Source organism: Brassica rapa, chromosome A01 (genome assembly GCF_000309985.2).
Source record: "Brassica rapa cultivar Chiifu-401-42 chromosome A01, CAAS_Brap_v3.01, whole genome shotgun sequence".
NCBI classification, from domain to species: Eukaryota; Viridiplantae; Streptophyta; class Magnoliopsida; order Brassicales; family Brassicaceae; genus Brassica; species Brassica rapa.
In genome coordinates, this window is record NC_024795.2 from 23685674 (window position 1) to 23823740 (window position 138067).

At 33.8% G+C, this 138067-nt stretch overlaps 24 protein-coding genes, 3 long non-coding RNA genes and 1 pseudogene across 38 annotated transcripts; 12 read left to right on the top strand and 16 right to left on the bottom strand.

Annotated features, from left to right (window-relative positions):
• Positions 1-8145: 8145 nt before the first annotated feature.
• Positions 8146-9973, bottom strand: LOC103838724. The gene is made up of 2 exons (XM_009115177.3): positions 9583-9973; positions 8146-8960 (listed from the first exon to the last, which is right to left on the bottom strand). Exons 1-2 carry the CDS (start codon positions 9745-9747, stop codon positions 8391-8393), a joined length of 735 nt encoding a protein of 244 aa, XP_009113425.2. The 5' UTR covers positions 9748-9973; the 3' UTR covers positions 8146-8390.
• Positions 9974-10260: 287 nt separating this feature from the next.
• LOC103838744 (WAT1-related protein At3g18200) lies at positions 10261-14073 on the top strand. Its single transcript, XM_009115201.2, has 6 exons — positions 10261-12215; positions 12329-12391; positions 12488-12604; positions 12679-13072; positions 13159-13310; positions 13386-14073. Exons 1-6 carry the CDS (start codon positions 11980-11982, stop codon positions 13552-13554), a joined length of 1131 nt encoding a protein of 376 aa, XP_009113449.2. The 5' UTR covers positions 10261-11979; the 3' UTR covers positions 13555-14073.
• On the bottom strand, positions 13930-15896 carry LOC103838733 (T-complex protein 1 subunit delta). Its single transcript, XM_009115189.3, has one exon. It carries the CDS (start codon positions 15744-15746, stop codon positions 14151-14153), a length of 1596 nt encoding a protein of 531 aa, XP_009113437.1. The 5' UTR covers positions 15747-15896; the 3' UTR covers positions 13930-14150.
• Positions 15897-27017: 11121 nt separating this feature from the next.
• Positions 27018-27737, top strand: LOC103838762 (non-specific lipid-transfer protein 2-like). The gene has a single exon (XM_009115214.3). The coding sequence runs from the start codon at positions 27118-27120 to the stop codon at positions 27496-27498; it is 381 nt and encodes a 126-aa protein (XP_009113462.2). The 5' UTR covers positions 27018-27117; the 3' UTR covers positions 27499-27737.
• Positions 27738-28560: 823 nt separating this feature from the next.
• On the bottom strand, positions 28561-31050 carry LOC103838771 (F-box protein At1g11270-like). The gene is made up of 2 exons (XM_009115221.3): positions 29913-31050; positions 28561-29786 (listed from the first exon to the last, which is right to left on the bottom strand). The coding sequence occupies exons 1-2, from the start codon at positions 29940-29942 to the stop codon at positions 28680-28682; spliced, it is 1137 nt and encodes a 378-aa protein (XP_009113469.1). The 5' UTR covers positions 29943-31050; the 3' UTR covers positions 28561-28679.
• Positions 31051-34223: 3173 nt separating this feature from the next.
• Positions 34224-36951, bottom strand: LOC103838778 (beta-1,2-xylosyltransferase XYXT1-like). Its single transcript, XM_009115227.3, has 3 exons — positions 36713-36951; positions 36353-36643; positions 34224-36256 (listed from the first exon to the last, which is right to left on the bottom strand). The coding sequence occupies exons 1-3, from the start codon at positions 36867-36869 to the stop codon at positions 35073-35075; spliced, it is 1632 nt and encodes a 543-aa protein (XP_009113475.2). The 5' UTR covers positions 36870-36951; the 3' UTR covers positions 34224-35072.
• LOC108872295 (defensin-like protein 229) lies at positions 36127-39783 on the bottom strand. Of its 2 annotated transcripts, XM_033276763.1 has the most exons (3): positions 39308-39783; positions 38989-39165; positions 36127-36256 (listed from the first exon to the last, which is right to left on the bottom strand). In XM_033276763.1, coding segments are annotated over exons 1-3 (249 nt in total). In that variant the 5' UTR covers positions 39378-39783; the 3' UTR covers positions 36127-36254. The 2 variants fall into 2 exon arrangements, with proteins under 2 accessions (XP_033132654.1, XP_018515274.1); XM_018659758.2 differs by lacking the exon at positions 36127-36256 and having other exon boundaries at positions 38788-39165.
• On the top strand, positions 36442-37136 carry LOC117127219. The gene is made up of 2 exons (XR_004450067.1): positions 36442-36663; positions 36732-37136. It is a non-coding gene; the product is annotated as an uncharacterized LOC117127219 (long non-coding RNA).
• A 240-nt stretch (positions 39784-40023) lies between the features above and the next one.
• Positions 40024-41989, bottom strand: LOC103838786 (pre-mRNA-splicing factor SPF27 homolog). 2 transcript variants are annotated; one of them, XR_004450041.1, is made up of 7 exons: positions 41721-41960; positions 41151-41329; positions 40977-41060; positions 40656-40725; positions 40418-40551; positions 40181-40329; positions 40024-40139 (listed from the first exon to the last, which is right to left on the bottom strand). XR_004450041.1 is itself a non-coding variant. In XM_009115236.3 (6 exons), exons 1-6 carry the CDS (start codon positions 41958-41960, stop codon positions 40275-40277), a joined length of 762 nt encoding a protein of 253 aa, XP_009113484.1. In that variant the 5' UTR covers positions 41961-41989; the 3' UTR covers positions 40108-40274. The 2 variants fall into 2 exon arrangements, 1 of the variants encoding a protein (XP_009113484.1); XM_009115236.3 differs by having other exon boundaries at positions 40108-40329; positions 41721-41989.
• A 238-nt stretch (positions 41990-42227) lies between these two features.
• LOC103838793 (peroxisome biogenesis protein 3-1) lies at positions 42228-44801 on the bottom strand. 2 transcript variants are annotated; one of them, XM_009115252.3, is made up of 7 exons: positions 44554-44801; positions 44282-44443; positions 44007-44179; positions 43773-43903; positions 43074-43201; positions 42744-42950; positions 42228-42638 (listed from the first exon to the last, which is right to left on the bottom strand). In XM_009115252.3, exons 1-7 carry the CDS (start codon positions 44565-44567, stop codon positions 42398-42400), a joined length of 1056 nt encoding a protein of 351 aa, XP_009113500.1. In that variant the 5' UTR covers positions 44568-44801; the 3' UTR covers positions 42228-42397. The 2 variants fall into 2 exon arrangements, with proteins under 2 accessions (XP_009113500.1, XP_009113491.1); XM_009115243.3 differs by having other exon boundaries at positions 43989-44179; positions 44554-44800.
• Positions 44802-47949: 3148 nt separating this feature from the next.
• LOC103838808 (protein NRT1/ PTR FAMILY 2.3) lies at positions 47950-56735 on the bottom strand. Of its 3 annotated transcripts, none has more exons than XM_033276693.1 (5): positions 56525-56735; positions 49959-50017; positions 49649-49866; positions 49034-49572; positions 47950-48957 (listed from the first exon to the last, which is right to left on the bottom strand). In XM_033276693.1, the coding sequence occupies exons 3-5, from the start codon at positions 49850-49852 to the stop codon at positions 48135-48137; spliced, it is 1566 nt and encodes a 521-aa protein (XP_033132584.1). In that variant the 5' UTR covers positions 49853-49866; positions 49959-50017; positions 56525-56735; the 3' UTR covers positions 47950-48134. The 3 variants fall into 3 exon arrangements, with proteins under 3 accessions (XP_033132584.1, XP_018509504.1, XP_018509501.1); XM_018653988.2 differs by lacking the exon at positions 56525-56735 and adding an exon at positions 50210-50978 and having other exon boundaries at positions 49937-50017; XM_018653985.1 differs by lacking the exon at positions 56525-56735 and adding an exon at positions 50182-50215 and having other exon boundaries at positions 49937-50017.
• Positions 52433-54580, top strand: LOC108869466. The gene is made up of 2 exons (XR_004450065.1): positions 52433-53194; positions 53570-54580. It is a non-coding gene; the product is annotated as an uncharacterized LOC108869466 (long non-coding RNA).
• A 1477-nt stretch (positions 56736-58212) lies between the features above and the next one.
• LOC103838815 (receptor for activated C kinase 1C) lies at positions 58213-59634 on the top strand. Its single transcript, XM_009115267.3, has 2 exons — positions 58213-59181; positions 59339-59634. The coding sequence occupies exons 1-2, from the start codon at positions 58303-58305 to the stop codon at positions 59438-59440; spliced, it is 981 nt and encodes a 326-aa protein (XP_009113515.2). The 5' UTR covers positions 58213-58302; the 3' UTR covers positions 59441-59634.
• A 2273-nt stretch (positions 59635-61907) lies between these two features.
• Positions 61908-64808, bottom strand: LOC103838824 (beta-glucosidase 44). Its single transcript, XM_009115275.3, has 12 exons — positions 64512-64808; positions 64326-64384; positions 64144-64219; positions 63999-64070; positions 63801-63888; positions 63442-63694; positions 63214-63329; positions 62885-63105; positions 62767-62798; positions 62581-62683; positions 62291-62471; positions 61908-62193 (listed from the first exon to the last, which is right to left on the bottom strand). The coding sequence occupies exons 1-12, from the start codon at positions 64756-64758 to the stop codon at positions 62097-62099; spliced, it is 1545 nt and encodes a 514-aa protein (XP_009113523.1). The 5' UTR covers positions 64759-64808; the 3' UTR covers positions 61908-62096.
• Positions 64809-68850: 4042 nt separating this feature from the next.
• Positions 68851-71709, bottom strand: LOC103838831 (beta-glucosidase 43). 2 transcript variants are annotated; one of them, XM_009115283.3, is made up of 12 exons: positions 71271-71709; positions 71126-71184; positions 70943-71018; positions 70798-70869; positions 70629-70716; positions 70294-70546; positions 70108-70223; positions 69802-70022; positions 69649-69680; positions 69461-69563; positions 69188-69368; positions 68851-69097 (listed from the first exon to the last, which is right to left on the bottom strand). In XM_009115283.3, the coding sequence occupies exons 1-12, from the start codon at positions 71470-71472 to the stop codon at positions 69004-69006; spliced, it is 1497 nt and encodes a 498-aa protein (XP_009113531.1). In that variant the 5' UTR covers positions 71473-71709; the 3' UTR covers positions 68851-69003. The 2 variants fall into 2 exon arrangements, 1 of the variants encoding a protein (XP_009113531.1); XR_004450024.1 differs by having other exon boundaries at positions 69078-69097; positions 69649-69714.
• Positions 71617-75792, bottom strand: LOC103838840. Its single transcript, XM_033276759.1, has 4 exons — positions 75564-75792; positions 75391-75475; positions 75266-75308; positions 71617-75162 (listed from the first exon to the last, which is right to left on the bottom strand). Exons 1-4 carry the CDS (start codon positions 75737-75739, stop codon positions 75047-75049), a joined length of 420 nt encoding a protein of 139 aa, XP_033132650.1. The 5' UTR covers positions 75740-75792; the 3' UTR covers positions 71617-75046.
• A 3542-nt stretch (positions 75793-79334) lies between these two features.
• LOC103838845 lies at positions 79335-81141 on the top strand. Of its 3 annotated transcripts, none has more exons than XR_004450063.1 (3): positions 79335-79874; positions 80096-80528; positions 80659-81079. It is a non-coding gene; the product is annotated as an uncharacterized LOC103838845 (long non-coding RNA). The 3 variants fall into 3 exon arrangements; XR_627226.3 differs by having other exon boundaries at positions 79361-79874; positions 80442-80528; positions 80659-81141; XR_004450061.1 differs by lacking the exon at positions 79335-79874 and having other exon boundaries at positions 79881-80528; positions 80659-81141.
• Positions 81142-81330: 189 nt separating this feature from the next.
• LOC103838855 lies at positions 81331-89391 on the bottom strand (annotated as a pseudogene).
• Positions 89392-89646: 255 nt separating this feature from the next.
• LOC103838863 (histone H1) lies at positions 89647-92207 on the top strand. The gene is made up of 4 exons (XM_009115317.3): positions 89647-90055; positions 90154-91008; positions 91475-91552; positions 91641-92207. The coding sequence occupies exons 1-4, from the start codon at positions 89855-89857 to the stop codon at positions 91932-91934; spliced, it is 1428 nt and encodes a 475-aa protein (XP_009113565.1). The 5' UTR covers positions 89647-89854; the 3' UTR covers positions 91935-92207.
• A 331-nt stretch (positions 92208-92538) lies between these two features.
• LOC103838873 (phosphopantothenoylcysteine decarboxylase) lies at positions 92539-93578 on the top strand. Its single transcript, XM_009115325.3, has 2 exons — positions 92539-93078; positions 93159-93578. The coding sequence occupies exons 1-2, from the start codon at positions 92743-92745 to the stop codon at positions 93438-93440; spliced, it is 618 nt and encodes a 205-aa protein (XP_009113573.2). The 5' UTR covers positions 92539-92742; the 3' UTR covers positions 93441-93578.
• Positions 93579-94117: 539 nt separating this feature from the next.
• On the top strand, positions 94118-97781 carry LOC103838883 (protein SUPPRESSOR OF NIM1 1-like). The gene has a single exon (XM_033276716.1). It carries the CDS (start codon positions 94554-94556, stop codon positions 95634-95636), a length of 1083 nt encoding a protein of 360 aa, XP_033132607.1. The 5' UTR covers positions 94118-94553; the 3' UTR covers positions 95637-97781.
• A 1308-nt stretch (positions 97782-99089) lies between these two features.
• On the top strand, positions 99090-100447 carry LOC108871376 (protein SUPPRESSOR OF NIM1 1-like; the record flags this gene model as incomplete). Its single annotated transcript, XM_033276387.1, is given in 2 exon segments — positions 99090-99581; positions 99583-100447. Coding segments are annotated over 2 exon segments (837 nt in total), but the record flags the coding sequence as incomplete, so codon positions are not given.
• A 201-nt stretch (positions 100448-100648) lies between these two features.
• LOC103838891 (uncharacterized protein At3g17950) lies at positions 100649-103548 on the bottom strand. The gene is made up of 2 exons (XM_009115345.3): positions 101504-103548; positions 100649-101341 (listed from the first exon to the last, which is right to left on the bottom strand). Exons 1-2 carry the CDS (start codon positions 101576-101578, stop codon positions 100778-100780), a joined length of 639 nt encoding a protein of 212 aa, XP_009113593.1. The 5' UTR covers positions 101579-103548; the 3' UTR covers positions 100649-100777.
• A 1355-nt stretch (positions 103549-104903) lies between these two features.
• Positions 104904-106963, top strand: LOC103838909 (aldose 1-epimerase). The gene is made up of 5 exons (XM_009115361.3): positions 104904-105183; positions 105288-105337; positions 105694-105820; positions 105977-106084; positions 106159-106963. Exons 1-5 carry the CDS (start codon positions 105063-105065, stop codon positions 106779-106781), a joined length of 1029 nt encoding a protein of 342 aa, XP_009113609.1. The 5' UTR covers positions 104904-105062; the 3' UTR covers positions 106782-106963.
• A 4184-nt stretch (positions 106964-111147) lies between these two features.
• LOC103838918 (B3 domain-containing protein At5g25470-like) lies at positions 111148-113244 on the top strand. 2 transcript variants are annotated; one of them, XM_009115376.2, is made up of 5 exons: positions 111148-111617; positions 111706-111822; positions 112162-112486; positions 112606-112730; positions 112826-113244. In XM_009115376.2, exons 2-5 carry the CDS (start codon positions 111730-111732, stop codon positions 113075-113077), a joined length of 795 nt encoding a protein of 264 aa, XP_009113624.1. In that variant the 5' UTR covers positions 111148-111617; positions 111706-111729; the 3' UTR covers positions 113078-113244. The 2 variants fall into 2 exon arrangements, with proteins under 2 accessions (XP_009113624.1, XP_018510844.2); XM_018655328.2 differs by having other exon boundaries at positions 111149-111822.
• A 278-nt stretch (positions 113245-113522) lies between these two features.
• LOC103838929 (surfeit locus protein 1) lies at positions 113523-115725 on the bottom strand. 2 transcript variants are annotated; one of them, XM_009115388.3, is made up of 6 exons: positions 115500-115725; positions 115318-115418; positions 114535-114773; positions 114272-114446; positions 113883-114166; positions 113523-113777 (listed from the first exon to the last, which is right to left on the bottom strand). In XM_009115388.3, the coding sequence occupies exons 1-6, from the start codon at positions 115651-115653 to the stop codon at positions 113708-113710; spliced, it is 1023 nt and encodes a 340-aa protein (XP_009113636.1). In that variant the 5' UTR covers positions 115654-115725; the 3' UTR covers positions 113523-113707. The 2 variants fall into 2 exon arrangements, with proteins under 2 accessions (XP_009113636.1, XP_009113630.1); XM_009115382.3 differs by having other exon boundaries at positions 115318-115424; positions 115500-115698.
• A 125-nt stretch (positions 115726-115850) lies between these two features.
• LOC103838942 lies at positions 115851-119865 on the bottom strand. Its single transcript, XM_009115397.3, has 10 exons — positions 119622-119865; positions 119177-119457; positions 119015-119092; positions 118464-118939; positions 117604-118376; positions 117344-117534; positions 117136-117269; positions 116658-117013; positions 116466-116569; positions 115851-116156 (listed from the first exon to the last, which is right to left on the bottom strand). The coding sequence occupies exons 2-10, from the start codon at positions 119445-119447 to the stop codon at positions 116086-116088; spliced, it is 2454 nt and encodes an 817-aa protein (XP_009113645.1). The 5' UTR covers positions 119448-119457; positions 119622-119865; the 3' UTR covers positions 115851-116085.
• Positions 119866-121400: 1535 nt separating this feature from the next.
• On the bottom strand, positions 121401-124513 carry LOC103838951 (protein TIFY 6B). Of its 2 annotated transcripts, none has more exons than XM_009115417.3 (7): positions 124198-124513; positions 122976-123181; positions 122561-122772; positions 122365-122458; positions 121985-122294; positions 121823-121883; positions 121401-121758 (listed from the first exon to the last, which is right to left on the bottom strand). In XM_009115417.3, exons 1-7 carry the CDS (start codon positions 124280-124282, stop codon positions 121656-121658), a joined length of 1071 nt encoding a protein of 356 aa, XP_009113665.1. In that variant the 5' UTR covers positions 124283-124513; the 3' UTR covers positions 121401-121655. The 2 variants fall into 2 exon arrangements, with proteins under 2 accessions (XP_009113665.1, XP_009113672.1); XM_009115424.3 differs by having other exon boundaries at positions 121994-122294; positions 124198-124499.
• Between the last annotated feature and the right edge of the window lie 13554 nt (positions 124514-138067).

A 138067-nucleotide genomic window follows, 5' to 3' on the forward strand; every position in this document is an offset into this window, starting at 1 on the left:
TAATTTTTAAAAGTAAAGTTACAACATGATTGGTAAAATTTAGTGATTTAAAAATAAATAAAGCTAAAGTTTGATATAATTTTTTTTAAAGCATTGATATTTTAAAAACGAAAAAGGTATGATATAATATCCATTGAAACTTAGTTTGACTATAATATGTGAACACAATTAATTTGACTACATATTTGGCATTCCATTATAGAATAGTATCATACTAAATGGAAAGAATGGAAAATATATAAGTGTTGTAATACTTAGTCAAATATATATACTTCAAAGATATGAAAATCATTAATGGTGAGAAATTAAAAGATCTCAATGAATGTATATATTGTTTTGAAAGTCATATATTCTATACGATTTAATTAGAGAATTTATAATTTTATATACGCTTTCAAGACCAAGAGTTCTATAAATAGAGTTTTCGAGGTCTGGAAATTTGTGAAACCAAATTCGGTTAGATGGGTTTCACAAAAAAAACTGTGAGTTTCTTTCTTGTAGTTTTATTGGCTGTTTCGTTGTTTACACAAAACAGTATGGTATCTGCAGGTACAGTGGCGGAGGCAGCTTGTGGGGAGGGGGGTCACTTGACCCCTATGAATTTCAGTTTTTTAGAAAAATTACTTGTATTTTGAAGAAACAAAATTGTTTAATGCCGTAAAATTGATTTATTGACCCCCGTAACTTTTTCTCTCCCGAGTAACTTGACCCTATGATTTATTTTCTTAATACTACCATTTTGATAATGTGGGTAAATTTCCACTACTTTAATACTCTTTTTTTTTTTGAGAAATGGCATTCTAATTATAACTTTAATAATCATTTCCATATTTTCCTTACGTTTTAATTTGTTTGATTGTCTTTCCATTTTTTCCAGCTGTCTAACATTTATATTTCAGTAAAAAAAGTAAACGTTTTGCATTTTCCATAACATATTCTTATTTTATTCTTCATTATATTTTTGTCTTTAACCATTTTAGATCATTATAGAGTTCCAATGAATAGAAAATACTATTTTGTAAGTTAATGTTTGAATAAATATAAACTCAAATAATTTTAATTTATTTAATAATTTTATTTTTTAATTAATTAATTAAATAAATTTTATATCATTTATATTCTATTATAAAAAAAATTGACCCCGGTCAAATTAATGTCTGGCTCTGCCACTGTGCAGGTATGTCACTAGGTATTTTCAATTGATTAGTTTTATCATATATTTTTGAAGAAATCGATAACATGAAGAATTCTGAGAAGTGATAAAAGAATATGGGTTTCAGAAAATAATTTTTTGCAATGTATGCAAAGATATATAATTATATAAGTGGAGTTTGTGTATTTTGTAGAGATAAAACCGAAAGAACGCTCGGTCGGCAAGAAATGCCTTGCGATTACATGTACGATGACATATACAACACAACAATGCTCCACCCACTGCATACAAATGGGGTACGCAACCGGTGATTGTCTTCCTAAGGAGGCTGCGAAGCCTCAACCACCGGAATATTGTTGTTGTTATTTTGAGAAGTAGGTGGTTTCTCTTGTATTAAAATGCGTAAAATAAAAACTATCGTCTTCACAACTGTTAAGCAAGTGACAGTTTAATCAAGAAGAAGAGAGAGGTGAGAGAAGCACGTTCTCTCTCTGTTCTCTCTCCACCAAACCTTTTCTTCCTCGCGACTTTCTCTGCGCTCTCTTCTGGTGGCCGGCGGTGGGTCTGTTCCCGTCGGTCCGCCACCATGTAATCTCCCTGTTTTTCCAATACCTCTCCCTGTTATGCTAAGGTTTTTCACTTCCTCTTTGCTTCTCCATCTCTGGTTCTCGCCGGATTGTGGCCAGATCCGGTGACCAAACCGACGTCTGGGTGTGTCCCCAGTATCTCTGGAGAGAGGGCGAGGTCGTGACAATCTGTATGCTTGCAGGAGGCGCCGTCGATTTGGTAGATCTAGGGTTTGTTTTGCGCTGGTTCTGGGTCAGATCCGCCACAGAGGCTTGCCGGATTGAAGCGCGATCTTCTCCTCCGGTCTCTCTTCGCCTCCTCTGCTTTTCCTGTCTCCTCCCTCGGCTGCTAATTTTAGAGCTTCCCCGTCTTGTTCCAATGGTCTGAGACGACACAACGAGAATGAGGTGCTCGTTGGGGGCCTCTCCCGTAGTTCAAGTGTCAACATCCATGGCTTCCTATGGTGATATGTTCGACTCCTCCTTCTTGCTACCGACGTCGCTTGCTAGGGTTTGAGGACAACCCGATGTGGTGACTCACTTGCTCATAGGTGGAGTTTTCTATCGTCTTTGGGCTGCCTGCTTTAAAGAAGAGTTATTTTTCCTTTCTGCGCTTCATACCCTGGTGTTCAAAGCTCCGACAGATTGGCTGTTTGTTCTTTCGTGGTCTCTGCTGCATCATTTGTGTCGTGTGGGCGGTGTTGAGTTGTTACCGCCTATGCTTGACCGTAACTCGAGCTTCCGTGTTAGTAGCGTAACTGTGGCTGAACTTTTGTCTCCCTGTCGAGATAGCTGGGATTTGCTGGTCGAGGTCCTCCTCCAGCGGAGCTCCGGGGCATAAGCCAGGTGCCCCGTTGATGCCTGCTCGGAGCCACTTTGGTGAGTTCTTGACTGAATTTTCCCGGGCTGTTCTCTTGCTTCATCTGATTGTTCAGGTACTGCAAGAAGCGTTTTGATTTGGGTGTCTAAACTGTTGTTCTACTTGTTCTTTGAACCTATTAATTTTTAGTTCTCTTTTGCTAGAGGCTTAGAATTAATCACTCTGTATCCTAGTGGTTTTTTAATTTTTTTTTGCGGTCACTAGGATCAAATTGGCTATTAGCAGAATGTGGTTTTCAATTACGTTGTAACCAGACTTTCATTGTCATCAATGATATTTACCATTTAGCAAAAAAAAACTATCGTCTTCTCATCATACTTACTTTTAAAAATCACAGTCGCGAGCTGAGTTATATTGGCGTCCACAATTCTTATGTCCTTGGCATATATATGTTGGTCAATGTTGCAAACTAAGCTGCAGTTTTACAAGATTACCTTCTAGTTCTAAGCTACATACCAAACCCGATCTTAGTTAGCTAGGTCTGAATTTATCATACTCGGTTACTCACTGACCATACTAACTAATAATGTTATTGTCTCTTCTTTGACATTCTATCAAAACCTTAATTTGGAAGCCTAATACCAGATTTTGGTGTTTAGTGTATATGCTATATATTTTAAATTATACAACTAAATTTCTAGTCTAATTACCAAAACATGGAACCTCAAACTTGTGTCTTACGTTTGCACCTTTTCTTGTGTCTAACGTTTCGAAATTGAATTTTGAAATAAATATTTCTAGACTCTTATTCTCATCTGCACGTCAAAAGTATAATAGAATAAAGTTACGGAGAGGGCCTTAGTTCTTGCTTTATCAGACCATAGACCATGGATGTTCCGAATAAATCAAGACCATCATTTCAAAGGCAACATTAGCCTATAAATGGTTGGTTTTTCACACAATGAACCTCCAAATTTCCAGGGTTCGAATCCTTCTGACCCCTCTTGACATTATAAATTTGTCAAAAAATAAACATTAGCCTATAAAACGGCATGGGATGGATCAGATAATTATGGAATTTGGAATTAATTGATAAGATAATTGCCTTTTTTTGCCATAGCTTGTCAGGAGTTCAGGCCGTCTGTATGTCTTTACTGTTTGATGGATTGTATGTATCCGTTTAACTTAAACCAGGTCTATTTGTGACAACAGCAAAGAAGAAGAACAGTGCATAACCCCACTTGGAGTTGGATAAGTGGCAATAAACAAGGTTAATTTTAAAAAGGGCTGTACTATTAAATATATATATATATATATATATATATATTTGAACAAAAAAAATAAATATATATATATATATAGCTTTGAAAAATTATAGCTTATCGTTTTAGAAACTTATAGTGGAACCTTTTGTAAAATATTTTAAGTTATGCAATAATAATATTTTAATATTTTCTTTGGAAATAATAATATTTTAATATTTTCCAAATTCTATTTCTATTTTTTTATTCAAAAATGAAATACTAATCCAACAAACAAAAAAAAAAATCTTTATATATAATTATGAGTTAAATAATGAAATAACAATTAAACAATATTTACCAATCTTTATATAAAATTACGAGTTATAAAATGAAATAACATTCTAAAAAATTAAATAAAATATATAAATATACGTAAAATTTTGAAACAATAAAAAAGACATATATGATAAAATTATTATGTTTTAAAAAGTGATAGACACATCTTATATATAGTATATAATATACCAATTTAGAATTGTAAACAAAATTTTATATTAAAATATATGGAAACAAACACCCGCGCAACTCAAAATCTAGTTAATTATTAAATGGAACTCGTTTTACACTTGGTTCATACTTAACATTGTTAATTTTGAGGCCCATTTGTTAACCTCGTTTAAAATTTATAAAACGCGGCCCATCTACGATAAAATTTTGATCTCTACTTGAACTAGCATTTTTGACAAGTGACAAGAAAATTTTAACTAGTAGAAACTACTCCGGATGTAGATATAAAGGGGAAAATTTCTTAATATACATATTGATTTTTATTTGCCAATCAAATATACGAATTATTTTGGATTTCTGTTTAATACATGAACTAATTTTTGAATTATTTTTTAAAAATACATAGACTAATTTTTGTTGCCTATTTAAAAACTAATATCCTCCAAACAAGCTATTGAAAAAAAGTACAGAACAAACCAAACTGAAATCCTAGATAGATTAAAGAGTAATTTGCTGTATATACCTAATAATGATCAATATTAGATAGTTTTGGGTATGTAAAATAAAAATCCATGCAGCAAAGTACACACAAAATGATTATTGTGCCCCTGCCCAGCCCTTGCCCATGCCCCAATCTTTCCACTCATCTCTCTCTCTCTCGTTCCCTCTCTCTCTCTCGTTCTATCATCTCTTTCATCTGGTTCTTTTTCTTCTTGTAATTTTTTCCTCTCACTCTCAACTTTCATTAAAATAAAAATATATTCTTTAAATTTGTAATCAATCTCATCATCACTTTTAATCGTTGCATATTCCATTTCTATCACCAAATCTATATTAACTTTACTCCAACACTTGTTTTCATCACATCACTTAAGTGATGTTGGATGCGCCATATATATATATCAGTGAATCATGGACTCAAAAAAAACCAAACCTTCTAAATAGATTACAATTGGTTACATGATTTTACCGATTCAATATTTGGAAACTATTTTAGAGGAGATAGTAAACACAATACGATAACAATGAAAATTTAGCGCTAAGATGTTACATAAAATGTTAGAGATAATGTTAGTAGATAACTTGTTTAATAGAAAACATACTTATCAAGTAACAAAAATAATGAAATCAAATTTAATATGTTATTTACCTTATATACCATAATATTAGATATTATTTATTTATTTATACATAATACATTAATTGTTAACCGTTAAGAATATATCAGTTGAATAGACAATGATTAAATTAACCCGATAATCTAATATGTATCATCTAACAAAATGCATAGCAGCTAATAATCGATATTTTTAACATCTTATCAATCAATTTAAAAATCGATAACATGTTTTCTAACAGCTAACCGAACATGTACCGGCTAATGACAACATATTATATAAAAATGTAACCATTAGTTTGTACTATGTTATATGACCAGTTGGACCGGTAACCAAATTTGTACCATCTAAGAGACTGTGTATCAGCTAACGTCAGTTATTTATTTATCTTTTGCAACAGCTAATCAAACATTTATCAGCTCATAATACTTATAAACTCATTTATTCAGAATTGTCACTAGAGAGAAGAGAGAGAAGAGAGAGAAAAGAGAGAAAGGAGATCTCGGGTCCGGCGAGCGGCCGGCGCGTGAGCGCGCGTGCCGACGCCGGAGCCCCCTGTTTTTTCATGCAAGCTATCGTGTGTGGATCTCTTCACCTTTTCTTCCGGTCTTCGCCTTGTCTGAGCTCTAGATAGCCTCCAACTGTGGAGTCTCTGTCTCGTGGAGGGAAGACGCGGTCGCCGGTTTGAGAGTATGGTGAAGTAGATCGCAGTGGTTTAGTCTCGTTTCCGGGAGGTGGAGGCTACGACAGCTCCGCCGACGCCGGCCTTAGTCGCTGAGAGGTGGAAGTTCCTTCAACTTCGCCGTCTTTGGCTCAAGCTTCCGGGAGGTGAAGGCTCCTTCAGTCTTACGTCGCCGGCTCTAGGTTTTTTTTTTTTGGTGTTTTATGTTAGTTAGATTGTGGCTACGTTCTTGGCTCGGGAGAGTTTCTCGGCCATAGATATTAAAGGGGTTGACGCTTTGCCGCTGGAGGAGATCTCAATAGAGAGATGAAGCTCTCCGACAACGGTTTAGGAAGGTGAAGAAGGAAGTTGGTTACGGCGGAGGCTCGAAGGTATTATGGGCTCCGGCGAAACGAGGGTTTCGGTGGTCTGGCACGGCGGTTTGGTGAGACGGAGATGGTCGGGTTGAGGCAGAGTGATGCGTGGTGTACTGACGGTGAAGATCTCCGCACGCGTCTTCTCAGGGCTCCTCGATGCATGCGTAGCCAAGCCGGGTGGTTTACTTTGGATCTTGGGTTTTGCGGTGGTGCAGCTCCGGCGACGGTTTCGAGAGGGTGGTGGTCAAGTCGAAGCGTAAGTGACGCGTGTCGCACTGATGGGAGCTTATCCTTCCACGCGTTCGGCTCCTTGACGCGCGGCCTCACCGAAATCGGGCGGGCCTGTAAACGTTGATTTGTGGCCCATACGGGTTGGGCTTTTGTGTTTGTTTGTTTGGTCGGTTTGGACCTTGGGCATTTGTTGGGTTTTTAACCCTTTTTATTAATATTAAAATAACTTGACGGAAAAAAAAGAAGAAATTTTAGATTCATGTCGTTTTCAACTATGTCAGAGATATTTCATTCTTTCTCACTATACTACCCATCCATACGTCTGTGTACTTTACTAGAACATGAACAATCCAATACGCGCAATGGCGGTTGAGATCGAATGAAACAACGAAGAAGGTGTGGTAGACTAACTCATGAGTTGATAGTTATCGTTAGATCCATGCTCTGTGTTAAATGAAACATACATAACTGTAAACTCATTTACACCGATGGAAGTTTTTTTCAAAAAACAAGAAGAATTTATTTAGCATTGAAAAAGTATAAACTATATTTAGAGATTTTGAGTAGATACAAAAGAGGAATTTATGAAAACACTGAAGAGAAAGAAAAAAAGATGATAGAAAGAAGAAAATTATTTGGACAGAGGAATTTATGAAGACAGTGAAGAGAAAAAGAAAGAAGGTGATAGTTTGGGCAGTGGTAATATTGTATTATGAAAATGTCAATAGTATCTAAAATAGTCTTAGGATAGTTAGCTAATGTTGGTATATGTATATGGAGCCTAAATACTCTAGATTAAATAATGTTTTGCTTTAACAAAAAAAATCCTCCAAAGTGATCTTCTCTTGCATAGAAGAAAAGAACATATGCATGTTTGGTTAATTAGTCTAAAATTATGGTTTAATATTTTGGGATGAAATATATATGATTTGAGGATTAGGGTTTAGAATCTAGATATTAAGATTTAATATATATAATTTAAAATGATAAAAAAAATTAATAGATATTTTTAAATATTAATTTAAATTAAATGTATTATTCGTTAAAGATAATTTAATTTTTGTGGCTCTTAAACCAATTTTATTTCTGGTCATTCTTTTTGGTGTGGGTTATTTTGATCATAAAAACTTATTTTAGGGTGTATAAGAGATTTGCCTTTTGGAGACACTTAAATAAGAATTTGCTTTTAACAGCTTTATATACAGGACTCTTGTATTTCTCTCCCGTTTCATTGAAACATATTTGGCAAAAAAAAAAATCGCTTTGTCAAATTTCTTACTGCCAACTTTTTCTTAAACTTTCTTTGATTAATTTGGCAGGGATTTGAAGAAGTTTTATTGACATGGAAACCACAAATCAAGATGACGCTGTTGAACATGCTTTTCTTAATCAGGTCTTCTAAGCATATACAGTTCAATTTGGTAGTGTATGTAATTTCGGTTCAGAACATTGTAATTCATCAAGGCAATGAGTTAACCAACAATGTCCAAGAGATTACGTAGTCTACATTCTACAGAACATGTTATTTGGACAGTTTATTTGCGTTTACATAAGCGTTTGCGTTCTCAGACGCAGCCAAGGTTGTTTCATATATGGAAACGCAAACTCAGCTAAGGTTGCTCTCATCACATTACAACAAACACACTCCGCTAGTATTACAACTCTTGAAACTGAACGAACATCAACACAAGAAGAATAAAAACAGAGAAGATTCTACAGAGAATGAACGGCTGATTCGATTTCACCGTCCATAGACTCAGCAATCTCTCTGAACGACTCGCTATGGAGATGCCTAGTGAAGCTAGTGGTCGTGTCCAAGAAATAAAGAATCGACGACATCATACAGCAACACACAAACATAGGTATGGGACCAAAGTTCCACAAGAAGAGCGGGAAGGAGAAGTAGAAAGCTCGCAGTCCAAGAGACCAGAAGTAGCTAGCTCGGTTCAGGTTTCTAGAAACGTACTCACAATGCTCTCTCTTCCCTCTAGAGACAGGAACCGTGATCAGGAAACTCACATGAGCGTAGTACCTGATGGACTGGACGTTGCAGAGAAAGGCCATGAGGAAACATACGAGGATCGCGAAGTTCTTGATGGTTGCAAGGAGAGGGCTTTTGTTTCCGAATATGATAGGCGAGGCTGTGGATTTGGAAGCAGAGGTGTTGCTTACGAAGACGCCGATGATGGAACAGAGAGTGATTGCTGTTGTGGCTAAAAGTGTTGATGCCATTATGTTGTTCCTTATTGTCTGTACTGCCAGTGTACCGTTTTTCAGCGGCTCCTGCACACAATAACAATGAGAAATATTGATTATTGACTAACAAATCATCCAATACAGTTCCGGATTTTGGGTAAAATTTCAGACTTCTAGAAATATATATTTTGGGTATTCGGGTAAAATTTCAACTATTTTTCGGGTTTTTGGTTTGGGTTTCGGGTAAAATTCCAAGTATTTTCTGGTATTTGAATATTTCGGTAACCCCTGTACCCGAAAACTAAAATATTTTAAGTATTTTAATTATAGACTCGAACCGATCCAGATCCAACCCGAGTACTAATTCCAAATTTCTAGGACCCCTAAACTGGAAACAGCTAAAGATCTTTATTTTCTCGATCATGTTTACTTTAAACCCTAATCAATTTTGATCTATGATGTTGTAGCTGATGCAAATTAGGGTTCATCATTTCTCAGTTGACCTTGAAGAACCTCAGAATCATGAAGCATAGTGGAGAGATTCAATTTCAAAGCTCATAACTTGGTTCTCTTCCCTAAAGAAAAGCTTTCAAGAATCTCAATTACAAAGTCCTAGATCTTCTAATGAAACAGCATAAACACTAATCTGGAAACTCCACCGAGGAGTATTATACCGAAAGAGGAAAAAGGAGGCGAGAGAGAAACGTACGGTCATCATAGAGAAGACCCATTGCCGTCGAGACTCAGCGTTGAGGGAGATTACAGTGAGCTTGGGACGGTGGATTATAGCGTAGCCGAGCCAGACGTGGTAGGCGACCATCACGGCGAGACCCGCCGGGACAAGTACTGCATCCAACCATTCCTGTTTCCACATGAATACTCCGCCGCAGAGATACTCTAAATTCGTATGGTTCCGTGATCGGAGGAGAAAAAGACAAGGATCGATGTCTTGAAATGAAGCCAGCGCAGCGTACGAAGATGGAAAGGGACAGTGTTCACACGTGTTAAACAGTATTATCACACTAACAAACAAGCTCAAAGTCTTTTGGGATCTTCATCTCTGTCTCTATTGTTACCCGTCTTAATCAAACACAATGGTTTGGTCCGAGCATTTTTTAAGTTTTTAAACGCTTTGGGCCCAAATTTAACTTTATTGGACTTTCAGTTGGGCCTTATTTGGTTTTCTAATAGGAAGTTGTAGCCTTGTCTGAACCGAAATAATACCAGTGATTTCAGTTTAAACCAAGGAACCGGAATGTATTACTGTGTTGGCTAATAAGCTACTTACCATCTTTAATTTGTTATCTAGTATTCTTCAGTTATGTAGGTGCAGCAACTCTGGACTCTCTCACCATGGGTTGGTTTGTTGTTGAATATGATGAAGATAGGGGGATGTTGACCAAGGTGAGAGAAACATGCTACTAGTTGTCTTTAGTTTTGGTTCAATATTCATATGCTCTTTATTGCTATTAAAGCAGTGGGGGCAACCCAGGCTTGAAGAAACAACTAATGAGATGATAAGCAGTAACTTGTATTGAGTGATTTTAGAACATGATTAATGGAGGATTCTTATGGTGGGATTCTTAACGGAATATAAGAACTCCTATTAATCATGCTTTTAAAACTAGGGATCAAGCCTTGTAAGAGTTTCCCCTGTTACAAAGTGACTTAAAATTTGAGCCCATGCTGATGGCTAGAGCCCACAATGGACTCTGCTCTTCTTATTTGAGCCAGAAAGTTAGTTTGCATGTTGCACTAAATAATGGAAGAGAGAGAGAAAGATTTGAATGTGTTTTGCTTCTGTCTGCTTATTTCATGGCAAAACAAATCGAATTGGCTGTGAAACGGTACCACCAACTCAGTTAGTTGACTTTAGGCTGTTTCATTGTATCCTTGTGAATTTGTAATTAATGACACTCATTTGCTCACCAAACCTGGTTGTCGTGTTTGTATGATCATATACTGATTCGGTTGATCTTTCTATCCTGTTTCTAGATGAACACACAAGTCATCTTCATTCAATACTTGATTCTACGTGATCTCATTGATTATTCTTAAACGAAAGAAAAGGAAGGATTTGATATCTCTGTGTTTGCCCGTTTGTCGATGATCTTTGTGATCTGATGATTATTTTTGTTTATATGTATCAATAGGTTTTTCATATCGTGAGCTGAAATATGGAGAGAATCTTGCATGTGTCCCACTAAGAGAAAAGAAGTACAGAGTACAAGTTTACTTCAATTATTTTTATATAAAAATATAACAGAATAGTTTCCTTGTCAGTTGTCACATTGAAAATTAGTGAAAGCTATATTCAACATATATATCGGGAACAATGTGAAGTGATAATAGTTTTTATATTGAAGCTGATTAATGGTACATTTGCCTGTAGCCGTTTTTAGAATCTAATGACATGAACAATGAGCAAGTTAACTGAATAAACGGTGGTTGCTCCTTGAATATTTATTTATTGATGAACTTATTAATCCAATTATTAATATCAAATGGGATTGGTTATTGATGGTTTTCCACATTGAAGACAAGATGCCTAATTGTGAGGTTAGTCACATGCTAATTTGATTTCATAAAGGTATTATTACAAAAGATAATCAACTATAACAGAAATGCATGTACACATGAATGCGTAAGAAAACAAGATTCTCTTCACTATTTCATTTTTTTGGGACCCGAAATGTTTAAAATGATACATGAATGCGCATGCCTTATCGTAACTCATAGTTAAGGAGAGTTGTATCATTGTCACGGTCGTGTTATAGTCCAAATTTAGTGTATGAGGGAATTGTACATTAAATATGGGTGAACTACTATCAACATACATACATGTATCCCTACATATCTAAGTCACATAAACATTCAACCTCCAAATCGTATTATTATAGTCCAACAATCACTTAAATCATCATTACTCATAATCATTGATTACAAATAAATTAAGTGACCCACTTGAAGTAATGATGTACCATCCTGTGTTACCCCCTAAACTCAATACCCCTCCAAATTGTTTATTATAATCAGTAATAATTCTTTTCTTTTGTAAATCTCAGGTCTACCACGACACTCATTCATATAAAAGGCAACCTTTAGTATGCTATCAAACATAAAAAAGAAGAGCCCAAAAAGAAGAAGAAGAAAAATGGGGAAAGTAGTGTCAGAGAAGATGAAGCTTGTGGTGGCATTGATCACACTTCAGTTCTGTTTTGCAGGCTTCCACATTGTCTCAAGAGTTGCTCTTAACATTGGTGTCAGCAAAGTTGTGTACCCTGTTTACAGGAACCTTCTTGCCCTTCTCCTTATTGGTCCCTTCGCTTACTTCCTCGAAAAGTAAGTCCTTTCTTCTCTCAGAGTTTCTAGGGTTTGCTAGAATAGTTGTTGGATAATATCTAAAGTATAAATCTTTAATTTTCAATATTCTTAACAATGCAATGTTTCAACAGAAAGGAAAGGCCTCCACTCACTATCTCTTTACTAGTTCAGTTTTTCCTCTTGGCACTCATTGGGTAAGCATAACAAAACAAGACCATAGCTTTCTTCTTCTGATCACCAATAAAATGTTTTCTTACGATTCTGAAACTCTGTGTGTGTGGTAACATCAGAATCACAGCAAACCAAGGATTCTATCTATTGGGACTGTACTATGCAACTCCAACGTTTGCTTCCGCAATGCAGAACTCTGTTCCTGCCATCACTTTTATCATGGCTTGTTCCCTAAGGTACCTAACAAGCTCTTTCATGAAAATATCGTTCTCAAGTGAGTATTAACATTGATCTTCCTCTGTGTATCAAGGTTAGAGAACATAGACCTGGTAAGGAAACACGGTGTGGCCAAAGTATTGGGAACCCTAGTCAGCATCGGTGGAGCTACAGTGATCACACTGTACAGAGGATTTCCGATCTTTCACAAGAGCCATAACATGCACGAGGAGGAGAGGGTGGAAACTAACTCATCGTACAACTGGTCACTCGGATGGTTATACCTAATGGGGCATTGTCTGTCATGGGCTGGTTGGATGGTTCTTCAAGCTCCTGTTCTGAAGAAGTACCCAGCAAAGCTTACGTTAACATCGTTCACTTGTTTCTTCGGTCTGGTTCAGTTCCTAGTCATTTCTCTGTTTGTGGAAACTGATCTCAATAACTGGATCATCGTGTCTTGGGAAGAGCTCTTCACCATCCTATATGCGGTAAGCTCTCTCTCTCCTCTCTCTCTTTCTTTTCCTTGATCTGAACCGATGAAATTAGCTAAATGAAGCATCCGTTGATATTACAGGGAATAATAGCGTCAGGGTTGGTGGTTTATCTTCAAACATGGTGTATCTACAAAGGCGGTCCTGTCTTTGTCGCAGTCTTTCAGCCTCTCCAGACACTTCTTGTAGCTGCAATGGCGTTTATTGTTCTTGGTGACCAGTTGTACTCTGGAAGGTAACACATTGAAAGCAACATTGTGGAGTTTTGTTCATTTCGCGTGCTAGTTCTAATTCAATCTTTCTTTTACAGGATTGTTGGTGCAGTGTTCATAATGCTGGGACTCTACTTAGTTCTTTGGGGCAAAAACGAAGAAAGAAGACAGGTGCTTGAAGAGACTAGTCAACAAGATCCAGAGTCTCTGACCAAACATCTTCTTGAGGCACACGACAAGAAGACTAATGCTGAATCTGAAGTGTAAAAGTTTACACTATGCAATATTTCTCTGTACATACACACATGAACTTGATCAAAACACACAGGCTCCTCTAGTGGGTCTCTCATACAATGTATATTCTAGTTGTTTATTTTTGAGTTGCAATCAAAAACTGGGTTGCGCAATAAATCAATGAATAAATGAAAAATATATAATTGAATCAAGTCGACAATGGAGAACCAAGTTGTCGTTTAAGTCATGGTTTTGTCTGGTTGTTGACAGACCAATGTGCTGGAGAAACTCATGTTCATGCAACTATGTACAATTAAGCTTCTATACAACGAATCTGTAACATTTGTGACCAAGTCTGTGTCCCAGACATTGAACTGATTCTACTTCTATTTTGAAAATATGACCAAATCATAATCACCAATCACCATAATAAGCAAAACGAGAAATCTTGATATCAAGTCAATAGAAAGAAAACAAATAAACTTAGCACTAAACCACAAAGAAAACCACTTAGGTGAAAGAAAAGAGGGTCTAAGTTCAACAACCATTACGAAAAAACACCAAAACACGAAATAGAAACAAAGCTTAGATAGAGCAATAAGAGAACCGTTTTGAATGAAACTACCACACTACCTCACAGTAACAATGTCATCGATCTTCAAAATCATCCTTACGCATTCAGTGGCCAGAGTGATAGCGCTGGTGCTCACAAGCAGAGGCTGCACAACATTCTCCTCCAAGATGTTAGTGATCTGCCCTTTTCTCACATTGATCCCAGCGTTGATTTCCCCTTGAGCATGCTTGTTCCTAAGCTCAGTCACAATGGCAATAGGATTCAAACCCGCATTCTCAGCCAGCGTGTAAGGAATAACCTCGAGGGCTTCCGCGAAAGACTTCACACAGTAACCTTCCATCCCATGGAGCACCTTAGCCCAAGCACCTAGCTGCCTCGAGAGCTCAATCTCAGGCGCACCACCTCCTGCAATCAAAAACCTCTTGCTCACCAAACACCTGACCACACACAAAGCATCGTGTAGACTCCTCTCGGCTTCATCTAGAACAAGCTGGTTGGAGCCACGGACAAGAACAGAGGTGGTCCTCCCCATATCTTTAATCCCAGTGATCTTCAAAATCTTCCCATCTCCAAGCGAGGCTTCTTCAACAAGATCAGCATGGCCAAGCTTCTCAGCTCTGAAATGCTCAATATTAGCAATCGGCAAACAGTTCAACGTCTTGGTAACAAACTCAATCTCATCCCTCTCCACATCCTTAATCACCATAATCTTAGCTTTAGCCAAATAGTGAAGAGACAGATCAGTCACAGCGTCTCTCAAAATACTCTTCTGAATCAGCAACACATTGCAACCAGTCGCTTTAATCTTCTTAATCATCCCCAAGATATAGTTCCTCTCTTCTTTCAAGATCCTATCCATCTGAGTGTAATCAGAGACAACAATACTCTGCTCGATATCAGTCTTGGGAGGCGAGATCTGGAACTGAATCACAGCGATATTAGCATTCTCCATCCTCGTAGGTCCACCAGCAGCGTGGCTAACCTTCTTGTCAAAGACCAAACCATTCACCGTGTGTGTATCGTCAACAGTCCCACCAAGCTTCTTAACAATCTTGATATCACGCAAATCAACAATCTCCGGCTTCTCCGGATCAATCACGGAGAGAACCGCATCTACAGCTAACGGAGCGAGCAATGTTGAGTACTGGCTAACAACCTTACTGTTCAGCGACGTGCTCGCCGATTTCACGAGAGAGTCTCTGTCAGTTAGCTCCACAGGTACAGCCATTGCGGTTAAGATATCAACGGATTTATAGCAAGACTTGTGAAGCGCATCTGAGATCACGGTAGGGTGGATCCCGGAAGCTAAGAGCGATTGGCACACTCTCAGCAAGGCTCCGGCTAGCACGACGACGGTGGTGGTCCCGTCTCCGGCGGCGGAATCTTGAGATTTGGAAAGCTCCACCATCATCTTCGCCGCTGGCTGCAAGACGTCCATTTTGTTGAGGATCGTGGCTCCGTCGTTGGTGATGATGACCTCGCCGCTCGCGGTGGAGATCATCTTGTCCATCCCCTTGGGGCCGAGGCTCGTGCGGACGGCGTCGGCGACGGCGCGGCCGGCGTTGATGTTCGCGGATCGGATGTCTTCCTTGCGTTTGTTGTCGACGAAGGACTCCGCCTTGGATGCGCGGGGTCTCGATGCGGCCGCCATTTTTGAGAGGTATAGATCTGATAAGAGAGTGAGATCAGTGTTACGACGGAGGAAAAGGAAAGGCTAGAGGGAGCCAACGAGAGAGTTCTGGAAACGAAAGAGAGGAAAGGAGATTTGAAAATTTCAGTAGGGTTTACGCTGGCGTTTGGTTTCACGAACCAATCTATCCTCTTTAAAATGGGCCTCTTCGGATTTTGTAAGTAAATCGTATTTAGCCCAAAAGCCCATTATGGATCTCCGAGTTTCCAAAAGTTTACGTTTACTCCTATTAGAGCATATGATTTTCTCACCCATAGATTCTATAAAGAAAAATTATACGAGTTTTTCAAATGCAAAACCTACTCTATTTTCTTTCTTTAGTTTTTCTCACGTTTTCTACATCTTTTCAATTGGTGACTTGGTGAGAGACTCTTTTATAAATTCACCGATGATGATGATAGTCTTATGTATCGTGTCAATAAATATGGAAAAACATCAAACCAATCCGAAGTGAAATCTTGTTAACCAGCTTTTAAACCGGTCTTTTTCCATTTCACCTGAAAGGGAAAGATTTTTTGTTGCAGCTGTGTTCCAGCTGTGTTACAAAATAATGTATTTATTTAATATATCTTCTTAATTATCTATAAAACTCTAAAATATATATATATATATATATTTTTTTCTTGAAACATATAGAGAGTATAAATCATTTGATTCTTAATTTTTTTTGTTTTTGTAAAGGAGCTTATTTTCTAAAATATATATTTTCTTGATTCTTAAATTGATCAAGAAAATATACGTACATTTAGGAATGTCAAAATGGGTCAAATGGGTCAACCCAACCCATAACCCAAATGGGTTGACTGTTAATGGATCATTGGTCAATAAATGGGTTGGGTTGACCCATGATCCATTAAATGAAATGGGTCAGATGGGTTAATGGTTGACCCATCAACCCAACATTTTTATAATAAATTTTAAGAAACAAAGAAGCAATGTTAACACTCGCTGTGATCAAAACATAAACACTTAAACAGGAGAAAAAAAAATGAATCCACAGCTTATAACGATCAAAAGGTTTCATTATTCATCAATATCAAGCTTTAGTTTTGAAAAAAAAAAGGTATTGAGCCATATAAAGCGTTGTTATGAAGCACTTTGCGATAGCAAGGGAATACAGAAACGTTGTGCAGGAGAAGGATACTCTAATCAGCAATAAAATTTAAATAAGGTCCCTTTAACTTGTGATGATCAAGACTCCTGCGCACAAGAAACATTAGGGATCAGCAAAAGATGCAGCATATACTAACGAAAAAGTAGTTTAAATCAAACAAGTTTCAAAACTTACAAGGCATATACTCAGCTTCTCGGTGCACTGTCTCTCTTCAAGAAACAACAAAGAGGCTCCTGAAGATAAAGAAACTTCGATCATTAGATTGTATAACAAGAACAACTAATTACACTGAACTATAAAACCTTTCAGATTCTTCTATTGAGATTGTATCAACAAAGCTGTACTAACCCATCAACATTCATACCTCAAATCGCCAACGACTTGACCCACTTGAGACACTTGAGTACTTGACCCACTGGAGAAGAAGAACCGGAGGAACAGACAACTGGTGGTCGGAGCGAGAGAATAGACAACAGCTCACGCTTCTTCTCAAACTCAAAGCTGTATTAACTAAACAATCAAATTGAAACTCCATCAAGATCATACAGATGACTACAAAAGGAACAAAACAAATGATCGATTCAATCAAAAGGTGGAGGAAGCGAGGAGAATAGCCTTCAAGTAACAGAGTCACAAGAAGAGTAAATGCCTTCACCTTCAAAGAAACAGAGTGACGAGAAGATTCCCGGAAACGAGGAGGAAGTGAGGAGATGAAAAGCAAAGGTAATGCCACTGCTCTGATATATCAGAAACCCAAAAAAAAAAAAACAAATCAGAGAACGATCTATTGAATTGAATCAAGAGCAAAGGTGATGCCACTTCAAACCTTTAGAAATTGACGCTGTAGCTTCAGAGCTTCAGAGCAAAGGTGGTTGTATATCTTCCAGTGTTTATCAAAACCGGATCCGAGCTTCAGAGCTTCAGAGTTGAATCGAGATCGAACAACCCAATAGACGAACAACCCAATAGCCAAATCACCGATCTTTAGTGAAATTGAATCGTGGGTGGGTTTGGAAGAGACGATGACGTCTTCTGTTTTAATTTTTTTTTTTTGTAACACAAGTTTTCTGTTTTCATTAAAATGGGTTTTCTTAATTAAAAACTAAATGGGTCAGATTTGACTCAACCCAATAAACTTATTTAACTTGTTAATCCATTAACTTGTTAACCCATTAACCCATTAACCTATTAATACATTAACCCATTGGATCAAAAATAAACAGTTCATCTGGGTTAATGGGTCAATTTGGATTGGGTCAACCTATGGATCATGACCCATTTTGACACCCCTATATGTACTAATCATTTATTTATTGTTTCAAACCTTATGAATATGGTTTAGAGTTTTAAGGTTGATTAGGCTGGCAAGAGTTAAAGACCAAGAAGACTTACCGAAACGATTCCTTTGAAATGATATGTGGTGAGCTTGAAAGAGTCTTCATCTTTATCTTGCTTCTTCATAAGATCAACCATCACGTCCACAACGTCAGGGTTCTCTGATACGGTTCTCGAGGCTTAAGATGATCATCGAGAATGCTCTGGAAAAACGGGTCTAGCTCCGAGAAAACAGTGTTCAATGTCTTGTTCTGTCTGGTAACTATGTCGATAAGCCAACCCACTCAAGGGAAAAAAATCAGAGAAAGCAATACCATCGATTACCAACTCAAACTTGTGAACAAGAATTGCAACGGTTGTAAGTAGTAACAACATAACAGAGGATCAAGGAGAAACAGAGTTAGAGGATGTGGACCTTGAGAATGATAATCAGATGGGCTTGAATGATAGAAAAGGCAAAGGCCCAGAGTGGAAGGCGGTAAAGAGACGTTTGAGTTCAGAAGGTCAAGGTTGTAGACAAAAGAGTACGGAGAAGATGAAGATGGAGCGACCTGGAGAAGTGGTCCTGCGGAATCCTAATGCTCCTCTTCTAACCTGCATCTAAGGGTTGAGAGCGTTCCACTTGTAACTAGATTGAGTATGGTCACTAGGGTGTTAGATTGTCTTTGTGACTATATAAGTCCTCTTCTTGTAATCGTTGAAGGTACGGAATAAGAAGGGTTAACGACCTATTTCCACACCAAAACTATCGTATAGTAACAGATTCACACAAACTTTATACCTAGTCCCAGTTCCGCACAATTTAAGTATGTAAACTTATTTCTTCCCAAAACTAAAGTTTGAAACCCGATTCCCCCCAGACGATATTTGAGTTGGTTTTAACGGTTTAGAACCTAAACCACATGTAAACAGAGGATGGAAAACCAATTTTTAAACCTGACCCAACTCTCCTATCCAACTACGTACCCGACCCGACATCTACTACATGTTAAAAAAACCCCAAATCAATTTCAATTTTCTTAAGAACCCTAAATTGAAAAATCAAAAACCTTCTCATCCATTTCCCTTTCCCACACACCCTGAGACTATGAGTAATGAGTCAGGAACCTCATTCCACGTTAACATGGGTCCATGAAGCATCCATGTTTGATTTCTGAAAAGAAAATAGACACAATCAACAACGACAGAGAGAGAGACAGAGAGAGAGAGATTTTCAAAATTACATGTCATTGTTCTCCATACACTCTTCATCGACTATTATCTTTTTGTGAGACAGAGAGACAGATTTTCTGATTTGGGGATTTAGGGCTTGGGATTTTTATTTTGAGTTAATTCGGTTTAATTCTCTAATCAGATCATAATCGGGTCATGTTGGGTTTAATTAGGTTAGTTATTGGTTTAGTTTTAAAACAAAAAAATACTAAACCTATTTTAAACCGGGATTTGTTGGTATTAGTTCGTTCTTCAAATTTCAGGGGACTTGGGTTTCGAACTTTCGGTTTGGGGAGAAATAGGTTTACATACTTAAATTGTGTGGAATTGGGACTAGGTGTAAATTTTGTGTAGATCTGTTACTATACGATAGTTCTGGTGTGGAAATAGGTCGTTAACCCGAATAAGAAAGATAAAGTTCAGTCTTTCAGATCTTGTCTTAGGTTTTCACAACGGTTTCCTCGTCGACAAACTCACACTTGTGAATATCTATCCCGAACGCGAGCCTACACACGATACTAGCAACAAGAGTGAAAAGGGTCTTCTTAAGATTCACAGGGGATTGCGTCCGAGGCTCCGAGCCGATTCCATTAGTTTCTTGACAAGCAAGTAATTCTCTTCCTCTCTTATGAAACTAAAAGACTGAATTTTTTTTCATGTTCAAAAGCTCCACAACCACGAGCTTTCCTCACCGTAAGGAGCGAACCCTATGTCTTTGAAGTTGTAAGAGATCATTATGGTCGCAACCGTCTCTGGTTGGCTGCAACATTCAAGATCTTGGGTCTTGAGACTTGAGAGCTTCCTCTGCTCCTTCTTTAGATGAGATCACGACCACGGGGACGTATCCAAAACGGAGAAGCATCAATGGACCGTACGTTTGGGAGCGGTTTGAAAAACATGCGTGTGGCAAGCCTTTGAGGTTGTGTAAGTTTCCGATGATGGGAAGCGTCTTGGGGCATGGAGGAAGTTTCCATTTTTAGCATTTGAGCTTTTTTGATATGATGAAAAAGGAAACTACGAAAATAGGTAAGAGATAGAGAAAGTAGAGGAAGATTGACATTGTTTCTTTCTTTCTGTGGTGCTTTGGATGAAGAGAAATTGGTAAGAATGCATTCAAAAGCCCATATAATTTGTCATATACCCTTGTTTCTTTTTAATACTTTTTATGACTATAATACTCTTATATCTATCTTTTTCCCTTTTTTCTTTTATATGTTCTAATCTCTTTATCTTTCGTATAGATTCTTCAAATCATCTTCTAATTCAACACAAATCTTTATTTTTTTATTCTGATTCTTTTGACACTCATAATGCTAATCTTATTATTTCACCCCAATTTCAATGTTTCTAATTTTGACTCACAATCAACTTTTAGATAATATATGTGTTAGTAGGTATTTTATTATTTACCTGCTATTATTTAGATTTTAATGGATTAATGGATTCTTAATCGATACATGAAGTGTTAGTTGTTACAAATAGATTTGAGGCTATTTGATAGATAACTAATTTATTGTTAATAGTTTCATTAACTGATATATGATTTGTTAGTCGATACATTTGTTTGATACATAGATTGTTAGACGATACTGAAATTATTAGTTGATATGTTAGTTAGTATGTAGATTGTTACCTGTTATGTAAATATTTAACTGATAAATCTAGAGTTAATTGTTTTCGATAAAGCATGAGAGTATTTTCGTCTGCACAGTATCAAAAAATTATTCATTTTTAGGTTATCCATAATTATGGACATTCAGCTAATTTAGACCTTAATTTAGTATATTCCACACATTCTCTCAAAAATATAGACAATTATTTGATTTTTTTAACTCTTTAGTTGCATTGGAAACCGTGTTACATGATTTGAATAATCATTTGATGATTTCCAACATGGCGACTTTTGCACAAATCAAGGGTTGTACGGATTCTAATACATACGACAATGATTATGAGAGACAGTGTATCCAACTCCAACTGCTCCAAAGTCTTAGGCTTCGAATGGTAAAAACAGTTCAAACAGGACAGATCAAGCAGATCATACAGATCAAGCAGGACAAGTGCAGATCAAGTAAGACAAGTGCAGATCAAGCGGATCATGCAGGAGAGAACCAGATCAAATAATTTAGTATAACTTATAAATGATAAGATCAGTTCAAAACTATAGATAAGATATTAAAACAATAAAAATGACACTTAGATATCTAAACAAATATCTTAGATGTTATATGATCGGCCGAAATGCCTGTAAATATTTTTTAAGATACTTATACTTCTTTTATTTTCTTATTTATAAAAATTAAAAATTATATGACAAAAAATAATAAGTAGAGAATGATAATTTTGTATTGTTAAAGTTGTATATAAAATAAAATAAAAATATTGTATTCATAAAACTAGATAAATATATTTTTAAAGTTATGTGTTGTAACAAAGTTATTTATTGACCCAAAAAAAAAAGCAGATCAACACCACCATATGTTGGTGGATGAGATCTCCATGCAGATCTCCTGGTTTTTCCACAAAAAGACAGAAAAAATTGAACTGCATGCAGATTTCCTGCTTGAACTGCTTTTGCAAACAGAAAATGATGAATGGTGAATGCAGTTCATATGATTTTGTCATTTTGTGAAATGACCGGCATCTGAAGTTTTTTAAAAAATAAATTTACGGTTAAGATCGAATTTGAGAGGGGGTAAATCAATTTAATTGTAAATGGTTGAGATTGAGTACGAGGGAGAAAAAATATATAATGAATGTTATGGTATTCGTAATATGATTTTGTTAAGCATATAACAACATACTTTATGAAGAAAAAAAGTAAATAAGTTGGTTGAAGCATTACATAATAAGTCATTAATTAGACAAATCCAAGTTAAGTAATATTATGAAAACAGACCAGTTGGTCATTGTTGCCACGGAAACTGTTCAACGCGTCAAGCTTACCCCTACAAACCAAAATTAGGTTAACTTTACCCAAACTTGTTAGTTGTTACTAGCACGATCACGTGCGGTCTCGGTGACACACACAGCGGTAGATGGGTTATGATAATATTAGGTGTAGATATACTCATTGTATTAGGTCATATTAATTCATTTGTCTCTTTGAAAAAAGAGATAAAGAAAAGCCTTTCTTGACGAAAACAGAGTTGTTCATCCTCTTTATTTTTATTTTTGCGACTATAACTATCATTTTGTATTGTTTGTTGATTCAAAGCTGTTATAAATGTGCTGCACAACCACACTGTTCTACCACCTGCGGAAGCTAGCTGCCCAATGTATCATTTACCACCTTTGGAAGCAACGAAACAATGTGCTGCACAACCACACTGTTCTACCACCTACCACCATATTCAGGATCGTTGATAAGGAGATGCGCAACACAATTACAGCAAGAAGGGAGAGGAAGCACTTCATCAATCTTATGGTCAAATGGATGCGATGAACTACGTTTATCTCATATTCAACTTTGTTACATCCTTGTCTTTTTTTACTTTTTTGCCAAGGTGTAACAAAACTTAGATCTACATTTCTTGTAAATCTTTTTTCATTTATATGATATTTACCTTTTAGCAAAAAAAAAAAGCTGTTATAAATGGAAAAGTCTATTAAAAAGAAATAAGAATACAACTATATATATATAGGGGAAATTACATGTTTACCACTTTCATAGTATCACTTTTCATTTTTACCACCACTAAGAAGATATTTTCAAAAATACCTTCTTCACTAAGTGGCAAAAGATTCTAATACCCTTGTTATTTATATATATAATAAATCATTATTTAAATAAAAAATAAAATAAAAATAAAAAAAAAAAATAAAAAAAATAAAAAAAATAAAAAAAAAAAAAATGTTTATGTTTTCGAATTATAATTTTCCAAATTCGAAATTTTTTATAAATTTTTTTTTGAAATTTTTTTTTAATTTTTTTTTCAAATTTCTTTATAAATTTCTTTATAAATTTCTTTTTGAAAAATAAAAAATTATGTTTGAAACTATTTTTCAGTTTTTTAATATATTTTTTAAGTATTTATTTATATATTTATTAGAATCCTAAATTTCACATTCTGATATGTTATTATTTAGTAAGTATTTCTTAAGTACTCAGAAAAAATCTTAAATAGTTCATAAGTACTCGTAAATAGTTCACAAGTACTCGTAAATAGTAAGTAAAAAAGCGGGGCAAGTAACTTACAAGTAATTCATTTTTGATCAAGTATTTGAAATAACAAGTACTCGTTTTTAACAAGGCAAGTACAAGTCAAAAATTTTATTACTCGGACAAGGTAAGTCAAGTCGCAAGTACACACAAAATAGCAAGTATTCGCCTTGTGTCTCTCACTTGCTTCCATTGTGAATTTGTAAAACCAAAAGCTTCTGTCATTAGTCTAAGAAGGCAAGACAGGAGATGTGGTTGTAGGTGGGTCCACTATATAACTAGTCTAGGACTGAATGTAACAAATCATAGTTGATGTGAGCTGGATAGAAAGCAGTTATATAAAAGATATGACTTAGCAGGTTGTCTAAGGTGTGTAGAGTTTCTAGGGTGTGGTTGATTCTTTCATTAACAAGTCCCTCTCCTGAATTGTTGATTGATGTGTACAGCATTAGACAAAAGCCATAAAAAAATGTGAGTGAAACTGCAATAGTGTGTTTCATATTTAAATGTTTGGGTAACTTCTTACAAGAGAGATATATAATAAGAAAATACAACAAGATGAGAGATTCGAAGAGTGAGAAATTAAGCAGAGAATAAACTCTGGAAATAATAAACAGAACCAGAGGGTGTTTTAGGTGTGCAGAGTAAATCATAAGATCTGTAATGGAGATCATGTATGACCAGTGGATCAAAATTTTATATGTGTTTGATTTTATGATTTATAAGTTTCTAAATGCATTTTCCCACTTTGTAGTGCTAGGTTTCCACTTTTTCTTTTGACATCAGTGCTACGTTTCCACTTATAAATGAAAAGAACGGATAGATAAGTCAGGCACTAATACAACGAATAAATGTCTAAAACACAGACAACAAAAAAGATCATAGTATCGCAATATTTGAATACGTTTCCCCATTTTTAGCCATCACTCTTTATTCTTTAATGGGTTTCTTAAGGGGATCGAATGACTGGCGAGAGTTCTTAATACACAAAAGATTGAAGTTTTTGATCAACCATTTGACACTAGAAACTATATATTAGGCTATAAATTATGTTATTCCAATGCTAATTAACTAAAATGATAAGACGCCGCACTATATGCAAGTGCACTAATAGACTAATATGTTTGAAAATTATGTTCATTAATCCATATTATTTAATTTCAAATTAGAAAATCCCTTATATATTAATTGAGAAACATTTGAAAAGATATAACCTCAATTTTGTATTAATTAAAAGAGGCCCCAATGCATAGGTGTCACTTAATTAGGTAGTCAATTACTTTCAATTGAAAAATAAGTAGGTCCACATTCGATTTTTATATGTTGTTAGATATATAAGTTGGTCAAACTATATGATATAATGATATGATATGATATTTTCTTTCCTTAAATAAAACCTACGGAATTACCATAAATGACTAATATATATATGACAATTAATGAGTTTAATAAATAAAGATTTGATAACAATGTATATCTCCTCCATCATTTTTTGTTTAATTTTATATTATTAAAATAAATTAAACAATCAAATTAGCTATAAAAAGAAAATTTAGATTTTTTCGTATATGTTATATTTTGAATTTTTAAAAACGATAATAAATGACTAAAACTATTAAAATTATTATGTTAAAAATTAATGATCAATGGTTTAACATTTTTATTATAAGAAGATACACATGATTTTAAAACCATATGAGTAAAAAATATCATTTAATAATAAAATAAATATATATATATATATTAAACACTATATACCATAAGATTACATAAATATTTTAATATTAAAACTTTCAATGAATTTTCAAGAACATTTATAAATTATAAACTTATTAAAGATTTCAGATTAAAAATTTTGTTATCGATGATTTAAATATTTTGTTATAAAACGATATGAACGATCATAGAACCGTATGATTATAAATTCTTATTTAATAAATAACTATACAAAATATACTATTCCTAGAAAAATAGGTTGGTCTATCTTAACTTATATTACACTTTTTATTAAACTAACTATCGAATTGATAAATAACGTACCAAAAAATGTTTTGCACTTTCCTTAAATAAAAGCTACGAAATTACCTAATATGATTAACGTATATGTGAAAATTAATTATAATGAATAATAAATATTTGATAACAATTTTTGTATCTTAGTTCTTTTTTTAATTTTATATTATTAAAATATATTTAAAAATCACATTAAATATATAATAAAAACATTTATAATTTTTCTTATATGTTATATTTTGAATTTTTCAAAACGTCTATAAATTATTAAAATTTGAAGATCTCCACTCTGAAAATTTTGTGATCAATAGATTTTTTTTTGTCATAATAAGTTACAAATGATCATAAAATTGTATTAATATGAACTTTTATTTAATATTATAAGAAGATACACATTATTTTAAAACCATATGAGTAAAAAATATCATTTAATAATAAAACATATATATTTATATATATATATAGATTATACATATACCATAAGATTACATAAATATTTTAATATTAAAACTTTCAATGAATTTTCAAAAACATTTATAAATTATAAACTTATTAAAGATTTCACATTGAAAATTTTGTTATCGATGATTTAAATATTCAGTTATAAAATGATATGAATGATCATAGAACTGTATGATTATAAATTCTCATTTAATAAATGACTATATAAAATATACTATTCTTAGAAAAATAGGTTGGTCCATCTTGACTTACATTATATTTTTTATTAAACTAACTATCGAATTGATAAATAATCTACCAAATTTTTTTTTGCACTTTCCTTAATTAGAATCTACGAAATTACCTAATATGATTAACGTATATATGAAAATTAATTATTATGAATAATAAATATTTGATAACAATTTTGGTATCTTAGTTCTTTTTTTTAAATTTTATATTATTGAAAGATATTAAAAAATCACATTAAATATATAATAAAAACATTTATATTTTTTTCTTATATGTTATATTTGAATTTTTCAAAACGTCTATATATTATTAGAAATTTGAATATTCCCACTCTGAAAATTTTGTGATCAATAAATTATTTTTTTGTTATAATAAGTTACAAATGATCATAAAATATAACGCATATGAATTTTTATTTAATAAATATTCAAACTAAATAATATATATATATATAAACACTAATGATTTAAAGCAACAAGATTGGCTGATCAATTTAGTCGTCCAGTTGAAATCTTTCAAAAGTATGTGAAAGACTAAAATCAAAGTACATATGGATTTAGAATAGTAGTTATATTTTACTAACCAAATACCGAAAAAACCGAACCGAACCGAACCCAATCTGATATTCGGATTGAACACCCGTAATCCAAATGAAGCCAAACTATTGTTTCATTCTCCAAAATATAATAAAAATAATAACTTAATCCCGCGCAAGGCGCGGGTCTTATCCTAGTACTATAATAAAATAGAACAGTGTAACAAAAAAAAGCTTTAATTCACTTTCCCTCGCTATAAGAAAAGAGATGCACAAATCAAAAACCACAAACACCAGAACACACTTCCATAAACTCTCGCTGAAACCAAACATAAGAAGAAGAAGAAGAAGAAACATGGAAATGATCAAGGCCAAATGGGTTTCCATTGTCGCCCTCGCGGCTATTTTCCTAGTAGTGATCCTAGTACCGGCGGCAGAAGCGGTGACGTGCTCGCCAATGCAGCTAAGCCCATGTGCATCGGCAATAACGTCGTCTTCTCAACCTTCAGCGTTGTGCTGCGCGAAGCTGAAGGAGCAGAAGCCATGCCTCTGTGGGTACATGAGAAACCGTAGCCTCCGTCGCTTTGTCAGCTCTCCCAACGCTCGTAAAGTCTCTAACCGCTGCAAGCTTCCCATCCCAAGGTGTTGAAAACTATATATATGTGTGTGTTTGAATCCTACTTTTGCTTTGTGTTTAAGGATGTTAATTATGATCATTAAGCAGTGTTATCCTTGAGAATAATAATGTGTGATGAACTGATGATGCTTGTATGCATCTTATTTCAACTTTTGTTTGCTGTCTTATTCTGGTTTTTGATCAGTGTAGAGGTGTTATAAGTATGATGATGTAATAACTGAGACTATGATATAAAATATATATTTCATAAACACAGAAGAATCACTGTTTGGAAGCGCTTCTACCAACATGAGTTCGGGTCTAAAGAGACCGAACTTGTCCACCAAAACCTTGGAATGTGCGATACATCTTTCAAGTGGAGCGAATGCTTCCATGAAAAGCTTTGTTCTGAGGGAGTTTATAATAAATATCCTTTTGCACCAATGGCTCGTAAGTCGTAAAGATAAATCGAGTAAACAATTCTTTAGCACTATCTCATACTCTTATCTATAATGAAATGGAATTGATCCCTATTATTTTATATATATATATATATATATATATATATATATATATCTAGAGTATTATAGTCTTTTTACCTATTAAATGAAACATTTTGGTCATTTTCCTCCTTATAGTTTATTTTTACGATCAAAACTTGAAAATTGTCTATTTAGGAGAATTGCCATATTTTATTTGGTAGTAATAGTAATACATGTCTCTCGCTTGCTTCCATTAATGTGAATTTGTAAACCAAAAGCTTCTGTCATTAGTCTAAGAAGGCAAGACAGGAGATGTGGTTGTAGGTGGGTCCAGTATATAACTAACTAGTCTAGGACTGAATGTAACAAATCATAGCTGATGTGAGCTGGATAGAAAGCAGTTATATAAAAGATATCAGTTTGCAGGTTGTCTAAGGTGTGTAGAGTTTCTAGGGTGTGGTTGATTCTTTCGTTAACAAGTCCCTGAATTGTTTGATTGATGTGTATAACAATTTTACAGCATTATATAAAAGCCATAAAAATGTGAGTGAAACTGCAATAGTGTGTTTCATATTAACAACGGTACAACATTATTATATGAAAGCCATAAAAATGTAAGTGAAACTGCAATAGTGTGTTTCATATTTAAATGTTTGGGTAACTTCTTACAAGAGAGAGGTATATAATAGAAAAATACAACAAGATGAGAGATGAGTTTAAATTAAAGAGAAATTAAGCAGAGAATAAACTCTCGAAATAATAAACAGAACCAGAGGGTGATTTAGGTGTGCAGAGTAAATCATAAGATCTGTAATGGAGATCATGTATGACCAGTGGGTCCATGGAAGCACGACCTTGAAGCAATAACTGACCTTTGTCCAGAATTGCAATTGGTAACAGGGGGGCGGCGAAGTCGCCAGTTGGGTTGAGATCAAAGGAACACAATGTGTTCCATGTCTTGTCGGAAGAATCGAACGACCATATTACTTGGGTGAGGTCTTTTTGCTCAGACAAGCACAAGCGGTTATGGAGGACGCACATGGTGATGTGGCGAGGGTCGGCAAAAGGGGCTTTACAGATGACTTGGAAAGTCTCGGTGTGAAGATCAAAAGATAGTAGCAAGGGTGGTTCAGACTCGGTTAACCAATAAAGCGAGCCATCTAAATGGACGGGTTTATGGTAAGCATTGATGGGATAAGGAGAAGCGGGGACAACGTACCTCCAAGCGTTGGTGCTAAAATCGAAAACTTCACAATAGGTAACAACAGCCTTGTCTGCTCCTCCAAGTACAAACCCGGATGAATTATACAACCAAACAGGCTTGAAAGTGCCACTTAACTTATCTCTACCGAATCCAAGGCTAGGCCATGGGAAGTCAGAACCCTCTCTCTTGAACCTCTGAATGAGGAGGCCTTGATAGTTGGAAAGAGGAAAACTCCGATGCCATCCAGTGGCAGGATTGCCCACGATACTGTCTACGTAGAGACAGTAGACGCATACTAGACCGTCACAACTACCAGCGCAGAACATGCCGCACGTGTAACTCACGTTCCAACCTATTCTTCTTCTTGATGCTGATGCTGCACTCAACACAACTTTTCGACCACGACCTTTGCGTCCCACAGGTCGATCATAGGAGAGACGCATGATGAGGACATCGGGACCACGTAATTGCCTGCGATGGATCAATTGTCGTTCCTTGAAACCTGGGGAATCGATTGTCAATATCCACTTCTTCGATACAGATCTGAATCTCAACAGAGGCTTCACGGGCACACACTCCAGGATCACCTCTACCACATCGTGGGGTAGCAATTTCCACAAGCTTGTGTCTAGGTTCTACAAAGGAAGACTCTCGTCGTGTCAGTTTTGTAAATGTGAATAATCCAATTTCATCGCATCAAAATCAGATCCCAGGATGTATTATATATCAAAACTAATTAAATAATAATAATAAAATAGTACCTCGGCCAATGATTGCTTCCTCTTCTTCATGCTTTTCCAGATCCGTCTGATATGAGATTGAGATCAGATCAGTGTTACGACGGAGAAAAAGGAAAGGCTAGAGGGAGCCAACGAGAGAGTTCTGGAAACGAAAGAGAGGAAAGGAGATTTGAAAATTTCAGTAGGGTTTACGCTGGCGTTTGGTTTCACGAACCAATCTATCCTCTTTAAAATGGGCCTCTTCGGGTTTTGTAAGTAAATCGTATTTAGCCCAAAAGCCCATTATGGATCTCCGATTCTCCAAAAGTTTACGTTTACTCCTATTAGAGCATACTAGGTTCGTGTCCGCGCTACGCGCGGATTATATGATTGTATATATTTTATAAAAAATATATTGAAAATATGAATTTGTTTCACAAAAGCCCATAAAACTATAAATTATGATGTAAAAAGATGGCGATACATATTGTATTTTTTATGGTAAATTTTGTTTTTAATTTTAACTTCAGAGTTTTCAATTTTAAAATATATTTTTTTTTCATTGACAATAAATAGAACACTCATTTTGTTTTTGTAATAAATAAGCATTATATACTCAAATTTTAGGAAGTTAGTAGTACAAACTTTTTTCTGTGCTTTTTACTTATTAATATTCTAAAGTATTTAGTAGTTATATTATTTTTAATCAGTTTTGATTAAATATTTCTTTAGATAATTTCCTATTTATTTTTTGCTTTAAAGATAGAAAATATTTTGTTATATTTTATTTCTGTTTTATTATATAATAAGTTTATAATTTTCATTACATAAAATGAGTAGTAACTAACACAATAAAGATCAAAGAATATAGTTTATTTCTGAGTTTGTATGACAGTGTAATATTTTGAAAAATTAAGCATGATAAAAAAAAAAATCATTAACCATCTAAATCGACTCTTCTCTCCTACGTATTTTCTCTTTCTATTTCTCTCTACCATTTTTTAAAAAATTTAATTTTCATTTTTTTGTTATTTAACAAATAGACTCTAATATTTTTATATTCTATTTTTCTTTTTCCTAATTTCACTCTAAGGTTTTGAATAATTTTATCAGAAATTATATTCAATAACCAAAAAAAAATTATTTTCACTAACTAATTGTATCACTCTCCCCTTCTTTTCCTCTCTCTTCCTATCTCTCTCTACTCTCTCTCTAGAAAACTAATTTTTTTGGTTATTCCACAAATTAACCCTAATTTTATTGAAGTAAAATTTTACTGATGGTATTTGAAGCGAGTGCTACTTTTTTTGTAGTTTGTTAATTTTGGTTATGTTGAATGTAACTTAGTTACAACTTCTTTTCCTTTTGCCTTGCTACGTTTTACTATTTGCTTAGAATATTTATGTTGTCTTTATGTTGTCTATGCCTAACTCCGTTGAAATTAAATATTTATATTTAATACTTAATAATATAAATTAAGATTTCAAAAATACAACTAAAATAGAAACCAACTATGATTTTATATTTAACCAATTAGTTCTCTTGTATATTGTATATTATGTGGACCATAAAACAACGTTCAAGAATTTATTGGAAGACTAATTTTAACAACTTAATTTAACTATAATGTTTGTGTAATGAAGATTTGGAGCACAACAGAAGAGGGAAAATAAACATTAAAAAAAAGAGCGGAGGACAGTAGACAACTTTAAAAGCCATAAAGAACTGATGGTGAAATGGTGGTCTTAGGCAGACATGGAATGTGTAGGTGGAGAGTTGGAGCAATTAGGTGATACGCTTGGAACAATTGGCTTCCTTCTCTTCGTTAGTGTCTTTGGTAAGTGTACTTGTCTCAGCAGACCTCTTTTCTACCTCATTTGGAGCTCACGACTTATATAGTTGCAAAGCTGTTGTATCCATCCCCTTCGTTTATTGGATTGTCAATTACTGATTTGGAAGACGGAAGGTCTGCAGCGTATACAACCTTAGTGACTGATGGTCTGTCTTTTGCAATGAAGTTGTAGCTAGTCAGATCCTGAATTTGTGTGTCTGGCCAATTGTATCCACCATACATTGTGGGACTGGGACCTCATGCTCATCACCCATGTATCCATTAGCCTAGGAATATAAAACATAATGTGAGTGAGTTTAAATGGTTAGGGAGGTGAACGCTGTGGGAGAATAGGATCCTTCCAAGTAGGCATCCATTAATTCGGAAGCTTGTCTTCCCGTCAGCTCTTTACCCGTGACACCAAGCACGACAACAGTAGCCGTGTCAACTGTCAACATTGCTGTAGAGCTATATTTCTACTCGATACCTAAAATTTTAAAACACACGTCATAATGTTTTCATTTATAAACATACGCTAATAGACAGAGCTAACACGACATGTAATCTAAAAATAAAAATATCAGATATTTGAAACAACACGTACAATAATTGGTAAACAGAAATTTTTTTGGTAAACCAAGATGGACGACCTAATGTTTAATTTTAAAACAAATACTAATATGCAGACCAAGTACTATTTGTAATTTAAATGCAAACATGACCTGTAATTTCAAAACCAGCACTAATAAGCAGAGGAAACATGATCTGTAATCTAAAAACACAAAGACATCGGTATTTTGAAAATAAATACAAACTTTTTTTTTTGAAAAAAACGGCCTGTAATTTTAAAATAATCTCGACCTGTAGGTTTAAAGCCACACTAATAGGCAGAGAATGACATGTAAAACTACGTGATCCATCAATATTTGTTCAAATGATGAGACGAAGCTGATCTGGAAAGCCTGTAACCCAAGTAAGCTCATTGGTAGAGTTGCTTCGTCTTATCCAAAATCGAATAAAACAGCTGCTTGACCCACGCCCGTTGATTTTGAAGAGTTTGACGCCATAGATGCGGTGGTTTAGTTTTCCTGGTCTATGAAATAGGTTGCGAAGCATAATGAAATTATATAGACTGAGGAGGAAAATTGAAGGGGTAATTGTCATGGTTGAAAAGTCGAAGAAAATATTGATGGATCACGTAGTTTAGTATTGAAGAAGATCAATTTAAGTAGAGGAGGAGATGGCTGGTGTTAAGCCGGAGATTCGAAACGGCGTAAACTTGTCGAAAAGAAGGGTTGAAGTTGACTAAAATGGGAAAAGAAGGTGAGTAGTTACAATTGGATTTAAAATGGGCTCATAAAGGAAAAAAATTAATTAAATGATCAAGCAAATACTATTCATATTTTGGCCCAATATTGAATAAAGGTGTTGACATGTCAAAATGATTGGGTAGGAATATTTTATCCTAGGTGGCATAGCTTAGGAACTTTCAATTTAATTCCTTTTATATAGTAGTGATGATTTCTCACCCATAGATTCTATAAAGAAAACTTATACGAGTTTTTCAAATGCAAAACCTACTCTATTTTCTTTCTTTAGTTTTTCTCACGTTTTCTACATCTTTTCAATCGGTGACTTGGTGAGAGCAGAGACGTGCCTACAGTGTATTGAAAAAGGCATTTGCCTCAGGCCTCCGATTAATATGACTGTTTTTAAGGCCCCAAAATTTAAAATAATTTCTAGTCTAGTAGTTTAGACTTATTTAAGAAAAAACATTTTTACGAAAATTAATTAACTCACTTTCTGAATTCATGTATTTTTTTCTATATGATATAATATAACATATTTACGTTATAAACTTATTCTTTTATAGAATTAGATTTGTGTATTTGGTAAAAATAATATATCATATTAAAAAATTATTTTCATTACAGTTGTAAATAAGTTTATTTTTAAAACTTGTCTTGGGCCCGTAAAACTCTTTGCACGGCACTGGTGAGAGACTCTTTTATACATTCACCAATGATGATGATAAGTCTTATGTATCGTGTCAATAAATATGGAAAACATCAAACCAATCCGAAGTGAAATCTTGTTAACCAGCTTTTAAACCGGTCTTTTTCCATTTCACCTGAAAGGGAAAGATTTTTGGTTGTAGCTGTGTTCCATTATACATGTTGAAGTGACCATGTCACATGGTCCATGTGTTAGAATGGAGAAATAAATCCTTGACTTGATGATTTTATCCTAGAAATGATGGTTTATGTATTTAACGTGAATGAACCCATCACTTTGATTTATTGAAATATAACAAAAATGTTGAAAACTACCACAACTATTTGATTAATCAAAATGTGTTTTTTTTTCTCAATTCATTGTTTTATAGTGAAAATAGAAGGTTTCTTCATTCACATGCTTGCGCAATCCTCAAAACTGACACTTATATAGTCTGCAAGGTGACAATTATAGATACGTACGTAGACGTCCCGTTTACATAAAGAGTCTTTGTGTTGTGTTTTTTTTTTTATACATGAATCTTGGAGCTTATATAAGTGTGATCCTGATCCATGTCTATGATGTAATTGTAAAACAAACCTTTGACTTTAATTGATAGTAGGTATTAGGTAATATCAAACTAATGAAAAGGTTGAATTTCATTTCCTTGTGCTAAAAATATTTGAATTTGAATGATCGTACAGATTACCAGAATACGTATAGCTAGTATAATATCCTGATTATTTATAAGGTCAATATACAATGTAATCTTCTCAGTAGTATAGTTCAATATAACACGAACATGTTTGTGTATAGAAACACCATGGCCAGAGCCGGGCTTGAGCATACACCCACGAAACATTTGAATGGGGCCCCCATTTTTGTGGGGCCCCCATTTTACAAAAAAAAAATATTTATACGTATATATTCATATATATTTATATTTAAACGTGAATATTGAATTAAAAATAAACAAAAATACATTTATATTATGCATAATTTAACTGAAAGTAACAGGTCTTTTTTTATTATAATTTAAAATAAATAAAAATAAATAAATATAATATAATATTCTTATTATCTTATAATGTTTCTGAATAAATTTTTTTGATAAACAATACAATACATAATTCAAACTAAGTTTTGCTAAAATAAAAATTAATAAAAATATTATTAATTTTTAAAATATTTTTTTTTTGAATAGGGTTCCCGAAACCTGACCGGCTCTGACCATGGCTATGCTTTTATTTGACCAATTCTGATTTTTTTTTTTCATAAAGTGAATTTGAGATCAATAAAAATTGGCGTCTGATGATAAATATTCTGATCCGACTACAAGAATTTACAGTATGCAGAAATGCAGTAAATATTGATTTTTACACGGACTGCATCTGCACTAGCTCAAAAGCCTTGACAAGAACCGGTCTGAACCGGTTAATATCTACACTCACGTTCTGCTGTACCAAATAAACCGACTGGAACATTTCCCACCCGCGTTTCCCAACCGCCGATGGATCTCTCACGACCTCGTGATCGCGTCCGTACCGCCGCAAAAGCGTGCTCTCCTCCGCCGCGATCTTGTACTCTAAATACCTCAGATTCATCCCCTTCGAAGGCTCCTCGAAATCCGTCTTCGCGAGCCACTCGAATCCCCCGATCGGAAGAATCTGAACCACGACGGCGTTCTCCGGCAAGAACACCATGTTCGTGAGCCCCGCGCCGTGAACGCCGAGCATAACGTCGCACGAATTAACGGTTTGGGCGAAACTCGCCACGTCTGCGTTCGCTTCCGCCACCACGACTTTGAATCCGATTTGCTTCGCCGCTCTGGCGATCGCGCCGGCGTTCGTGAACGCTCGCGATCTCCCCCTCGCCAAAATCAGCATCCGCGGCCTCCGCCGCTGATTCCTCCTCGTAGTCACGGGCCTCGCGGCGGCGTTGCGCAACGAGTACGAGTCTCTAAGGAATTTTCTGAAATCGGACATCGAATACTCGGAATCCGAAGGATCGATCGTTAGCTCTTTGTAATACTCACGGTGGCGGTTGAGACCGGCGGTGACGCTACTGAAACAGTGCGTTTCATCTTCTTCGTCGATGTAAATGAGCTCGTAGTTCGAGAGATTCTTCAGTATCCCTTTGAATTTGTTGATCCACGGTTGATTCTTGTTCGTCACGAGGAACTGAACTTCGCCGTTGAATCTACGCGCCGTCGTGTACAGAGGAATCACGATGTCGGTGAAATCGTGGAAGTTGTTCATCGAGTAGCCTCCGAGAGAGAAAAGTATCGCCGGAACGCTGTGATTCCTAACGCAACGCGATAAATTAGCGTTTTGTTCCAGTTTCACCGTCCATTCTCTCACGCGTTCCATCGCCGCCACGTCACCTTTTCTCGCGTAAGGTTTAATATGCCACGTGGAATTCCCCGAAAACGCAAACGTGATCGCTGCGTGAATCGTCGCGGATTTACCGTGGACTCTTACGTCGCCGTTTATTTCGCATATCTTCGTTCTTGCTAGCTTCTTACAAATAGGTTTCATTGTTTTCTCCAATTTATTTCCTTCTGAAAATTCACAGATTTTTTTGTTGTCAGATTAACAAGTAGAAAGATAATAATTAAGAACATAACTAACTAAAGACAAGTGTCAAGAATGTGAACCTGTAACAACTTGTTCTTTGGAGATTGTAGTGTTAGTAGTAGAGTTAAACGAATCAAGATGATTCTTGGGCAAGCTTGTGTTCTTGAAGACACTAAGCTCATGATTTTCAGAACTGATTAGTTTGTGAGGAGTGGTTGCATTTGATGTAATGTTAATTTGATCCGTAGGGATAGTTAGATTCGCGGAATCTCCATATGTTGCATTGCTGCTGCTCCTTGACGCTTGAGGTTTCTGCGTTTCAGTTATTCTCAGCATCCTAAGACCAGCATTCACTGGTAATTGCAATTCCACTAAAGAAAGAAAGAAAGAGGTTAGTTTCTGTGCTTTCTTGCGTTGAGAAAAGTTAGTAAGGGACTAACCGGTTGGCAAAGGGCTTAGATAAGGTTTAAAGACGGTGCAAAGAGTGAAGACGAAGAGAAGAGAGGCAACGAAAGCTCCATAGCCAAGTCTCTTCTGCTCGTTTTTGCTAAAGCTACGAGCAAGTATTGTATCATAAAGAAGATCCTTCTCTGTCATCTGTCTCTCGAGTTAGACAAACCTTTATTACTTTCTTCTGCTGCAAGTAAACTCTAGAAGCAGATATTACCCGCTATTGGAGAGAGATATGAATGATTGTGAGAGAGGAAATTGTATGAAGTATATAAGAGGAGCTTTTTTTACGACAATGCTACTCGTGTTCAATGATTGTTTCTGTAAATGTCGGGATCTTAAGACAGGATCACGAAGAGAAGTTTTACGTGTTAAAAATCAAACATTTTAAAAGTGATATAAGTGTATTATTAATAAGTATGGGGATTGTCGGCACTGGAGGAAGGATTTGGAGGGCATGCAGTTGTTAGACGAAGTCTTGGTAAGCAAATGCTCCCCACGATTCTTCTTTTTAGCTTCGTTTTAAGTTAATTAATATTTAACAAATAAATAAACACCAAATAAAATTATCTAAACTACGACTTACAAACCAAAGATTCTCGAACTCTTTCATTTTTATTAAAATAATAATGGAAATTTAATACATTTTACTTTGTGAAAAGACTTGAAATTGTGGATGAAATGGATTTCTTTTTTCTTATAAAACGATATCCTATGTGTTCTAAAATAGGTGGTAAATCGTAACCCTAAACACTTAGGTTAGGAATCACATCCTCGTGCGTTCGTATAAGGTGAACATGCTTCAGTCGGCTAGTAAAATGTTTGTCAAGTCTTTAAACGACGAGATCATCCAAATAATCATGATGTTTCGTTAGAAATGTTCAAAAATAATTAAAAATAGAAATGAAAAGAAGTTTGTAGTTGACTGTTATGACACAACCAAAATCTAAATGATTGATTGATTGTTCATTGTTTAGTCTTTGTTTCATTGAGACCAATTAACGAAGGAGGCAGAATCAAATTTGGCCTGAAAGCTATGAATCAACTAACAGTTGGTGAAATTTTTCTAGATTTTTGTTAAGCATGGTTGTTAGATTGTCCTTAATTAGACTTTCTCCAACAATCTCTTATTATATTTTTCATATAAATGAATATAATAATTCATGCATATAGTCTTATTAAGTTGTAAAGTATCTCCATCTAATTAGACAGACTCAATTGAAAAATTATCAAGCTTTCAATTAGATGGTGATACATTTAAAATTTTAAAAATACCTCCATCTAATTAAATTGTACTAATTTGTAAAAATATCCCCATCTAATAAGTGAATACTTATTTAATATTAAAGGATGAAAATAACAAAAAGTGGATTCTGACTTTTTCATGTCGTATGTCGTTGTGATTGGTCAAACTCTGAAATTGTATCATCATCAACCAAAACCTTTTAGTTTAACTGGTTCTAAATAAACTCATTGGTGCAAGAAAAGTTTCAGTAGTGATTACTTCTGTTAATATGGCAGTAACTTAAATCTTACTACTGGAATTTGGAGGACTAAATCTCCTTTTATTTTTATTTTCAGAATATATATTTAATAATCCAAACGTGGGATGATTAACTCAACGCCCAATCGTAATATGTTTAAGCAAATATGGATTTTTTTCTTCTTTGCATTAGTTAGGTGATAATCATTTGATAAGAAGCATCATAATAATAGCAATTATAAGGGAGTTGTTAAGTAGGAAAAAGACATTCTAACAAGTTATGTGTCTTATAGTCTATTTGGTGGGTCGCATGACGATGTACGTGTGCACCTTCCAGTATACGTTTTTTATTATTGTAAAATTAAATTGAAAACTATGTAAATACATATATGATATGTATATAAATGTATATATTTAAAGTATTGGTTGTGCTATCGGTAATAGAAATTAATAATAATACAATATAGTGTTTTGAAAATTTGCAAATGCAGAAGAATAGTTTACAATATACAATGTATGGGTCTATAGTTCTATGCAGACTTATTAGTTTAATGATCTTTACAGGTATATGAAGCGTGAGTATATTTGAAAATACATTTAAACAGGCACGATATAATTTATCTGCCATGCTAACACAAGTAATGCTTACATATGATTTTCGTTTGTATTATACACGATGCTAACACAACGTTCTTAGTTCTTACATAGGTATTTTCTTTAATACTAGTAAAGAGATTTAGGTTATAAAATCGATGAATATTAGCAAGGTACTTGGAAATTTACATGTGCAAATACGTCTGCTTTCGGCTGCATCATAAATGTCACACTCGCAATGAAAAGGGTACTCAAGAATTTTATTGAATCCTTTTATGCAAGTCTTGTTTCCATCCCACCCACAATTCTGTTCGAAAACGTGTGCCTTTGTGCACACTTTCGCCTTTATCTCCAGAGTTTTCACCTCTGTTATTTAGTATCAACCACAGAAACAAACAACTCTTTAGATTTTTGTGTAATAAACAGTTGATCATGCAACAGTTCTGAGCTTAAATAAAATTGTAGAAACGTTTGTTATGTTGAGAATAAATACTAGTATGTCCATTACCTTTCACGTAGACGAGAAGGAAGAAAGAGAGAACACAATAAACCATGAACAAAGTAGAAAACTTCTTCATGATTCTACAAAGATGATGCAGATGCAGGCTTCTCGTTATTAAAATAGATATATAAATTAAATTAGGAGGAGAAAAATGTTGGAGGTGAATTTCAACTCTCCAAAGTCAGGTCTGGAAAAGCTAATAAAATGACTATCTTCACAAGAGGTTTTTAATCTAACTTAACTTAGAGCATGATTAACCCGGGTTTCTAATTTTTCATTTTTTTTTCTTTTGGCCGATTTTTAAAAAAAAAAAAAAAAATTAAAAAAGAATCAATCGCAGGCCGCCACATGTCAATGGGGTCCCTGCACAGTAAAAAAACCCAACTGCATACGTTTCTTATTTGGCTACATTTGACTCCCTTCTTCCTCGGTTTCCTCATTTTTGTGGGCCCCCTCTCTCCTAAAAACCTTTTTACATACCTGGTTAATGCTGCTCTTAAGAATTTAGTTCACAAAAATTAAATCAATTAAGGAGTATTAAAGTAATAAGTGTTATTTGGAATTCTCAAGAGGTTTTCATCTTTTTCGAGAACTCTATTCTAGTCTTTCTGTTCACTTTTCATTATTTTGATTTGTTTATTGGTGAAAACACATGATGAGAACCTTCCATTAGAGAGGTGTTCTAAGATGTTTAATCAAAACCTAACAAACCAATTCTCTCATAATTTGTAAACTGATGGCATTGCATAAACAGAAACACTCATTAACCTAAAAATGTTTCTTATCAAATCATAATCTTATACTATAAAGAAAAATATATGTTAAACAAACATTCAAACTATAGCCGATAAATGATAGTAGATCGATAGAAGGTTAAAACATCATTTTCACTAACAAATCGTAAACGATATGCTTAAACATATCAGTAAACGCAAGCAAAGAGCGGGGGCCAACAACCCCAGCTCCGGTTGCCTCACTGCGGTTGAAGCGGCTTGACACTCTCTAGTTTCTCTTCTAAGTTCCATCCTCTGAAACACAAACACAGTAAGTTTCAGTTTTGCGCTTAAAAATACAACTCTTGAGCGATACAAAGAGGTAAGACAAAACTTTCTTCACCTTTCAGCAGCTTCCTTTTTGAACGCATCGATTTTTGTCTCTAGCACGACACAAGCAGATTGAATCTCCATATTCTTCACACAGAGCTGCCTCCATTCTTGAGATAGAGCATTGAGCTCGTACGCAGTGGTTTGCTGACGTGGCAACAAAACAAAGTTTCAGATTACCCCCCATAAAATTAAAGAGAAGACTGCAAGAAAAAACAATGTGTAAAAAGATACTTCAAAAGTATTATCACCTGATGATACTTCCTTTCACGATTTACTTTTTCAATTTCTTCGTTCTGCTCCTGAGCTAGTTTTTGCATTCTGGAAATGAGAGAACAAGTAGAGTGACGAGATAAATCTTTCCGGTGTGTATGTTCCAAAAGCCAGTAATGATGTTTCATAAGAACAAAGAAGCTCTCACACACAGAAAGCACATGAAGAAAAACACAAAGCAAGTCTTAAGTGTGCAAAAGCTAAAGAAGCATGAACTCATATAACCACAAGTTACAACGTAACGACGAGACTGACAATTCAATCAATGCAGCTTTACATATATATACTTGAAAACAAACCTGGTCAAGAATACTTCAAGCCGATGGTTGTTCTGCCTCCAAAGCTCGGGGCCTTGCTTAGACATCATTTCCAAATTCTCAAGCCTGTGAATTAACAAATCACCGAGTTAAGAGAGTAACACAGTATTGTCAGAAGAGAATCATTCATTAGAAACATTAATAAACTCTACTCACTCGATCATCTTCTGTTGCAATGACCGTTGATTCTTCTGAAGATACTGCTTCCAGGCAGCATCATCGTTTTTCTTACTCGCAGGCGGCAGTTCAACCTTGTACCGGGACTCAAAATCTATCCGCACTGGAGGCTTCCCAGCTCGAACACGCTCATACTCTTTGCCAAGAACGGGGCAGTTCTGATATTCGTTTTCCACCAACCAAAACAGACAAAAGAAAAAAACAATCAATAACATGAGATACTGAATCAACAAGTTCACCCATTTACCTAAACACTGAACTAGCTACAGATACTCTGCTCATAAGCTTCCATCAAATCTCAAGATTCTAGTTGATTCAAACTTAGATAATAACTCACCTAAACTCTCATCAACCACCTTCTCTAATCTAATAGCAAGAACCCTAACATAACAAAGCAGAGATTGACACTCATTACTGTAAACTCCAACGATTGGATCTCACGAAAACTTCACCCAATCAACTCTAAACCCTAATCCAGCAAAGTTCCGTAACCCTAGCTACAAAAAACGAACAAACAAATCGATTAAGAGGATCCACAGTCAAATTCACCTCGAAATCGAACTTGGGAAGAGGAGGCAACTCCTTGAGAAAGTCAGCAGGCTTCCTTGAGCTCCGACGCATCTCTTCCTCCACCAAGCGGTCGACCTCCGCCTTAATCAGTGGATTGCCATAGTCGTCGTCGATATAAGGAAGCGCGTCGATGACTTCTGCGTTCGCCGCGCTCGCCCACGGCTTTGAAGCTTCCGGCGCTGCCTCTAGCATCAAGACGTCTCCATTGTTCGTCGCCATTACCGCCTCCACTCCAGAAGAGAGAAGACCCAAGTGAAGAAAAGCAAATTGTAGTAGTTACCGGCTCCGTGGACCCGACCCGATATTATTGGGCCTTGGGCTTTTTAGGGCCCTTCAAATTTAAAGATATATGTTTATTTTTTTGCCAATAATTATGTTTTTTTTATGCATCATCAACAAATCATATACTTTATGCCAATAATATTTTTCTCAAAAAATCTGCATAACTATAATAAATCATATTCTTTTATGCCAATGTTAATGCCTTTTTTTACAAAAATCTGAAGAACTATAATAAATCATATACGTATGCCAATAATTCAATGTTCTGATACATATTGAGCAATTATTCTAAGAATGTTCTATTTTATTTTACTAAGTTGAAATCACTTTTGATAAGGAAACTAAACAAACAACCAATTTGGCAGTTTGTGAGATTATAGAGGCTTTGAGTATAGAAGTGTAAAAAAGAGATGAACTTGAGGCAAATCTCGGATGAGTTGCAGGAACCGGTTCTTGTCCGGTACAGCTGAAATCTCCGGCACAGTCTTCTCAATCTGTGGTAAGAGCTTCGCCAATTGTATCCCTGTGGCCAAACCGGGCTGTGTTTCCATCTCCTCTACTAACGCTACGGTACAAGATTTGAGTGCGATCTCTACTACATCTGTAAACTCATTGCTGCAACAAGGAAAAGAGACATGATTGCTTTTCTTCTTTCTTGCTTTGAGCATTAACCAGGTATGAGGACAAGAGTGTAAAGAAGTGAAACAGCTTGTCTTTTACCTTGTGAGTACTTCCCGTGTCTCGGTAATGAGTAGATGAAACTTGGTGACAGTTGCATCTGAAGAGGAAACATCAGTGGTGGTGTCTTGGGGCATCATTAAATAATCAATCCAGTGATGTGGACTTCCAGTGCTCATAAACAGACCAAGAATCCGGATCACAGTTTCTTCAAGAGTTCTTGTGGTTAACACATCCTTTAACTGCTTTCTGCAATCAATCACGCATCAATAGATTTCATCTTTACATAGTTTACTGACCTTATTGGTATTTGCAGAACCAATGAATCAACATTCGCCGATGACAAAAAAAACAAGGGAAAATGATATGTACCCTTTAAGCACTTCTTTCACTGCACTCTTCACATGGGAAATCAAACTGGGCATGCTATTGGTTGCAAGATAATCAGCACTTGTCAAAAACTTTTGTTCGTCCTCTCTGTCTATGAGATCTAACTCTTCCTGTGAGAAAAAAAAGCAGATAAGCAAATAAGTTGGTAGAGATTGTGGTAATCCAATCAACGCAACAAGAATTAGATGTAAGACCAATGAATACATTAAGGAAAATAATATAAGGGATGTCGAATAAACACAATAGTAATCCATATCACCTTTAGAGCATGTTTATTGCAAGTCTCTTAGGTTGGGTTCTTAGCATAATATAAAATATTCTTAGTGTTTTTAGTTAAAAGCTAAGAGACCGTATCTTATATAACGCTAAGAACCCCAACCTAAGAGACCTGCAATGAACATGCACTTGTAGCTCAGTTCGAAAACTGATATTTAGTGTCAGATTCTCAAAAGAGATACAATGCAAGTTTGAAACAAACGAAAGTTTTATCAAAATGGTCAATCTGCAAGAAGTGGATTGTTTAAAACGAAATCATACGATTCGATTTAGCACACTGAATCTTACAACCAGAAGGGAGCAGGTTACAAGTCACATGTCATTCATAAAAAAAAAAAAGATTCTTTAAAGATAACAAAAGAGCTTAGTGCAGACAAAAAAAAAGAGGTTAATAAAATGACTTACAAGTAAATGGGAGCTGGCAAGACCTCTAGCAGTGTCGATGTATAAGTGTCTGCCCAAAATGTTGACTTGAACCCTAATGTACAAACTAAGCATAGTGACTGACCAGAGAGTCACAACCATCCTCGTGAAACCTGGAAAAACAAAAGCGTTTAACAAGAAGATCAAACGAACCCACATGTATATATATATCTACAGAAAGCTGAGAGCACTACTAACTCAAAATTTTGAGCTCACTCCAAAGATGAAGCTTCTCAGAAGGAACCAAGGTTCCTTTCCCTCTGCTTAGCTTCTCCATCACACTAGAGACATTGATCTCCTCAACAATGCGGCTGCTCAAGTGATGCAGCGCGTGAGGCAATGTAGTGGTGTCAGCAATCATCTGAATGGTCTCGAAATGAGCCTTCATTCTAGCAGAGTTACACAGCCAAATAAAACAAGATATTGAGAAACTCGCAAAAAGCAAAAAAAAAAAAAAAAAAAAAAAAGAATGGTATGTGCAAGAACGTAACTGGGCTTTGATGAGCTCATCATTGTGACGCTCGTTGGCAAGCTCACGTTCCAAGTCAGCGAGGTTACGAGTATGAGCATTGTATAGCTTGTAAATCAATAGCCCACTTCCCAAACAAGTCGTCGTCACCAATATCTTCTTTCTATGTTTCCTCCAGAAATCCCTAAGGTCGATCACAAACGCTAATTTCTCAATTGCAAAACACTAACTTAAAACCTTACGGAACCGAAATCAATAGCGAGAGAGAGAGGAACAAAACAGATGAGAACAAACCTGAATAAATCCATGGCGACAAGTTTTAAATTTATGAAAAAAAAAACGAAAAAAGCGTCGACGGAAGAGAGGAGATGAAGGAGGTTATATGGTTCTATTGTCTATCGTCGTGGTTTTGAAGGGAAGATAAAGTGATAAGAATCTCCGGCGAGAGGTGACGCTTAGTTCCGATCTCTCTCCCTCTCTGTGAATAATGAATGTTATCACTTGAGAGCCACACCGAGATTCCCCTAATTTGGAAACTGGAATCTCCAAACCAGAATATCCATTTTATTTATTTAACCGAATTAGACCGAATCAAAGTAATTAAATTGACCGGTTTAGAAAAATCAAAATAAATTTGAATATGGTGTTGGCAAAATGAATCAATTGAAAGTGGACGAAGCTAGTGCTTCGTGCGTGTAGTGTCGGCTTCTCTCTTTCTAGAGAGAGAGAGTTTCTCTCGATTTCTCTTCTTCTTATCAAAATCAACCTTTCAGAAGGGGAGTTCTCGCCGACTTGTTTCTATCACCGGATTATTCCGATTAAGTTTCCCGAAGGTTCGGGCTTTTGACTCCGGGAAGGGGTGGTTCTCACAATACTTCTTCGCCGGCTTTTGTCTCCGGGAAGGGATGATTCCGTCACATCGTCTTCGCCGGCTACCACCAGGGTTCTCCTGGTTCCGTTTGATCATTGTTTCTTGTGGTTCTCTGCTCGATCGATTCTCCTCTTCAACCTCCGATTGATTGTTCCTTACCTTTGTTAAAGGTTGAGTCATCTTCGGGCTTATCCTTATCATAAAAGATGTTCGGTTTGCATGTAGGAATCTCGGAGGTTTTGACAGGATTGATGTCGATTGCAATTTTCAGAAACGATGTTCCGTCAGATTAGGCTGTAGGCTGAACTAGGTTGAGAACTGTACGGTTTCGATCGGTTTTCCTTGGTTTCGGCTTCGTCGGCGGCAGAGCTCTGCCGTATCACCTCTCTGGCTTCCGGGGGATGAAGTGGCTCCTCGCCTTGACGCGTGTTTCATTGATTGCCGGGCAATCGTCCACGTGGTGGGTGAAAAGTCAAGATTTCCTCCTCAACGGTTTACCTCTTTTGGGCTTGCGGCCCAAGGAACTTATGTTAATGTTGGCCCGTTTGTTTAGGCCTTTAGTTTTTTTCTTTCCAGTTCTGGACTTTGTCCCATTTTAGGCTCTGATCCTTTAATAAATCTTAGATGTCAAAAAAAAAAAAAAAAAAGAATCAATTGAAAGTGTTCGTCGCCCCCATTAAAATTTTGAAGCACGTAAAGTACACAAGCAACCAATCGAAGGTGACCATTTTGAAAGTTGGATTAACTCCCTTGAGGGATACGTGAATATACCCAAAGTTGTTACACAATATCAGGATTTACAAGATATACAAAGATCTTGTCTAAACAAAATTAGTTTGTTTGCGAAGAATATTCCATATTCTATTATCCTCCCACAGTCGAATCGTGGGATTAACGCACGGTTAGGATGGTTATGAATTCAATGAACAAACTGGCGGGGAACCCCTTTGTAAAGACATCAGCAAACTGTAACGATGACGGCATGAACATGACTTTGACCTCACCGACAGCTACCTTCTCCCTGGCGAAATGTATGTCAATTTCTATGTGCTTTGTGCGCTGGTGACGAGCTGATGTTATCACAATATACAATGGAAGCTTTGGCGATCGGATGTCCGAGCTCAAGGAAGAGATTATGGATCCATGTGAGTTCAACAACCGCATTCGCAACACCTTTATATTCTGCTTCAGCACTTGATCTGGATACAGTAGGTTGTCTTTTGGATGACCATGAGACTTAAGTTGGAGCCAATGTACATGCAGTAACCTGAGGTCGAGTGTCGATTGCCTGGACAGCCGCTCCAATCAGCGTCTGAGTAAGCAACCAAGTCGGTAATAGAGCTTTTTGTGAGTTGTTGGCCGAGAGTCTTGGTTCCTTGAAGATAGCAAATGATTCGCTTGAGAGCATGTAGATGTGGAACTCTTGGGTCATGCATATAGAGCCATATTTGGTGAACAGCGTAAGCAATATCTAGACGTGTAAACGTTAATAGTAATTAAGTTAACTTTATGAGAAATAATAGGAAGATAAATAATGTAATGGTCCAACTATGATTTTTTGTAAGCAATTGTATAGATTCTTTATGCTCAATAAAAATGTGTTCATTTATTTTTCTTATAATTTTTTTGATATATCTTACCAACTAATTTGGTTGGCCCCATAAAAACACACTTAGTATTATTGAATAGATTATATTTCCTCCGTTTCTTTTTAATTGTCATTATAGAGTATAATTTTTGTTTCAAAATAAGTGTCGTTTTATAATTTTAATGCTACATTTATTGATTTTATATCCTAATTTATTTTTCTATTAGTTGAAATGTAGTTAGGTGTATTGGTAATGATATTTTTATTTAGTAAATATACAAAATTAAATATACATTTTAATTTGTGTGCACAAGTTTAAAACGACAACTAAAATGAAATAGAGAGAACATAATAGACACTTAGGGTCTCTCCCAATACCCGTAAAGATCAGAACTGAACACGAACCGAAATTCATAAATACCCAAATGTGATCAAAATTTTTAACCTTGAAAATCCGAATAGACCTGAATCAAATCTGGTATCCGAATGCCTACCTCTCATACTTTATGTCTGAAATATTTGAAATTTTCTAGAATATTCAAATATTTATTCGAAAACCCCAAAAATGTAATATTTAATTCGAGAAATCTAAATTTTTGACTTTTCAACCAGAATTAAACAAAGAATCGGAATTGAATAGGATCCAAAATTACTTCTGATATTAGACGGTTTCCAACTTTGTTATCTGAACAGAACCGGAAACCAAAATAACCCAAACTGAACTAAATTTTCTATATTTGAACGGATCCTAAACTTCTAGAACCAAAATAATTAAACCGAATGACCATGGCTTATTCTTGATATAGCAATGATAAAAACGATCTAAAAAAAAAAAAGTAGCTACAATATACGTACACTTGCAAACATAACCAACATTTAAAGGTTTAGAATATGTTAGTTTGGATTATGTAATAGTGAGTCTCACATTGTCCATACGATTAGCAAAATATGGAACATCGTAACCTGCTATGAACGGAAATGATATCCTGCTATGAACGGTAATGATATCCAATTGCCGTTGTTGTTGCTTGGATCGCAAGAGTGATGCACTTTTGTGTCATGCCAGAGAACAGGGTACGTAGGAGTTATGTTTACTTTGTGTGTGTTCACAGAAAAATCCTTAAATAAAAGTTAAGTTGCCTAGATGATTTGGATCTTTAGGATTTTAAATAATTATGTTGTGTCCTCTTGTGGTGGCAATGTCTGTTCATTATGTTTACTAGGTTTCGACTTCTAATTGAAATATTTTTATACATCTTAGCTAAAAATATACAAAACATCAGGGATAGTAAACACGGGAAAAAGGAGCATGCAACAAATTAGATAAAACTGAAGACATCAGTTTGATTAAACAAAAACACACTTGCAAATAACAGACACATAAGTTAAACAAGAGCATGCTACATGTTGTCTGTCTTAGGTTGAAACATCTTTAGGATCTAGTTCATTGTCACCTCCGAGATTTCTGTATTTGTAGAACCAAGAGCAGACGAGAAAATATCCGAAATTCAAGACTCCGGCAACGACTAGAACCCAGTAAACATTGTCAACTCTTCCGCTGTTAATGTCATTTGGTAACCACTTGGTGGTCCTTTGGATCAGATCTATCAGAGCTGTGCTCAGATAGAAAGAGATTCCAATCACCAGTGAGGTCAATGAAGTTGCAGTGTTCCTCAGAGACTCTGGGAATTCTCCATAGAACAATTCAGTATTTCCCGGAAAATGGAAGGCCTCGCCTATCCCCACTATAACTAGAGGAGGAAACAGCCATAGCACTGACATGGGATGTCCGTTGTTTTCAACTGATTTCAGCCTCTTTGCTTCCACAACCGCAGAGACTACCATGCTTAGGATGGTGAACACCTGGCCTATCCCGACTTTTTGAAGCGGTGTTAGCCGCTTCTTGGTAATCTTCTGGTACATGGGATAGACAAGCCAGTTGTTCATTATGATAAAGGTGGATGCAGAGATCATTATTACGACTTGGAGGGAGCCAGCCGGGACTTTGAAGTGAGGACCAAGCCCACGGTCCATGACTAGAGCTTGGAGTACTATTAAGCTTGTTTGCATCGCTATTGGAGTACCAACAAATATTATGGATACCCACAGAGGAACAAGTCGGAGAATGGCTTTGAAATCTTCTACTTCCTGAACAGTGCATAGCCTCCAGATGTTGTTAACTGGGCCGTCTTTATGATTTAAATCTTCTTCGGTTTTCAAGGCTGCACGATTCAAGAACCTGCACATGTAAGTAAACCTCTTTCAGTTTCCCGAACCTCCTGGTATCCAAAAAAAAAAAAAAAAATTGTTTTCACCTATAGCTCTTGGAGGGCAGTGCAGGAGAAGTCTTGTCTTTTTCTCCAAGGCCACGGTGATAGTCTTCTTCGTTGGATGAAATGACAGCCTTTCTTTTCAGTGTAGCAGCGACTACAACACTGATCAGGCTTTTGAAAGGACTTCCCATGGGTTTCTCATGCTTGTAGACTCTCTTCCCGCAGAGGAAAACAATGAAACTTACCAAATTTGCAGCAGCGCAGAGGCCAAACCCAAGTTTCCAGCTAGCATTGTCCTGTGTGTATACAATCGCTGTTGCCCCGGTAATAGCCCCAGCATATAGTGTGAGAAAGTACCAGTTGAAGAAGCTTCCTTGATCCTTAGGTTTCTCGTATTGGTTTGCACCCGCGGATGCCAAGGTGAACCGTGTCCCACCTGCTCCACTGGTTACTAGAACTAAGGCTGTATACAAGATCCCAAGCTGGAGTTCCGATGGAGACTGACATAGATTTGATCCGGTTTCACACGGTCTAGGTTTCAATAAGTCCAAATATGCGATCAGCGTCAGGAGAAGAATGCCCTAATTAAAAAATGTTTAAAACTCCTTTAATCTTTATGTATAAGAAATTAACAACATAGAAGAGTTTTGGACTAACAGTCAGCGAGATAAAAGTAGAAGCCGAGATGACGACAATGTTTCCAAAGAAAGAATCAGCTAAAATGGCTGCTACAAGTGGCAGCATGCTGAGGCATCCATTGACAATGTTTGAAATCTGAGCAGCAGCGATGTTCTTGATGTTGAATTCCTCGATCAAGAAGACGATCAAGTTCAGTACCCATCCGAAAGAAGTTATGGACATACCTAACAATGTAGCTGCACCACATACATTTAACATAAGTTGCTGTCTTGCCTTCAAAAAAATAAAAACAAAAAACACACAAACCCATCATGAACGGTAAAGTTATCCAGCCACCGCGCTTGCTGCTTGTATCTCCAGCGTACTGCGCTTCTGTATCATCCGAAACTGGACCAGCCATGGAAGAGAACAAGAGGAGGAATCAGAAAGTATCTTTGATATTTGTGTGCGTGTGATGTTGCAGATAAAAAATCTGTATATTTATAAGCAAATGCATAATAATTATGTTGGTGCAATGATTTAGTAATGATATTCTTTAGTCCCTAAACTACCAAAATCATGTTCTGACATTCCACCTACTTATGTTCTATTCTGAAATCAGATCTGTGAACCAGCCCAAAAAGGATTTGTCTGATCTTTAATGGTCATCAGAATCCACTTCGAATAGTCTTTGTATAAACTAACCAATATAATTACAAAGACACGAGACTCACGACATATAGTGTTCAAGTCCGTTTGTCTTAGTTCCAACTAGATTTTGATCCGCGAAACCATGCAGATGTTTGTTTTCAATTTTCTATACATAAATTATTGTTTTTAAACATCAGTGGTATATATTTTTAATGTTAATTATATATTTAAATGTTTATATAAATATTTCAAATACAATAATTTTATAATTTACATGTTATAATTAATCAATTGTTTAAAACCGTATGTATTTTCGTTTTTATTATATATTTATCTTATTGCATTTGCATTTAGTTATTAAGCAAATTAATAATATATTCATGAGAAAATATATTTGAAAATTATTTTGTATTTAATTTATACTAAATTCTGGCCCGTGTTTCAAAGTTGTATTTCCTTTTACTAATATTTTATGCTTATTCATTTTAAATAATATATTATTGTATATACAAAAGTCCAAGATATGTTTATTTTTTGACATGTATTATATGGTTTGCTCATTTTAAGCTGTTTTATCATCATATTATATTTTTAAAATAAATAATTTATATTTATGAAAATAAAATTTATAAATTTATCAATTGAATATACATTTATCATATTTATTTAAGTATAATAATTGTATTTTAACATGATCATGACTATAATTGTATTTATACATGTATTATATAGTTTGCTAATGTTAACCCATCTTATCAATGTATTAGATTTTATTTTTGAACATAAATATTTTATACTTACAAAAATAAAATATATAAAATTTATAAATTTAATACAATTTTATTATATTTAGCTCAATTATGATTATATAATATATAAATATTATAGAATTATTCATTTTATAAACGATTACTGAATTTATTTATGTATAATAATATTTCAAACTAATTTCGAACATAGTGAAAATATTTAAATATAATTTTGAAAACGAAGATCTTGTAGAAATCTTTTAAAACAAACTAGATTTTGACCCGCACGGACGTGCGGGTGTATTTTTAAAAAAAAATATGATGCTATTTGATTTTTATGTCACTATTTAGGGTTGGACAAAAAACTCGAATTCGAAGAATCAAACCGATTCCAATCCGAATAAGTAGTACTAAATCCGAACCGGAATTGATTAAATATCCGAATTATTCAAAATTTTGGTATTTGAAGAACTGAAACCTAATCCGATCCGAACCGAAGTATTTTGGGTATCCAAAATAGATTTATATACTTATATATATTAATTATTTTTAGATTTAATATATATTAAAACATCCATAATATATATGATACTTTTAAGTTCACATAAACTCTTGAAAATATATACAAATAATCAAATGTAAATATCTTAAATAGTTAAAAAATACTCAAAACTCCAAAAATACTTAAATAATTATTAATTCTCTATCCAAGTATTTAAACCAAACCTATTTAAATTGGTTATCCAAATCCGAACCAAATCCGAAAAGATCTGAACTGAACACGAAATCCCAAAAAGATCCAAAAACCCCTAATCACTATTATATATATATATATATATATATATATATATATATCCTATATGTGTCATCATAGGTTACAAAATATGTCTTATCATATAATTAATCGTATTTTATATGTACCATCAAATAAGTTTTCTTATAATTAATAATATTGTATACGTACAATCATATAAATAATCACATATATTATATTTTAAAATTTAATGTGAAATATAAAAACCATAATTTAAGTTGGTGTTTGAAATTGGGCTTTGTGTTGTATTTTTCTTATATATATTGAAAACATTTTTATAATAGTTATTGAAAAATATGTTAGTAAAAATCAAATTTTGAATCTATTTATATTTTTGAATAATTTTTTGATATAAATCAATTTTAAATTATTATTTTGATTTGAATATATATATATCAAGTAACATAGACCCATTACTTTTTAATATAATATAATTGACTTCCAATTTTTTTTATTAGCATAAACCCATTATTTTTTTAGTAGCATAAGCCTATTATTTTGTTTCTAATTTACTGCTCTCCAAACAGTATTATTTTTTTAACTAATATATATATTACCAAACAATCTCAATGTGTACTTCAACTTTAATAATATATACTAGATTTTGACCCGCGCTTTCAAAGCGCGGGATTATCTTATTTTGAAATATATTTTATTTATAACATGTATAACATGTATATTTTTTAATCAGTGTTTTATGTTATATTTTTAGTAGTGGTTTTATATAATTAGGATGATAAGTAACTATATATAAATATAAAAATATATAATCTTGATGCTAATATAATAGTATAGATGTATACATATATATATATATATGTATTAATAGTTGAGAGGTTTTGAAAGAGTTCAAATATTAAGTGGGTTTTTTTAATATTATCAGACATATTTTACTTCTTGATGTACTCTTGACTGTCCTTATTACTTTCATACGGCATTAGAGTTTTGTCATCCCCAGTATCCCTTACAAAAATATACTCTCAAAGTTAGTATGATAGACAAATAACTACTGTAAAATAAACAAAAGATCATCCCCTTACATATCTTTAAATGCTTCTGCGTCTGGTATTGCAGGGTTGATGATTATTTGAGAAGCATCAAAGGAGTTAGAGATTTGTACTTCTCCTGTTGTGGATACGATTTAGTAGATTAGATATTAGACAGGCTTATGTATATAATAATTGTTATTTTTTTAACGAAATCTATAGGAGTTCAAATATGTACCTCTAAACTTTCCAATTTTTGCAAACCTCAGAAGCAAAGTAACCAAACCATCGTCTTGATTGCAGGCAGAATGGAGAGTGTCGGTTAACTTGCCCCAAATACAGCATGGTATTCTTGAATCACTACCTCACAAGTAAAAAAAGCGAGGTTAGTTGTGATTATGTCACTCGAAAATAATTGATTGGATTGAATTTAGATGACAGAAAAAATTACTTGATGTCTCTTAGGGTGAACTCTAGTTTTTTACGCTGGTTTCCACCAGCACATTGAATAGTTTCGACAGCATACCACAATCCAAAACTTGGCCCAGCACATCTGTTTATAAAACATTGAAAAGTTATTAAATGTAGCAAGTACACAATTTAATTGCAGAAGCTATCCATTACGTATTTACCTATTAGGTATTTTTCATCAAGAGTTCCAGATAGAACGCTTTGAAAATCGACCAAATTAAGATATAAGTCATCATTCATGAAATTGGACCAACTAACGACTGTTGCTTGATTAAATGAAATCTTGCAGATATGGTTTGTTGTGCGATATGCTCCTCCAGCAGGCCTGACTTGGAAGTTTCTGATGTTGCGCCATACTCCAACCAGAAGAAGTCTTCCTTTACTCTCAAAGTAAGTCTTTTTGCAGCTTGCATGGATTTTATGCCCCTTGTACATGTTACAATTAAATAAAATAGAAATATTAACATCATTTAATATCAATGCTCAAGTTACACAATTTTTTTAAAAAAAACACTATTCTATTGAAAAAGTTTGGATTGCTTACATTCTCATCAGCCAATATGAATTCCATGGTTTCCCCCCCCCCCCCCCCCCCCCCCCCCCCCCTGATTGATGTTTTGTGACCAGGAATGTAGAAACCTTGACATGAACCATTTTAGTAGTGTGCTTTGGCTTCAAGTCGCTGATGGCGGTGATTTGTTCAGTAGAATCATTTGCTGTGTTGTTGAGCGCTTTAGAAGCCATTCTTTTGGTTTTGCGGTATGAGTGTTTTAGGATGAGGCGTGGGTATTTATAATAGGAAGAGGTTATAGGAAGAGTAGATTAGGTTATTTGAAAACTTGTAGGCTACTCTAAATATTTGCGAGATCTTTATCGTTAATAGTACTAAATGCAGTTACCAGAAATGTTTAAAATATATTCTGTGAGTAAGTTACACGCAATCTAGATTATAGGAAGATATTTCTGAACTTTGAATGTAGCCTCTGTGTATCTTCATTTTCTAAATTTGGTTATACATTTATTTGCACCGTGATTGTAGGCGCTACATACCTTCCACCTTTTAATCGGAAAATCTTATAGGGAATATTATGTTGTTAAAATTATAGTTACAATAGATATGGTATCGAAACTCTATATTAGGAAAAAACAATCAGTTATTTTAAAATAAACCGTATCTATTAGATATGGGATTGGTTAATTTTTAAAATAATTGAATAAACTAACCATTAGGTTATGTTTTAAAAATCTTTATCTGTAAAAAACATGAGAATGCGTATGAATACGTTAGGGTATAAGGTTTGAAAAATATTATTAGTATAAATAAGTCATATTTTTATTTTTATTTGCACACGTGCGTTGTTTGTAAGTTTTTTTTCATCTTTTAAGCCTTTTCATTTTAGGGTATAGGGTTTGAAAAAAGATGAAGATGGTTTCATGTTATAGGGCATTGATGATGTTTTAAAAAATAAGGATTATTCAGGTATGCATACGGTTTGGGCCTTTATAGTATGCATTCGGCATGGGCCTTAAGTAATTGACGATTTGTAAAAAAAAAATTAAAAGGAATGGCATTTGGTGGTAAATAAGTTGAAAAGACAGGGGCAGAATCCTAGGAGGGATTCTGCTTTAATAGTATAGATTTGTTAGAATTTTAAAGTAAATATATTTATATTTAAAATGAAAAGATATCAAAAGATATTATGATTAAAGTATTTTAAAGATTCTATGTATTATTAGTCTTAATAAAATACATTTAATAAGATTTCTAAGTGATGGTCCAAATTAAAAAAAAATTACACATGAAAGAAGTCATGACTTCTTTTTTTTTTTGACAGCAGACTCATGTTGACTCTGTAAACCAAATTGGTAACTCCGCATCCATGTGAACGACGAAGAACGTTTGTTTCCTACCACTGCGTGCTAAGCTATCCGCCCGTTTATTCTCCGTTCGGAGAACATGAACGATGTCTGAGTTTAGAAAACTTCCTCTTAAAACCTTAATATCTTCTAAGTAGCTTTCAAATGCTGGTCATTCCTCTGGTTCCGAAACCATCTTCACCAGCTGAGAACAATCCGTTGCAAATGTTACTTGAAACTGTCTTAAGTTCTTTATACATTCCATTGCCCAAATTAATGCTTCCACCTCCGAATGCAGGGGTGAAAGACTTGCTCTGACATTTTTTGCCCCTAATAAACCATCAAAACCCGGCAAAGTACTATACCAGCCTTGGCCGGAAAAAACCTCCTTATCCTTCCATGATCCATCTATGAAACACCATGTTCCTTGGGTTACTAAAGTGGAACTAGGTTGTACCTGGTGCCCCCTCGTTGGATCACGTGCTACCTGCGCCTCAGCCCATAGCGATGATTCTAATTTTGTTTTTTGAAGTGTTTCCTTGGATCTATATCCCAATTACTGAAAACTTTATTATTCCTTCTCTTCCATATATACCATAATATCCAGGCAAATTGATGATCCTCCATCTTAGGTTAACCCGCCAAAAAAGATGATCCATATTAGCGAAAAAGGAGCTAATAGGAAAAATATTGGGAGGCGATGGTATCTTGAATAATGCCCACACTTGACGTGTTGGAGGGCATTCAAAGAACACATGGTTTATTGATTCCTCCGGGTCGCCGCAACGAGCACAACATATATCCCCTTGTATCCCTCTCGACTTTAGATTTTTCATAGCCGCTATACATCCTGAGAGAAGTTGCCATAAGAAATGCTTTATCTTCGGGAAACATCGCACTTTCCAACAAAACGCTTTTAGGGTATCCACTGTAACTTTTATTTTAATATATAAGACTAGATCTCGACCTACGCAACTGCGCGAGAGTTTATTTTCATTTATTTTTATATAAACATTTTGTTTTCAATTCTACATTGGTATATATTAGTATAATATATGAGGTGTGTCTATCATTTTTTAAAACATAATAATTTTATCGTATATTTTTTTATATTGAATTGGTTGTTTCGAAATCACGGTTTTTTCTTGAAAGGTTGATAATTATTTAGTTTCTATAATCTAGTAGACATATTATTTAGTTCCTATAATCTAGAAAGTGAGTTATTTAAATCTATGATAATGATAAGATTAGAAATTAAATGTAACATGATTTTCTAGTAATTGGTCCATTTTTAATAAAAAAATTGCACACGAGTTAAGGCCGTGACTACTCTTAAACTCTTTTAATATATAAGATATCTTTTATATAATTTAATCAATATACTTACGAAGACACAGGGCTCACAGCCACATATAGTGTTTCAAGATGCCATTGCAGAAAGTTACAAAAAAAAAAAGTTGCCATTGCAGAGCACTGAGAAAGCAGAACAAACGTGAAACGTGTATGATAAATAGATAATTCTTTTCTTTTTGACGACAAAAAAATAGATAATTCTTAAAAACTATATATAAGGAAATTCAGAATAATTTTTTTCCATTGAAACGTTCTCAGCTGTCATCCAAATAATACCTAACCCACTCTTTCACATTTATGCTCTGTTGTCGTTTTCAAACATTTGGTTGGTGCCTCTTAGAGGAGTACTATGATTCTTACCAATATGAACGGGAGGGAAATGATAATTAACGCGAATCCACTCTTTTGTTTAACACAGTTTTATTAAATTACAGTACATTATAGAAGAATATGACAAAACAATAATAATGAGAAACTAATGGTATTTTTACAGCGGAAAATAGCAAAGATAAACATGATTAATGATACATTAGCAATACCAATCCATGTAACCTAATTCTTTTGATAACAATCTATACTATTAATTATGTTGACCCTCAAAAGTTTGTTCGTTTAATACCCAACGAACTTCTTTTTTGCTAAACTGTAAATATCATAAATAATTGAAGATTCTACAAAATAATAATCTAAGATCTGTTCCAACCTGGCAAAAAGAAATAAAAACAAGTTGGAACAATAAGCAAGCAATAAGCAAAACATGTTACACTATCATCTCAACCACACTTGCATTAAGGACCTGAATCTTTTGCGAGATCTTCTAGCAGAAATAATGTTCCGCATCTCTTTATCGATAGCTTGGAACATCATTGGAGCCGGAAGCCGGATTTTGCTGTGGACGACGTTATTCCTTTGCTTCCACAGGTGAAACACCACCGATTAACTTGCTAGCTTGCGAAGTAGAGTCACCTTTTTTGAAGAGGATGATCGGATCCAAGACAGAAGTTCAGCCCAATTTGTAAAACGTCTCGCGGAAGAACGACAACGCCTAAACACCTCCAGCCACACACTGAAACTATACTGACAAGTAATAAACAAGTGGCCTCTGGTTTCTATGGCAGAGGAACAAAGAACTTCTCTAAGAAAAAAGATTTGATGAGTTATCAAGACCTAAATACTAATATTATTATTGAACTTCCAAATACAAAAACAAAAATCTCTAAAAGTTCATAAAGAAAACGCTAATCTTATTCATTTTTGCATGTCTTACATAAACGAAATATAATAGATTTGGTTCGTTGGGAAGTGGGGACCTATTGTTGATGAGGACTATTCATGGAAAATCTCTTTCTGGATCCAACTAACCGGCCTACCACTTCATCTATGGACTGACAACAATCTAAAGAGCATCGGAAATAAAATGAAAAAAATGGTGCAAACACTAGTTTCAAAAAAAAAAATGGTGCAAACTGTTGACATAACAGAGGGAAGGATATTAATTGGTCGACATAGAAGATAGCCAAAAGCCTCTCAAGTTATCCAGGAAAATCAAGTCAAAGGATGGAGAGATTTCTGTCTTGCACACAATTAAAACTGTAGAATAAAATGGTGATGCCTTTAAGGGACTAGTTCATTAAAGGCCCATATAATCCAACTTAGGCCCATTTAAGTATAGCCTCCTCGCTGAAACCGCACCAAACCCTAAGTATAAATACCTTCACTACACTCATCCTCCTCCCTCACGCCATTTTCAGATTTTCATCAGAAGAAGAAAAAAAAACCCTAAAAGAGTCTCTCTCTCCCAATACCTTAACAATGGCCGAGGGACTCGTACTCAAGGGCACAATGCGCGCCCACACCGACATGGTCACCGCCATCGCCACACCGATCGACAACTCCGACATCATCGTCACGTCATCCCGCGACAAATCCATCATCCTCTGGAAACTCACCAAGGACGAAAAGTCCTACGGCGTCGCGCAGCGCCGCCTCACAGGCCACTCTCACTTCGTCGAAGACGTGGTCCTCTCCTCCGACGGCCAGTTCGCCCTCTCCGGAAGCTGGGACGGCGAGCTCCGTCTCTGGGACCTAGCCACCGGCGTCTCCACTCGCAGATTCGTCGGACACACGAAAGACGTCCTCTCCGTGGCCTTCTCCGTCGACAACCGTCAGATCGTGTCCGCCTCTCGTGACCGCACGATCAAGCTCTGGAACACGCTCGGTGAGTGTAAGTACACGATCTCGGAAGCTGATGGTCATAAGGATTGGATTAGCTGTGTGAGGTTTAGCCCCAACACGCTTGTCCCCACCATTGTCTCCGCGTCGTGGGATAAGACCGTGAAGGTGTGGAATTTGCAGAACTGTAAGCTGAAGAGCTCTCTCGCGGGGCACTCTGGTTACCTCAACACTGTGGCGGTTTCGCCTGATGGTTCTTTGTGTGCGAGTGGCGGGAAAGACGGTGTGATATTGTTGTGGGATTTGGCTGAGGGGAAGAAGTTGTATTCTCTTGAGGGTGGATCGATTATTCACTCGCTTTGTTTCAGTCCGAATAGGTACTGGCTGTGTGCTGCGACGGAGAGTAGTATTAAGATTTGGGATCTTGAGAGTAAGAGTGTTGTTGATGAGTTGAAGGTTGATCTTAAGGCTGAGGCTGAGAAGTGTGATGGTGGTGTCGGAACTGGTAACCAGAAGAAGGTACGTGTCGTTGTTCATTTAATTGGGATTGCACCAAAGTTGAAATTTTGGTTAGGAGTGGCTTACGTAGATTAGAGGAACCATTTTCCAACATAACTCTTTAGTTATGTCTGAGACTTTTATTAACTAAAATTGGTATAATGGGAAAAAAATGCAGGTGAACTACTGCACAAGCTTGAACTGGAGTGCAGATGGAAGCACATTGTTCAGTGGTTACACTGATGGAGTTGTCAGGGTCTGGGGTATTGGTCGTTACTAGAGACATGAGTGTCAGAGAACTTTGGCTGTCTTTGTTTTCTCCAGTTTTTCTAGGCTCGATTGTTTTGAAGTTGTCTTATTTATAAACCCCTCCCAGACCTTTATATTTTGGCAATTTTTGTTTAATTCCTTCCATAAGAATGTGACTCCTCTCCATTCTTCATTTCCACCGCCAGTAAAACAGCAAGCTGTTGTAGACAGCATATTTTAAGAATACCATTCTTACTAGCAAATCAAAGTTCTCAAGACATGGTCTATGTCTCTACGCCATACATACTTATTATTAGCCTATAATTTATAAACATAAGAGACTGGGACAATCAGCAGAGCATGGTATCGAAGTTGAGAACAATTAATACCCATACTGAATAGTTCCTGATACAAAAGCTTAGCTCCATAAGGCACATTCACCATCACCACATAGTCTGAAGATTCGCATAGCCTACAGTATGGTCCTCTGATCCTTCTTCCACTGCTTGCCGCCCTCTCTATCACATTACGGTTCCTGCATATGTACATCTGTGAAGAATCACTTAAGACTGAAGAGACGCTCGTGCATGTTAGCTGAAGCACCGTGAGCAATTAGGCAGTCTCGCTCGATTTCTCCAAACTTGATTCCACCAAACCTGTTTCTGTCTGTAACTGGCTGGCGAGTGAGCGGGTGTACTGGTCCAGTATTCCTAAACTTGACTTTGTCCTCTGCCATGTGGTTAAGTGCTGGTAGAAAGTTGGGCCTATGAATATGAGTGAACGCATGCGATGGAAGTAACTCAAGCACCTTGCCACCATCTGTATCGAAAGTGGGCTTCTCTGAACTTCACAGTCGCGTATCTCCACTCATGGTCCTTGTTCTGCGTTGGGTCAAACGACGACTCCACAAGCAACTCACCGAAAGACTCAAACACGATCTGACGCCCGTGTTGAACGAAGAAGTTGTAGGAGTTGAGCTGATGACTTATGAGTCCATACTCTTCAAAGAACGACGTAGCAGCTTTCCTACAAAACCTTTGGAGAAAAGGCTCTCCTATATATATCGTATAGATCGATCTCCGTAGCAGCCTCTATCTCGTCAATGTCCATCTCCGTCATACCTTCAAGGCTTCAACACACTGTAACGAAACCTAAACAAAACCCGAAAACGATATCGTTTAATATCATGAATTACAAATATGCATGTTTCGATCGATGGTGCAGTCAATGACGAAACGTTCTCTACAACGACATAAACTGAAATCATAATCTCGGGAAATTTCATAGCAGAATCACAGCCTGGTAAAGAAAATGGTTACCTATATGTCGCTTTTGTGTGTTACTCTGTTAGACCGACTCCGATGGGTCAGTAAAACACTAAATTTGGTGTAAGTTCATCTCTAATGGGACACTAAAAATTACACCATCCCACTAAATTTGGTGTAAAGTAAATTTGGTGTAATACTATTCATCACACTAAATATTTAATATACATATTTTATTTTTTACATTTAATAATATAGCTCAATTATTATTTTTAATTACTTCAAATTTGTAACTAAACATAAATATTGTATTATTTGTACTTTTTAATTAGTTTTATAAATTAAATTTTTTTATTTTATTTTTAAGTAAGAAATCACTAAATGGTAATATTTTATATTATTAAAATAAAATATCATTGAACTTTATACTTTATTTTTAATACTATAGGCTGGATAAGATTAAAATGCATATTAAATTTGAAATAATAAACTCAAAACATAAAATAAATATATTATTTTGTATAATATTGTTAAACCGAAAATTCATATTTTAATATATATATACATTAAATACATATATTATTTTGTATAATATTGTTAAACCGAAAATGCATATTAATTAAACTTTCATAAATAATAGTTTGTAATTTTTAATATATATATATACATTAAATACATAAAAGTATAATATTGTTAAACCGAAATATAAATATAAATAAATTATATAAACGTAAAATTACAAAATTTTAACAAATATAATATCTATGTGTGATAAATAATTATCTATCAATTATAAATAAAAATAAAATTATTAAAACTGAAAAACATTAATAATATATAATATTACTTTTGGTGTAATATTTGGTGTCATAGTTGGAGATGACACAAAAAATATGACACCAAAACACCAAATTTGATGTAATTTTTACATCATATTTGGTGTCGTGGTTGGAGATTGCCTTAGTTCCAGAAAAAAAAGGGTAATATATGTGGATTGCCGGAAAAAAATATGTGAATTTGACGAATAGCTTAACAGCCTATCATTTCCTTACATTTTTTTAGTCAACCAAATAAAACTCGTGTTGCATAATACGAAAATAAGGCATAAATTTTCAAATAAATATATAACATCTACTTTAAAACTTGTAAAAAGAAATTCAAAAGAAATGAAACAAAATATAACATATTGAAATATACTCCATATATGAGCTTCAATTTTTTGAAAGTTGTAAGAGTGGCAAAATGCAAATTTTTTGCTAATTGAACCTTTTATTATTTGCGTTGAAACGTCAAAGAAGGATATAGTTCAAGGTACAATTCATTCCTTATAATAGACAACAAACTGACCAAAACGACCATAAACTCTTCAAACGATCAACTCCGAACCTTACAATCTAAATGCATCCATGAACGCATGCGAGATCATTTCTTGTTTCGATTCAGAAGTTGCATAAACCATTGTGCAGACATCTTAGGGTACCTCTTCAGGGTCTTGTAATCAACATAGACGATCCCGAACCTTTACAATAAAGAAAAAAAAAATACATAAACAACAATGCTTCCATGTCCTCAGAAATATCGCACATAATCATTGATTTAACTTAACTAGCGTATACCTTGAAGTATATCCTGACAGCCATTCGAAATTATCAAGCAATGACCAAGCGAAATATCCCTTCACATTGGCTCCATCATCCACAGCTTTCTTAAGTTGAGTTAAGTAATCTTTATAGTACTTGATTCTCGTTGTGTCGTGTAGTCCTTGAGCTAGAGTAACGTTGCCTGGATCATCCATACCTATAAATGTATATAACATTTATTAGACGTCAATACTTCTATAGTTTTTTTTAGAAAAATAGTACAAAATAAAGAAAACTATAGTAAGAGATTTGTGTGTCTTTTATACCATTTTCGGAGAGAATCATAGTTGGGTTGCCGTAATGTTCCTTCATGTACATCAAGGCTTTGTACATTCCCCATGGTACGTTGTATAACCAATACGAGTACGCCTATGGTAAACGGATTTAAATTTAATTTACTCACTAACTAATTAGAGTTAAAAGAACATCAGCAAAGGTCATGTAAAGCTCACCCTTGGACCGATTGGCTTCCCCAGCTTTGCATCTGTAAGTATATTAACGAAAAAAGAATTGCAAATAAAAACTCAAAATCTACAGATAATAGTCATATGGAATGTTCCAAGAACTTACACCCGAAAGTAGCATTCCAATCTTGTTGGTAACCCAGCTCCTTAGGTATGGTGGCGTTATGAGTATCTGACATGAAATAAGTTGTGTATTGGTTTATTCCCACGAAATCTATGGAACCTTTCACCATTTTCACTTCCTCCTCTGTAAATTTCGGAAGCCTATCTTTCACGATATACTGCATTGTCTGTGGATACTCTCCGTATACTATTGGGTGAATAAACCTTCCAACATTATTAAAAAGTGTATTCTTGTAAGCCTCCAAAAGAAAAGAAAAAAGAGTAATTGAAAAACATGAGTAATTTAGATGTTTTAGCGCTTTAAACATTTACCATCCGATATGGAAGTCTCTTGCCCTTTGAGCTGCAAGATAATCTGCTTTACTTCTAGTAAGCGGCTCATACCAAACGAAATCTAGAAGAATCCCAATTCTTCCTTTTTGTTTCGCCTGAAAATTTTCACACAAAAAACGAGTACTTAGTAATTACTAATTAGTTCGACAAAAGAGTCATATATGTTTCATCACACCAATAAAAATCCACTTATAAGTTGTTGTTTACTTGGTAATATTTGCGGTATCTTTGGGCGGCTGCTGCATGGGCCAAGATAAGGTGATGGGAAACAATGTATGGCTCAGTACCTGAGTTCCCCTGTGTGCAGTTTCCATATGATTTAGAGCATCTACCCGGTGCGAATATACCATTATCATAACCTAAGGCAGCTACCACACGCGGTTCATTAAACGTCATCCAGTTTTTCACTCTGTCTCCAAATATATTGAAGCAAAACTCTGCGTAATCCGCAAAATCATTCCTGAAAATTTGCATCAATCAAAGATTACAACTTTAATCCGGTTATTGATTTGCATTTGAGATCAAGAAGAGTATGCGTATATATGTAGTTAGAACTTGGTGCTTACACAACTTGTCTACCAAGCAAGCCTTTATACTTCTTTTCCAAAGCCAATGGAAGATCATAATGGTACAGATTTGCATACGGTGTAATCCCTAGGTATTCAATTATATATTCGTTATATTATAGTGTTCAAAAAAAAAATCGTTATATTATTTTTTTCTAATCAAAATCAGTTTTATATGAATGTGTTATAATTTTATACCTTTTTGGATCAAATAATCGATCAATCGGTTGTAATAATCAACTCCTTTCCAGTTGATTTTACCGGTTCCCTCTGTATTCATAAAGCTTGAAGTTATACATGAATCTTGATCTAAAATATAAATCATAAATGATTACTAATATACCAGGGAATATTCTGGACCATGAAATAGAAAATCTATAAGCATCGAAATTAAGTTTCTTCATCAAATCCACATCTTCCTGAAATGTGATTATCATGAACACACATGTAAATATAAAATACATACTTATAATGATTCACTTACAAAAAAAGTATTTGAATCCTTAACCTCAGCCGCTTTAGTACCTTGTAACGATGATATTGATCCACTGTTAGCTCAGCCGTGGCATTCTTGGCGATAGTCCCTGTTTAATTTTGTTTATATCATTATTAACTAACCAATCATTGGTATTATGATTTGTTTCATTCAAAAACAAAAGATATTATGATTATGTAAGCAAACAAGAAAAATATGTTTGAAATGTAGTTTACCAGGAATCTTGACGAAGGCGTCCCAAATGCTTGGGCCACGACCATCTTGATGAGTTTCGCCTTCGACTTGATAAGCTGACGTGGCTGTTCCGAACAAGAAGTCCTTTGGAAAACTCTGTCTACTTAGACCGCCGGTGTCCAGTTTAATCTTCTCTCCGAACGGTGAGGATTCGCCGGAACTGAGAAAACAGAGGAGGATGAGGGCAAGAAGAAAGAGAAGCCACGGAGGTGCAATGAGGTGTCTCATGGTGGTGAGTGAGTTCTGACTGTTTGTTTGAGGATGATACAACTCGTGTGTCTTTAAAGGTTATTTATAGGCTCTTTTTAAGATTTTATTTTCAAAATAATAATAATACAATGATTGACAGATATGTGAGGATGTAATTGAGTGATTCTTTACCATTTGGATAAGATTATAGTTTGATTTAAATTATGGTTTTAAAATATTAATGGTTTATGATTATGTAATATTTTTGGAGGTTGGATATTATGAAAAATCTAGTACAGTTAAAACTCTATAAATTAATAATACTTGCACTATGATAATTTATTACTTTATAGTTTATTAATTTATTTAAAAAAATTATTCTGTGAAATTACATTTTAAGAGTGTTATTATTTAGAAAAATGAAAAATATTTCATTCACGATATTATATATTGATAGAAGTTTATAAATTTAAATTTCATTTTTTTGATTAAAGTATTTGATATATTTTATGTATATTGACTATATTAATACACTTTTATATGATGTTTAACAAAATGAAATAGAAATCAAAGATAAAATTTATTTAGAAGAAAATAAACAACAAAATGTTTTATGTATGTTTATATAAAATATTATATACAGTAATTATTGATTTATGATTTTAACGAGATTATATGTTTACCTAAACCTTTTCTAAATACTATTATTTCGTTATTTTAACGAATCATGTTATATTTCACATCGGTTTAACAAGAGACCAGAAAAAAAATATAGTTATTTATCATATCTATTATTTTATCAAATATTAATTTATAAGGTTTTTACTGTTGTACAAACAGTAAAATTGATTTGTAAGATGAATAAAATGAAAAAAAAAATGTGGATGTTCCACCAGTTTCAGATTTTTAGACTAAAAAATATATACAATTTCGTCAACAAATCTCCAAAATTTGGTAAAGATTCTTGGTCAACGGAAAATTTGGTAAAATATCTTTACATAAATAAGTAAGTTTAAAATACAAAACTCAGTACCTTTTTTGTCAAATTCTGATAAATGTTAAATCAGAAGTTTTTTTGTAAAATTAAAATTTATTCATCCAGAAAGAAAAAAATTTACGAAAACATGAATTAAATGTATAACAAAACTCAAATCCGGCTTGTTATAAACTTATAAATAAAACCAGAAACAGAGCCACACAATTAAAAAAACAGAGCAATACAATCAAAAACAGAGCAAGTAGGCGGAAAAGCCAGAGGAAGGTAAAATTATTGACACGTTTTACGTGATTATCCATTTTAATGTAACGTATAATAACATTTTCAAAGTACGTATCTCATTAAATAAGTATGTAACGAAAAAAAAAAAACAACACTAAAGAATAGTAGTACGTAGGATTCCAGTCCAGACATTGTTTGTTTTTATCGTGCTGCGAATCAATGGGAGTAATATTACAGGGATTCTTCTTGTCTTTTGTTTTCCCACAAAAATATTACTGGATCTTGTAAATTATGATCCGCTAAGTTTATACATACAGTATAACATCTTTAAATTAATACTCTACAAATTAATATACACTAAAAATCTCTATAAAATAATATAATTTTATAATTCCAAATTGAATTTTTGGTTCAATTAGTATGTCGATAAACTAATATCTCTATAAATTAATAAAAAAATTATAGTTTTGGTGTAGTCCCAACATTATTAATTTATAGAGTTTTCACTATAGTTTCAAATGAGCGTGTGTGTCTAATGTCCGAGCTATGTATATAATGATTCTTAAATTTTGGAGGTCATCAAGTCAAGACAACAATATATATATTACACTGGTTTTTAAAAATGTGGAGATTCAAGATCAGTGTCTCACTTTGTTATGTGCATATCACCTCTACGGACTTTATGTCAATGACCAGTGTATCCCTTATATATTAATAGAGAAATATTTTAAAAAAATTGTAATCTTAAGTTTATAATAATTACAAAAAGGATTTGTTGAGTTGTCAGTTTGTCACTTAATTATAATATCAATTTACCTTCTGTGACAGTTTTACAATCAATTGAAAATTTTTTTGTCCAAAATCGAATATGGATTCACAAAGAACACTATATAAATAAACTCTACCTATAAAAACTGTATATAATAACACGAGCATAAGAAGATTATATACTCGATATGGTTTATGTTTGATTAACTAAACACGAGCAGAAGAAGATTGTATACTCGATATGGATTATTGTTATTGTTATCTAAAATATACTTCTAACCGTATATAATAACACGTCTTCTTCCATTTGTTTAGATTTCTGAAGATAACAAGAAAAAAATTTCAAAGTATAAATTTTTGTGTAAGGGACAATCATGTGTTAAGAACTCTATAGGATTGTATATGATCACGTTGTGAGAAGTTGTTTGTTTATGTAACACGGACGTTGTGGCAATATTGTTTATTGCATAATGTTTGTTCATTGCATATGTTTAGACTTAATTATATACTAAAGTTGCAACAAAATCATCGGAAGCCGTATATTTTGTTTTCGAAAACATAAGAAGGTGGCCCGGTTTGTGTATTATTGATGTTGGTTTGATGTGGAAATTATTTTTTTAATTGAACGAAATTGAAACAAAAATGTGGCCGGAAGATTGTCTTACTCTTGGGTTTGTTATGTTTTCATTATTAAAAAAGTAATTAAAGATCATTAATTTAAAAAATTTATGATTAAATGTCAAATATAATTGCCTTGATACACAATTCGGTAATATGTAACTAAGGAAGGTATCTCTATTTAAAATGCAAAAATTAATAATATTTATTTGGAAATTAATGGAACTTATAATAAGTGCAATTCGTAGTAGTTAATAGGAGATATAAACGACCATAACCTAATTTTGAAATATTTATAAACGATTGTATCACTATTATGATTTAGTATATTGTTAATCTTTTTAATGTTCATCTTATGAATTTATAAAAACCAATTTATTTAACAATTGTTTTTAATAGTTAAATATAATAGAAAAAACATTCTATTTAAAAATTAGAGTAGTACTTAATAAATTTGATTCTTAATCATACCAAATTAAATCGATAAGATGTTATAAAAGATAAATATAGTCTAAGTTTGTTTGGTATAAAATTGAATAAATTAAAAACCGACAGTATATAAACCGAACCAAACCAAGATAAATATGATTTTAATATGGTATTTAATTTTGGTAACCAAAATATCAAAAAACCAAAGTGAGACCAGACCAAAATTTAATAAACAAAAAATTGGTACCAAACTAAAACAAATATGATTTTAATATGGTATCTAATTTTTATAAACAAAATATCAAAAAACTAAGCCGAGACCAGACCAAAATCCGGATTGAATGATCCTACTTTGAATATATGGTTTTTATATGATCTCATCCTAGTATAATAATATATTCAGTAAGGTTTAGAAGTTATAAATCAATTTTGAATATATGTGAACTTTAAAAGAATAAAAAAAAGAATTGAGTTATCGTGTCCGGCCCACATTTTGAGAAAAGTCATCACGCGAATCGTAAAGGGCCAGAACCAAAAACGTGGACGCACAGAAGCCGACAAGGGGAAAGAAGTCACATCGCAATACAATAAGTTCAGTCCTCGTGGATCCATAGGCAGGCAGGACTGGACCATGCCCCCACAATCTTCACGTGAAAACGTCCTCTTCCTACAACTCTCCAAAACACTAAACTGCGAGTGAGATAAGAATAACGACAACATGTTAAATACAATAAAACTACATCTATCTTTGATCCTATACGTAAATGCAAACGCCCAAATTTCAAAGAACGTTATTTAAGGTTGAAAATGTGAAAATATAAACCAAAGAACATGTGATGCAAATCGTCCTGCTGTAGTTTTCTTTAGTCGCAGGGGAATATGATTACATCGCATTACTGAGTCTAAAAAGCAATGTAGCATCTACCTAGTTCTATAACGTGGATAGTCTAAGTCTATGAAGATTCCTTTATGGTATCTACAACAAACATGATAAAGAAGTAAAGAACCAAACAAGAATTGTATTGATAATCACACATTTTAGAATAACTTTTTGTTATTTCTTAACACCATATTAGATGTAATCTTGAGGATGATGGTGATGATGAGAAACTTCAATGTAAAACGCCATACACATTATTGAAAGTTACAACGTATATACAAGAACAAAACTTCTTGCTGCTGAAATTTTTATTAGCGTAGGAAAGTCAAATAAAGACCACAAGTATCCAATCATGGACCCATTGATCTCATCACTGGTCCCGTTCCAAAATACGTTTAAACCATAAAGCAGACATCTTGGGGTATCGTTTCAAGTCCTTGTAGTCAACGTACACAATTCCAAACCTAAACAAAAATAAAAGCATTAGCTTAGACTAGCATATTATCAGAAAATAATCACATACACAATATATATTGATCAGTTAGATTCTGCACCTTGACGTATATCCAGATAACCATTCAAAATTATCCAGCAAAGACCATGCGAAATATCCAGTTACATTGGCTCCATCTTCTACTGCCTTTTTAAGCTGCGTTAAGTAGTCTCTATAATACGTGATTCTTGATGTATCATTTACTCCTTGAGCTTGAGTAATGTTGCCCGCATCATCCATACCTATAAAGATAATACTCAAATGTAACACTTCACATTCCTATCAATCTTGGATATATAACAAAGAAAGATCTTGAAGATTTTTTTTTTAATACCATTTTCTGAGAGAATCATGGTAGGGTTGCCATAATGTTCCTTAACGTACATCATGGCCTTGTACATTCCCCATGGTACGTTGTATAACCATTCCGAATGTGCCTAAATAAAATTAGATTAATTCATAAGGAAAATACTAAGTAATAAAGGAGACTTAAGAAAATTCAAATGAAAAATCATTACTCACCCTTGGACCAATTGGTTTCCCATCCTTTGCAACTGCATGTGTAGAGATTGAGGTTTCTAAGTAATGCTACATATTAATTGTCACAAAGCAATCTATGAACAAGAACTTATCACTTGCCAACGAACGAACGTATATATATGAACAAGAACTTACAGTTAAAAACGACGTTCCAATCTTGTTGATAACCTAAATCTTTAGGTTTGGCTGTGGGATGTGGAGCGGACATGTAATAAGTCGTGTATTGGTTTATTCCCACAAAATCTATGGAACCTTTCACCATCTTCACTTCCTCCTCCGTGAAGTTTGGAAGCCTCTCCTTCACGATGTTCTGCATCGTCTTCGGATACTCTCCATATACTATTGGGTGAATGAACCTTTGCAAAAACACCCATTAAAAGGATATAAGCTCATCAAAACGGTACAATGAGTGTTAAACACGTCAAGAGTTTAAACCACTACCATCCGAGATGGAAGTCTCTTGCTCTTTGAGCAGCGTCATTGTCTGCTTCACTACTTGTAAGAGGCTCGAACCAAACGAAATCAAGAAGAATACCAATCCTTCCCTTTTGTTTCTCCTGAGAATTTATCGGTTCCATCAATAAACCATCATATATATATGAAGGACCCTGTAGAGTTATTATGTACCTGATAGTGTTGGCGGTATCTCTGGACGGCTGATGCATGTGCCACGATAAGGTGATGAGCAACAATGTAAGGTTCAGTGGCAGAGTTTCCTTCAGTGCAGTTTCCAAAGGCTTTAGAGCATCTAGCCGGTGCGAATATACCGTTATCATAACCTAAAGCAGCTACTACTCGTGGCTCGTTGAATGTCATCCAGTTCTTCACTCTATCACCAAATGTCTTGAAACAAAACTCTGCGTAATCCGCAAAATCTTCCCTGTAGATTGCCTCACAGATAAATAGATCGTTGTTTGAAGGTTTAGCATAAGAGACTAGAGAAAGAAGAGACTGGAGCTTACACAACGTGTCTACCAAGCAAGCCTTTATACTTCTTCTCCAAAGCCAGAGGAAGATCGTAGTGGTACAGATTCGCATACGGTGTAATCCCTAAGCATTAATGTATACTCAAAAGACAAAAATAAAAAAAAAATCATATAATCATATCAACTGTCTATGAATGTGCTATACCTTTTTGGACCAAGTAATCTATCAATCTGTTGTAATAAGCAACTCCATTCCAGTTGATTTTACCGGTTCCATCTGTGTTCAGAAGCCTGAAGTTATAATATATCAATCTTAATCTCTAATATAAACAATATGACACTAATAATACCAGGGAATATTCTGGACCATGAAATGGAAAATCTGTAGGCATCAAAGTTCAGTGTCTGCATCAAATCTACATCTTCCTGATATTGGATTAACATTTAATTATCATGAACATTGAACACACTTATAAAACTAAAACATTATGATCAGATTAAAATCTATAAGGTTAAAGATTAGTGGTACCTACCTTGTAAAGGTGATACTGGTCCACTGTTAACTCAGCCGTGGCATTGTTAGCAATCTTGCCTGTTTTTTTTACCAGTGGCCAAAAAAGCGAAAAGGTTAATTTACTCGGGTGAAATGGTAATTAAAATTTGGTAATGATGATTAACCAGGAATCTTGACGAATGCATCCCAGATGCTTGGACCACGCCCATCTTGGTACGTCTCGCCTTCAACCTGATATGCTGACGTGGCGGTTCCGAACACGAACCCCTCCGGAAAACTTTTTCTGTTAAGATCACCGGTGGCGTCTCCGGCCGGCGAAGCTTCGCCGGAGAGGGAAGCAGAGAGGAGGAGGAGAAAAAGAAACATGAGAGAAGTAACTAAGAGACACGATGTGACTGAGATCTGGAGAGGATCAATGTTGGTATTCACACTTATAATAGTATGATGGAGATTGATTAGTATCGTTCATTAAGAAGGTTGGTTAATTAATTAATTATTTAATCAGATAACTATCTAAAAATATATATGAATTTATTTTCACAAGAAAAGTATAATATTTGACAAAGATACGCAGACAAAAAGATTCGACCACACCGACACGAAATATACAGAAACTGGAAAATTTAAAATCTCACAACCTGTATTGTCCACTAAGCTAAAACTTGATTAGTAAACCGAAAAGAGAACAAAACAAAACAAAACATTGATCGTCATTACAGATAATAGCAAAAACTGATCCAACCCTGGTCTGGTAATGTTACAGCACCAATTAACATGAATCTAACCAGAGCTAGGCCTAAAAGTACTTGCCATTAAACCATGGCTAGATAGAAATGAAACCGAAGATAAAGTAAGCATCTTTCGAAACATAACCAAGATCCAAGCTTGGAACAAAAGAAACGCAAGTCTTCCACAAGCTGAGAAGGGAAGCTTCTTACCAAGACAATACGCGAGTGACATTGTCGTTACTCGTAACCAACCACTTCGAACTCAAATGCAGCAACACTTAGAGTCTGATTGGTGTTTGAGCTGTTGAGGCTTTGTGACTGTGTAAGCCTTGAAAGCCAAAAAGTTATCAATCAATTCTTTTAGGTTTTAGAAAGGGTTAACTTGAAAAATACCTTATTTAAGATTTGAAATTTGAAGAATAGATTGTATTTAAATAAATTTGAAAACTACACTTGTACATATGTCATAAGACTATTTTAACCCACATTTTAATAAATAAAAATAAAATTCGAAATTATTAATACTCTTATTAATTTATTTGAGATAAAAATAAGATATCTGCTGAATAAGAGAATCGTTTGATCCTATATCCATCAATTTTGATTCTCCAAATGTATATGGATCCGCTTTGAGAGTCTCCTTCAAGTGAGTATAGATATGCTCTTGTCCCATGTTACTGTACACGATACACAACAATTGTATGCGACATTCACTTCAAAAGCTGCATAACATGGAAAACTAAGATATGATTCATATAGATTTTTTTTTTTTTAACTTAGAAAAAATAAGATGACCATATAACTTCTACGGTTCTACCTAAGAAAAACGCTAACCCGAATCAAACCATTGAATCTCGAGAATACTAAAAATTAAATGACGACCATGCAATATGGTAACACGATAGGTAAATATGTCCACTGGAAATCAATCAGAGCATATAAGATGCAAAGAGAAATGGAACCCCTAAACTTCTCTGGATTGGGGAAGAGATAGAGTTTTGTGTTAAGTTTTAGTTGTGGAGGACTGGAGGGTACACGTGAATATACATATAAGTAATTTAGTTATAATTAAATATCATTCATATCTAAACCTGTGTTTGTTTTTTATTTTTACAAACAAGAATTCGAATTTAAATATTAATTTTGATATTAATATTAAAACTAGTGTAAATTATAATTAGGTTAATTTAGTCATTTCACTTATAAATAAGTGTAATTTTTAAAAGTAATAATTAATGGTGCAGTTTTCAAAATATAATTTTATTGGAAGGTATTTTTCCAAATTTTCCCTTTTAGAAATTCGTAAACTCTTAAAAGCCCACTTTAAGAAAAAACTATTTTTTCTGTTCATTGTTTCAAACGGCCACTTTTTTTAAAGTTTTTAAAGCCCTTTTCTTCAATTTTTTTTGTAAAAAACGTGGATGATTACTTCTTTTGGTTTTTTGTTCATTTTTGACCAAAATAAAGAGAACAATAAGTATACTAATAAATAAATGAATTATCATTAACTAGTTAGATTTTTAACATAAAAAGTCATAACCTACTATTATTACACACTAGGGGTATTCCGGCGCTACGCGCCGGGTTCGTATGTTAATTCTTACATGAATTAAGATATTCGTATGTTTAGGTTTGTTGGGATGTTTGCCGGGTTTGGGATTCGGGGTTAAAAAATTTAGCTTCATTCGAGTATTCAAAAATTTTGGTTCGGATTTGGTTTGGATCTTTGCGGTTTCAGTTCGGGTTCGAATAACCTCTTTAAATTATTTTAAAATTTATATATAATTTAACTTTTCAAAATATAAAAAAATAAAATTATATATAACATATATATTTTAATAATATATGTCAAAATACTTAAATTTAGCATAAAAATTAGTTTGATTTGAATATTTGGATAAAGAATTACCGGATATTTCAAATATTTTGGTGATTTGAATATTGTTTACCTATTTTAGATATTTATTTTTGATTACTTGTATATATTTTCACATATTTTATACAATTTTAAAATATTATATATATGTTAGATATTTTTTGGATATTAAATCTCAAAATAGCTAACATATTCAAGTACATATATATATATATCAGATTGGATTGAATACCCGAAATATTTCATTTTTGATTGGGTCGATTTTGGTTTGAATTCAACACTATTTTTTCGAATCAGATTTGGTTCGGTTCTTTGAATTCTGATTTGTGTGACAATTATTTGGCTGGGCACTGTTAATGATGATCATTTAAAATTAGCATCTGTTAAATAAACTCCCGACCCATTTTATGTCATAATTTGTCAAAACTAAGAAGTTGTGTACTCAGTGACCATATATATATTAATGATTTGAATAGTGTTTTATTAATTATTAGTGTTATAAGTTAGTCTTATCTGTAAAATAATATAAATATATTTAAAATGTTTAACTTATTGCCCAACTGAAATTAAAATAATTTAATGTTTTTTATTAAAACAATTTATCAATTTATTTGACTATTTGTTTTAAAAATTGTAATTTTATTCAATTATTAAAAGTTTAATAGAAGATTATTATTTTGATATCTTTTAACGATAGTTTTAGTCTAACTACAGATGATTCAAATTTTTATTTTATGGTCTGTGTTTTAACTTATAACAAAGGAATACCGAAGATCGTAGCTTTTCGTCACTGAATGAAAAAAAAAACTTTGGTCATGCACCACAAAGGCATTGGTCCTTAATAAAGCAACCTGTCTCTAAAAGTTCTATGTTGTGTGCATGTTCATTATTTTAATCTCCCTCTAAAGCTTCGTGTTGTTTTCATATTTATCATGTTAATGTCTCTTCTGTGTTGTATACAATTAAACCTAACTTTTTTAAGACGATCCGCATGGGGCAACTCGCAAGGCACAAAGCTCATCATTATTGAGCGCCAAGCGCTATTTTAAGACCAAGGTGATGGGTTTGTATTTTTATTGATCTGACATGATTTTTTTAATTACTGATTTTGATTCAACCAATTTAACTCTATCAAATCTTTTTTACTGAAAAAAAATATTTTTTACTGATTTGTCTTTTAAAGAAATTTCCAAACAACTCTCATCATTACTTGTAGTTGCGGTTGAAACCATTTAGGTTGGGTGTTCAACCTCAAACTACACTATAGAAAATCTGCGTAACTATCTTATGTATATCAGTGATGCATTATTTTCTATTATTTAAGCATGGGGAATTATCAATCAACATGGAGAGTAATCGGTTTAAAAAAAGTGGAGAATATCACCATGTGGTCAACAAAACTTTTAAACAAAGAGCGTGTGGTTATTCTCCCTATGTTGCCCACTGGATCACCTGGATAACAAAGTAAAAAGAGTCGATAATGCATCCAAATAAAAAGAGAGTGAGGGATAAAAACATAGGCATTAAGGCATGTTATTGAAACAGAATAAAACACCTTCTTCACATGGCTGAGGCTTTCTGTAATGTTGCCTCAGAACCTGAAAACATTAAAGATATTATTAGCATGAAGATTGGTTCTTAAGTATTCCATTAGAGAATTTGGCTCTAAATTTCGCTTACAACTGTTGTTGCTGCTCTGGTGCTGGACATCTCCAAAACCCATTTGAACATTGCTTTGTAGATTAATTTTTCAGGATCCGTGTGTCTGAAAATCAAAACACAAACAAAAAAAATATTTGAGCACATGCGTTGTCAAATCGTCTTCAGAATCTGTGACATTAACTACTAATTACCTTGGCTTGAACAAATCCATCACTTGAGGGGAATTGCGTGTCTGAGAATCTAGGCATGTTCTTGGCATGATAATATATTCATGAACTTCCCATAAGCAAGCTATTGCGTAAGAGACTGCGTTGACGACTCTCCCGGCTGAATCACGTATACATCCATTCATACAGATGCAACACATTATTGATACAGAACATTAATAGCAAGACTGTATTATCGCCAGCTCCAAAAAACATATTTCTTTTACCTCTATAGATAAAGCAGCATCAGGGTTTGACTCCAAACTTGAATTTATAGTAGCCAGCTTCATGGAAAAGAACTAAAGAAAAACAAACCACATGTTTCAGATCTTAAGAAGAGTTTAAATCCAATTTTGAATCCTATCTTAAGAAGAGTTTATACCTCAACTTGTCTGCACATATTCTATAATTTCATCGAGCAGTGCTGTTTTCCCTGTTATCCGGTTGCAACCAGTAACTATATCCTGAAGTAAATTCATTCTATTGCTGATCTTTTTTCTTCTTGCTTGATAACTAAATACATGTTTTTTGTTACTGATGGATCGATGAAGACAAAATATTAGACATTTGGACAAAATGAAACTGTTATGAGCGTTTAGAAGGAGAAGAAGGTGCTTACATTCTCATGGATGAGCAACATGTCAACACTCATAAGTTCCCCTTGCTTGTTGATATTCCTAGCCTTCCAAAATCAAAGCAGACAGACCTTTGCAGTATTGGAGCATCGGCCAGCTCTCAGATCGAATTTGCTAGAAAAGAGTTTGCTTCTAAATTTCGTTTGAGATGAGGTGCGCATCGCAGGAAGGTGAGATGCCGTATTTATATCTGAGGCTGAAGCCGGTTAAGGTGGAATACGAAGAGTTATGTTGATTGCTTCAAGTGGGAGGAGTGGATTAAAAGGGGGGGGGGAAGTGGGGTTAAGAACGGTGATTCAAGTTCTCTGTGTTTTCTTCGTCCACGGTGAGCGTAAGAAGAAGATGGAAAAAAGCCGTAAGCATCTGTGGGTTTCTAAGTTTGGGCTCTAGTTTAGGCTTAAAGTGTTAAATAAATAACATATAGCCTAGAAGATGTTCCCAGATTTTGACAGCTCGCTTAAAAATAAAACATACACCCACTTAGATCTCGACATGTGTCAAGGAATGCCCACCCCTAAAAAGAGACGTGGAGAGCTGAGGTGAGAGAAAACTTTCTTTTATTATTATAGATAGATTAGTTTCTTAAAACATAGAAATTATTATAAAGGCAATTAAAATAATAAATTGTAATTTTATTTAAAATAATAAAAATATTTTTTTTGGTTAGAGTAAATAAATAAAATTTATTTGTTGCTAATTTTTTACTGATAAATAAAAAGAAGATAGAAAATAATAAGTAATACAATTTGGAAATGAATGTGAAATCCTTTATATATTAATTGAAAATTATTTAAAAAGTTGTAACCTTAAGTTTATACTAATTAGAAAGAGACTATGCTTAGGTGTCACTTAATTAAAATGACAGCGGTTGCGGTTGCGGGTGCGAGAGTTTGCGGATGGGGGTTGTTGCGGTTTCAAGCTTTATTAAGCATTTTGTATGATTGGTACAACTTTTAGAAATTGTTGCGTTTGCGAAATATTTGTGATTGGTTGATTATAAAATATTCCAGAGGTTTAATAATAAATTACATATATTAACATATTATAACATTATAAAAATACAAAAAACATACTATTGTAATAAAATATAATAATTAAAAAATATAATATGATTAATACAAATATTATTTTTATTTATAAAAAATTTTAACTAGTTGAAAGTTATAATTTTAATAAAATTTGTTTTGAAAATTTATATTATTTTTTTTTAATATTTATTTCGTTTTATATATGTGTATATCTTTAATTCTTTATATATGTGTGTATATAAATGCTTAAAAATTCATGTTACAAAAAAATATTTAAAATTCTAATAAATAGTTAATTTAAAGTTTTTATAAAACAAATTATGATACTATTTGTGAATTTTAATTAATATATAAAATATTTTTATTTATAATATTTCTATTTTAAAATTTTAATTTAAAAATATTTTTGAAAATAATTTTATATTTATTTTCCACCCGCAACAGCAAACACTAGCTGAACGCAACTTTAGATTTTAAGAGGTTCAGAGCGGTTTGGAGCGATTTGTAGTGGTTTGTATGATTGTTTCGAAACGCTGTCAACCGCTACCAACCATAAAATCTGTGTTTGCGGGTCGTAACGGAAAAACCTGTCAAGCTTAGCTTACGTGGCAGCTTAATAATCAATTGAAAAAAATGTTTGTCCAACATCTAATTACTAGAGAACATTATATTTTTTCCAAAATATAAGAAATGTGTATTATTTTCTTAAATAGAATATACGGAGTTACCTAATATGATTAATATATATATGACAATTAATGACTATGAATAATAAAGATTTGATAACAATTTTTACATCCTTCCTCATTTTTATTTAATTTTATATTATTAAAAAAAATTAATAATTACATTAACCATATAATAATAAACAAAAAGAGTTTTTTCTTATATGTGATATTTTGAATTTCTTAAAACAACTTTAAATTACAAAAAATGAAGAAACCTTATATGTTATATTTTGAATTTTTTAAAACGACTTTAAATTACAAAAATGAGAAAACCTTATATGTTATATTTTTCTTATATGTTAGATTTTTCTCTTATATGTTATATTTTGAATTTTTTAAAACGACTTTAAACTACAAAAATGTAAGCTTTCCTTAAGCATACGACTAAAAACATTAAAATGACATGTATCAATTCGATGATTGATTTGAAACCTTCGAAAATGGAAGATAAAAGTCATAATGATTTAGTTGTGGAAACAATATTATTCAATTTTTGCAAGAATGTATTTGGTGAAAAAAAAATAAGGTTTTTATATTATAATTTGTTTGATGTCCCATCCAATCAGCCGATGATATATTACTTATAGTTTGTTTGTTTGTTTGTTGTTTGTTTGTTTGTTTGTTGTTATCTGAAAATAATATTTTATTATAAATTTTATAGCTACATATGAAAAACATTTATAATTAAACGCGAATCAAACAAATAAATATATTTTCTAAAATATATGTGAATGTTTTTAAAATTTAACACAACAATTATAAGCATATATATATATATTTTGATGTAAATTGTTACAACGGAGCTCTCACGTTAAAAGTTAAAATAAAAATGAATTAAAATTGTTTACCACTTTTATGCTACCACTTTTCATTTTTACCACCACTACAAGGACATTTTCAAAAATACATTATTCATTAAGTGGCAAAAGACTATTATATCCTTGTTATTTATATACATAATAAATCATTATTTAAATAAAAAATAAAAAAAAAATAAAAAAAAAAGTAAAAAAAAAATACAGAAAAATTATGTTTTCGAATTGTACTTTTTCAAATTTGAACTTTTTTATAATTTTTTTTAAACTTTTTTCGAATTTTTTTTTTATTTTTTTTTTTTCAAATTTATTTTTGAAAATCGAAAATTATGTTTGAAACTATTTTTAATTTTTTTTAAATAAATTTAATTATTTATTTTAAATTTCACATTCTAAAAATCCTACCCATCCCTCAACTCTAAACCGTAATTTTATACTCCCTCTGTTTTTAAATGTAGGTAGTTTTAGCAAAAAGAGTTTGTTTCACAATATAAGTAGTTTACATATTTCAATGCACCTTTTTCATTTATTGGATATTGTGTGACCAATAAAATAATATTAAGCTTTTTATAATTGGTTGAATTAATTGATTAAATGATATATTTTTTTAGATAACAACTTTCTAAATATTTGTGCTTTTAAGTAAAACTACTAATAATTAAAAACAGAGGGAGTATTAGTTAACTCTCATGATATAAATTTCCGCACTTCTCCAATATTTGCATTATCTTAAAGCAAACACAGTCCCGATCAATCAATACACATACAGACATTAGAGTGAGATTGATTGGTTTAGTTTAAGTTAAACCTGAGGAAGCTTGACAGTCATTGAAGCAGCGACGAGAAAGTAACCGAGCAGTTTCGAAACGAGGGGAAAGAAACAATCTTTCGCCGGAAACTCGCCGTTACGGAGGGACTCAATCGCGCAGTGAAGATCCATTCCGAGATAATCCATCGTTTTATCCATCACGATCTCCATCGTTAACACTCGATTTTGTTCATCGTACCTGAAATCTCGTGTTAGGTTAATCTGAGAAGAAGGTACAATGGCAAAGAGAGAGAGATCAGTAGCACTTTGAGGAATTTAAAGGTATGCGTTTATCTTTCTTTACGTGTAGCTTTATCCATCGATATGGACTCAATGACTCATGTTTGCGTCTTCATGCATTTGAAGTGAAATACTCGATTGTTGGAATGGGTTTGGTTTTGCTTTCATTAAAGAAACTGCGTTATTAGTCATGTAGTATGACAATCAAGTTGGTTTGATGAGCTTATATTGGTTGGTGCTCTTTGTCTCTCTGCTTTGAAAAGAGGAGGAGGAGAAGAAAAAGATTGATGAAGAGCCTAATGGGAGTTTTTCTTCCCTCGAAAGTGTTACAAAGAAGTGGTACCGCAATCTTTTATTGTTAACGTTTTGTTCGCTCTAGTTGTGTATGTGTTGTCTACCCTTCTGTTCTTGTTGTTTTGGGCTTGTCATTGATTACTTCCTTCTTGTTCTTTTATAGTGTGGTTATTTGTCAGTATCTGATATCGCGTGTTTGGTTGTGTTTTCTAATGCGTGGTTTGATGATTTTCAATGCAGTGTGGTGATAAGTACGGTTTGATGTTCTTCTCCTTCTGAGCTTTCTGTAATATTAAACTATTCTTTTTTTTTTAGAAACTGAATGAAGAAGCAATAAACGGTCGAGAAACAGATGCTTCAACCGCAAGCTCCAGAAGTAATGGAGGAAGAAATGTCTTTTAGGTCTGTGCACCCTTCCCTTTTATATTCATTTTGGTTCTCAACAAATGAAGTCATTATTGATAGCAAGGGATTTGTCCCCTATCGTTTGTTTCATTTCCGTCTCTTTACAGTTTTATGCATGCTCTTGCAGTGAACCTATGATTCAGCCAAGCCGGGAAACAAATGGTGACTTGAAAGGGAAACAATCTGAGGGAGTGTCTGAGGAACAAAACCATCCTAGCAAGTCTCCGAGGAGCAGTGACAAAACCATCACGGAACAACAAGAAAGGCGGCGAAGGTTTCAAGAAACCCAAGAGTAGAAAGGCGGCCTGGAGCGTTTTGGAAGCCACCGAAAACTTAAACCAACAAGGGTTCAAGTTAGCTTATTGCAGCATCCTATTTGCAATTAGTTCATATCGGTTCATATGTGATAGTAGATCATTCCTTCCGCTTGTCTGTTTCCGTTTGACAAATTATAGCCAAAAGTTTTGAACTCTCTACTTGGTTGTTTTACACCTGTGTTAGCTCCAGTCTCCAGATATACGAGGGAACAATATGTCTTTCCACCAAGGTTTTGAATCCATGATTACTATATGTACTTGCAGGAAAGAATAGATGCATTCCATTAATGCGATCAAACAGATTCGACATTACCATTGGCAAACAAAAATAATGAAGCAATCGAGAAGAAGTAACAATTTGCAAATGATTATATGATTATGTCTTGTTAACTTTTCTGCAGGTTTCCCGCAAGAAAAAGCATAGGTGACTCTGCCTTTCCATACCTGAAGCACCCCAGTTGTTATAGCTATCGATCAAAATGTCTTTATGGTAATGTTTTACCGATTCCAAATATCAAATTGCTAACACAACATTCATCTTTTGTCTGGTAATAACGTATCATTATGTTCACAACATTCAAAGCATATTATAAAGATATATTATACATACACAAGTCGTTCGTAGAGGAGCAAGCATAGATACAAGACACACTTCAACGTCTAGCTTCTCGTCTGGCTTAAAAGAACCTCTCCTTGATTGAGATTAATTCCTTTACAACCTCACTCATTTCCACGCGTTTTTCTGGAGACTCTTCAGAACACCCAAGCCCCACTTCTAAAACCTTTGTCAAGCACTCAGCAACAGGGAAGCCAATTCTAAGACCGTTGTGAAGAACCAATTCGTCTGCCACATCCAAAACTTGCTCTGGCAATGCAGACCTGATGCAGCTACGTAAGGTAAAGTCACCGCCGAACCTCTCATCTGTTGGTCGTTTCCCACTGAACATACATTTCAAAAATGAGAATCCCAAAGCTGTATACATCACCATGTACGGATATTTCTCCTCCCATTGCATATTCTGCACAATAAGTCATATAAACAAGATTGGAGCAAAAAATATACTCTCTACGTTTCCAAAATAAGATTTATTAAATTATCTAATCTATTAAAACATAGTCCTAATTTTTATCTACTTAAAAATGTTGTCATTAACTTTTGGACCTATTTCTATCTCATTAGAGATAAATGTAACATCTCTTAACTTTTGGACCTATTTTTATTTCCAATATTTTTGTTAGTAACTACCCTATATTTACTGAAGTTTATTAGTATATTAATTAAATATAGTAACTATAATTGATATATGTATAAAAGATATTTATATTCACGAAACTGTAGTGGTGTATCTAGGAATATGCAAGATCCAGAGCTATTTTGGATTTTTCTTTTGGTTTTTTCAGGTTGTCTGTTCGGGTTTGGCTAATAACACTCGGGTTCGGATATATGACGTACTACCTTACAAGACCTATTCTGGGATTTTTTATATTTCGTATTGGATATAGATCGGATTCTTTGGTTTAAGTTCGGTACAGACTTTGGTTTACGGATTTTATGCTCAGACCTACTTTGAATAAAGAGAAAATGCGATTATATAAAGTTTTTACCAAAAAATTATTCCGCGCTTTAGCGCGGGTCAAAATCTAGTTTACTTTTATTATACAATTTCCAATAAATATCAGCCAAAATGATATATAATCAATTCAAAATATTCTCAATTAATGATTTTTGAAAATATACAAAGTACCCTAAAGATATAGATCTTTATGGAATAAGAAAAAATTATTGAAAATCTTACTTTCGGAAATGAAAGAAATATTAGGTTTCTTCATTCAAACATTATATGTGTGATAGGTGTACCTGGTGCCGCATAGCCGATGGTTCCTCTGACTCCAGCCGAGCTAAGTTGGTTAATGAAGGTTTCCTGGTCGAATTTGAGGAGAATCCGAGAAAGACCAAAGTCACTAACATGGGCAGTTAAATCATCGTCTAGAAGAACGTTGCTAGGTTTAATATCACAATGAGCAATAGCTTTATGGCAACTAAGATGAAGATACTCCAAACCAGAAGCCACGTCTATCGCTATGTTAAGTCTTTCGAAAAGTGTCAATGTTCTTGAGGGGCTAGAAACCTCTTCAAATTCTTTTGGGTGCAGCCACATATCCAAGCTTCCATTTGGCATGTACTCATAGATTAGAGCTCTGAATTCATTTCCTTGGAAATCAATACTCGAACAAGCTGTCAACAGTTTCACAGGATTACGATGTCTAATGTCTTTTAGGGATTCACATTCTGCCATAAAGCTCTCCATTGCTCCACGTCTCTGCATGTTTAAAACTTTCACTGCAACAACCTTTTTCTCTACATGGACGAATGCTTTAAACACAGTACCAAAGCTGCCTGACCCGATCAAATTACTTGAAGAGAAGCCATCTGTCGCATTTCGAAGATCTAGATAACTTATCATTTCATGAAAAGCCCCCAAGATGGAAGGAGTTGCTTCATTGGTAATTTTCTTCTTTCTGCTTTTTAACCAACAAAGATAAACTGTAGCTATGAACAAAAGCACAAGCAAAGATATCCCCAAGCTTACTCCAATCACAAGTTTTTTTCTTGAATTTCCAGATGGTTGCAAAGAACATGGCTTTAGTCGCAGTTCCAAGACGCCTCCACAAAGTTTCTTGTTTCCAAATAAAGAGACAATAGTAGCATTTTTGAACTTCCCTTCTGTTGGCACATTTCCCTCGAAGTTGTTGAAGGATAGATTGAGATACTCCAGCAAGCTAAAGTTTGCGAGATATTCAGGGATTCTTCCAGAGAGATTGTTGCTTGAGAAATCAACCTTCTTAATACCCACCAATCCACTTATATCTGGAATTATTCCATCAAAATAATTTCCTTGCAGCTCAAGTTTTTCCATTGAGAGACACTTTCCTAAAGTCTTTGGCAGTTTCCCTGATAGCTTATTATGAGAAACTTTTAACGTACCAAGATTTTCAAGTCGTCCAACATCTTCTGGTAGAGAGCCCCGTCAATGAATTATTTGACATTTTTAGGGAAAAAAGGGTTGAAATTTGCATTATCTCCTTAGGTATAATACCATTCAACTTATTATTCTCGATATGTAAATATAGCAAATAGCTACATTTACCAAGACTGGGAGGAATGACTCCTTCAAAACTATTGTTGTATAAATAGAGCTTTTCTAACCTATTGATGTTTCCCAAAGAATATGGTATCTTTCCTGACATTCTATTTGTATGGACACTTAATCCCACCAATCCTGAAAGTTTCCCAATAGAGGCTGGGATTGGTCCTTTCAATAGATTTACGGACAACACTAATGCTTGTAGGCCTATGAGATTCCCAACGTCATCAGGAATGCATCCAGATATGGAATTGTTTTGAAGAAATAACTGGTTGAGGTTCGTTGACAGATTGGCGAGGGAGGCAGGCAAGTCACCCCCAAGCCTATTGTATGACACATCTAAGGTTTGCAGTTGGGTGCAGTTAATCAAAGCAACAAGAAATTCAAGATCTCCAGCTGAAAAGCTTCCCAAAGAATTGTCGTTAAGGTGTAGTTCTTGCAAATATCGTAGTTTTGCAAGGTTCGGAGGAATATTTCCTGTCAAACTGTTAAACTCTATGCCCAAAAATTGAAGATTTGAAATATTTGCAAGCGTTGATGGAATGGCTCCTGTGAAAGAATTATTTCCAAGAGACAAATCTCGAAGGTTTGGCAGAAAATTACAAAAATCAGGCCTTAGGCTCCCAGAGAAACCATTACCATACACGTCCAAAAGATTTAGTGAGGAGAAATTGTAAAATGCAGGAGGAAAAACACCAGAGAAATGGTTTATTGCTAACGCAAAAAACACCAGTTGAGTCAATCTAGCTATGGCATCAGGAATTTCTCCTTCCAGATTATTTTCTGAAAAGGAAAGTTTTCTGAGGGATGTCAAGTTTCCTAGAGATGCAGGGAGTTTGCCTTTCAGGTTGTTGTTACCAAGTTCTAAAGCAACAAGCTTCCTCAATAATCCTAGTTCTGAAGGAAGACCTTGTCCAAGATGATTTGAAAATAAATCAAGGTCCAACAATTTAGAACAGTTGAACAGACTGGCTGGAATCCCTCCTCCCAGGAAATTGTAGCTCATATTCAAATGCTGAAGTCTAAACAAGTTTCCCAGCTCTTGAGGGATAGTTCCACCAAAAGAGTTATCAGTGAGATTAAGTGATATGAGAAACGAAAGATTACCAATAAATGGCGATATCACTCCACCCAATTGGAATCCTCTGAGATCCAAACCAGTAACTCTCTTGTGTTTGCGGCCACATGTAACTCCCGTCCATCTGCAGAGAGGGAACGAGTTGTTCCATGAAGACAGCAAAACTTTTTTCTCCTCAGAAACTTGAGACTTGAACTTGAGTAATGCTTGCTTATCAGTTTCATGGCTATTCCCGAATTCTTCAAGTAACATGAGAGCACTGAAAGAAAGGATAAGAAAGAGTTTCATGTTTCTCGTATTTTGCTGGAAATGAGCAAAATGTATGGTGAATATCTTCCAAACATTTATTAGGCTATTATCTTTCACTCGCGCCTTTAAAGGTGTTCATATTACATTGTATCCCCTCTTTCACATAGATCCATTCAAAAACAGAAGACTTTTCAAAAATCAAGTACGGTCAAGACTAAATAGGAGTATATGTATATTTCAATCTTATCTAAGTATATCAACTACAAACTGAAATTAAAAATATTTTTTACATTTACACTTGTTCTACATGATCATGTGAGGGCTAGGTTGATTATAACTATTAGCATTTTTGAGCAAGAAATAACATCAGTCTACTGTAATACACTTACCGAATAATTACAACTTAATAAAAAAAAACAGTGGCTTGTAACAGAGTATTTAATTGCAAGAAACATAGTCATCAATGTTCAGTCATCTCTAGATGCATATGATCACTTTAACTAAACAAAAAAGAAGAATCACCTTGCCAACAATCCAAAACTGATACTTGGTTTTAATTTGATACTTGGTTTTAATTTTACTGATGTTCACTGTCTGTCTCTTCTTGATAAAAGAGCTCTACATAACACATATGATTGATTTCATGGGGTAGACTCTAGTCGCTCCCTTCTTATCATTTGCTATTCTAGGGATGTTAAAAGTTTTTTTTTTGTTCAGCCGTATTTTAGCTCTAATAGTTTATATATAAATAGACCGAGCCAGATTTAGCCCATTTCACAATACTTTTTTAAATACATATAAATAATATTTTATGGTTTTGAGGGAAAACAGTATTTCACGGAAAAATTCATCTTGCGGTTTTGACCAAAAAAATCAATTTTGCGGTTTTAGTGGAATATATAATTTAGCGAAAAATTTTGATTTCTCAGTTTTAGTAGAAAAACTCGATTTTATGGTAAGGTTTTGCCGAGAACACCCGATTTTACTGTTTAGCATAAATGTTCGATTTTACGGTTTTGGTGAAAAAAACTCGATTTTGATGTTTTGGCAAAAAACTCAACTTGGCGGTTTTCGCATAAAAACTTGATGTTGCGGTTTTTGCGAGAAAACAAAATGTTGTGGATTTTGGTAAGAAAACTCAATTATGTAGTTTTGGTAAAAAAAAACTAGTTGTTGGAGTTTTGGTAAGAAAACTTATTTTTGATGTTTTGGTCAAAAAAAATTGTTTTGCAGTTTTTACAGAAAACTAATTTTTAACAATTTTGGGAATAAACTTGATTTTATGGTTTTAGCGAAAAAATATATTTTTTTGTTTTCCAAAAAAAAAACTTAATTTTGCAAAAAAATTGATTTTGTGAAAAATTTGATTTTGCAGTTTTGCCGGAAAAACTAGATGTTTTGCATAATCAAACAAATTAAAAAATTTGAATATATATTTAAATATTGTATAAAATTGTGTGAAATTGAACTTTTTGTTTGACTATATTCCTTCTTGGAACTCTAATGCGCTCAGGGGCGAAATCTTTGGTGTAAACTTACATATGTGTTTGTGGAAGCACCGTGGTCTAGTGGTCAAGGTTTAAAGTCTTCTACATCTAGGTTTGGGGTTCAAACCCCAAACAATGTTATTTTTACAAGAAGAGGTCTGGGTTTCAATTCCCGGAGAAGGCGAATTATGCAAAAAATTAGAGAAAATGCTTACAAAAGATCTTCAGCATGGCGCAAAGAGTACCACATGAATGGATCTCATAGGACTACTCAGGATGATGCAGTCAGACGTAAATCCTTATAAGACAGGTAGAATTGTCGGTTGTAATATTTTCTATGTAATGTTTTTCATAATTTGTAATAGTAATAGCATAATTAACCATACAGACAAAAAACTTACATATGTGTAGACTTGTTAAGGAATATACTAAATTTAAGAATTATTATGGGGGCTACTGCACGTATATCCATCTCATGTTGAGGCCCGTTATATAAGTAAGCCTTGTGTTGAGGGATGGAAACTCGGGCCCATTAACATGTGGAAATTGGTTTAATACTTTAATCTATGTTGTTAATACTGATGTTGCCAAAATCTCAGTGAACTATATGAGACCGAGACCTTCCTCATTTACCAATCTAGAGAGAATAATAGCAATATGGATTTGATGCAACATACATTTTTCTTTTCTTTCATTTGCAGTTTTTTTCTCCTTTTTTTATTACATAGCAAATGTATTTGTGTGATCACTGAATAAAATGTGTGTTGTGAGTTGTTACCCAAAAAGTATGTATATTTTATCATGTATATTTATTTGAACTACACGTGTGGTGTAGTCTGTAGATCAAACATTTCCTCGCTAGAGCCAGACCCATCTTTGCTATAAGTCTAGTAAATTATTTGCTTAAAGTCACTAAATATATACAACTTCTGGAGTCACATTACACAGAATCTTAGTTTGATCAAATGATTAACTAGTTTGATTTTATTTAACCTACCATTGTTCGATCCTCTTTTTATCCGTCTTTTTGTCAAACATAGTTTCTGTTTTAACCATATTCAGCTATTTATGCACTTTTTCTTTTTGTATTGGTTGTGTGTTACACTGTTACTATTTGTTACTGACTAGAGCCAAGCCTTGAGTTTTTTGACAAAGCACTAAAGCAAACACGTTTCCAGCAAAATTATAGAAAATGTAAAGTTTCCATTACAAAGTACATGTAAACATGTGGATGATATGATATTCTATAGATGTTGGTAAGAATAGTATTGTCAAGACATGGTAGTGTGATTCGTATTTATTCATTTTGCTCCTTGACTATTTGGCTGTCGTCCGGTCTCTCTCTCGTCTTTTATTTGCCGCATATTTGTTTGTTTCTGTGTTTGACTTTGCTTAAATATGATTTGAGCTAACGCACGCACGCACACAACACACGCACATATAAAGACAAACGTAGATAGACGCTGCATTGAAAGCGACTTGGCTAAGGTTAAGGTTTGAAGCTTGAATGGTCACCATTATACGCTATATCCACTGTGGTGAATGTGATAAATATATTATAGTTGTTGTGTGTGTTAGATTGGTAGGCTTTAAGCGGCCAACAAAGAAAACACTGGAAAGACTTTAAGGAATACATTATGGTTAGATTCTGTCAAAATATAATGGGACGTTGAAATTTTTTTTTCCTCTCCCTGTACTGGTAACTTGGTATTTTAGATTTCCTTTCATCTGTTGATAATTTTGTGTGCAGTAATATACGTGTTTGTTGTTTATCAATCATATATGTTAGCAAGATGATAGTTATCCATCAGTTCAAAAAAAAAAAAGATGATAGTTATCCACACGTAAGTTTCATATACCAATATATTTAAAATTGTTTGTTCAATCGAGTTGACAGTTAAAGAAACATTCAGCTTTGTAGCGGGAAATTCGTAAGAAGACAATATTTTGTATTTTTAACGTATTTATCAATGATTTCTCTGCTTGGTTAGTTTGAAATTTGATTTTCAATTTTGGAAGTTCAACTTTGGATTTCTTTAAAAGTAGGAACAAATATGGTTGACTCCAATGTTAATAGGGTCATAGTTGTTTTACATAGAAAAGCTTATAGATCCAAATTAAATAATTTATATTAGTGTATTTAAAAATAAAATCTAGATGGTAAACTAATGTAGAGAGTAAGGATTGGATGCATATACATACACCCAATTCCTTTTCTCAGGGTAAGTTTACAGAAAAATGTTAGAAGTTCAGTGCATCCAATAATTAACTTTCTTCAGTTAATGTTCCCAGCATTTTCTCTCTAAATTCGCCCATATTATCTAAGATTCTCAGTCAACCGACGCAATTATGCGAGCCATCCTTCATAAGTATTTGCTTATCATACACTCTTTAATGGAGTTTTATTACAGCCAGCTACAAAACATCGGAGTTTATTACAAACGCGAGTCACCCTTTATAAATGCAACAATGCTTGCTACGCTTCCTTGCTTTATGTACGAGAAACAAGTTGACAATTCTTGATTTTTGAAAAAGAAATAATATATCAGTCCTTGTTTACAAAATCATTTACACTGAAAATGAGGCGGGTCTTTTAGAAAAAATTGGCGGTCCATTTTTTAATTTGAGTACATTTGGATCGAAAATGTAGCCATATGGTAAAAGCCCAAATAAATAAAATAAAAACTAAAGAAACACAAATCTCAAAATATAAATACAAAAACAAGTCGACACGTCATCGATCCTCGCCAAAAGCCAATAATAAAAAAACATCCAACGGTGAGATGAAGGTAATAGCATTTCAACCCTATCATCTTCTCTCGCATATCTCTATCCTCCACCTCTCTCTCAAACCTAACTCTATCTCTTATATTTCTTCCCCCACATTTATATATTTTTCACAAAACCAAAACAATTTATCAAAAGAGGCAGAAAAGAAAGAAAGAAAGAAAGAAAAAAAACCTAAAAACTAAATCTCACCTGCCGCTGTCTTTTTTTTCTTTTTTTTTTCCTTCCTTTGGTTTCACTGTTCCTGTCTCCAAATCCAATGGATCCATCTCTTTCCAGTGATCCTCACCGTCCTCAACAGTACTCTCCTTTCCCTCAATACCCACCCTCCAACAGCCCTTTCGTCTCCGCTCCGAATCTCCCCTTTTACGGTGTTAACCAAACTCCGTTCAACACCCATGTCTCCCCACCGCAGCCGCAAACGCAAACGCAAACGCAGACGCCTCCTCCTTACTCCGAAGTAAGCTCTGATCTTTATTAAAAAGTCTTCACCTTTCGACTAAATTGAGATGACCCTTTTAATAAAGTGCTTACCTTTTCCTCTCTCTGTGTGTGTAGTTGATTGTGGAGGCGATTGCGCATTTGAACGAGCCTGAGGGTTCGAGCAAGATGGCGATTTCGAGGTACATCGAGAGATCTAACCCTGTTTTACCCACCGATCACCAAGCTTTGCTCGCTCACCATCTCAAGACCTTGAAGAACTGTGGCGTTCTTTCTATGGTCAAGAAGTCTTACAAGCTCGCCGCTTCTTCCTCTGCTCCCGAGAGCGTCGCTGTCGCGGCCGCCGCCGCCGCTGCAGGTCTGGCTCCTCCTCCTCCCAGATCTGAATCTCCTCTCGATCCGGCGCCTCTCTCTGCTTCTCAGCCGCAGAAGCGAGGACGTGGACGACCTCCTAAGCCCAAGCCTGAAGCTTCACCACAACAACAGCAACAACTCATCATTGCTCAACCCAACGCTGTCCAGCTTAACGGGCAGCCAAGCTGGGAGCAACCTCAGTTTCCTGTCCCCAGTCCGACGCAGACGGGTACTGAGTCTGCAAAGAGAGGGCCTGGTCGTCCGAGAAAGGACGGATCTGCTCCGATCCCTCGACCTGCGGGCATGTCTGTGATCATGAAGCGAAGAGGCAGGCCACCGGGTCGTAGAGCTGCCGGGAGACAGAGGAAGCCCTTGTCAGTCTCCTCCACCGCCTCTGTGTTTCCTTACGTCGCTAACGGCGCTAGACGCCGTGGAAGGCCAAGGAGAGTTGACTCTGGTGGCGTCCCCGTTGCTGCTCCAGCTGGTGGAGAAGCTGTAGCGGCTGCGCCAGGGATAAAGCGTGGACGAGGAAGACCACCTAAGATCGGTGGTGTTAAGAATAGGCTCATCACGAAGCCTAAGCGTGGACGAGGACGTCCCGTTGGTAGACCCAGAAAGGTAATGCCTTTCTCATGTCCACATGTGATCTAGTATCCTATGTTAGTATTGTGTGCATAGTTGTTCACTGCTCCGCCGTCAATTTAGGAATTGAAAAGGTTCATACTTTATGACAATGATTTGTGAATTATGTCGGTGTCACTTTCCTGCTTTTGAGCGTGTAAGAAAGAATCTAAACCTGTCTAGTTTTCAGATGTGTTTATATTTTATAATCGTGTCCCTCGCCTTTGGGGTTATCCTTATATTTGATTTTTCATTTGGATAATTAAGACTTAAGTGGTAGGTGGTGTTTTGCTTTAGTTTGATAATTAATCTGGTTAATGCTTTACTTAGTGACAAGTCTTAGTTCCTTATCTTCTTTTAAGTAGAAACGTGTTACTTAAAGTGTTGTCTTTATTCAAACATTATTGTCTGTCTTGAAGTTGCTGAACCTATGTCTAACGTTTATTCCTTTTTATGAACCTAGAACCCATGGCCCGTGACGGTAGCTACTGGTGCACTAGAGTCTGCCTATGGAGAACTCAAGGCAAAGCTTGATCTCTATGTAAGTCAAAGTCTATTAATAATAAACAGTCTTTTCTTTTATTTGTTTCTTATGTTTGTTTGTTTTTTTGCGTCTTTGAATGTTTCAGAATGAGAAAGCAAAAGAAATCCTGAATGTGTTGAACACTGGTATTACAAGCAACGATAATCAAGCAGCGGTGGAAGCAGCACAAAAGCTGGAAGGACTAATATCAATGATGACGGTTGAGCCACAAGCCGTGGAAGAAGCGCAGCCAGAGGAGGCAGCGCCACAGACCGAAGCTGAAGAACCACAAGAAGGAGAGGGACATGGACAAGAAAGAGAAGGAGAAGAAGAGCAAGCCCCGACAGACCAGACCCAGGTGCAGACAGATGCAGAGGCAATGCAAGAAGCTCTGTTCTGAAGAATAATGATCTCTCAAAAAACAGCCTAGACATTAGCCTTGGTGTTTGTGGTTTAGGAGTGTTCTTTTTAGTATTTAGGTGTTGGATCCTCCTATCTTTAATTAAAAACCTATAAGGAATTTTAGTCTTTTGGAAGAAAAAAAAACAAAGACTCTTTTGATGGTGTTTGTGTCAGTGTGTCACTAACTAAAACATTAAGAAGGTTGATGTAAATCAGGAGTTATTTCCAGTGTTGAATGTTTTTCCCTCTTATGAATCTTTGTTCCTTTTTATTCTGCTTTCATTTTTCTGATATTAGTTGTTTTAAGAGGACGAACAATTTCATATTAAAAATTGCGTTGCTAGTATCTTCATATTCATACCATGTATTGTGCAAATCAGAAGACATGTTTAAGATTAGGTTGATCAACTAATTAGCCACAAAAAAAGGGAAAGGATGTAGAGAATATAGTTATTTATAATTGTATATTAGAAGATGATAATTTGTGTATGTATTATGCAACACAGTAACATATATTAATAACTATGCATTTGTATATCATAGCAACATTTAGTAATTTGAATCCCTTAGAGACCCTTTACTAAGAACTAAAAAGCCCATACAAAAGTAGAATAGGCCCATACAAGAGATTTAAGGCCTTAAAAGAGGGAGTCAACGGCCCATTTGACCAGCTAGAATGAGAGTGTCCGTCCCATTCTCTTCTCTTCCCTCTAAAACAATTTGATATTTTTCTCGAGCAGATCAATCTTCTTCGGTTAGGGTTCCCTCGCCGAATCCCTAGATCTGTAACGGTTTCCAAAAATCCAATGGAGAACGGGAAACGAGACAGAGACGACATGGAAGTGCAGACCGCACCACGGAAGCCACGCGTCCTCCTCGCCGCGAGCGGAAGCGTCGCCGCCATCAAATTCGGCAACCTCTGCCATTGCTTCGCCGAATGGGCCGAAGTGAGAGCCGTCGTCTCGAAATCGTCTCTCCACTTCCTCGACAGGCTCTCCCTCCCGCGGGAAGTCACTCTCTACACCGACGAAGACGAGTGGTCGAGCTGGAACAAGATCGGCGATCCAGTGCTTCACATCGAGCTCAGACGCTGGGCTGACGTCATGGTCATCGCTCCTTTGTCTGCTAACACATTAGCGAAGGTTTAATAAATAAATAAAAATCTAAATTCCGTTAGAAGACTTTTACTTTGCTCTCACTTTTTTTTTTCTTTTTTAATTAGATTGCTGGTGGGCTGTGTGATAATCTTCTGACTTGCATCGTACGAGCTTGGGACTATAGCAAACCGGTCTTCGTTGCGCCTGCGATGAATACTTTGATGTGGAACAATCCTTTCACGGAGAGGCATCTTTGTTCGCTTGATGAGCTTGGGGTCACGCTCATTCCTCCCATCAAGAAGAGATTGGCGTGTGGTGACTATGGTAATGGTGCAATGGCTGAGCCTTCTTTGATTTATTCCACTGTTAGGCTCTTCTGGGAGTCGCAGGTTCGTCAGCAAAGTTGAAACCGTGGTTTCCACTTTGCATTGGTTGGTTCTGTTTTAATGCTTGTCTTTGTACATCTTTAGAGGACCATTTTCACTGGCTTCACTCGTGTTACTACTGTAGGAATATTTAAGTTTATTGTCTCGCTGTTTGGTGTTCTTTCTCCTCACGCTTTTAGTCGTCTCACACATAGCAGCGTTGGTTTATAAGTTAACCAGTTCTCAGATCACCTAGCTGCTTTACTTTCTATCTGTAATCATGAAATCAAAAGGCGAGATGACATAGACATGAAGTTTGTTGCTTTTGAAACACGACAATGCAACCAAACGAAATTGAGAGATGGATACCAACGACATGAACATCATACTTCTGAGAAATATAGAAGTCACCTCCACCAATGCCACAACCAACATCTAACACCCTCTGTCCTGGTTTCAGATACATCTTCTACACATACTCTTTGGTTGTCTCTCTCACAAGAAACATAACACAAACATACATTATAGTACTGATAGATTAAGACACAAAACATCTCACATACAACATAAGCAGAACGAAATTAGGATTTAACCGATTCCACCAGTGCTCACAAAGCCTTGTCCAAAGACACGCTCATAGCATAAGATCCCATTGGATTTGTATTGAACATTGTCCAAGAAACGTTGGAAGCCTCTCTCATTTACTGAGCTCACTTTCTGCCATATCCAGCAAATCTGCATCCCACACAGCAAAGAATGTTATCTAAGGTTAAGTAATCGGAAGCGAAGCTAGACACTCTTGATAGATAGAGATTTGGTTTGCCTGATTCTGATTCTTCTTGTTCTTCACATAAGCTCCAATGTCCTTTTGCCTGATCATGGAGAGAGCTCAAATGTGTTCCCGGCAGCATCGCGTGTCTGACGTTTTTGAAACACCTGCATTTTTTAACCATCAGCAGACGTCATAACTTTCTATGTGAGTGAACTTTGGTACTTTATTAATTTAATTGGACAGGTTTGTTAGAATATATTTTGCACACATCTAAATATATTATCTCCAACAAAAAGGATTATCCTATCGTAACCTTTCTTAAATAAAAAAAAGAAAAAGATATCCTATATTATTATCAGAGTTAATCGTAAACAGAAAACCTAATGGATCTGCATGTTAGCCTTCCGTGGGAACTGGAGGAAGAAATACTCTCTCGTCTTCCACCTCAGTCTCTTGTTCGATTCAGAGCCGTGTCTAAGAGATGGAACTCTCTCTTAAACAACAAGAGTTTCATCAACAAGCACTTGTCTCTCTCCCGTCCCCACTTCATCCTCCTAACCAAATCAAAGATTTATTCAATAGACATCATCGATCAAAGGGTAACTTTGCGTGAGCTACACTCTTCTTGTAGGGATTCAAATTTGCAATACAGCAGAATCACTACTTGCGATGAACTCTTGTTCTGTAAATATCCTCCATTCCATTCGAAGATGGAGACAGCGCTCTGGTCTCCATGTTTGAGACAGGCTAACTTGATAAAGTTGTATTCCGTGGGCAAAGAGTTCAATGCTTTCGGCTTAGGATACGACAACAGTGGACCCCAAAAGGTTCACAAGCTTTTACTGTACCACCCACCCCAGGTAGCTGCGATCTACGAGTGTGCTTCTCACGTGTTGAGGTACATTAATGCACCTTACGAGGTACGCATGCCTGAAATAGATAGACGGTCACATGTGTCTTTGTATGGAAATTTGTATTGGATTGATTACAATCTCCAGACTGGTGAGTATTTCATCCAAAGCTTTGAATTCACTAGGGAGATTTTCAAACCCTTTTGTCTCCTTCCCTTACAAGATAACCATTGTCTCAATGAACTTCGCCTTGCGGTTTGGAAAGGAGATCGGTTTTCGTTGTTAAAGCAAAAATTTTTAAGAAGGAAGATTGAAATTTGGGTAACTAAGAATAAGATTGATGATAAAGAGGAAGTGGTGTGGATAAACTTTATGACCTTGACAACAACTAACTTGCCAAATTTGTTTCACAAGAAGTGTGGTGTTAGTTACTTCATCTATGACAAGACCCTATTCATGTGTTGTGGCGACGATGAAGCTAGTCATCCTTGCATCTATATTGTGAAGGGAGATGTGTGCAATAAGATTCAGATAGGGTATGGCCAGGTCAGCTGGTTTTCTCACTGTGCCTATGTTCCAAATTTGATCTCGGTTCCTTTAAAATTTCAGATTTGAGTGAATTGTTGCAAGTCTATTATTATCAGTTTTTCTTTTTAAGTTGTTGCATCTCTTTTGTTTTTTTTTTGAAATTTTAACGTGATTGATTTTTTTTTTTTTCATTTTTTACTTGAGTTATTTGAATGTTTATGTTTGAAGTTGATACAAACATGCAACAAAAGTGTTGTTGCAACCAGATGGAAGAAGTGGATAAAGGACAAATTTCACACACAAATTAAGAACAAACTTCGCTTCGCCAGTAACATTTTCTCGCCTCCAATTTTCATCAACTACACAATCTCAATTTACCACAAATACTTTGATGTGGAACAATCCTTTCGCTGAAAGGCATCTTTGTTCGCTTGATGAGCTTTGAGATCACACTCATTCCTCACATTAAGAAGAGATTGGCTTGTGGTGACTATGGTAATGGTGCAATGGCTGAACCTTCTTTGATTTATTCCACTGTTAAGACTCTTTTGGGAGTCGGAGGCGCATCAGCTAAGTGCTGGAACAAGTTCAAACCGTAGCTTCCACTTTGCATTGGTTGGTTCTGTTTTCACTATCATAGATTCTATAATGTTAATCTTATAAGTAGCTGTCTCGATTTGATGTCTCTAGAGGACCAGTTTCATTGTCTCTACTCATGTTGGTGTGGGAATATTTATGTTTATTGCCTAGCTTTTTGGTGTTCTCCTCAGTCTTTGAATCTCATGTCATAGCGTTTATATATAACTTAACCAATTCTCAGATAACTAAGCAGCTTTACTTTCCATCAGTTATCATGAACTCAAACGGCAAGCTGACTAAGACATGAAGTTTATATCTTTTGAAACACTACAATGCAACCGAAATCTAAACTTAAAAAACGCCAAATACAGTATGGAAACATTCAGATAGATTATTCAACAAATTTAAAACCAGTTCTTATAGAAACCAAAGATTGATTGAAGCAAATCTTGATTTATCTATCTAACCGAAACACTGAAGGTAAACGAAACAACATTCAAAAGTTCACATAACATCAAATACGCTTACTGCTATCTAAGACGCTTCACTCTTAACACGGTCATTGGACAGATTAATGCTTGAGTTCTTGTCATCATCCTGACATGATGTATTAGAGACAATTATAGTTCACATGTTTTGTCATGTTTTCTCGCATTTCATTAATCATCCTAATTGGACAAATAGTCATCAGAATACAACAAGATTCAAATAAAATCAGTACAAGTTAAAACTGCCATTTTACACTTCCAAAGAATACACAAATGAGTCAATTCACAATTCCAGACCCAACACTAACGAATGACACACAGACGAGTCACTTATCATAACTTTAGATTCGACATATGTGATCACCGGCTGGTTCCGATTAATCGAGGCAAGAGTACTATGGTTTCACCTTCGAGATTCCACAAATCCGAGCATATCAAAGGGACCTAAGGGAGAAGCAGTGAGCAAGAAGGAAAAAAATAGAAAGGGGGAGGTGTCCGACTCCGGCGAGAAAGGGACACTGGAGCCGGCTGAATGGAGATTTTGGGAGTGTACGCCGAGAGAGAGTTTTTTTTTGGAAAATACGCCGAGAGAGTTTTGATTTAGTCATGTGTTTTGTCATTTTCAACAATGGTTCATGACATTCATTATGATACACGTAGATTCTCTTCACCCAATATCTCTGTTGGCTTTTTTCATATCTCTTTATACATTCACTTCAGGGTAACATTAGAGGTGTATAAATTTCCATATAAATATATAAACAGTTGTCAATGTTAAATCAAATCTAACCCGACTATACATGCATGGACAATATCCACGACTCGACTTGATCATCTTATGGAACACAAAACTTCTCTAAACGTTCTTAACCCTAGTATTCTCATGGACTAATACCCGTTCCTAATTTACTATATCCTCGATTCTCTCTTTTTGTTTTGATTTTTGAGGTTTTATAATGTTTAACTTACTTGTCTTATGTATAGCCTCCATTAACAAAATTTTCCTTAAAACTTAACTTCTTATAACATATGTTTAAAAACATATATTTGACCCAAAAAAACATATACAGTGAAACCTCTATAAATTAATAATGTTGTGACTACACCAAAACTATAATTTTTCATTAATTTATAGAGATATTAATTTATCGATATACTAATTGAACAAAAAATTGAATTTGAAACTATAAAATTATATTATTTTATAGAAACTTTTAGTGTATATTAATTTATAGATTATTAATTTAAAAAGGTTATACTATTGTTTGATTTTTCCTAACAAGAAAAAAGATACATTGGATTCTATATGATATATTAATGTTACCTTTTTATTAACAAGGAGAAAAGATATCCTATAACCTTTATCAAAAAAGAAGAAGGATATCCCCTAAATATTATTTGAGAAACATTGCAATATTTTTTTGTAGCCATGTGTCATCACTATAATGATTCTTAGAATCCTTAGAGAAATAGATTGGTTTATCTAAATATATAATAAGCTTTTTATTAAACCACAATAAATACATTATTAATGTGCTTCATTATTTCCTTAAATGAGATTACGAAATTGCCTAATGTGGTTAAAGTATATATGACAATTAATGATTTTGAATAATAAAGATTTGATAAAAATAAGTGTGTATTATAATTATATTTGTTTAATTTTAAGCTATTAAAATAAATTAAACAATCATAGTAACTATATAATAAAAATTAAAAAAAAAATTATTTATATATTATATTTTGAATTTTTAAAAACGATAAATTACTAAAACTTTTAAAAGTTTCACATTCAAATATTGTGATCTACGATTTAAAACTTTTGTTATGACATGATACAAATAATTAAAAAATAATATAAGTTGAAAGTGTCATTTAATAAGTATCAAAAATAAAAGATATATAAATATATGTATCATTTTAAATTAAACTATATGCCATATAAAAATACATAAATATCTTAATTTTGAAATTTACTTTGAACATTTTTTGATAAAAAATTTGAAAAAATATTGACAACTTAATTTTTTAAAATATTATAAATTACTTAAACCATTAATCCCACAGTGAAAATTTTGTTATCACTAATTTAGACTTTTTGCTATAACAGATACAAATGATAAAAAAAATATGAACAAAGAGCATCATCCAATAAATATTAATATTAAAATATACCATATGTATGTTACTATCATTTAAATTTAATTATACATCATATCAAATAGAAAAAGTATTTTTTCGATTTATAAAATTTATTTATATGTTCGCACCAATTTAATTATATAAGTAGTAGATAATGACTTTTTAATTATTCAATATATATTTTATTATTTCATAATATGTTATAAACATATAATATATAAAATAATTTATATATATAATGTTCATGGGTCTTAACCTAGTCCTATATTATTATCAGAGCTAATAGAAAACAGAAGACCTAATGGATCTGCCTGTTAGCCTTCCGTGGTAACTAGAGGAAGATATACTTTCTCGTCTTCCACCTAAATCTCTTGTTCGATTCAGAACCGTGTCGAAGAGATGGAACTCTCTTTTCAACGACAAGAGTTTCATCAACAACCACTTGTCTCTCTCCCGTCCCCAGTTCATCTTCGTGACCAAATCAAAGGTTTATTCAATAGACATCATCGGTCAAAGGATAAATTTACATGACATACACTCGTCTTGCAGATATTTAAATCTCAAATACGGAACCTTCACTAGTTACGATGATCTCTTGCTCTGTAAATATCCACACCGCTTGGTGAAGGAGACAGCCCTTTGGAATCCATGGTTGAGACAGGTAAACTTGATCAAGTTGCCCTTGGACAGATTCTTCGCTGTTTTCGGCTTGGGATACAACAATAGTAGACCCCCAAAAGGTTCACAAGATTCTACTGTACTACCCCCTCTCCCAGGAAGCTGCGATCTACGCGTGTGCCTCACACGCGTTGAGGTATATTAATACACCTGACGAGGTACACATACCTGAAATAGTTAAACGGTCATATGTGTCCTTGTATGGAAATTTATATTGGACTGCTTACAGTCCCCAGACTCGTGAGCATTTCATCCAAAGCTTTGATTTCACTAGGGAGGTTTTCAAAACCGTTTGTCTCCTTCCCTTACAAGAAAATCCTTGTTTAGATGAACTTCTACTTGCGGTTTGTAAAGGAAATCGGTTTTCGTTGTTAAAGCAATGCTATTTAACAAGGAAGATTGAAATTTGGGTAATGGAAAATAAGATTGATGATAAAGAAGAAATGGCGTGGATAAACTTGATGACCTCGACAGCAACTAACTTGCCATAAGTTGTTTCCCAAGATGTATGGCGTTAGTTACTTCGTCTATGATAAAACCCTATTCATGTGTTGTGGCGACGATGAATATGGGCATCCTTGCATCTGTATAGTGAAGGGAGACATGTGCAATTCAGATAGGGTATGTCAAGGTCGGTTGGTTTTCTCACTGTGCGTATGTTCCTAATTTGACCTCGGTTCCTTTAGAATTTCAGATTTGAGTAAATTGTTGCAAGTCTAGTAATATCAGTTTTTCTTTTATGTCTTTTGTTTTATTTGAAATTTTAAAGTGATTCTGAATGTTTTTTATTTTAGTTTAACTTAGAGTGATTTCAACGTTTACGTCTCAAGTTGATACACATCATGCAACAAAAGTCTTGTTGCAACAAGATGGAAGAAGTGGATAAAGGACAAATTTCACACACATTAAAAGAACAAGGGTAGGCTTCGCCCAGGGCCGGCTCTGAGATTTTGGTGGTCTGTGACTGTAACTGTGTCTATGTAAAATTTTTTTTTTTTTACAAATTTAGGAGTTTAAAATATTTTTTAAGTAAGTCTATTCATATATAATTTTTTTAAAAAAATTTGGAGACCTATTACAAATATTTTATTACGCATTCTCGCCTCCAATTTTCATCAACTACACAATCTCAGTTTACCACAAATTACTTTAATTTTCTCCCTTATCAATCATTATTTCTGAATAATCATTCAGCTCTTGTTTCAAAAAAAAAAAAAAAAAATCATTCGGCTCTTTGTTGCTGTTATTGAACTGCGTCCCATTTTTTTCACAGACTATGATTACACATTCTAAAAAATATTGAATATTGAACACACAAATATTAAAATACAACCGACGGATCTATCCTCCGCCTCCGCTGCATATACCGGTTAAGGAAACCGGGAATCTACAAAGTGCCGTAACCGCCTCCGTACCTTCTCCGCTAACAACCTCAGCTGAAGCCGGAGGAAGAACCCTCCCGTCAGCGAACAACGCTCTTTCCCCAACCGCCGCCGGCTGCTGTTCCCTATAACGCGCCACCGCACCCTCTAGCTCCGCCTCGGCTGAGCCATATACAGCTTCGTCTCCAGACCTCCTTTCCACCTCCAAATACTCTCCGAGCGATGACCGTCTGCATTCTGCGGACCCACGGTGCATCCCGTTTCCGGCGTCGTCGTCGTCGTCGTCTCGGCAAAAGCGCCACCACTTGCGACGGCGATGCCGCTCAGACGAGTTCGGAGGAGGACGCTTCCTCAGGTTGCGTCTTGTAGCGTTGGAGCTGGTGGCACGTGAGACTGAGATGGAGGGAGACACGTGGCGGTGAGAAGAAGCTCTGAATGGCATCATCGGCATGGTTGCTGTGAAACTAAACCCCATAAGTGTTCCAAGTGTGATGCTTCTGTCATGGAAGAAGGATCCTGTCGACTAATATCAACATCGCCAATACAAAACTGAATCAAGACTTCGAACTAATCAAAGTTCAATTTAAAATGTATAATTTAGTTTTGTAATAAAAATATGATATTTTCAAGGGATTTATGGAAAATAAAGCTTAATCTATTTGATTTAAGATTCATAGAAACTGACCTCTGTATCAAGATCGGAGGAAGAGACGGAGGAGATTGTGGGAGAAGGTGGAACCTGGTTGCGTGGATCTTGCATTTTCCTGTGTAATCGCTGGTCGATGATGTTTGGAGATATGTCTCACTGAGATATTAAACGACGTCGGATCGGGGGAAAGGAAAGTAGTGTTTGCTTTTGGTTTGGATGATAGGTGAGGAAGCAGGAGAAAGTGACAAATGCTTTGCTTTTGAAATGATTGTTCTTCTTTACTCTATTTCTCTCTATGCTTGAGCTTTTGATATCTTTATATTTTTTGTGGGAAAACCAATGCTATATGGGAACATTTTGTTTTGGTAAACTTTGCATGAAAGCTGCTGCTATTTGTTTGGTGAGGAGAATAAATTCAAATTTTACTAAAAGAAAGAAATTACAAAAAAAAAAAAATTAACTTTTATAGGTTGTGTCGTTTTATTCATAGGATACCTGAAAATTGAAAAAGCTTACCGCTAGATCTAATTTCACGCGAAGAAGCAGCTCTGATCGTACATACTATTATTATTGTTGTTCCTTCTTTTTATTTTCCAAAACACGGATAAATATCTTTTTCATTCACTTTCTCACAATATAATCAAACTAATACAAATTCCATCTTTTTACAGAAAGTATATGGATATTAGTCTAAATTTATATTGCAGGGTGATTAAATATTTATATTTTCTGTAAAAATAGGAAATTATCTGTTTTTATTTTATTTTATAGTTTGAGACAATGTTTTGAAAACCGGACAGGATACTGGTTCAACAAGTCGAATCATTTTTCAAAGTTTAAATATATATAATCATATATTAACACTAGTAGACCTAAAAAGTATCTCCACGTATAACACGTTCTTTATTTTTTTTCAATTAATTAGAAAATAAAATATAAGTATAAATATAACTATATACACAAAAAACAAGTGAATACAATGTAAATTCAAAATATATAAAACTAAATGATTGACCGTTCAAATTGCTATATTTATTTATTTATACAATTAAAGTCTCAATCAATATGGTAAAATAAGAATAGTATATGAAAGATAAAAAAGTTTTTTTTTTTACATTCTTTCTTAAGAAAATAGAATTACTTAGAAAAACAATTAAATTGTGATAATCAAACATTGATTATGAAACATAAATTTTATAACAACTGAAAATATATTTATTATATGTTGATTTTTCGCAGTCGGATTTTAAAGTTGATCCGAATTACTGGTTCTACCGATTTTAAGTTGGTTTTACTAGGTTTTTTTTAAACTCCGATTCTAAACCAAATCTGGCTTGGCTTTTTCAATAAGTTATGGTCGGACCGGTTTGACCGCTCGGTCCGATTTGATTTTTGGATCTTCTATTCTATTAAAATAGGAACATTGATAAATGTTGTGTTCAATTATTTATTTCTTTTATTTAAGAAGCCATATCTTTATATAAGTGGACATACATATTACTTTTAAGAAAATAATATAACCGTAACTCACTAACCCTATACCAGAAACTGTTTAAAAGCAAACTATACCAGACGTTGTGAACACTTGAGAGGTTTTGGTATTTTGTTTTTTTTCTTACAGAGGGCTTAAATTTTCATAGATTATTATTAGAACTGAAATGTTATAATATAAGGTCTACCTCCTATTACCCATAAGTATATCGTCTTCAAATTTTTATATACAGACTAACTGTTGGTTTTGTGAGACTTTTGAAAATGTGGTCTAAATAACAAAAGTCATTCGAACGGGTTTTGATTAATATTTTAAGTTCTAAAATTACAATCTGAAATATTCAATACAACAAATAAATAAATTTGGATATATAAACAAATATAGAAACAAATTCTTTTACCATATTAAACTAATATAAAAAATCAAGTATGCCTAATACATCAAATATTAATCTTAATTTTTTTTTTTCCATATATTTGTTTCATTTACATTACTCCAAATAATATCTAATCAATATATTTGATATTTTAATAGAATATATTCTAAACATAAAAACATAATATAATTTAAGTATTATATAATAATTTCAAACTGAGTAATATTTATAGGGCAAATCTCCAAAATAGCATATTTCTAAGTTTATATCACACAAAAATAGCACTCAAAAACTAAAATGACCAAAATAGCATTTTATCTTTTGAAAAATTTAAATTTTTTTATTTTTCAAAATTTGAAATCTTATCCCCAAAACTCCACTTCTCAACTCTAAACCCTAAAACCTGAACTCTAAACCCTAAACCCTAAACTCTAAACCCTAAACCCCACCCCTTGAGTGCTATTTTTGTGACTTTTGGCATTGAGTGCTAGTTTGAGAACAAAAACTTGATTTAGTGCTATTTTGGTATTTTTCTCATATTTATATACATAGAACATTTCTTTTCTTTTTTTGTGACACATACATAGAACATTTCTAAAATATATATTTTTCGTGTATAAGAAAAATCATATATGCATCAAAAGGTTGGTTTTGTTATAAATTAAATCAACCAATTCATAGAAATATTCATAATTTTTTATTTAACCAAAAAAATTGTTTGTTTTCATAGTTCAAAAACTTAATAACTAACCACCCAATTTGTTACTAACTATCAACCTTTGATAAGTCGGAATTCATATAAATGTCAGTTTTGATATTGTAATTTAATACCTAACAAAAACTAATGGTAGATATATTTTCAATAAAAATGATCCTATTTCAGTTTTGGCTAAAGTTTTTACTAATAATAAGAGCAAATAAAACAAAACTATCTTATTTAAATTTTATAACTTTAAACATAAAAATAAAATTAGGCGAGATGACTTAAATAAATGTATTATCCTACTTCGATATAAATATAGTAATACGATATTTTTGATCCTTCTTAAAGATTTCAGATTTATTTAAAAGAACATAGGTTATTTAGTAAAAAAATATATCATATTAAATTTAAAATAACTGTACATGTGAAATTAACAGATCAAAAACTAAATGTTATGAGTATTGAAAATTATATATAATCGGATTAAACTTTGATTATATTTGATAACATAAAATATATTCTCGCCTTCTATTAATAGATATAAAAATTTAAAAAACGTTAAACGAGAAATAAAACTGAAAATGATAATTCTATTTAAATTAAAATAATATTATGTTTTGTGCGGGTAAAAATTCTCGCCTAAAATTGTAATCATCTAATATACCAACTAAAAAATAGTTCATGTAAACATTAGTTATATATAAAATTAAAAATTTAGATAAATAAGAAAGGTTATTGTCAAAAAATTAATCTCGCGCTTTCAAAACCCTAATAAAAATCTTGTAGTAAGGTAAAAAGTCTGATTTTTGCATCATAGTATGGTAAAAAAATCTACAGAAAAGGGCCAAATCAAAGAAAACAACAGAGGAGTTTGGGACTAAGATGACGTCAGCACTGATACATTAAGATAACAAAACTGATCACTTCCCCCTCGTTTCTCTCTTTGCATACCAACAGAACCTAATCACTTGGCATCTCCTCCTTCTAATCCTCAACCCTAATTTGACCTTTGAAACTATCGGTAATGGCAGATCAGAGCAAGAACAACACTCCTGAGATCTTCGAGCTCAACAATGGATCAATGCATGTCAAGATCTCAAATTATGGTGCCACCATCACCTCCTTGTTTGTCCCGGACAAGAACGGTTCGTTCTCATCTCTATATTCATCCGTTTTATATGTTTTCCTTTTCTCCACATCCGAATCAATCATCTGATGGTCGAGTTTGATTTTTTGAACAATTGAAAAGGGAAATCGGCTGATGTAGTTCTCGGATTCGACTCCGTGGATCCGTACGTGGTAAATTCACCTAACTCTTTTATTGATCTTGACAAGGTTTCAGTGGATATAATAAACAAAGGAGTTCTTATTAATGGCTTTGGATGTATCTGGTTTCAAACTCCACCCATGTGATTTCTATGGTCTGAATTTGTGAATAAAGTATTTATAAGGAAGTGTTACAAAAAAAAAGAAGAAGAAGAATTTATCAGGAACAACAACAGATGTGTCTGGAATTCTTAGCATGCATAGTGTCTGAATCATTTTGTTAAGAAATATATATATATATGTTCAGGTTTTGTAGTGAATATTTTTGTTTATGATAAAAATATCTGGATGCTATGACAATGGTAATGTGTATTATATGATTGTTACAGAAAGGGCTTGCACCCTACTTTGGTTGCATAGTTGGTCGTGTAGCCAATCGGATCAAAGAGGGCAAGTTTAGTCTCAATGGAGTCGACTACACTCTTCCCATCAACAAGCCTCCCAACAGCCTCCACGGTATAGAAACCATTCTCTCTTCTTCTGTACGCTTCTATAGCATTTTCTCAAAGTTAATCAGATGTGTGCAACATAAATGCTACTTTTTAATAAAAAGCCTTAGTTCAAAAAAAAAAAAAAAAAAAAAAACATAAATGCTACTCTCTCTATATGTAGGTGGTAGCAAAGGTTTCGATAAGAAGATATGGGACGTTGCTGGACACAAGAAAGACGGTGATAAACCTTTCATCATTTTCAAATATCACAGCGCCGATGGAGAAGAAGGTTACATCTCATTGTTATATATATGCGATTCCATAAGCTAAATTATAATCAATGTGTATTGACCCCTTTCACAGGTTACCCCGGTGCGGTTGCTGTCACGGCGACATACACCCTCACGTCAGCGACGACCATGAGACTTGACATGGAGGCCGTTCCTGAGAACAAAGACACTCCCATCAGCTTAGCTCAGCATACATACTGGAACTTAGCGGGTCACGACTCAGGAGACATTCTCGACCACAGGATCCAGATATGGGGGTCTCATGTCACCCCTGTGGATCAGTTCACAGTTCCTACAGGGGAGATATTGCCGGTAAAGGGAACTCCTTTCGATTTCACCGAGGAGAAACGTATAGGCGAGTCTATTGGAGAGGTGGGTTTGGGATACGACCACAACTACGTGTTGGACTGTCCTGATCAAGAGAAGGAGGGGCTGAAACACGCGGCGAAGCTGAGAGACGGTGCGAGCTCGAGGAAACTTGACTTGTGGACCAATGCTCCGGGAATGCAATTTTATACCGGGAACTATGTGAATGGAGTGGTTGGGAAAGGGAATGCGGTTTATGGGAAACATGCAGGTGTGTGCCTTGAGACGCAAGGCTTCCCGAACGCGATTAACCAGCTGAATTTCCCGTCTGTTGTGGTTAAGGCTGGTGAGAAGTACAAGCACACTATGTTGTTTGAGTTTTCAGCTTGAATGAGACTGGTGGTTTTAGATGGATGTTTAAGGTGTTGGATGATTGGAATAAAGGACCGGTTTGATTGGTCCGTAGAACCGGAAAGGGTGATTTTACTTTTATTTTGTCCTGGTTATGGGGAAGCAACAGTAAACCAAACTAAAACAACTTTCTTACAAAAAAGTTCTCTGGCTTTGAATTAGGGGTCTCAAAATGAGCTATAGCTCATGATCTGGCTCAACTCATCTCGTTTTTTCATGAGCACGATCTTTATATTTTAAGCTCATTTAATAAATGAGTTTAATGATCGAGCTTAAATTAGAACACGAGTTATATATCTTTAATGAACATGAGCTGACTCATGAGCTTGTTTATTTTATACTTACAACAATATACAAGATATTTTATATAATTATATCTGGATAATTTCTTTTTTTTTTATGTAAAAAAAGATAATTTCTATATTTATCATATTTATCTTCTAAAATTAAAATGTAAAACCAAATTTTCTTAAAAGATAATATCTATATTAATCATATTTATCTTCTAAAATTAAAATGTAAAACATACATATAAGATATTGATGATGAATTGGCTCAAGATTCTCACGAAGAATAGGATTTGGATCATTGGTTTTCCTTAATTTAATTTATATTAGGTGTTTTTTTTGTCATGTGTTGGTTTTTATTTAGTATTTAATATTTATGTTTTGGATTTTTTAATATTTAAATTTTGAACAATATTATAGAAGTTATTCTATCACTATTTTATTTTATTATAATTATTTTTATTTAGATCACGAGTTACCTCATTTAACTCATAATCTAAATGATCTGAGTTCGAATTTATATATTAAAACTCATATGATAAATAAGCTGAGCTAAACTAGCTCATGAAAAAAGTCGAACTCATTATGAGCTGAGCTGAGTTGAGCGAGCTACCTCATTTTGACACCGATTTAGGGGTGGGCATTTTCGAGTTTTTGCTGTTAAAGATTTAACCTCATTGATTCAGATACTCGTAAATTTTGGTTCAAATTCGAAGTTTTGCAGGATTTGGGTTCGTGAATCCATTTATAAATTATATACAAAACTGAAAATTTTGAATATATCTTAACTTTTTAAACTAAAAAATAAACAACAAAAATTGAAGTAGTATAACAAATTAAAATTAATATGAAAATTAATTCGCTTTAGATAGTTGAATAGAGAACCAATATGTATCTTTTAGAATTTTTTGAGTAGTTTTATTATTTTCATATATATATATATTTTGACTATTTTTTAATGTTTTCAGCTATTTTGGATAATTCTAAATATCTTGATATTTTAAGTATTTTAGGATAATTAATATTCAAGTATATAATTATGATTCAGTATTTTTAAATAGTCTGAATATTCTAGAATGAGTTGGTTTTATTACGGTTCCTCAAATATTAAATTTTTGGATCCATTCAATTTCGAATTCAATACTATTTTTTTGGGTTTTGGTTTAGTTCGTTAGAGGTCCAATATTTTGTCCATAGCTAATGTTTGTGTAGATTTTATTGTTTTTGGATAATCTAATCCCTTTGAGGATTATTTAGAAAATTGTAACCTAAGTATGTACTAATTAAAAAGAGACCATGTTTAGGAGATGTCAATTTAGCTTATGTGACGGCTTAAAAATCAATTGAAAAAATGTTGGTCCAAATTCAATTACTAGGGAACATTATATTAACTCAAAATATAAAAAGTGTGTATTCTTTCCATAAATAAAAGATACGAAATTACCTAATATGATTAACATATATATGGAAATTAGTGACTATGAATAATAAAGATTTGATAACAATTTTGCATCTTTCTTCATTTTTTTTAATTTTATATTATTAAAAAAAATTAAACAATCACATTAACCATATAATAAAAAATTAGATTTTTTCTTATATGTTATATTTTAATTTTTAAATGACTTTAAATTACAAAAATAAAGAAACCTTATATATTATATTTTTCTTATATGTTAGATTTTTTCTTATATGTTATATTTAAAATTTTTTTAAACGACTTTAAATTACAAAAATGTAAGTTTTCCTTAAACATATGACTAAAAACATTAAAATTACATGAACCAATTCGATGGTTGATCTGAAACCTTTCAAAATCATATGAAAGATAAATGTCAAAATAATTCAACCGTGGAAACAGTACTGTTCAATTTTTTCAAGAATATGTTCGGTGAAAAAAAATAAAGATGTTGTGTCATGTGTTTATTGTTCAATCTGATCAATCTATAATATATTAATTATAGTTTAGTTCCACAATTTTTAATAAAAATTGATCCGAGCCATCGAAAATAAATTATATAATAACAATAAAAAACATTGTATATGTATAAATAAAATGATCAAATATATAAAAAATTATCGTAAATATATACAAATAAACTCACCATGTGCAAAGCGCATGTCTTTATCCTAGTTTACTCAATATTCTCGTGGATCCGTTTGAAATTTAATTGCAACTAGATTTTAACCCGCACGTTCGTGCATATATTTTTTCATTTTATTATTATATTTGATATTATTACAAATGTTTTAAATATATAATTTCCATTTTAGTATTTTGTATTATGTAACTGTCTAATATTATTGTTTATTTATATATATATATATATTGTATATATTTTTTATTCGGAATTATTAATATATAGTGATTTGTTTAATACATTTTACTTTGTTACTAATATATAGTAATTTGTTTAATATATTTTTTATTCGGCATGAATTTTGAATTTTGTTTTTGTTACTACATTAATAAATTATTTTATAAAAAATATTTGAATTTTGGGTAATATTTTCTAAATTTTTCTCAACAGATTTGTTATAATTAAAAAAAAATTATAATTAAACTGTGATTTGTCATTAATATTTTAAATGAACTACTAAAATTTCAAAGTTTTCTAATAACAACTTTTTAAATAATATACTTCATCCGTTCCTTAATAATAGACTTTCTAGAAAAAATGTTTTCTTCAGAAAGATGTAGTTTTTGTGTTTTCTATGAAAAAATGGTAAACTTCAAGAAAATAATTGACTTTACTGAATTATTATTGGTTAAAAGTTATTGAAAATTGAAAATTACAGAACATAATACATTAATTATGGTAGTTTAAAGTGTTTTTTTAATATGTGTGAAAATACTAAAAAGATCTATATTTTAGGAATGGAAGGAGTATGAACTAAAGGTTATTATATATTATTATATTTTTTATATGAAAATTTTAAACAATATATTGCTGATAGTTTCAAAATAAATAAAAAGATAATATATACTTGTAGATATAAAAGTTTAACATATGTAAATAAATTTATTTTGTACAAAAATATTATTTAATTTATGAACATAATATTATTAAATGAAACAATTTTTTTTTGTTTATTTACCTATTTAATATAATTTTTTCATATTTAATACATATAGCACTTATTTGTTTATATAATACATAATATAAATATAGAATTTATAAAAAAATAGTATATAATTTTTATTTTCGTGTTTTATGATAAAATTTTAGTTAACATTGATTTATAACAATATTATATTACTAATTATGAAATTAATTAATATGTATAAAATAATTAATTTTAAGTAAGGTTTTGCTAGATTTTTTATCAACAGATTTTTTTATAATTAAAAATAAAATAAAATTCAAATTTATAGCTGATTTATTATTAATGTAAGTAATTAAATATATCTTATTAACTAATTCTTTAAATCGTTATACTATAACTTGTTAATGGTTGATAAAAATATGACCCTAAATTAATAGATTAGATTTTCTAAATTTTTCTCAACAGATTTCGTTATAATTAAAAAAAATTATAATTAAAATTTGATTTGTATTAATATTTTAAATGAACTACTAAAATTTTATAGTTTTCTAATAACATACTTTTCAAATAATATATGAACTAAAGGTTATCATATACTATTATAATTTTGTATATAAAAATTTTAAACAATATATTGTTGATAGCTTCAAAATAAATAAAAATATAATATATAGTTATAGATATAAAAGTTTAACATATGTTCATAAATTTATTTTATATAAAATATTATATATTTTTTGAATTTAAACATATTTTAATGATGAGTGATAATTTTATTAAATGAAACAATTTAATTTTTTTGTTTGTTTACCTAATTAATATAATATAACACTTCTATTTTTTATATAGTGCACAATATAAATATAGAATTTATAAAAAAATAGTATATAATTTTCATTTCCGTGTTTTATACTAAAATTTTAGTTAACATTGATTTATAATAATATTATATTACTAATTACAAAATTAATTAATATGTTATTTTATAAAAATCTTTAAAATTTTAAGTAAGATTTTTTTAAACTATTTCTCAACAGATTTTGTTATAATTAAAAATAAAATAAAATTCAAATTTAGAGCTGATTTATTATTAATGTATTAACTAATTTTTTTAAGTGGTCTTGCTATGATTTGTAATGGTGGATAAAAATATGATCCTAAATTAATAGATTAGACTTTATATTGTTAATTTCAATTTTCTGGATTATATGGTCCAGATCTTTCAAAGCTCTATGCTAAATTTTACCACAAAGAAAAAAAGCTCTATGCTAAATCCGCTCCACGAGACTACGACCCTATGACTTAGGCGTACTTTGGTCAATTTAACTCAAAAGCTTCGTACGCACGCTGACTGTCACACAGGGTTGAAAATAATCCATTTTATTTTTTTGAACAAGGCTTGAATAATCCATAAAAGCTAATTCATTATAGAGTCCTCTGCTTTGCCTGTCGGACAAGAGGTAAGAAGAAAGAGGCGAAAGTAAATGTTTATCTGTTTCCAGTACTGTCGCTTTGTTTTTTTATTATTATATCAGATGCAATTTATCCTCACAAACCCTAATTTGCAGAACCGATCTAGCTTTCAAGAGACAATGTTGCCCGAGAGTGAGAACCGAGAAAATCTCAGCAGCCCTAGCTTCATTAAGTCTTTGTCTCTAGGACAAAACTGGAAATCTAAATCCATGGTAACTCTCTCTCTCTCTGTTCTGCTCGAAAGTGCTTTGTAACAAGTCGTCTTTCCAGTTGATTCTTCTCTTTTCTCTCGATGTTGTTTCTGAAAATGTAAGAAGCTAGACTTTGATCAGACTCTAGTTGATGGTTTCATTAGCTCTTGGCTCATTTTTCTGCTGGTGTTGATTTTAGTTATTTTTATACCTTTTTCTCTGCATTGCTTGACCTACAAACCAAGCTTTTAAATTCATGTTTTGCTGCTTATGCTTTGCACTGGAAAGTTATAGCTTTCAGTCTCATGTTTTCTCGTCTAATATCAGTATTAATAACATCTGATTTGTGGCTCTCTTAAGAGGATTTTTCCGGAAGAGTTTGTGAGAAGCGCTGGTGAGGCGTTTGTACACAGGGTGGTGCTTTGTGTTCTCTGGAACAATTCCTGGCAATGTTGGCTCCAGCAAGACAAGAATGGTCTGTTTATGGTCGAAGAAGATTGGGATGAGTTTGTGGATGACAACCTTTTAGATACAGATGATATCTTGCTCTTCACACACCAAGACACGATGTATTTTCAAGTGAGAATCTTCAAGAAAGATGGGAAAGAGATCACTTCAGTACCTCTTGAAGGTGAACCTGAGACTCAACCATTTCACCAGGAGACAACCCCTGCCTATGCCTCTGGTAAAGACCATTGAAACAAATCATACTCATGCTCTTCAAACTCAAACCTATTATTTTCATTTTACGGCTAAGAACTGACTCTTTTTTTTTTTAATTGTATTTCTCGTCTGAATTTTCAGCAAATGGAGGAACAAGTAGCCGAGCAAGAAAGGGTTATGCTCATGTCGAAAACCCTAAGCGATACCTCTTAAATCCCAGAAACCCTTACTTCGAGAAGACGCTAACGAAGACGAACACAGTTCTGGTAATAGTTGTAGCATGTTAAGTTTCTTTGCAGACTTGGCTTATGTCTATTTGCTTCTAATTCAGACTTGTCCGTTTTAATGTTTGAACAAGTAGTATGTGAATACGTGGGTGATTGAGGAGTATGACTTGGAGTTTAGTCCTCCTAATACCCACATGCACTTCCTTCTTCCCGATGGAGAAACACTCGATGGCTACACCAAGGATTACGGCGGTTCACATAGTTTCCTTGGCTGGGCAGCTGTATGTGAAAGGTGCAACTTGAGAACAGGAGACACTGTGGTTTGTGAACTTGAACTCTCAGGACGTGTGGTTGTAGCTGTTAGAGTGCATTTACTCGATGAATGACAAGTCAACTCTACTCTCCTTGTTAGTCAGGTCTCTAAACATTAGTTTTAACCCAACTTATTGTAATGTTAGATGTAATCTCTATGTTGGTTTAACCAATTTGTAACACTAAAAAATGTGATCCTTATAACAAACTTGCAAATGCTAAATTTTTTGTTCTTTTGCTTTTTGGTCTTACTCGCATAGTACATATTTTTCTTTGCTTTGGCTCTACTCTTACATTCAGCGCATATATTTTTCTATTAAACCATGCAAGACCCTCTGCATTATCATGTCCACACGATTCTATGCTGCTAACTCAGAAAGAGATCCAAAATTACAGTTATGAAGTCATTGTTCCTAGTTTGATTGCATACGTAAATGGATTGCTATAGTTCATCTTTAAGAGAATGGTTTTGATGCAGAATTATCAGATTTTAATACAACGAAACAGTCAACAACACTGCGGCAAAAGATCCTATTGACAGTGGAATATTTCAGATTTTAATTGAATAAAATGTTATATCATTTGTATTCCAGAGTGCCCCTTTAGGTTATGAAAATTTCAACCTAAACCCATCATCTACTACAATTATTACTTAAGCAGACAAGTGACAAAAAAAAAAGAGATTTGAGTTGATCAGGGAAAGCTTATCTGCGGGAAGACTTTGGCTTGAGCCTCTTGTAAGCCATGTACGTGACAGCCGCCGAGAGAGAGTACCTGTTTTCATCAGACACAGACACAAGCACATCTCTCTCATTAAACCATAGCACAATCTAAGACAAAACAATTCCAAGAACAACTCATGTATCTGTATGTAGTTACCATGTTAATGAGTAATTGAGATGGTCCTGTGGCATGACTTTACTGCGGATCAAAGTGTTCATGTCCCTGGGGACAGGATACGGTCTACTCCGATCTATGTCTTCATGAACGTCCTCTACGTATATTGTGTTTTCAGGAAGACCTATGGCTCGAGCCATTGCGGGAACGTCTACATAGAACCACTGCCCGGTGCTTGGATCATTGGCTGGAACAAATATGCTCGGGTTCTCCCCTCCCCTAATCACACCAATAACTTCTACAGGCTTAACCGTTGGCACATCCTCCTGCAAGGTTTCAGTTTTCACAAGACATAACGTGTGTAACAAGATTTGATAAAGACGCAAAATGAAAGAAGTTTCTGAACAAAAGGGTTAACTAACAAGACCAACCTTAGTAATCACTGGCGTCTTAGACCAAAACTTCCACCAGGAACTTTGTTCATGGGAGAGTGGTTTAGCTTTTGTAGACTCATTTGTAACGAAGTCAGCCTCAGTAGATTCTGTTGACTTCTCCCTCCAACTTCGAGGAACCCATCCGCGATTCACCAGAATAGGCGACTGCATGCTAGTTGACAAAAAGTTGATTTTTCAACAACATGGACGAATGGTTATAGAAAGACTTAAAAGCAAGGAGAAAAGATCATTACCCTCACCTATCCAGGTCACCAGGGATTGGCATCAGAGGCGTGATAACATAGAATCCATTTTCAGTCACTCCGGATATGGACCTAGACCGTGGACCCAGATAGATAGACTTTTGCTCGTCAAAAACACCCTTGCAACTAACTCGTCTAAACTCCAAGGCATCCGGATTCTTATCCGGAGGATGTTCTGTATTTAGCTTCATAGGTTCCATTTTCAACCGCTGTTGTTGGTACTCCAGCGTTTTGATCTACGTTAACAAAGAGCGAATCAAGCTTTAAGGTTATACTCAGCCAAATAATGACAAATGCACCAGCTTCAGCAACAATTCAGAAGATAACAAATAGGAAACAGAACAGAACAGAAAAGAAAAATGCAATCAAGACATGGGAGCAGTAGATGCATTATAAGGGCTCAAGCAATTCGCAATCTATCAGAGTGCCATTACTAACAGCCCAACATCATTGTGATACACAACTCTCATTGAAACTAATGTACATGGCGGGGCACACAACACATTTGCTTATACATAGATCAGTGTGTGTCTAATCAGAATGTCCACAAGAGAGTGTTAGCAGGATTACAGATGACAGAACACAGATCTCACTACTTTCCCCCATTACAAAAAAACCACAAGTATTGGTCTGAAGCTCCTCAATGCTTAAGACACGTATAAAAAATATACAAAAAAATTCCAGCTAAAACAAACTCCAATCAAGCTAGAAACACCAAGGAGAGGACAAAGGTGAAACCTTTACTGATTCTAAAGAGCTCAAGAAGAAAAAAAGACCAACCTTTTCATCCCTTCTATCGATTTGCCATGATCCGAGGCCAAAGGTAATCACACCAGGCAAGAACAACAGCAACCGTGACCAATTCGACCTTCGTTTCTTATCTGAAACTAACAAAAAAAGGCTCTCAATTCGCTATATACCAACCTAGAGCATTGGGAGAGATAGTATGGCTGATGGCAAACCTTGCGGTGTAGCGGGGGAACTCGTCTGGGTTTCAAGCGCGGCGACGGCGGAGAAGTGGCGTAGCCGGAATTGTCTGTGAAGGGAATGGGAGGTGGAGCACACGTGGCTGTGAGGTTTCGATTTCGTTAGGAGTTTAGACAACGATGTCGCCATCTTCGTCGTCGTCTCCCCCCAAGATTTTTGATCGCCGGAGAGAGTTAAGGGTTTTTGCTAGATTTGCAGAGCTATGATCCTCTGCCTTCGGGTGCATCTAAGCTCCGGTGCTCACCACATTCCATATGCTTTCTATTTTTAGATTTCATGTTTAATTTTTTCCTAACATCTGTGATTGTGACCATATGATGATGTAAAATAAACTTATCTTATTTCATTAATGTAGAAGTGTTTAGCAAATACATTTTGAAATAAATAGGAGACAAAAGTGGTTTTACATCATATAACTTTTCTTTCAAACCTGAAACATCTTTTGGATGTTTTAAACACGCACAATCGAAGCCCTATTGAGATGAACATGGACCTGTTAAATGTCACTGCTCAGTGTTTGAATAAAAAGTGGTATTGGGTTTATCTTGAATAAAAAAGACACTAAAACATTCCAGAGGAAATGCTTGACGTTGCGTTTATCTTCAGTGACTGATCCGGTATGTACCTACGACCTGCCACCACAAGCCCATTTAGTGTTTCAAACAGGAGCATCTAACGTTTTGAAGATTCTTTATCAAAGAAAGAAAAAGAAGACGAAACATTATGAACATTCTACAATGAGCATTTGGTGTTGAGCCATTAAACAGGAGCATCTAACACTTTATGATTAGGACTCACATCAACCCATATTGAAGATTCTTTATCAGCAAATAAGAAAAATCATTTTGAAAATTCTACAATGAGCAGATCATTATTTATTTTCGAAACTTTACTTGTTGATATGGATGTTTTCATGGAAAGGGAGAAGTGTTTGTGTTTACCTTTCTCCTTGACGTGGACTTGGAGAGTGTCAAGAGTGATTATGCCGTCAGTCAAAGGGAGTAGCTCTAGCTTGATCGTCGCTGTAGATTTCGAAGGAACGCATCTGACGCATTTAAGAAAGTAAAACCAAGGTTATCAATTTACAATGGTAACAGCCTGAACTAAATCATGTTTGGCATTTTAGGTTTTACCCCAAGGGAACTCGACTTTGTAGCCAGAGATGTGTACACCCTAAGCCGCTCTTCGGAACAACATCTGAAGGGTTGTTGGAAGAAGCAGAGTTCATTTCGTCATTTGTTGTTGTCTCTGTCCTTGTCGTCTCCAGTGGCATTGAGGGTAACGATTGCACTTTACGCCTTGCTGTTGTGTTGCGTTTCTCGCTCTGTACCCTCTCTGTGAACTCCGAGAACCCTAGGAATGGGCTTACAGGAGAGGTAGGCGTGGAATTTAGGGACACCACAGACGGAGGCGATGTGAAGGATGCTGGAGCGAGAACCGTTAATGACAGATCTTCAGGTGTCAGATTTGATGCCTGAAGAGTTAATATCTGAAACCAGTAGAGAATATAAGTATGAGCCACAAAAACAAAATAATACATTAAAGTTATTTGCCGAATGCATTTTCATATTTAACTTCTAGAGATAGTCAGAGAGAGAGAGAGAGAATGACCTGAACAGGTAGCTGGGAGGCTCTCCCATGGGGGCCACAAGGCTCTCCTGACATTTCAGAAGCAACAGAGATCATCAGATCCCTCGAAACTCGTGGTCTCCACTTTGTCCGCTGTTTGAAAAACAGCCTTGATTCTGAATCCAACCAAGAAATGAAAAAACCATTGAATAAACAAACATGGCTACAAACCACAGCAACGGTGATCTACCTGTGTAGTTGCATCGACACGACACCATAACCGCATACTGATCACCACTTAAACCGCTCCCCTTTCTCTCAAAATTTACAGACGGAAGAGACAAACTCGATGATTTGAGTTCTTTCCTTGCAGCAGAGGACTTCACATTACTCCCAACAGAAAAGGCAGGTCTCACGATGAATGAGTGCTCCTCACCTTTCCTGAAACGTTAGCAAACTGTGAGTTAAATTACTGAAGACTTCTGAAACCTACTGGTCGTTTAAACAAACCTGAGAGTCAAATTCGGCAAACTATGCTCGTTTCCCGCTTCAATACATGCGATTGGTACTGTACAAGGAGAAGCACTCTTCCCTGCCTCTTCAAAAACAATCGTTATTGCGTCAATGTATATCACAATATCTGGAGTGTGCGTAGGAGCAACATTCTTAATCTGAACGCAGAGAAGATCATCTGTATTGCAGTCAGTTGCAAATGAATTGATCTCAATAGGCTGAATGATTTCGAGTTTCCTCCTCCACCTCCTGCCGGGAACGCAGATGCCTTCCAGTCCACAGCGAACAGAGAACCTATCACGCTCCAAGGGAACACCCCGGAAAGATAAGAGCTCTTCAGTCCCAGGCTTCTGACCGTTTCTTAACGTTTGAGCTGAGTAACTGTCCCAGTCTTCAATGTCAAACGATGGTTTAGAGCTCTGTGTTTTCACTGATCCGGTAACCGGTGCAGTGTTCGGCGGCAGAGAAGACATGGAGTAGCTTCTAAAATGGCCGAACGAGAAGAGCTGAGAGCTTGAGGCGGAAGAGAGCGCTGGCTTGTGTGCACTGCTGCTGAGACCTGGGCTAGAGCTTATAGGAGGTGGCAAAGAACGTGGTTGCTGAGAAATATTGTTATCCAATGGTATCAACCACTTTAAGAGATTCCCATATGGATCCTTGTGTTCATGATCCGAGTCAGAAAGTGGGTCCCTGTCCTGATGCTTCTCAAACTGCAGTATCTCAATGACTGGTTCTTTGGGACAGTCAACGATGTAAACTTGTAAAGAGACCTGCACCCTTCCAAACAAAGGTGTTGAGTAAGAATCAGTAACTTAAATCAACAACTTAGAAATTAACAAAAAGTACTATCACAATACCACTATGTCTCCATTGGGTAAGGCGCAGCATTTAGCTCTACTCCTAGCTACACCTCCAGCAACATCAGGATCAAACTCCCCTCTATCCACGAAAGCACTAACACAAGTTCTCTTTTCATCTCCCTCTGAGGCCATAGAGCTTTTCTTTGACCAAAGAGGCTCGCCAGACTCAGCAATCCTAACGAAGAAATGAGACTCCTGAAACCTGGAAAGCAAGTCTTCCGTCCGTCTCTTGTGATCTTCCATCCTCAAGATCGATTCACCATCTTTGTGCCCGTTCTGAGCTGCGAAATGGCCGTCAGGGTTCCCTAATGGTATACTCTCGTAACTCTCCCCGTCAGAGATATCTCCGTTTTGTTTGTGAGAGGCTTTTCTGTTTACAGTTCTGCTCATCACCTCGGCCACTTTGAAAGGAGTGATGATCTCTGTGGCTACTTTACTGTCGGATAAGCATGCTAGGATTTGAATCTGTTCCCCTAAAAGTAGAAAAATGTCACTGAAGTTACAAAATAGCTAAAATGATGAGATGGGGTTGAGAGACAGTGCCATACCAGGAAACACAAAGGAGCGATCTAGGGACCGTAGTGACTGAATATCAACTGATTCCGACCAGTTGTCAGGGATCTCCTCTGTAATAAGAGATCACCAACCACACCACATTAGGACAAGTAGAGAAGACAGTTACTTTTAAAAAAATCAAAACTTGTACTTACTATATGGAATTGAGATCCATCCTTCTTCCTCAGATACATCTGAGAATCTGTCGATACCAGAGACATCTGTGTTTGCATTTGACTCTCCATTTCCATGGTCGTCTCCAGATCTATCTAAATGATCCTCTAGGGATGGATACTGTGGGAAAGGCTCTTCGGCTCTTTCCAAAGTTGCTTCAGGCGGAGGTTGAGGAAGCGGTGTAGGTGGTGGTGGTTCGCTCACCGGGGGACGATGAGTAGCGGAGGAAGCAGATCGGAGCAAGAAATTCATTCCTCAGAAACTGCATCACAGAAGAGCCAAAGTTAGTCAATTTTTTTGTAAATTCATTTGTCGTCAAAATTCCAAAAAAAAAAACAAAATTTTGAATCTTTACGGAGAATTAAAAAAAAAAAAAAGTTGAATCCGAGAGAGTAAATAGACGAAATCGATCCAGATCAAACTTACATGAAGACTCAGAAATTGGAGAGCTTCAGCAACGGTAAAAAAAATGCAGCTTCGAGAGGATAACTGATGGAGATCCTCCTCAATTCGATCTGTGGTTTGCCCCTGAGATCTTCGAGAGAGAGTGTCCGACTCCGACACAAGGAGTTAATTAAGCGAAACACAGCTCTATTCCTTAAACTTGAACCACTGGTCAGTTTTATTTTATGACAAAACCCCCTAAACAGAAAGGAAAAAGAAAGCATTTTATTTCACCTCAAATCATTTTAAAAAGAGAAAAAAAAAACATTTCAAGTGTTTTGCTTTAACTAAAAACTGTAATGATTTGGAGTTAATAACTTAATGAGATGGAAATAATAAAATAAATTTTGAAGATTAGATTAGGGGATAACCAAGTCTGTAAATGTAATTCAGTAATGAACACCAACTCACTTTTAAAGATAAGATTTGATTGATTTTGAGCCTCCTCTTATGGCGGCAAACCGAGTATTTTTTTATTGCTGAGATTATGGTTTGTCACATCAGGTTTCCATAAACAAACCTTGTAGCCTAAGGTAACATCTTTGGACTTTGAATCAAACAAATCCTAAATGTTAGTAAAATTTAAGCATGCTCATGGGAAAAACACATGAGTAAACGAAAATAGATACACTGAGAGGAGTTAAGTTAAACCAAGGGAGGACAACCTAGTAGTTTCAAGAGGAGTTAAGTTAAACCAAAGAAGGACGCCCTAGTAGTTTTAAGGAAGTTTTGGCTTTAATACAGATTCGGATTCGAATCCTGTTGGTCATTGGGAGCAAAATTTTATCACTCGGCCCCGGGTTCCTTTAGCGTCCGGTGACCGAGACGTATTCTGGCCGATAGCATGGTTAGATACGGATACTCACCGCTAATCTGGACTTATTTCGATAGAGGCCAGGATACTCTCCGGGTTATTAAGAAAAATAATTAAGCTAACGACACTTGTAATTATAAAGACATTATTAAATGCATTGAAGTTAACGAGTAGCAATCACCACTACCAATCTAGTACTACTGGATCAAACAAATGAGTTTAGCTACCTAGCCAAAAAATCTGAAAGGCCCAATAAGGGGAAAATAAGCTCATTAGCTTCAGGGTTCACGAAGCGTACAATTAGGGTTTTCAAGATGTAGCTGTCAATATATAGTACACGCCCATATCAAGAATGTGTCATCGATAGTTAGTTTAGTTAGTCTCTGTAAAAGTCTCTGCGTCTATGAATTTTATTTTATCGAGTTGATACAAGGCAGTACGTCACTGGGCGCTTGAGAAAGTGGTGCTTCAGTCCTTTTAGCTGCCAAAATAGACGGGAGCACTAATGCTTTCGTTTGCCGTCTTCCCTCGGCTTATGAACTCTGTTGCTCCCACATTAGCCTCTTCCTCCTCACCTCTATTTTTAGAGAAACAAAGGAAACCTAGTTATGATAAATACCTGAAAATATGTGTTTAATCGGTTTTTTAGAGAGAAGAAAACCTCATTCAATCTATGTGTTCTAATTATTGCAGATATTTCTTTAAAAATGACCCAGTCGTAAACTTATCATGTCCTCTGATGTTGGTGCCATTTCCTTGACATGGTTTCATATTATCATATTTGATTCATTGACGTCCATAGTTGAGAAGCTGCCCTGTCCATTCCTTTGTCTGGCCTCGTTCACCTCTGACATACTATGAATTAGCAAAACTGGTGTAATAATTTAATATCGCATTCCTAAACGGCTTTTCCATATTGAGACAACCCAACTGAACTGATCGAAGAATGATATGTACAAAAAATAAAGAAACCAACATTTTCTACAAATTTTCCAAGTAGTTGTTGCATTCGGCCAAAATAAGATGATCGAAGTAATACAACTATTGAGAAACTCAGTGTATGTAGCGATAGAAGAAAAAAAAGTTACACATGTATAAGCTAAGAATAAACTCAGCGTAACCAGAGGAAAGGAGAAAAAGGAAAATTCTGTAACAAAAAATACAATAACCTAAAAACCACCAGAGTATCACTGCAAATGAGATTAGGTTGCAGAGCTGAGAGAAGAACTTATGCATTCAGACATTGGTGTGCGACAATCTGTTGATGACTTCTTGTCTAAGCAATATGGCGATAGGCTTGTGACCCTGCAAAACCAAAAGTGTGAGAGATCGTTAATTGGTTTCGTCTATGAAGAATTGCTGTGTGTACCTTTCTTTGCGTTTCTCTAAGAATCTAGCTATAGATGCTTTCCGAGCCTGAGGTAAAGCCACTGCATAAGAAACATAACCAGAATGAAGCTACATCCCATACAAATAGCAGTAAAGCTAGGCGAGTTTAGTTAGCATTAGGTATAAAAAGACTTTGGTTTACCTATTTTACCTGTTTGAGGTACATTGGCAGAACAAGAAGCTGCCACTGAAGAGTTGATATTGGATGCGTTAGTTTGGTTGCTGAGGTATGTTGTTGTAAAGTCTCTTGCTGCTTTAGCTGCTCCGAACCCATTTGAGCTACTTCCAGCTTCAGGGCTGAGATAAGAGACTGTGGGCATGAAGCTAGGAGGCATAGCTGAAGAATCAACGGAGGCACGAGCATGATGGACCACTTGTTGATGAGTTTGTGGTGGTGAAAAGACTTGTGGCATAGGGGAACCGTTTCCAGCAAGTAACATTATCGCCTTGGCCTGTGATGGAGGAATGATATTAGTAAAGCAAATGATTAAAGCACATATGGGAGAAAGTGATTTGAGTTACCTTTTCAGGAGATATGTCATTATAAACACAAACTGAACCGGCATAAAAGATGGTCAACTGAGCAGGTGATGATCCTGATGGCTTGGAAGAACATCTGACAAAAGAAGAAAGTTGAGTCAGCCATGAAATAGATTATGTTACTTCAATTCATGATATGATGAATAACAAAGAAATGATAGAAGCAGTGGGTACGTACCTAATATCAGTTGTCCCAACAATGGAACCTGGAGGAGGAAGGACTGATACTGGAGGTGCCATGATAGGAACTCCTACCAAAGGTTGCGAGTTTACGCTATTGTTGATGAAGCTTGTTCCTCCTGATGCATAATGAGACTGGAGACTCGGCCTAGACATGGAAACTGAGATAGCTTCTTCATGTTGTTTGGAACTAGGGAACATCCTAACTCCCTGAAACCAAAAAAAAAACATAATATAATTGTAAGGAAACTGTTTAGACTGAAGCTTATCTTACACTCCAAACAAATCACTAAGTGTTGATCAATCAGGAATCACAAAAGAAACTTGTTCCAAACTTGACCTAATGCCACATGGGTCTATAAACTCCAATCAATCTGATAATTGGTATACATAGGTATTGATATGGAAAATACCTGAACAGAACTGTAAGGAGTGCTCCGGTAGGAGGAATCATAAACATCAGCTACGGATGATGGCATGAAGGAACCAGAGTGTGGCAGATGATAGTTTCCAAGGTTTCTATGTCTGTTTTCTTGGGATGGCCTGAAAGTTAGAAACTGAGGAGAAGAAGTAGCAGAGGCTTTGTTTGGGAATGACCACTTCATTCCTCTACTCGGGGCTGCAAAAGGAAACGAAACAAACGAACTACATCAGTTTAAAAGTCAGACATGAAGTGGTTACCGTTAAACCATAAAGTCTCGAGATCATACAAATAAATTTTCTCTTATGATAAAGATGTCACCAACTATGTGATAAAGAAACCGATACTGTTTACAAATTCAACGAGGCAACAAAACCACCTTTAGAAACCATGTCCCAAATAAATAAATAAATAGACAATTATTCAAAATCATTATATTTTATTACTATTACTATTTATTTAATTTAAAATTAAAGAGAGATTCAACTTTATACATAACACAGCACATGGTCGATGCACTACTTTTATGGAATGCCACGTTTTGGCTAATAAGAAAACAAAGTGGACGTAATTTGTTTATTCATCGTGGTGAGAAAACTATTAATTCTCATTGTACATTCAGTTATATATTATTGATTATAATACCCAACACCACTTTCACTTAATCAACACACAATCAAATATTTAATCATCGAATATAAATAATCTTAAAACTTTTTCAAAAAAAAAGTGAAAATTATCTGTATACTAATCTACTACCAACCGTCTCTGTTCTCTATGTTTTTGTCTCTACTCAATCTTTCTTTTCCAGCATTTTACGTATTCGTTTCTAAAATAAACTAATACTTTTCTCGGTTAGTATCAGACTCATGAAAACAAAATTTCTCCCTAGAGTTTTGATTGTGTCGACCTAAAAAAAACAAGCTTAAGATATGTACGACCTAAAACATGTGTTTTCACCGGTTCCTAAACAAAGTAGGAGTAATACTAATTTCATAAAATTCCACAGTTCGTTTCCCGAGAAAGCTAAGGACAATGTTCTCCTCCAAGAGACAAACTGACAATCCAATCCCCGACCAAACAACAAAGTCAGGTTAAAAAAAAACATATTCTCAATCTAGTAGTAACTCCTTACAAATAATTAATCCAGGATCCACAACAAATCGACTAATAAGGTTGAAGAATTTAGTCCAACAGAGAGATTTAAAATTAACCTGAATCTCTGGAGCTTTCACTGGTTTCCTCCTTCACAGTGATCGGTGAATTTTTTGAACCCAGCCCGAGAAAATCTCTCTCCATGTTATACAAAGCCGCGGAGCAACCACAATGATTCGATCTCAAACCTCGAGCGATTAGAAAACGCCGGAATCAAACAAATATCGGCACGAAGAAAAAGCTTAAAGGGTCACCGGAAAAAAGGAAGAAATGAGAATGACGGAGGAAAATGAAAAACGTGGGATGAAGTTAAACACACACACCGAGTTTTCTCTTTTAAAGCATCGCATGAGGCATGTGAACACCACGATTTTATTTATTTATATAAATTTTTAAAATTTAAAAATAAACGAAAAAGATTCCTTTTTCTCCTTTACCATTGGCGCAAAAGACCACTACAGGTTTGTCCGGTTCCGTCACTGGATATAGACGGTCTTAAAGCACGTGCGTCGTCGTGAAGTGCGATTTATGCGTGTGGCATTTATTTTAGTTGTCCGACACGTGTTGAGTCACGTGGGTTATTTTACGAGCTCCAGTCAAATTTTTAACGTGAATGAATCACGAGATGCGAAGCGCCAATTTAATTAATTTACTTTTTTAACTTTATTCGTAACAACATGCGAAATTGTCGGCTGACTCGCGAATGGAGCGCGTGTGTCGCATGCGTTTGTTTTACTGATTTTCATTAATTTTTAAAAGTATTAGTAATTACTATTATTACTTCCTTGCACGTTGTCTTGACCAAGAAAAAACATTTGCACGTTTAATCATTTTCTGCAAACAAAAAAAAAGAGAAAAAGTTACATATTCTGTGTATTTTATAAATGTATAGTTTAATCCTCAAATCACCGGATATAGTACTAATAGTTTAATAGGGGGAAAGTGTCAATTACGGTCGTGCCAAATACGACCGGAACCAAAAGTCAATGCTAAATACGACATCAACTCAACTATAATTCAAAAAATTATCTAAATTTTTTAAAACATGCTTAAATCTACATTGATTCTAACTGAAGTTAGTCAACTATTAACAAGATAAAACAACTTCGTTTTTGGTATAAAAGAAAAAATATCAATTTCGACCCCAACAATTTTAGTCGTGCTACTGCTAAATACGACTCGAACAAATGGTTACTGCCAAATATGACCTCAACTCAGTTATAATTAAAAAACTATATGAACTTTTTAAAACGTACATAAATCTACATTGACTCTAACAGAAGTTAGTCAACTCTTAACAAGATAAAACGACGTCGTTTTGATATATTTAAACAAAAAAAGGTTCATTCCGAAACTCAGAGCCATGCCATGATACCCTTTAAAGGAGCACACTAGCAACCATGCTAAAATGCCTCTTAACATTTTTGAACAAAATATCACAAATATATAATATTAACTTTGATAAATAAATAAAATCCACTTAAGTTTAATAGTTAGAAAAAAATTATATAAGATTTTCTTAAATAGCTTCAAAGATTTAAGTATATTTAATATTATATAATTATAAATATTTTATTATTTATATTTTAGTTAAGTTTATTAAATATATGATAAGCAAAAACCATGTTAATGTATTTATATAAATCAGAAACAATTATCACCAAAGTTTTAAATTTGATAAGATAAAGGAGAATAGTAGTTTATATAATTTCAAATCTGCAATAATATTTCAAAAAGTTACTTTAGTTTAGTTGTTAGTGTGTCTCTTTAAAAATGTATCATAATACATGTTTTATCTTGTCAACAGTTGACTAATTTTTGTTAGAGTCAATATAGATTTAGGCACGTTTTAAGAAGTTCGGGTAATTTTTCTTTTAATTATAATTGAGTTGAAGTCGTATTTGGCATTGACCATTTGTTTGAGTCGTATTTGACACGACTAAAATTGTTGGGGTCGAAATTGGTATTTTTCCTCGTATATCAAAACGACGTCGTTTTATTTTGTTAACGGTTGACTAACTTCTAGTAAAGCCAATGTATATTTAGGCACGTTTTAATAAGTTCATATAGTATTTTTGAATTATAATTGAATTAAGATCGTATTTTGTACTGACCATTTGTTCGGGTCGTATTTGGCATGATTGAAATGGTTGGGGTCAAAATTGACACTTTTTCTAGTTTAATACACCATGTGATTATGTCACTACTCTAATATTCGATAACTCTAAAAATTGTTATTATTGTCAGTGTACTTTTCTTACAACTTTTGTTTATGTACTTCAGTAATATAAAAGTTATAAATTCTTTTGGACTAGTTAGTAACATATATGTTGCTTAAACTATACTACTATAGTCGTATTAGTGAAATTATTGGCACCAAACGAAATGTTTTTAAAATATAGGTAATTTACTTAAACGAGTCGTTGACATCGTTTTGTTGAATATTTTATATTTGATGCATGTGGTCCTGTTGAGGAAATTACGCCATTTTTTTTTTTTTTTTGAATTATACAGAGGTATCCTGGCCTCACAGAAGTGATCCAGACTAGTCACGTGTTACCACGTGTCGGTCCTCTGTCCCTGGCGATGCCGAAATGTTAATTCCCCAGTGGCCGGGATTCGAACCCAGGTGGCGGTACTTACAGCTGTAAGCCCTTTACCACTAGAGCTAGAAGCCCCGGTTATTACGCCATTTCGTGCGTCATTTCGTGCGTCACGTTCATGTTGATTTAGGCTCCGAATGGTAATCAGTTTCTCGACCCGCAGTTAACAGTAACAAAAATCTTTATATATATCTTATATCTATACATTTTTATAACTGTTAGAACATCACCGCAATTAAACTGCTTGTCCCGCACCGCTCAACCCGCAGTCACTATTCAGAGCCTTAGGACGTATAACCAATGCACAACGGTAGCAGATGCGAATGGTTGCAATTTTAAATTGTTTTAAAAATTTTTGCATGATTGATATTGCAGTTAAAAATTGGTGCGTTTGCGGAATACTTATGACTAGTTAATTACCAAATACAACAACAGTTAAATAATAAATTAATAATATTTATATTTTATATAATTATAAAAATATTAAACATCATAATATTATAATAACTCTAAAATTATATTTATATATTATATTTTTATTTTCAAAATTTATAATATAAATTAAAATATAATAGATATATTTTAGTATTTCTATTATTTCAATCTAAAAATTTTAATTTTAATTTTTGTTTTTGTTTTTCTATTGTTTTTAAAAAAAAAAAAAATTACTCTTCCGCACAAACTTCAATCAACTTTTGAATTTAAGAGATTTAAAACAGTTTTAAGCGGTTTAGAGCAGTTTTAATAATTGTTGCAAAACACCAGTTATTTTGTTAGTAAAATTATACAATAGTTAACGTTTTGAAATGTTTTAATATAGGAAGAAGCTTTAAAAAAAAATAGAAAATTGAAAAGCAGTCAAGCAGTACACCACAACTTGCCGATCTCTCAGCACGATAATATCGTTCTTTCGAGTCTTGGGGAAAATATAGCACACGTCATTTTCTCCAGCCTTTAATCATATATTTTCTCGATATATAAAATATTCATCGATATGAAAGTAACCACGATGCAGTTTTTTAAAAACACAACATTCCATATAATATAGATAATAAGATCAGATCAAAAGTGGACCTACATAGAGAAGATGATATCAAAAGATGCTACAAACGTATCTTTCACGGTTTGCTCCACGTTGAACATCCAAGTCCAATGATAGAGAGGAATTACTAATAAAGAGTTGTTTCCGATATCTTGAATTGCATGAATATTCCTTTTGTTGGACTAGTTTTTAGCTTGTTTTTGTTTGAAATGGTTGATTTTTAACATGAGAGTAAATTTCATTAGGTTTCTAGCTTTACGAGCTTTTCATTTTAGTAAACTCAGATATTGCTAACTCTTTCAAACATATATCCAGGGCCGTCTCAAATTAATTTTAGATCCTGTTCAAAAAATTATTAATCGTACATTTTATCAAGTAATTTAAAATTTTAATAATTTTGTCTAATTTTTTTTTAATTATAAGTTCTAAATTTAGTATTATATCTAAAATTTTAAAGTTTTTTACCATAATTTATCTATTTATTTTTTTTTTAAATTAAACTTTTTATTTTTATATTTCGGGCCCTGTTTGACCGTTCTACTTGCACGTGCTGTTAGACGGCCCTGCATATATCCATTAGTTCTTTATATCATAATAATCGAACTCGGATATAATTGCTGAGAATTGAAAAAGGTGTTCAAGTGATCACTGATCAATACAATTGCCTTGGAATATATTGTGCATGCAGTCTCTTAGCTAACCTACATTAAGATCTTCGAGGGAGGTTGGCAACCTTCTAAAAACCCTTGAGAAGTATAAATTTTTGTTCAGTGAAAGTACAACAAAAAATTAGTTATCGATGGAATCGTAGGAAATGGATACTATTATCTTACTGGATTTGGCTCGACGATATGTAGCCATCCAAGGATCCATTCAAGCACCAAACTCAAGAAGTATATAGCTGGTTCTAGTTTGTCGCCAAAATATCTACCATTTTTAGAACATATACCTACTTGAAACATCAAAATATTGGAGGTAAATATTTCAAGTAGTTAGTACTATATATTGTCAAGAATCATATGTCTATATAAATGTTTCTTAGACTAATATTTTTAGGTATCTCAAAACGTAATTGACCAACAACCAACGAGGTCGTTGTTATCTAAATTTAGTTTTCCACACGTTTACAGTTTTTTTTTGAAAAACAACTTAAAATCAATCTAAACTAAAACAAAATAGTGAAATCAGTGCTAGATATATAAACCAAACCATACAAAACGATTTATTTCCCATATATATAGATCCAAAGTGTTTACTGGTTAAAGTCCACCACGGCCAATATGTTTTATTTTGTCGTTTTGATAAGTCTATTACTATTATTATATTTCTTTAAAAACTTTTATTTTCTGAACGGGTCCAGAGAAAATAAAGGGATATTATACGGAATCATCTAACGAATGTTAGATATGAACAATATTTAAAACCTAAACTGAAAAATGTGACATTTTGAGGTTGGTGCTTGAACAGATCGATCCTTGGATGGCGCGATGTTCTAGGATGGCTCGTCGCCTTTCTCGTATAAGGAAAGAAAAGAAAGAGCTTGAGATGCTTCTATTGTCATATGCGGAAGTGATGTTTTCGGGGTTTTTCTGCGGATGTTTCTTATATGCGGGTTGTTATCTAGTGACTGTGACAGATCCTCCACATTTAGTTATCTTTCGGAGGCTTTTCTTGCTAACCATGGGACTCTTTTTCGGCTACTGCACCGTTGAGACAGCCGTAGACATTTGTATCCTTCAACGTAAGAGGTGGGGAAGGGATTTACCAAAACGTAAACGAAAGAAGCTGAGAAAACTCATGGGCCAAAGTGATTTTGCGCACTTTGAAATTTGGAAAAGGATGGAGGATTCAAGGAAAGGTAAAGCTGAAGATGAAGAAGACTGCCCTATTTGTCTCGAACATCTCAACGGAGGTTTAGGTTATATTAGGCTTAGAAATTGCATGCACAAATTTCACTCTCGTTGCATCGATAAATGGCTTTTTAAGTGTGCTCGCTGTCCTCTATGTCGTTCTCTTGCATGCCGTAACAACTACCTATGAGTTTGTTTATATATGCTTGTTGGCTAATGCTATGGCTTACGATTAATGACTGTTTTATTTTATTTATCTTCTTCTCTTTTGGTTTTCCAATTTCCATATCTTCATTCGTATTCTAGGAATTTGTTAAGTACGAGAGATATTTCAGAGAATTTATTAAACTTTATTTATCTCAACCGTGTTCATATATATGTCAAAGGATCTTTAAATGTGTTACTATTCAGTTTTACTCAAATATGACTATGACTTTGTAGGTAGTTTCCATTATGGATTTATGTATCACTCCCACAAGTAGAACTGGGTTGATGATATATATGTATCTTCCAAGGTTCTAAAAATCGGTCTAGGTGCCGCCTAGGCCGGGCCTCCCGGCCTAGACGGCAACTCATTTATATCCGATTTTTTTTTTAAATTCTGATTTATATGATTTAAATTGGTTTAAACTGTTCTAAATCGGTTTAAATCGATCTAAATTTATCTAAATATGTTAAATTAAGAAAAAAATATTATTATAAATCTATAAATTTGTCTAATTTTTTTTGTGTATTTAATTTTGATAATTCATCACAATAATTTTATAACTAAACTGAAAAACTAAAATATGTTATATAACGTATAAATATATAAAATAAATCAACACTTTGCTAACGCCTAGGCCCCGAATAATCCGTCTAATCAATACTCTTCTATAAAGCGCCTAGTTACTGATTTTTAGAACATTGGTATGCTCTTTGAGTTTTACGCTGTCATGTTTGAACCAATATACGAGTGATAAACAAGAATGAGGGAGCGAGATTTTGAGATTTAAGGGGGTGGTATTGAATCAAGGAATGTAATTGAATTTGAAAGAATTCTTAAGTAAAAACTTTTGCAGTATTTTAAGAGATTTAATGAGATTTTAATGCATTTATCCAATTCTTTTTATGATGGATTTTAAAGGAATATACATTAATTTGATAGAATACTAATTCCTCTAAATTCTATAAGATTTTTGAATCTTTGTATATTTAAAAAGTTCACGAAATTATTTATTAATCTTAAAACTGAAAGAAAAATAATAATTAGCACTACATTAGTTTATTGATTGTAACAATATACTTTTATTAGTTCTTTCACATACATACATGCAAATATTTATTTTATAAAAGTAGATTATATGATATATAAACACGTAAATGATTAAACATATAAATACAGAAATAAAAACTCATGATATACAAAGATTTATGAAATAATAAATGGAGACTATTGGAAAAAACGCCATGAACTAATGATAAAAAAAAAACTAGTATACGCCATGAACTAGTAGTTTAACGTTTGGGAAAAATATTTTTTTTCTAGATGGAATTTTTGCTTTGTGAATAGATATGCAGTGCTCTATATATATAGGAGAAGTGATCTAGGTTTTGTTTCTTTAGAAATATATAAGAACTATTTTATAGGGATTTATATGAGAGATAGATCTAATTAAAAAAAACGTTTTTAAAAATGCTACGTACTATTTTGTTGAGATTTTATGATATATTATTTGATTAGAATATATTGTCAACAACAATTTGAATTTTTGTAACTAGTATTTTATAATAAATGCTATTTTGTAGGGATTATGTTATTTTTCTTTTGTTATTACTTGAGTTCGTGAAATGCAGAGGGAGAAATGATAGGTTGTGTTTTCCTACGCTCAAAGCAAATCTCTCCATATAGGCAAAGAATTGTTTCTTTACATTTCTATAGGATATTTTCCATTAAATTCTTATCAAATGACATTACTACAAAATCTCTCAAATATTGAATAACAATATAATTTAAAGTAATTAAAAGAATGATTACAAATGCTTAATCCAATAACACAAGAATTTAAAAGAATTGATGAAATCAATAACTGAATAACAGTGGAATTTAATGGAAACTTAAATTCCTTCTAATTCTATCAAATTTCTAAATCCAATACCCCCACCTTAAAGGGGTCGATTTCGTATCATTTCGCAGTTGACAACAACTATATTTGAGTTCGATATATATTTTTTTATTTAAATTATTGGATATGAGAATAACACCATGCTGGGTCTAATTCACATTCAAGAGTAAAGCATAATCATATACCTACTTTAAACATCTAAATATTTCAAGTAGTTAGCACTATATATTGTCCATAATCATATATCTATATAAATGTTTCTTATACTAATATTTTTAGGTGTCTTAAAACCGAAGACCAACAACCAAAGAGGTCGTTGTTATCTAATTTCACTTCGGAATTACTAAATTAAATGTGGTTTTACATACGTTTACAGTTTTCTAAGAAACAAACTAAAATCAATCAAAACTAAAACAAGTCAAATCAGAGCTACATATATAAAAACAAACCATACAAAAACGAAGCAGAAGTTTAGTTTTCATTTTGATTATTTTTTCCCAAACAGTATCCAAAAATCACTCATTTTACATCGGAGTACACTAGTCGGTTTGATAAGTTTATTATTATATTTGTACAAAACTTATATCCTCGGAACCGGTCAAGAGAAAATAAAAGGATATTATACGGAATCATCATCTAACATGTTAGATATGAACACTATTTAAAACCTAAATTGAAAAATGTGACATTATAAGGTTGGTGCTTGATCAGATCCTTGGATGGCTCGACGTTCTGGGATGGCTCGTCGCCTTTCTCGTATAGAGAAAGAAAAGAAAGAGTTTAAGATGCTTCGATTGTCATATGAGGGTGGATGTTTTCGGGGTTTCTCTGCGATGTTTCTTATATGGAAGTTGTTATTCCGTGATAGAATCCTCCACATCTGTTACTTCGGGGGCTCTTCTCTCTAACCCTGGGCCTCTTTTTCGGTTATTGCGCCGTAGACATTTATATCCTTGAACGTAAGAGGTCGGGAAGAGATTTACCAAAACGTAAAAGAAAGAAGCAGAGAAGATTCATGGGCAAAAGTGTTTTTGCGCGCCTAGGGTTTGGAAAAAGATGGAGGAGTCAAGGAAAGGTGAAGATGAAGAAGACTGCCCTATCTGCCTTGAACATCTCGACGTAGGCTTTTTGTTATATTAGGCTTAATTAGAAGTTAGAAATTGCATGCACAAAGATAAATGGGGTTTTAAGGCTTTAAGCGTTCACAGTGTCCTATATGTCGTTCTCTTGCATGCCGTAACTGCTACTTGTAAGTTTGATTATAGATACATAGCTAATCCCCTATATATTATTTAAGGAGTACTATAATTAATTAACCTTGAGTTCATGTGTGATTTACACGAGTGTCATTTCTTAGGTGTCATTTTCACAAGCTCTCTCACAACAAAATTTTAAAAATCCTTAATCAACTAGACAATTTACAACAAGTGCCATTGGTCATTTTATAAGCTTTACCTTTATATATATATATATATATATATATATATATATATATATATATATATATAAATAACTCATGGACTCATCGATAACTCTTTATATGCACCATGATAGCATATTTTATAAAAATGTCTTCATACTAATGCATTTCATATTTCATGTTCGATATTATTGTTGCATTCTATCATATTCGGTCAATTATATATACTTGGAACGCTAATATATATATGAAGTTATATGCATATTTTGTGATTCGGAGATAAACTTTGCATATGTTTGAAATACCTCAATGTTAATCAAAAATAAATAAATAAAAATTTATATGTTTAGCTTAATATAATGCATAAGCTCGGACCATATAGTAGTTTATTGCATGAAAATGAAAAGAGAAATGTTTACATTAAGTCGCATAGATATGATGCATATAATTGACCGAAAATAGATCTACAATAATTGCTTACGGTTTTGTAAATTACACCCTTTTAAACATGTTTTACATGAAGTCGCTGTCAAATTAGGTATCTTCTTCTTCGATTTTACGTTGCATGGTAATATTAGCATAAAATACAATAATAGCTATAAATGCAATTAAATTTCTTTTAAAATTCGATTTTACTACATTGACTAAATTTACTACATGATTTTCAATCATCATAAATTTTATAATAATTGCTTACGATTTTGAATAATAATTCCAATCATCATAAATTTTATAATAATTGACATACTAGCTATAAATGCAATTAAATTTCGCAATAATTCGATTTTACTACATTGACTGAATTTACTACATGATTTCCAATCATCATAATTTTTTTAATAATTGCTTATGGTTTTGAATCATAGTTCCAATCATCATAATTTTTTTAATAATTGACTACATGATTTATTCACGATTTTAAACTGATTGGAATTATAAGAGCAATTTAGGATTATAATTCCATCACCATAAATTCGATTTCAAAGTGATTGAAATTTAACATTAATTGTAGATTAATTATGTTTGCATATATAAATAGGAGTTCATCATAGCTACATGTACTCACAATTGTCTCATTTTCAAAACTATTATACCACTACATTCAATCTATCAAAAAATCATGGCATTGTTTAACTCGGTTGCCGACTTGAAGCCCTTTAAGACCACGTGGAGAGTGATGGTGGATATTGTCAGAATGAGGTAATGCATTTCTTTTACAATTCACTTAAGTCATGTGATTAATATGCCTTAAGGTTTTAACTTTTTTAATGCTCATAATAAGATTGCAAATGAGGAGTTTTGAAGATATTATTCATCGGAGATGTTTTTCTCAATTTTAATTTACTTTTTTTTAATTATATTGTGTTCCGGAAGGATTTATTATTCTATTGCTTATGTTTTGTTTTATCTTTAATTCATACTTGATTTTATATTAGTTTTTGCTTTTTTTATGGCTTTTATTGACTCTTTTTCGCTACCTATAGGACAAATAAACTATAACATAAACAAGTTAAAAAAAATCAGGTTTTATTAGTTAGTCTAAATCGGTATTTTAGTCTAAACCGTTATCTCTATAATATTATTTGAGAACTCAGATTCTTATGTGTCACTCTCACGTTAACTCTCATGATGGTTGATTACACTGATACTAGGTGATTTTTCCGTGCTCATGCACGGGTATAAATATTTTTAAAGTAAATATATTATAATAATTGATTACTACTTACATTTAATATTAAATTAAGTTATAATTTATATGCATAATTTATATTAATAATATTATATGCATAATTTATATTAATAATATTATATTACTTTAATTTTTATATATGTTATATCTAATCGGTTTTGTTGTTTTTTAGTCGATTTAGTCATCATTTGGGTAAATTAGATTGCATATATGAATTAAACTGTAATATTTTTTATTCTATATATTAAAATTTTGATTAATTTCTTATTTACATTTAGGTGGTTGTTATCTTAGATATGTAAATATATTTTATGAAGATTATGTATAACTTAAGATATATTGTGCTTAGAATGAAAAAAAAAAAACTAAAGTGTATGATTCCAAATTACATAAATTAATATAACGAAACGATAATATTCTGAAGTCTCATTTATATATATATAAATTTTACAAAAGAACTAAATTGTAACAGTTGGTTAATATTTTATTTTCATTTTTAATATTTTTTGAGTTATATTTATAAAATAAATTACTATTCTTATAAAATTATATAATTTATCGTAGTTAAATCTATGATTTTAGATATAAGTTGGATTAGTCGAATCATTCATGTTGTGAGTATATTGAGTTACATATATTCTTTCAAATTAAAAATGAAGTATAGTTATTTTTTATTATAATTAAGTCAAATGTGCATGTATTTTCATAGCATTTATCAAATTATATGTTGATGTTTTCTAAAAATATATTAGAAAATAAAGGATGATCAATATGAAGTTACATGCGTAAGTAGCTGATACATTTTTGAAAGCTCATGTGCACATATCAGTATTTACAATAATTAAAATATTTTAAAAATTCTAAATAACTTTATGCCTTTGATTTATTGAATGGAAACTAAAATTTATTTGAATAATCTTGAAAATGAGAATTCAGATTTGCTTTGGTATCCACAAATACAAAAACATAAAATTTAAAAGCATATTTAATATTAAGAAAAAATAACTTTAATAATGATAAAATATAATATATCTACCTCATTAAACTATTTTGCAACTATTTGATCAAACGATGTTTATTTTAGAATTTTCTTTTTAGTTTTTTTTAATATCTCTTAAAAATAAGCAGTAAAATATTGTGATTGTATTTAAACTAATATTATATAAGTAAAATATAATTTATCGATATTTTTTGCTGTAATTGAAAGATATTATAGTCAACTAAATTTATGAAACTCTTAAAAATAAGCAGTAAAAAAATTGTGATTGTATTTAAAATAATATTATATAAGTAAAATATAATTTACCGATATTTTTTTGCTGTAATTGAAAGATATTATAGTGAACTAAATTTATGAAAAATAAATAAAAATTTTCAATATTACTAATTATAAAATATTTTTAGATAATTAAACATATATTAGTTTATGTTACTTAATTATTTTATGTAATCATCTAAAAATATTTTTATTAATTTTAACTTTTTGTACTGTTTAAATTATGTTTTAGAAGAAATAATATTTCTGTTTCTAATATCAAGATTATATGTGAAAATTGTTTTTAATGAAATAATGTTATATAGAAATTTATAATTTTCATCTAAGAAAATATAGATATAAAGAAAGTATTTTATTAGTTCAAAATAATATTTTATGTTATTTAAAAATATTTTTTAAATGTAATATTACTATTTTGTGAACTTTTCATTTTTTATGAAAACATATTATATATACATATATTTTCGTTTTCAATTCTTCTTTTTTTTTAACTTAATAAAAAATTTCCTTTTTATTATATGTGTACATTTTTGAAATTTTTTAAAAAGAAAACTAAATAAAATAATAAATAATAATATTTTAAATGTAAGTTAATTCATTAAGGGTAATCAACCGTCGTGAGAGTTAACGTGAGAGCGACACATAGTAAACTGACTTATCAAATAATATTATAGAGATCCTTAATGAATTTAAAATATTTCATTTAAAATATGATTATCTATTTTTTATTTAGTTTCCATTTTAAAATTTTTCAAAAAACATATACATACAATAAAAAAAGGAAAATATTTATAAAGTAAAAAAACGAAATCAAAAACGAAAATATATGTATATATAATATGATTTCATAAGAAAAGGAAAGTTCACAAAATATTAATATTACATTTAAAAAATATTTTTTAATAGCATAAAATATAATTTTGAAGTCATAAAATACTTTATTTATATCTATATTTTCTTAGATGAAAACTATAAATGTGTATATAATGTGATTATATTAAAAACAATTTATACAGATAATCTTGATATTAGAAAAAATAAATATTATTTATTTTAAACAATAAGAAAAAATCCAAAGTAATAGAAATATTTTTATATATCTATCAATTTTCTTAGATGATTACATAAAATAATTAAGTAACATAAACTGGTATATGTTTAGTTGACTAAAAATTGTTTATAATTAATATTATTGAAATTTTTCATTTATTTTTCATATATTTAGTGGACTATAATATCTTTCAGTTACAGCAAAAAATATCGATAAATTATATTTTATTTATATAATATTATTTTCAAATACAATCACAATTTTATTTACTGCTTATTTTTAAGAGATATTAAAAAAACTAAAAATAAATTTTAAACTAAACATCGTTGTATTTAAAAAAACTAAAAATAATTTTGAGACTTGATTTATATATTAACGTGTACAAAGAAGATTATATATACATTACATAGGTCAGCCTAACAAACCGAAAAACATTATCTCTAACTAGTTGTATTTATCACAAAGTATAATGTAATCCTAAATATACGATGATTATCGTAATAAGGATCTGCACGGGATAACGACCTGCATACGTTAAGAAGCTTTATAAAACCCAAAGTTGGAAAGCAGCCTCCCAATAAGAACATGATGTGGAGGATCTGCTCGGGATAAAACCTGCATATCAGTAACATTCGGAGAGAAACCCCAAAAACATCACGCCTTCATATGACAAGTAAAGCATCTCAACATAGGTTTTGGTTATACTAAGCTTAGAAATTGCACGCACAAATTTCACCTATTGCATCGATAAATGGCCTTTTAAGTATGTGTGTTGTCCTATATGCCGTTCTCTTGCCGTAACAACTACCTGAGAGTTTAATTATATATATATGCATGTTATGATTCATGACTTTGTTTCAGTTCTATCTTCTTCTCTTTTGGTTTTCCAATT

Coding starts and splice junctions, on each gene's coding strand:
- LOC103838724 (XM_009115177.3), bottom strand. CDS start 9,747: ATGTGGAAACAGGAATGGTTGGATGCAGTACTTGTCCCGGCGGGTCTC. Junction 8,961..9,582: donor GGGTCTTCTCTATGATGACC/GTACGTTTCTCT, acceptor TATTGTGTGCAG/GAGCCGCTGAAAAACGGTAC.
- LOC103838744 (XM_009115201.2), top strand. CDS start 11,980: ATGCTATCAAACATAAAAAAGAAGAGCCCAAAAAGAAGAAGAAGAAAA. Junction 12,392..12,487: donor TTCCTCTTGGCACTCATTGG/GTAAGCATAACA, acceptor TGGTAACATCAG/AATCACAGCAAACCAAGGAT. Junction 13,311..13,385: donor GACCAGTTGTACTCTGGAAG/GTAACACATTGA, acceptor TTTCTTTTACAG/GATTGTTGGTGCAGTGTTCA.
- LOC103838733 (XM_009115189.3), bottom strand. CDS start 15,746: ATGGCGGCCGCATCGAGACCCCGCGCATCCAAGGCGGAGTCCTTCGTC.
- LOC103838762 (XM_009115214.3), top strand. CDS start 27,118: ATGCACAAATCAAAAACCACAAACACCAGAACACACTTCCATAAACTC.
- LOC103838771 (XM_009115221.3), bottom strand. CDS start 29,942: ATGAAGAAGAGGAAGCAATCATTGGCCGAG. Junction 29,787..29,912: donor GGAAGCAATCATTGGCCGAG/GTACTATTTTAT, acceptor CTTCCTTTGTAG/AACCTAGACACAAGCTTGTG.
- LOC103838778 (XM_009115227.3), bottom strand. CDS start 36,869: ATGACAGAGAAGGATCTTCTTTATGATACAATACTTGCTCGTAGCTTT. Junction 36,644..36,712: donor TCTAAGCCCTTTGCCAACCG/GTTAGTCCCTTA, acceptor TTCTTTCTTTAG/TGGAATTGCAATTACCAGTG. Junction 36,257..36,352: donor CAAAGAACAAGTTGTTACAG/GTTCACATTCTT, acceptor GTGAATTTTCAG/AAGGAAATAAATTGGAGAAA.
- LOC108872295 (XM_018659758.2), bottom strand. CDS start 39,377: ATGAAGAAGTTTTCTACTTTGTTCATGGTTTATTGTGTTCTCTCTTTC. Junction 39,166..39,307: donor CCTTCTCGTCTACGTGAAAG/GTAATGGACATA, acceptor ACTAAATAACAG/AGGTGAAAACTCTGGAGATA.
- LOC103838786 (XM_009115236.3), bottom strand. CDS start 41,960: ATGGCGACGAACAATGGAGACGTCTTGATGCTAGAGGCAGCGCCGGAA. Junction 41,330..41,720: donor TTCCCAAGTTCGATTTCGAG/GTGAATTTGACT, acceptor AACGAATATCAG/AACTGCCCCGTTCTTGGCAA. Junction 41,061..41,150: donor TTGCAACAGAAGATGATCGA/GTGAGTAGAGTT, acceptor GTTAATTCACAG/GCTTGAGAATTTGGAAATGA.
- LOC103838793 (XM_009115243.3), bottom strand. Junction 43,202..43,772: donor TTGCCAGCTCCCATTTACTT/GTAAGTCATTTT, acceptor TTTTTCTCACAG/GAAGAGTTAGATCTCATAGA. Junction 42,951..43,073: donor GTGAAAGAAGTGCTTAAAGG/GTACATATCATT, acceptor GATTGATTGCAG/AAAGCAGTTAAAGGATGTGT.
- LOC103838808 (XM_018653985.1), bottom strand. Junction 49,573..49,648: donor CTACTTTTATCTCGCTGACT/GTTAGTCCAAAA, acceptor TTTTTTAATTAG/GGCATTCTTCTCCTGACGCT. Junction 48,958..49,033: donor CTGCCCTCCAAGAGCTATAG/GTGAAAACAATT, acceptor TTACATGTGCAG/GTTCTTGAATCGTGCAGCCT.
- LOC103838815 (XM_009115267.3), top strand. CDS start 58,303: ATGGCCGAGGGACTCGTACTCAAGGGCACAATGCGCGCCCACACCGAC. Junction 59,182..59,338: donor GAACTGGTAACCAGAAGAAG/GTACGTGTCGTT, acceptor AAAAAAATGCAG/GTGAACTACTGCACAAGCTT.
- LOC103838824 (XM_009115275.3), bottom strand. CDS start 64,758: ATGAGACACCTCATTGCACCTCCGTGGCTTCTCTTTCTTCTTGCCCTC. Junction 63,106..63,213: donor AGAGACTTCCATATCGGATG/GTAAATGTTTAA, acceptor TAATGTTGGAAG/GTTTATTCACCCAATAGTAT. Junction 62,472..62,580: donor TATGATTCTCTCCGAAAATG/GTATAAAAGACA, acceptor ATACATTTATAG/GTATGGATGATCCAGGCAAC.
- LOC103838831 (XM_009115283.3), bottom strand. CDS start 71,472: ATGTTTCTTTTTCTCCTCCTCCTCTCTGCTTCCCTCTCCGGCGAAGCT. Junction 69,564..69,648: donor GGAAACCAATTGGTCCAAGG/GTGAGTAATGAT, acceptor AATTTTATTTAG/GCACATTCGGAATGGTTATA. Junction 69,098..69,187: donor TTATCTGGATATACGTCAAG/GTGCAGAATCTA, acceptor ATTTTTGTTTAG/GTTTGGAATTGTGTACGTTG.
- LOC103838840 (XM_033276759.1), bottom strand. CDS start 75,739: ATGTGTTGCATCTGTATGAATGGATGTATACGTGATTCAGCCGGGAGA. Junction 75,476..75,563: donor ATGGATTTGTTCAAGCCAAG/GTAATTAGTAGT, acceptor TTTGATTTTCAG/ACACACGGATCCTGAAAAAT. Junction 75,163..75,265: donor GCCTCAGCCATGTGAAGAAG/GTGTTTTATTCT, acceptor TTTGTTATCCAG/GTGATCCAGTGGGCAACATA.
- LOC103838863 (XM_009115317.3), top strand. CDS start 89,855: ATGGATCCATCTCTTTCCAGTGATCCTCACCGTCCTCAACAGTACTCT. Junction 90,056..90,153: donor CGCCTCCTCCTTACTCCGAA/GTAAGCTCTGAT, acceptor CTGTGTGTGTAG/TTGATTGTGGAGGCGATTGC. Junction 91,553..91,640: donor AGGCAAAGCTTGATCTCTAT/GTAAGTCAAAGT, acceptor TGAATGTTTCAG/AATGAGAAAGCAAAAGAAAT.
- LOC103838873 (XM_009115325.3), top strand. CDS start 92,743: ATGGAGAACGGGAAACGAGACAGAGACGACATGGAAGTGCAGACCGCA. Junction 93,079..93,158: donor CTGCTAACACATTAGCGAAG/GTTTAATAAATA, acceptor TTTTTTAATTAG/ATTGCTGGTGGGCTGTGTGA.
- LOC103838883 (XM_033276716.1), top strand. CDS start 94,554: ATGGATCTGCATGTTAGCCTTCCGTGGGAACTGGAGGAAGAAATACTC.
- LOC103838891 (XM_009115345.3), bottom strand. CDS start 101,578: ATGCAAGATCCACGCAACCAGGTTCCACCTTCTCCCACAATCTCCTCC. Junction 101,342..101,503: donor CCTCCGATCTTGATACAGAG/GTCAGTTTCTAT, acceptor TGTTGATATTAG/TCGACAGGATCCTTCTTCCA.
- LOC103838909 (XM_009115361.3), top strand. CDS start 105,063: ATGGCAGATCAGAGCAAGAACAACACTCCTGAGATCTTCGAGCTCAAC. Junction 105,184..105,287: donor GTTTGTCCCGGACAAGAACG/GTTCGTTCTCAT, acceptor ACAATTGAAAAG/GGAAATCGGCTGATGTAGTT. Junction 106,085..106,158: donor CAGCGCCGATGGAGAAGAAG/GTTACATCTCAT, acceptor CCCCTTTCACAG/GTTACCCCGGTGCGGTTGCT.
- LOC103838918 (XM_018655328.2), top strand. CDS start 111,622: ATGTTTATCTGTTTCCAGTACTGTCGCTTTGTTTTTTTATTATTATAT. Junction 111,823..112,161: donor ACTGGAAATCTAAATCCATG/GTAACTCTCTCT, acceptor GGCTCTCTTAAG/AGGATTTTTCCGGAAGAGTT. Junction 112,731..112,825: donor CGAAGACGAACACAGTTCTG/GTAATAGTTGTA, acceptor TTGAACAAGTAG/TATGTGAATACGTGGGTGAT.
- LOC103838929 (XM_009115382.3), bottom strand. CDS start 115,653: ATGGCGACATCGTTGTCTAAACTCCTAACGAAATCGAAACCTCACAGC. Junction 114,447..114,534: donor ATCCCTGGTGACCTGGATAG/GTGAGGGTAATG, acceptor TTTGTCAACTAG/CATGCAGTCGCCTATTCTGG. Junction 113,778..113,882: donor CTCAATTACTCATTAACATG/GTAACTACATAC, acceptor TGATGAAAACAG/GTACTCTCTCTCGGCGGCTG.
- LOC103838942 (XM_009115397.3), bottom strand. CDS start 119,447: ATGAATTTCTTGCTCCGATCTGCTTCCTCCGCTACTCATCGTCCCCCG. Junction 118,940..119,014: donor TCGCTCCTTTGTGTTTCCTG/GTATGGCACTGT, acceptor TTCTACTTTTAG/GGGAACAGATTCAAATCCTA. Junction 116,157..116,465: donor AGTCCACGTCAAGGAGAAAG/GTAAACACAAAC, acceptor TTGTGGTGGCAG/GTCGTAGGTACATACCGGAT.
- LOC103838951 (XM_009115417.3), bottom strand. CDS start 124,282: ATGGAGAGAGATTTTCTCGGGCTGGGTTCAAAAAATTCACCGATCACT. Junction 122,773..122,975: donor CTCCTTACAGTTCTGTTCAG/GTATTTTCCATA, acceptor TTTTGGTTTCAG/GGAGTTAGGATGTTCCCTAG. Junction 121,759..121,822: donor TTAGAGAAACGCAAAGAAAG/GTACACACAGCA, acceptor TTGGTTTTGCAG/GGTCACAAGCCTATCGCCAT.